Source organism: Phalacrocorax aristotelis, chromosome 8 (assembly GCF_949628215.1).
Source record: "Phalacrocorax aristotelis chromosome 8, bGulAri2.1, whole genome shotgun sequence".
In the NCBI taxonomy this organism is placed as follows: domain Eukaryota; kingdom Metazoa; phylum Chordata; class Aves; order Suliformes; family Phalacrocoracidae; genus Phalacrocorax; species Phalacrocorax aristotelis.
In genome coordinates this window covers 31983761-32105656 of record NC_134283.1, presented here as the reverse complement: position 1 = coordinate 32105656, position 121896 = coordinate 31983761, and the positions used below count along the sequence as shown (strand labels likewise).

At 47.3% G+C, this 121896-nt stretch overlaps 2 protein-coding genes across 12 annotated transcripts in view; one reads left to right on the top strand and one right to left on the bottom strand.

Moving 5' to 3' along the window:
* Positions 1-467: 467 nt before the first annotated feature.
* Positions 468-99934, top strand: SIL1 (SIL1 nucleotide exchange factor). Of its 9 annotated transcripts, none has more exons than XM_075102231.1 (11): positions 478-520; positions 4813-4975; positions 24519-24633; positions 27863-27998; positions 54613-54733; positions 55985-56081; positions 59008-59199; positions 63924-64045; positions 94662-94758; positions 97001-97165; positions 99417-99934. In XM_075102231.1, the coding sequence occupies exons 3-11, from the start codon at positions 24529-24531 to the stop codon at positions 99765-99767; spliced, it is 1386 nt and encodes a 461-aa protein (XP_074958332.1). In that variant the 5' UTR covers positions 478-520; positions 4813-4975; positions 24519-24528; the 3' UTR covers positions 99768-99934. The 9 variants fall into 9 exon arrangements, with proteins under 9 accessions (XP_074958338.1, XP_074958332.1, XP_074958341.1 ...); XM_075102235.1 differs by lacking the exon at positions 478-520 and adding an exon at positions 812-1043; XM_075102232.1 differs by lacking the exon at positions 478-520 and adding an exon at positions 1853-1933.
* Positions 99935-109363: 9429 nt separating this feature from the next.
* CTNNA1 (catenin alpha 1) overlaps positions 109364-121896 on the bottom strand; it is a 120265-nt gene continuing 107732 nt past the window's right edge. For all 3 annotated transcript variants that reach the window (XM_075102227.1, XM_075102228.1, XM_075102229.1), the window contains exons 15-18: positions 120272-120453; positions 119406-119511; positions 113134-113268; positions 109364-110575 (exon numbers count right to left, since the gene is read on the bottom strand). In XM_075102227.1, the coding sequence (XP_074958328.1) occupies positions 110288-110575; positions 113134-113268; positions 119406-119511; positions 120272-120453 (711 nt within the window). In that variant the 3' untranslated portion in view covers positions 109364-110287. The remainder of the gene's footprint in view (positions 110576-113133; positions 113269-119405; positions 119512-120271; positions 120454-121896) is intronic.

Sequence of the window (121896 nt, the reverse complement as noted above, 5' to 3'; positions counted from 1 at the left end):
GGCGGGTCGAGGCTGGGCGGGGAAGGCCCACGGGACCGGGCACCCTTCCCCGGCCGCATCGCCGGTGTCTGGGGGCCCGCGGCTGGGCCGGTGCCCCTCCCGTCGGTGCCCCAGCTCCGAGCCGCCCGCTGCCGGCACCCCGCGGCTGTCTGAGGGGGACGGAGGGGAGGGCGATCCCGCGGCACGATAGTGCTCGGAGTCCGCGCACAGACGGCTGCGGCGTACGGCCACCCCGAAGGAAAGCAGGTGTAATTTAGAAAAGCCATTTATTTTACCCTTTTTCCCCTTTAACCGATAGCGAAAGTGCCCCTCCCTCAGGATGACCCCGTTTCCTCAGGGCCTGGCGATGCCTTGCCCGGGACAGGCCGCCTGCCCACCCCCAGGGCGTCCCTGGGCCGCCCGGCCGGGACCCGAGGCAGCCCGGCGCGGCCCGCGATACCGGCGCCGCCACACGGGGCGCGGGGCGGGGGCAACGGCGGGGCGGGGCGTGGCTCGGGCGGCGCGTGCGCAGTGCGGAGCGGTGAGTGGGGGGCGGCTGTCGGGCGGCCCCGTGGCGGCGCTGAGTGCCGGGGGTGGGGGGGCTGGGGCGGGCCGAGTTGCACCGGGGCCCTGCGGGGCTGAGCCGTCGCCGGCCTCGCGCCGGAGAGCGTCCCGGCGGTGCCCCTCGTTGGAGAGGAGGCGGCGGTGAGGCCTTGTCGGGGCGGAGGACTGCCCGCCGCCCTGCTGCCCCACTGAGGGGCCCGGGCTCCGGGGGCGCAGGGCCTGGAGGGCTGCGGCTGGCGGGGGGCAGCGGCGGCTGCCCTCACCCCGGGGGTGGCGGCCGGCCCCGCGCAGGGCTGGGAAGTAAAGGCAGGTGCCTGGGCGTCCTGTTTTGGAGGTGACGGAGAGGCGGGGCCCCGCGGCCGGCACCTGCCCGCCGAGCGCCGGGAGGCTGCGAGGGCAGGCAGGGATCCCTCGGGCTGAAGGGTCCGACATCCAAATTCAGCAACACGGGAGCGGTTTGGGCTCGGCCTTGGGCGCGAGGACGGGCTGGATGCCCTCAGGTCCGCTTTGCACCTGGGCAGCTGGGGACTAAAGGTGTCCTGGTACCTTCGGTGTACCTCTGGGCCATTAAAATGGATTTTCCTTTCGGGTGTGTGCTTGGTAGCACGGGGCCTGAATTTTAAAACTGTTTAATTATTTTGGTACAAGCGTGCATATGGCTCTCTTGCCGCAGACCTAGCAAAATTACATGTTGCACAAAGCCAGGGAGTGAAAACTGAGCAAATGAGATTTTGTATATAAACACTGTTTGGAATATTGCCTTAAAATGTTTAACTTAAGTGGTTGACTAACACTCGCATTAGAAGTAATCTTTGACAAATAATCAACACTACCCGCCTCTCAAGATGGCCTAGGTTTACACTAGTAAGTTCTGTAGACACAGTTTCTTAGGGGCAAGTTATTTATTTTACAGTGTTTTGCTGATAGAACTGACCTAGTACAAATACGGCTTAGAGGCAGAAAGTATGACTTCACTGATACTGTTTAATTTGCTTGCCAAAGTAGTATAATCTGCACAGACATTTCTGTTGGTAGAGCTGTCTGTGCGAGGAGGCTGCACCGGCGTACAGCCATGGTAGGAAGCCTTTTAAGTGCAGATAAGTGTCTAAGGTGTTAGGAGCCGATGATACACCCTGTCATTTATTGAAGGTGCTACCACAGTGTTTCTGCTTTGTGTGATCCTTTTGAACTAATTTGTGCTCTGGAAGTAGCATTATTAAGGGATGGAGCTCTTTCTTTTCCCCCCTGTCTTTTCTTTCCCCCAACCCTGCCTTAAAATGACCGGCCTGGACCATGTTGGTATTTTTCAGCAGCCTCCAAGGCATTTCTGTGGCGGAAGCATCCAAAATATTGTCCCAGAAACTTTAATGTAGAAGTGCAGCTGACAGAGGTGAGAGTAGTGTCTGCAAGTTCCTGGGTTCTGTCATCTGTGTGGCTACATATTTACTAGATTTGAAGGGATACAAATATGGTCCTTTTAAAGAATTAAGCTGGAAACTGGTAGTTCCTAATGGGATATCAGAACAGCCCTTGGCCACAACACTGTCCCCATGCCCTAAAGCAGCACAAGATCGGTGCTGGTGCTACCACCGCCACCTTCTCTTTTTTACATTTGAGAATTTCTTTAGCTCGAACAATAAAACGCCTGAAAGACTTTCCAGCCACCCCAAACCCTCTCTCTGCTCTTACCTGCAAGGAAATGGAAGACTAAAATACAGATGTCGTCAAGCTGGGCAGGTGTGGTTGAAAGTATGTCAACTATACCCTGAGAATCTGCAAGGCAGTGGGTTATTGGGATAAATTTAGGGATACTAGCCAGCCTTTCTATGTGCTAATCCCCTCTGCAGCTAACTCTCTCTGGCTTTTGTAACCCTGCTCAGTTTTCCCCTCTGGGAAATAACATTTACCCTGCACTCGTGAAGTAGACGAATCATCTCTAATATACATCTAGTTATTATTTTTTATTAACATGCAGATATTCTTAGCACCTGAAGTGAAAAATGACACAACACTGGGGATGTTCTGGGAAACAGACCTGTGAAAGGAGTTGGTGCGTGTTAATCAAGGCTTTGTCAAATCTCTTCTGGCATTGGTTCACAAGGCAGTTTGCCTCTAAAGTTCTGACTCAAAGAAAATAAAAAATCCTCTTGAGTCACTGGGAAATCTTAAATGTTCCTGGAAGTTAAGCCCTGCTTTTGCATAAGGTTGTAGATCTTGCCTGCTTGCTGGATTTCTCATGGAGCCTTTGGTCGGGGTTTGGTGCAGCTGTGTGTGTATTGCATCAGCTGTGCAGGCACAGCTGCTCTTGCCTGCTTTGAAACACCTTGTTTCAATGTTTTCAATTGCTTTTGGCCATCTTTATCTCACATTATTCTGTCTGGGGAAGGGAGGGCTTGCCTGCTCGGATGGGTGGTAACCCTTACAGGACACAACCTGTTGCACAGGTCAGTGGGGCTCTTTGTAGGTAAGAGCAGAGGAGGGAAGCCTTGCCTTTCCCCACAGGCGGCCCAGGTCAGCATCCCTCACCCTGCAGCATGTGGGAAGGCAGTCTTCATCACCAAAGTAGCTTGGTGGCAAATTAAGCTGAAGAGTCTCTTTTATGAAAGGTAATGAAGACATGAATTGAAGTGGTTGCGGCTGTGCTTGTTCTGCATTGCTGTGTGGGTGCCCTTTCGGCAGGATGAGGAGCTCTATTTTGTTTTAGGGAAGAGAAGGCTGTTAATTTAGCTCTAAGATGTCACTGCTGTAGTGGTGTAGGAGTGGCCAGATGGAGGATGCTAAAATGAAATGCAGGGATGGAAAAGTCTCCTTGTCCATGGCTCTGTCCTGAGGCCAGGTGAGATACACTCAGCTCCAGGGTAGAGAGTGGTGGATGTTAGTGCGGATCTGGACTGGGGTCAAGATCCATCTGGGATTTCATCAAATCCCAGAGTCTCAGAGAGCCTGATACCTCATCTAACTCACCTGCAGCAAATTAAGTGGGCTGCTGTGTCCCTTGCCTTCATAGGAAAGGAAGCCCAATGGATGGTTGTCCTTGTAAACAGCTGCTGTTAAATGCTGAGAGCTGATAATGACCCTGGAGGGGAGCAGGGATGGAGAAGCCCTTCAACAGCTGCTACAGGGCTGTGTGTTTTACACTGCTGACTGCTCCGCTTGTTGCCTGGACCCTCTCGTTTGTCTATGACTTTATTAGGGGTGGTACCCAGCACTGAGCATGGCCTTCCAACGCAGAATTAGGAATTTTATGTTCTTAAATTGCAGAATAATGTTTAGCTCTTCACAGCTGGAGCTGTGGTGTCACAACACTATTTTTAGTCCAGTTCCTGATTTTCTTCAACGTTACCTCTGTCCAGAGAGCTTTTGTGTGTGCTGTATTTATGTGCTTGATCTTTGGTTTTGCTGTTTCCAAGTTCAGTTCTTTGCATTGTTTTCCTTGCTTTTCTTTTTATTGATGTGTGGGTGTTTTTGGAACTTTTCTTCAGTTTATCAATTTTGATCATGACCTCCAGAGTGCTTCCAGTTCTTAACTGCTTGAACATCCTTTCAGGTTTAATAAAAGTACTTTTTCATTATTCAGGCCATTAATGAAAAGGATGAATAGAAGCAGACCTGGACTGAGCTCCAAGGGCCCATATGTGAGGTTTTCTCCCTTTGTGATAGGGAATCACTGACATCTACCCTTCAAGTGTGTGTGTAGGAGGGAGTTGCTTTGATTTTTTTATTTTCCTTAGTAGTGAGCACTGTGCCTTGTTAAGGTGAGCTCGCCTAGTCTGAGTTCCTCTGGTTTGCCTGAGAGTGTTGGATGGATAGAGTGAAAAGCCTGCTTTAACACTGTTGTGCTGGATGGAGGTATGATGCCAGATCTCTGTACAGCAGGAGTTGTGCCCTGTTTCTGGAGGCTCAGGTGATTTTCAATAGCTTTCATGAACCTCATTAACTGGGGCTTCTTGCTGGTGCTTACTAGGACTAGCATCGCTCTGAGGCAATCCTCTGGTCACTCAGCCGTGCTTTCCACTGAGAGCTCCCCAGGTTCTTCTGCTTTGGTAGCCGAGGGTTATGCATGGGAAGAATTTGTGTCTGTAGTATCCTGCTCCCCTTTCTTTCTGCTTAGGTCTGTTCTCAGTGAGAGTTAGGCTTGTCTGTATGTGACTAAGGTAGTAAAAACATATTTTTCTCCTCAAGCAATTCAAAGTTCTTTGTGTGGTTGCTCTGGAAAAAAAATTACTTGCTCTAGGAAAATTAATTGCACTCATTTCTATCCCTGAATAGTGTGTCGCTGTGGGAGCGGTTGCAGGATACCTTGTTCTGCCAGGGCTCTGCCAGTCACCTTCTCAGCGCAAACTAAGCTTAAGGAAGAGGAATTACTTTAACTCAAATACTGGAGAAAACATCACTGTCCAAACAGGACCAGCTCTAACTGCCCCTGAGTTCTGTAAGTAATGAGCTGCTGGGATCAGCTTTTTGCTTTTTAAGACATTAGTCCTTTTCTGAAGTGTGCTTCCACCCACTATACCATCTTTCTGTGCACATTGGTGTAACTGTGGGGTGAAATTTGGATGCCACTGGATTCAAGGTCAACACAGGGTTCTGTGGTTTTCATCTCTTCCACCTCTCAAGCCTGGTAACTTGAGGTACCTGGCCACAGCTGTTTGCTCAGGCTGTGCTTCAAGGACATCATCATTGGGATGGAGATGTATGTTCTCCTTTATTGGTTGATGGCTGATGGTGGGTGCCCTGACCAAATTTCAGTTCCAGGGGAGAAAATTCAGCCTCCCTAAAGTGTTCCTGTGGTTTCTATTGGATTCTTCCTTACTTCTCTCCCTCTGGGGGCTGTGTGCTGTAGTTAAATACTGGTAGAAAGGTTTTATTCCACACTGGATTACAGCTGAATCTCGGTGGTGGATAAATTGCATCCTGAGTCCAGTTTACAAAGCCCTTTGGGCTTTGTGGGATACAAGAAGCTGTATTTTATTCTAGATGTGTGTTTGCTGATAATACTATAGGGTTTTCAGTGAGCAGGTTGTAAGAGTCCTGATTATACTGATTCTCTGCGCAGTCAGGCTCTTTGCCCAAATAATTCAAAAGCCTGCTGCAAAGAGAGGAAAAGGAAGATGGAAGGATGATTTAGAAACCTCTGGGTCACTTGAATAGGTGGGAAGAAGATGCACATGTTGATCTGAAGGAGGTACCGAGCCAGGTATATGCCTTTAAGCATCTAAAGAAAAGTTAGGATTATTTTTAATGGCTGCCTACTTTAAGCCCAAGTAGTTTCTTTAATGGGAGATTTTAAAGGTTTGACTGTTAATTTTAGAATTTTTATTTCAAGCATGCTTCCATAAAATTAACTTTTTCAATGCAGAACACTCTAATGTCTTCCGTGATGGTGCTCATTTGCAAGAAATCTATGTGCAATTATTTCTTATGTACTAGTTAAATCTATCAGCCAACAGATGTCAAGTGTAGCAAAAATGCTATAATAATATTATGGTCTAATAATAGTTATAATGATTCTAATTACCTGGCGCGGCTTTTGAAAGAAGCAGGCTCAGAAATTAGTGCAAATGGGATGTTTAACCTTGAACTGCAGAAGTAGGGCACTTTCAGAGGTGTTTGAGCTGTGCCCCTTCTTCCCTATCAGACATCCCATTCTCTTTATTTCCTCCAGGGAGTAACAGTCCATTCTGTTTTAAATGTTCAGAACTCATTCTCAGAATGTTCAGAGGTAGAGAAAAGTGCTGGTGAGCTGTAGATTAGCATGTTTCTTAAAATACCTATAGATGTGAAGCCTGGTCATTTTTAAGCTCGTCCTGCAGTCTAGCTGCCCCGGTTTTAGCATGCTCCCGCTGTCTGATGATTACAGCGCACAGATTGCTCTCACCTCAGGAAGGCTTCAGGGGGCTCAGCAATCTTCATCTTTTATGCAAGCCGGTTTTGCTGTTTTTAAGTGTCAGGGAGGCTTTGCCACAGCCTGGAAAGCACAAAGCCAGCCCAGATCTGCCTGAGTGTTGCCGGGCAGCTTTCATGCTGTCCACTGATGGGAGAGTGGGTGTGGGGGCGTGCAAGAGAGTGGCTGTGAGTTGTTGATCCTGATGGAGGCTTTGGTGTGAGAGGTGAGGAGGGTGTGTCAGCAGGTAGGAGCTAGCTGCCTTGCTAGGGCACAAGTGTTGTGCTTTGTCTTCCACAGTTTGGATCCACACAGCCTTGTCAGAGGCTTGTCAGCCATCCCCAGTGCAAGAGGGTTGCTCTGTGTGCCAACTCTTTTATGTCACTCCCGATGCCTCTCTACCACCCTATTTTTCCTTTAGGAAGGGTTCTAGGTTGCATTTTCTATATTCCAGTGGTTTATGCCCAGCCTTGCTATGTGCTGTGTAGTTTCTTGGGGTCCCGGTGCTCATTATTATTGTAGGACTGATAAGGCAATGCATAATGGATCACCCCTTGCTTCAGCTGTTTGTTAATTTTGCCATGTGAAGTTGGTGAGGAGTCTGTGGTCCACAGAGGGGGATCCTGTCCACAGAGGGGGATCCTGTCCACAGAGAAAGCTCTGCATAGGCTGGAAGTTGACAGCTTTCAATGATTATATGCCAGGCTGAACAGTTTTCCTCTAATAGATTCACATGCTGATGAGAACTCAGCAGGACCTGTGGGAATTTGGCTGTCGGTTGCTGATCCCTGGCATGGGCAGCAGCTGTGAATCTTTTACTGTCTTCCTGTAAAATGGATCCAGAGGTACCCTTGCAAGGTTTTCTTCTTCATTTCCAGCCTGTTCATAGGCTGGTATGCTACACTTCTTGCAAAAGCCCTGCCTGGCAGTGCCACTCGCACTCAGCGTGCGCAGCCCACCGTTCTCCAGGGCTCATGCTGGTGAGACCTCTGCCATCTTCAGCCTTTTCTTTGGGGAGGTTTGCCTTCTTGCTAGAGTCAGTACCTCCATTGGTGCATCACTGTGGAGATGGGGCCGTAGGAGCTGCAGGGCACAGCCTTTTCCAGGCTCACGTGAAGAAGGATGTGGTAATGGGCTACCCTTGTTTGAGGGAAAATGATGTCTGAGTAAATAATTTGTCAAAGAACACTTGGCATCACCCCACATGCTATTAAGAGAAGTACAAATCTTGGATCCTTTCAAGCCCGAGCTGTAAGGCTCATGTAATATTCACTTGCTTTTTAACGTGCTGCTTTGCTTTGCTCAGCATCAGGCATTGCTGCTGTGACCAATGCTGACTCAGTAACATGCTTGTGCTTTTACTTACTCAGAGAAACCAAAGTTCCCTTTGTTTTCTGCTCCCAGTAAATATTAGCAGTGCATTTCTCATCCTGCCTCAAGAGCACCTTTCTGCATTCCTTTTCTGAGCCTGTTGAGAGTCTGGACTTTCACTGCTCTCAGTCAGTTGCAATGGTTCACTTCCCTATGACCAGTATGACTCTGGCTGGGTTTCCAAAGGACTCAAAGGGCATATAACAGCATTGAGCTCTCCTGCACGCAGAGGAGCGCAGGCACCTCCCTGGCTTGGCAAACTGTGCCAGTGCACCCCAGACCCTGAATGAGCTTGTGCTGAAAGCTCCTTGGGGGTTTGGGGATGCTGCCCTTTGTGTTTGCCTGGCACTGGTGCACTCTTTCTTCATCTAGTTTCTGGTACACAGAGAACCATCACAACAGGTCTAGAAGAGCCCTCTGACACCTCTCTGCCTCACTGCCTCCACGTCTCGTTTCAGTCTTCATCTGTAAACTTATCTTTGCCCTTGCTAAACACTGTGTCTCTTAATTTCTTTCTGCAAGAGTATTATTTAATTTGTAAATGTTTTAGGACGTTATTTGAAAAATACTATATGAAGCTGTATTTCATTTACTGTAATGATCCACTAATGCGGGCATATTTCAAAGGCAGGCTATGTAGTACTGTGGGGTTTAATTAAATTTTGTTTTTCAAGTAAGCATCAACAGACCGACAATAACTAATGGTGGACAATATGCATCGAGAACAAAGTCGCTCCATTTTATTTTCCAAGACTGTGGAAGTGAAAATGTATAGCCCTTAAAATGTACTTGGCCTGCTCACGGCTGCTGCTTTAGTGCAGTTACTCACTTTAGGGGGATTTTTTTCTTCTTTCTCTGACTTAATTAATTTTCTTCCTGCCCCCAGAATAAACTGTTACACTATGGAAAATTTCCAGCAGGAGCCTTGGGTGAGCTGGGCTCTGTTGCAAGCTCTGGACTCACTTTTGAATATTGTGTTGCTTAATGCATTATGGCTTGTAGAGATGGGTCCTTGTGAGGGTTATAGAACTGAAGGGCTGTGTATGAGGTTCTTGTTCCTTCAGTGGGAAACGCCTGTTTCTGGTGGCTGGACATGGTGTGTGCCATGGTGTGTGCTGGCGCAGGGAGGTTGCCAGGAGGTAAAAATGATGTTGTTGCATTTGACATTGTTGTACCCAAATTGGCAATAACCAAGTGGCTCTTGAGTGCATTTTGTTCCTTTTCTTCCAGCAAGCGTGGAGTAATCAAGTACAAAATGTATGCAGAGAAGCTTGGAAAGTCTGTTCAACGTCAGCGGGAGGCTGTTGGAAATCGTAATGGCACTCGTAAGCGTGGCACTTGTACAGGTGTTCTAGGGGTAAAGAAATCCATTGGTGATGATGTAAATGGGCTCCTTTGTTTGGGTTTATGCAGAGCATCACTTGAGGAGCAGAGTGAGAGTGCTGGCTGGAGCATCGTTGAGTTCTGTCTTGTTTCTAGTGGCTAGCGTAGGTTTTGTTCTCTCTCAGTGTTTGGGAAATTTTCCATTGTTTAGAAACATAACCAGAATTTGCTGAGGAAATCAGTGTGGGTGCCCTGGACTCCCACAGCACTACAGCCCTTTGATTTCTCTCTGAAATACCTCTAAGTCAGGGAGCTGGAAAAAAGGTAAACTTTCAGAGGAGAGCCCCCTGTCCTCCCTTCAGAGATGTGAGTTCAAGCTGTGTCCTGGAGTGATGCCTAAAGCTTTGCCTGCTTAACCTGCCTGCAAATGGATCCCAGGCTGGGGCAGTGCAGTGGCTGGGGGTGAGGGCTGGCTGTGCCTGCCGCTGGCTCTGCTTGCTGCTGGCTGACCTGGTGTGGGTCACCATCCAAAGAGCTGTTGGGTGGCAATTGGAGTGTGTAAAGCCTGGGAGAAGCTGTGGGAACCTGGATCTCGACTGGCATCTCTGCAGCTGTAAATGCCTGAAAAGCATCACTGTAAATGACAGACTTGTGTCTGCTAACCTCCTCCTCCATGAGATCTCAGTTTAACACTTCCTATGTTACGGTAACAGCCTGTGTTTTGCTCCTTGCTGGAAGGTGGCGCCACAAGTACTTTGCAGCTCTCCTGGTGCATGTACTGGCTGATGGTGTTTTCTGCACTCGATGAGGTGTTCATAGGAAATGATGATCCTGTCCAAATAAGGCTGGCAAGACAGTGTCCTGTGCTTGATGCCAGTCCCTGTGGCTGGAGAGGAGTCCTGGTACAGATAAAATGGTGTCTAAATATAACCTGTCATGAGGCATCAGATGCTCTTTAAGTAAATTCTGGAAAAAGACCCATGCAGCTGAAATTTGTGCTGGTACTACCAATACCAAGGGGAATGTCCTGTGCCTGCCACCTTGTTCTTCCCTTGTTCCTTGCTTTAGGCTGCCAAGTCTTCCCTTTTCTCACTTTGTTGATATGTAGTGTCACTTGAGGCTCTTTTTCTGGGTTTTGGGGCAGGCAGGTGCTTTTTGGTGACTTGACACACTATCTCCTACTTCTCACATCCTTCCTTTGGATTTCCTGGCCTTCGCCCATTCGCTCTCACTTTGCGGTAAGCCAGCCGCCTTTGTGGGTTGGTCAAGCTTCCCATCCAGGAACCTTAGGCAGACAAACTTTTCTGGGGCCATTAATCATACGCTGCAGAAGGAGCGGCTTTCCTGGCCATAGTGGGACACGGGTGGCCGACCCCAGGTGAAGCACAACAGCATCTAGAACATCTGGAGCTGGTGGCTGAGCCCTGGGCTGAGGGACTTGCCCTCTCTGCAGACCAGCAAGCGCTTGAGTCTTGTCTTTGCAGGAGCAGGTGAGTGATTTGGGTTGTCTGTGGTACTAGCTGGCATGATTAAGTCTTGCAGATGTGCCCAGAACAGGTTTAGGGGCTTGTTCTCCTGCTCGGCAGGATAACCAAGAGAGGATGATGTGCGGCAGAGCAAAGCCAGTGCTGGAGAGTCCAAGGCCCGTGCTTTGATGGTTCTTGCAGGACTATTCAGCAAACGGGGGAGACGTGAGGGGCCTCAACACAAGGTCTGGAATGACACAAGCCCAGGGCATGAGAAGCTGCAGTAGTGCTTGGGAATGAACCAAAAAAAGTTCTAGGACTATTTAAAAGAAAAAAAATGTAATCTGTAATTCAATTTTTGGAGAATTCACTTCTAGGGAGAGAGCGCAAGGCTGGCTGGGAGGGGAGGAGCACTTGCTCAAATGGATGATAATCCATTGCAGCATATTACTGCACCAAGGCTTTTTGACAAACATTAGCCTTCTTAATGCCTCCCTAGCATGAGTGAGATGCTGTGCCACTGGATGAGGAATGTGAAGTTTCTAGACTATGAGGAGCTTCAGCCCAGACTGATAATTTAAATGCTGAATTCTTTTTAATAATGGATATTGTTGATGGCTGCCTCACATGGGAGTGCTGCACAGGAACAGATTGTGTTGTACTGATGTGTTTTAAAAATGAAAAGCGTGCTGGTCTTTGTAAGCACTTGGGTCTGACACTGGCTAGCTAGGTTTCTTGGATTTCTCCTTTGGAGTTTGGCAGCCGTCTGCTTCAGGGAGTACAGTGGTCTCATAAGAGTTTATTTGATCTGACACATGACAAATTGTTTCTGCTGGCGGGTGTTTCAGGCGCAGTCTGTTAGCTGGCAGCCGTGGCTTTGCGGGCACTGAGGAAGTTGGAGAAGGCAAGCCTGCCCTCCTCCTCCTCTTAGAAAGTGTCAGCGAAGGGACCGTTGTTTTAGCACACCTCCCATCCAGCCTTCTTTTTGCTGGTTGTTAAATTGTGCTATTTGCATAGATTATTAATGTTGCTTATGTGCTGGGTGTTCCTGCAGATGCTCGTTTTGTTTTTCGTTGTGCTTCGGTGTGCGGGGCAGAAGAGGAGAGCCTGTGTTTCTGGAACTAGACCTGGTTGCCATTAAAGACGCTTTGTTAAGTTGAATTTTTTTTTAGGACACCCTTTTAACTCTGTAATGAGGAGTGGAATATCACATTCCTCAGCAGAATAAAAAGTACATGTCCCTTGTGAGATACTGTAAATACATTTTATCTGTTCTATTACCTGCAGTTTCAAGAATATGTCCCCTAAGCATTTTAATCTTGTTTTCCAGAGTTGTCTCAGGGTGAGGAATCACTCCTATTTGCAACTTTGGGAATAATTACTATGTTCATTAATTTTCCTTTCTTTCCTGCTGTCCATCTATTATTGCTTCCAAGAGAAAAAACCTCTGTAAATCTCCACCAAAACAGCACTGGCTGCTTGATTAGAAGGAGAGTTATGTGCGCTAGAAATGTGTTTGTGAGAGCGCATCTCATAGTCGTGCGCGTGGATGGACCCACCAGCGTGTGCTGGCTCCTCCAGTGCTGTTCGAAAGCACTTAGACATGTAGAGCCTGCCACATGCCCAGCCTGGCTCAGTGCTCCTTTCTCTATGATTAAATAAGAAAGCACTGCAGGCAGCACGTTTCTGGGCAGTCGTGGCACACCTGGAGCACTGTGGTGAGGCAGGAGGCTGAAGGTCGGGTCTGCTCAACCACCCGAGCAGTGCTTTGCCTCCTGAAGTGCTTTGCCTGCAGTGCCTGGCTGCTGTTACGAAATAGAAATTAGGCAGGACAATAAGGGAAGCAGGTCATCAGCTGGCCCTCTTTTGTCCAGCAACTAAGAGCCAGTTCATAGATTTTTTTTATTTGGAAGCACTGTTTGCTTTGGTCCTTTTTTGCTCTTGCCTTAAGTACAGACTGAAAGAGCTGGAGACTGGAGGCCACTGTAATTGTTATTTCTTCCTGAACAGCAGAATAAATATGCCATTTAATGCATAAATGACAGGGTCCTTGCCTCAGAAAAAATATGTGGTCTGACCCTGGTGCTGCAAACCCTTCTACATGTGAGTAACTGTCCCTGCTGGTTCTGGGTGTGCTGAGATTTCTCACTCCCTGGATCAGGGTCAGTGCCAAAACTTGTCTTGATGTGTGACATCTGTGGTCACTGGACCTTGCGGTGGAGGCTGTCATTGAAACAGCCTCGATTCGCATGGCAGCTGATGGAGAAGCTTTGCAGAATAGTTTGTCCATTGTGTGATAAAATCTGCTTGCAGGAGGGAACAGCTGAAGTCTTGTCTTCATGGGAGAAGCTCCCTCTGAACAAATGTGACCTGGCAGACCTGTGATGGACTTGCCATCTCCCCACCTGATGTGGCAAGATAAGGCTGTGGCACCACCAGGATGTAGAGGAAGCTGCTCAGGATGTTCCGCGCTCTGAGCAGAGAGGAAGGTGCTGCAGATGTCTGTCATCAGAGCTTAACAAGTATGAGTGGCTAACAGCCTGCTTTTAGCTCTTACAACAGGCAGGGAGATTTTGAGAGTCCTCCTTGGCTTTGCAAGTAGCTTTTCAGCAAAGGCCAAGAAATGGAGAGTGAAAATCACTGTATCCTTTGGCTGCTGCTTCCCGTGGCCTGGGTGCATTGTGCAGTGTTTGCAGAGGCAGCAGGTGCAGTGATGGCCAGGACTGCTGAAGAAAGGACCCTTCATGGACTGGTGCTGCTCAGCTACTGACATATGCCAGTCCTTGAAATGGCTCTTTATGGGGTCTTCTCTAACCAGAGGATGTTCCTTTTCAGTGGCTGGGTCTCCTGCCCTGGAGGTCTAAGCTCCAGATGAGAAACAGTGGGTCATTTCTTTTGGACTGAAGGGTGTTGAGGTTACAAACACATGCATCCTTTGGAAGAGAAAATCACAGAGGAAAACTGCTCGGTTCTAGTTGCACCTCTGTTTTCTTCCTTCCCCAGTCTAGGTTTTGGGCTGCTGAAGCCTGCCTTTGCTGTGGCTGAGGGGCCGCGGGATGGAGCTAAGGTGCGGCTCCTGGTTGAACCCCATGGCTCTGAAGAGCAGTGAGCACAGTCATAGAGCTCAGGAGGGACCTGCGGGCTGGGAGCAGTCCTACTGCTTGGAAGGTTTACTACTTCTCTGAGTCTCTCTCCATGACCCTTCATTATGCAGACCTGTAAGGCTCAGACTTGCAGTTCAAACTTCCGTAATTAAGCGGTTGCTTGAGCCTTCCCTGTGGAGAGGAGCCATGTGGACCTCGCAGCTCTTGAGCATGGTGACTGATGTGACTGACAGCATGTACAGGCTCCTGTGGTGGCTAAAGCATTTGCAGAAATGCTGTTTCATAACCTCTGCTGGGATTTGCAGGAAGTACAGAGGCAGGTTCCCTGATTTGTCACTGTGTCGTAAGTATTTAAGGTTGGGGAGCTCTTTGAATGAAGCACCAATACAGCCTGCTCTGCCTTGACAAGGAGGAGATGAGTGCCAGCATGACTTTTCTTCCCCAAGGAAAATGCCATTTTGCACAGATCACAAGCCATGGCTCTGCTGCTGTTTGAAGAGATCAGACAAATCGCAGAGACAGGCGATCTGTGCAGCATCAAAGTCCTGCCCATCAGAAGCCAAGATGCTCAGGAACTCCAGCTCAGTGTCCTTCACGTCTAGGCAGCAAAAGGAAAGGAGGTCTCTGGACAAGGAGTTACTTGAGGGATCAAAGCTCTGGTTAGCGGAAGCTGATGAGGCAAAAGGCAGGGTGACAGCAGGAAGGTCACAGCCTGTGCGGATGATTGGGGCCATCTAATAATGGCAGCTGGGTCTCCAGAGGGGTCTGTGAAACCTCCTCCTCTGCTGGAGGACTCAGGCTTGCATCTACTCCCAAGTGTTGCTGTACGCTTCTATGGGAGAACTTATCTTGGGCCGCATATCTCCGGGACACAGGGCTCTACCCACCCTGGGGACAGTGATGCACAGACATCAATATGATGGATACAAAATGTCAGTTTATTTAGCTGCGTCCCACGCTTATATAGCTCTTGCGCTTCCTGTTCCTGCCACTCCTATGGGGAGGAGTCTATCTTTCCGTCACATCCCGTGATCTTCCGGTCGCCGATCCCTGTCTATTCCCCTACACCCAAGGAAGTGGATGTGCAATGTCTGCCACCTGTGCTTGGCCAGAATGATTCTGCAGTGCCTGAAGGATTGCTTAATTAGAAGGACGCTGCGCTGTCACATTTTCAACTATTTTTTTCCATACATTGCTACAAGTAACATCTAAAATAGCTCTCCCTATCTGACAAGAGATGAGAGAAAAAAATACGTATTTTTCAGCTGTGGACTCCATGCATTTGACGGTGCTTTGTGTTCAGGCAGTTTACTTGCTTCTTCCCTGACTTTTATGAAGCCTAAAACAGTGCCCAAGGACCAACGAAGACAGGAGCATCTTGATCCTAGGTGCAGCATGAGCACATGCCAGTCTGTAACCACCTCGCAAGCAGAAAGGCAAAAAAACATTTCCCAAAGTAGAAGTGGCAGATGATGAACAACAGGAGAGGGAAGGAATTTTGTTCTCTTTTAGCTTCCTGTGTCTGTACATTTACTTCTGCATTTGCAGACCTTGGAGCTCTTTGCTCTTTTAAATTTCCTTGGGAAAAAAAAAATGCTGAATGAGTGCTGCTGGCTGGCTGTTCTGCTTTGGTTTCAGACTGGGGAGGCTCTTGCGCTTGGGAGCAAGACTCACTTTTTAACCTTGGTGGGAAACACCTGGGTAGAAGAATGGAAATAATGGTCACAGTTGCTTCTAGATGATTGTACTGGTAGTCTCTCCATTCTCTCTTCTTACTCATTACTGTCCTGGGTATTTTTTAATTGCTTATGAAAGGTGTCCTATGAGACCACTTTAAAAGTACTGGTGCAGTGGAAAAAGAAAAAGCAAATTTGAATAATGCTTTTCATCTAAGCATCTGAAGATACTGCTGCAGACCTTAGTGGAAGGAGCCCTGCAATCCCCTTGGTTATAACTGTGGCATCTGTGTTAGGAGTGGAGCAACTGAGCCCTGGTTTGGGGAATGCCTTGCCTGGGTTCCTACGGAGAGTTGGGGCAAAGCCAGAAGCAGTCCTTGAGCAGGGACACCTAGAGCAGGGGCACAGGAATGCATCCAGGCAGGTTTGGAATATCTCCAGGGAATGAGAATCCACAACCCCTCTGGGCAGCCTGTGCCACTGCTCTGTCACCCTCACATGAAAGAAGTTTTTTCTCGTATTAAGGTGGAACTTCCTGTGTTCCCACTTGTGCCCATTGCCCCTCGGCCTGTCATTGGGCACCACTGAAAAGAGCCTAGCCCCATCGTCCTGACACCCACCCTTTAGATATTTATAGGTATTTATGAAATCCTCCCTCAGTCTTCTCTTTTCCAGGATAAACAAACCCAAGTCTCTCAGCCTTTCCTCATAAGGGAGATGCTCCAGTCCCCTGATGATCTTGGTAGCTCTCTGCTGGACTTGCTGAAGCAGTTCTACATCCTTCTTAAACTGGGAGGCCCAAAACTTGATGCAGTACTCCAAATGTGGTCTCACCACAGCAGAGTAGAGGGGGAGGATAACCTCTCCCGACCTGCTGGCCACACTCCTTTTAATGCATCCCAGGATACTGTTGGCCGCCTTGGCCACAAGGGCACGTTGCTGGCTCATGGCCAACTTGTCCACCAATACTCCCAGGTCCTTCTCAACAGAGCCGCTTTCTAGTAGTTCAGCCCCCAGCCTGCACTGGTGTGTGGGGTTGTTCCTCTCCAGGTGCAGGACCTTGCACTTGCATTTGTTGACTTTTGTGAGGTTCCCCTCAGCCCAGGTCTCATTGGATGGCAGCACAGCCTTCTGGTGTATCAGAAGGGTTCAACTGGGAACTTGCCACAAAATTGGAAGCCTGGGGAAGCCCAGCTCGCTTGCAAGGGAGGTTCTGAGCTGGGCGTCCTGCCAGGCATCCCGTCCCATGGGTTGTGGTGCCATGTTAATCCTGGCCGCGTAGCCAGAGCATGCGGTGGGCCAGCCACACGTTTGCTGCCCATGTGCTGTGCTGCTCCCTGCTGTGACCTGTGCCCATGGGTCATCACACTGAGTAGGAGCTGTCACTGCTGCCCAGTGCGCAGTAGAGAGGTGAGGAAATTCATTTTTCATAAACTTTGCAGCTCACCATTTCTGGCGGATCAATATAGCTGCTGGAGAGGCCCTTTGCTTGGGAGAGATGGCAGTCCCAATGGGAAACCTCCAGGCTGAGCTGCAGCTGGCAGCGAGGGGCTTGGTGAGGACAGGCTGAGATACAGACGTGGGGATAGATGCTTGTACTGGGGCAGGCAGCGTAGTGTGGGTGCTGCTGTGGGGGTTGTGTACCTGATACGTCAGTGTCACATTTCTATAATACTGCGACTGAATTTTGTGTGGTTTTTTAACCTCTTAATTGAGTCTCTTTATAGGGAAGCTGGGACCTGACAGGGGAAGGAGGTTGTTATTCTATGTGAGAGCCACAAGTAAACAGCAGGAACTTGGAAAACATAAAAAGCAGTTTTCAGAGAGGCTGGGAGTATGCCAATTAAATCATTGGCTCTTTGTGGGCCCAACTGCAGCGGGATGTCAGGGTGCCCCATGCCCCACGGGTAGTGCGGTGTGCATTTTCTTTCCTGTTAGATCCTCCAAGCCTGGGACAGCAGAGGGGGTAAAAAAACATATGCTGAACACTGGCAGACTCCCATGTTAGTCTGAGCCAAGGTGTTACCTTGCAAATAGGGGCTGATGGAAATAATAAATACATGCGGGGGAAAATTATTACTCAGTTTTATGTGCTGTGCATGGGAAATTGCAACAAGCAGTAGGAGAAGGGAGTAGGTACGGGCAGGAGGAGAGGCATATTCAGCTGGGGTTTGGGACGACAGGGCGGTGATGAAGAGGAAAGCCGTTTCATGTGGTTGAGGTCAAGCAGTGTGGCAGCTTTCAGGAAGATGCTTGTTCTGAAGGTCCCTGCACACCTCTTGCCTCCAGGCAAGTCCTAAATTGGTGGAAGTCAGTCCCTGCACCCTTGTATGGACTTGAACGTGCTTGCTAGCCTCAAAGCTCCGCACGGTGAGAATGTCAGGTGCAGGTGGTCACAGAGCCCTGTGAGAGCAGCTGCCAGGAATTGTTAGATGCATTTTTAAATAAATAATAAATGATAAAGTTGGTCCTCTGATCTCTGAGGCATGTTCTGCTTTTGTATGCTCCATCCTGAGCAGAGCAGAAGATTCCCCCATCCTGTACCCAGGGCTCTCCATTGTGGAGGGTCTGAGGACTGCTGGAGACACGCTGACTGCAGCCCCTGGAATCAGGGATCTTGCTGAGCCATGGCAGAGAGTGGCCTCTTCTGCCATCGCTGCTAATGAGTGGGTGGAGAGCATGATGGCAGCCTTGCTCAGACTTCAAACCACCAAAGTATAAAGCTGTGCTTGCCCTCTGGAGAACAGCATTTTCTGTGAATGCTGGTTTCTGAAGGAATCCATTAAGTAAATTTAATTGATAGACTAAATGGTGTTTAATGTTAAACTGTGCGAGGCTGTATAAACAATAGGGTCAGAGTTGTGGTAGCCAGAGCACAGTTCTGCACAGCAGTTGCTGTGTGGAAGGGGCAATGCTGGATTTATCTGTAAATGACCTGCAACAACCCACTCGTCTGCCCCTGTGTCGCGCTGTGGCCAGGGCCAGTGAAGCTGCCAGGTACCGAGAGCTGCCCTCGCTGTGCCTGGGTGCTGCTGTGCTGTCTCCTGTCACTGGATACATCCCTGCTCTGCTCTCGCTTGCATTGGCACCCAGCAATGCTTGTAGGAAAGACCAGCGTTAGGTGGTATTGTAGCTGAGCTGCTGTTACAGGGGCTGATGTTAGTTGATGGCTAAGCAGGGAGCCTATAGGTGGTGTTATTTATTGTTGTTATTAATATATATTGTTATTATTTGTTAGTGGTGGTTATGAAAGTTGCATGATTGCATGGTAGATGCCAGGGTCTGTGAGTACGTGTTTTTGCCATGGTGGTTGTTCTCCCTCTGCATCCCCACCACCCTGCGTCAAAATTTCCCCCTGTGCACTGATTCCAGTGCATAGCAGTGCTTCTGCTGCAGATCAGAGCAGCACCTGCCGCATGGGGCAGGCTGTGCCTAACCAGCAGAGCTTGAGCCGCAGTTCCTGTAAACCTAAAAGCATGGCCTCCTTGCTGTGTGGGTTCTCTGTAGGCAACCTAATGTGGGAGGGTGTTCCCAGAACTTTTCCCTTGTGTAGGAGTGTTTTTAACAAGCCGGAGCAGAGTCCTGGTAGGAGCAAATGATGAGGAGCAAGCAAGAAGAATAAACTTTTAAGTTATTTTAATAGGCAGCATCAACGGGACAGTCTGTATTGTAGCTGTGCCCTCTTTGCTGAAATATTGGGAGTGTGAGGGTGTTTGCTCACTGTCCTGTCTTTCATCCGTCTGGGGGGGGCTTCATGTCCAGGTGGGACCCTCTGGCAGGGGTTGGGGGCTCTTGGTGCAGTGGGCTCCTGTGTGGAGCTGGGGATATTGGCTGGAGGCATGAGTGTGCTTTCCCAACGGCAGGACGCCAGGAGGAGCAGAGCTGGTGAGAGCATTCCAAGTGCGGCAGAGGCAGATGCAACATCAGACCTTGAATGAAGCTGCACAGGGCCTGTGCCAGCCCAGTGCGGTGGGTCTGTACCCAGAGAAGTCTGTTCCTGTACAGTTTGTCCTGGTAGAAGGACAGACAAATTGGGGCTTCATCGGGAGCGCTGCACGGGTCTCTGAAGGAAGCTCCTCGTTGTGTTTGGTTTTGCTGTTCAGGGCTCTTCTGCTTTGCATAAGGTGTTAGGTTTGTTATTATTATTTTATTATGTTCTTATTATTCATTTTTATTCAGAGCCAGTTCTTTTAGCAGTGAAGTGTATTCAGGTCTCTTCCAGGATCTTTGTAGTTTTAATAGTGGCTTTAATGAAGAGGAAATTTCAGTCCGGCCTCTTTTTGGAAATGTTGCTGATCAGGACCTGTCTGTTGTAGGAGAGAGCCCAGACAGACACACAGAGCAGGAGGTCCCTGGTGCTTCCCGTGTGCCTGTTGATCAGCTGTGCAGAGCCATAACAGCTCACCTGGGCACTGCACCTAGGGCAAGTGCAATTAATTTCTTGGCCTCATCTTGGAGAAGAAAAAAACATGAAAAGAAGATGAAGATGGCTTTTAGGGGAGAAAAAGTAGTATCAGAGACTCAGACGTGCTATTCTTAGTGAAGGCAGTGGGGAGCACTCACATTTTGCAAGGTTTGTTAGCTCATTGTGGTTCTTCCAGCATCTTGCCTGTCAGCTCGCATCTTCCTGCTGGATCATCCACATTAAAGCATGCTGCAGGTAGCATGTTTGGAAGCACAGGATCTCTGCTCTGTCTTATGAGAGCCACTGGGATTTTAATATGGGTAAGTTGTCTTCTCATGGCTCCCATTTCCAGTGGAAATCCAAGAAATCCTGTGTTTCATGCCAGAAGCCATGGTGCAATGTCCAAGTTCTGTCAGGGCAGGGAGAACTGAGGCAGGTCTTCAGGTTTGAGACCTGCTAAGCAGACACATGGTCATCTGGGTCTGTGTCCACCAAAACGTAAGTATTTCTGGGCTGGCTTTTCTTAGCTTGGTTTGTACTTAACAGGAGCCTTTATGCCTCTGTGCCTCTGGGAAGAGGAGAGGATGATTTGCAGGTTGGTCCTGCTCCTCTGTTTGGAAGCAGTGTGTTATGCAGACATGACTGTAATGAACGGAGAAGGGCAGAGTGTCCTGTGGCCTCCTAGAAATCCTGTTTGTCCACCAGCATTTTCTTATGCACAGTCTGAATTTCAGATTAAAACCTCCTCTTTCTCCAGTCAGTGTAGCTGGACAGTCATTGGAGGAGGAGGGACTGCTGGCCACTGGATGTTCCCAAGGCATCAACTGACATTGCTCTGCTCTTCAGTAGCAGGTCAGCAAAAATGGGTGCTCATTACAGACCTGGGGACCCTGTTGCTCATAGGAAGAAAATTTCAGGTCAGGTCAGCTAAATTTTCTTCTCTTTCTCTGTTGTGTTGCACACCACTTAGCACGCCATGCTGGCCTCAGCCGTAGATGCCAGCATCACTAAAATGACATTGTGTTTGAACGGGGATCTTGACACCCATTGCCGTATGTGTCATGAGTGCGCCTCTTGCATCAGACATTCCAGCTTACGTGTCTGTCTTTAACAGTTTCCTTAACTGTTATTGCCCATCAAACTTTGGCTTCAGTCGAAGAGGCTGTGAGTGCTTAGAGGTTTTTCTGTCACTGGTTCAGCTGAAGGACGCCTGGGATGTGTTCCTTGATGTCTTTCACTGTTTGATTGTTCTCTAGTGGTGCTGTATGTTCAGCAGGGGGACCTCTGTGAATTATTTGTGCTTGTAGACACACAAAGTGCTGTTGGTGCTGTCGTTACCACCAGCCGTCTCAGCAAAGGCTGGTTGGACAGGTACTCTGCCAGAACTAGTAAATTTGTAGACAATTTTGAAAGACTTATAATTGCTGTGCTGCTCCCTCAGTCCTGAGATGAGAACAAGGTTAGCCTATTGTTATTGCTTCCAGTTGGCTGTAAAACCAGAGCCTGGTGAGGGGGCTGGGGAGCTCTCCGGGATGTCTGAGTGTTGTCCCAGAGCAGTGGATCAGAATTCAGATGAGGCTTCAGATGGATTTATTGGAGTGGCACAGTGCATGCAGTGTAGGCTTTGAGTTAGGACTTGAGAGGTGCATTCCCAGCAGCAGAAGGTATTAATGAAATATGTTCCTCTTACTGACTTGTGTTAAAACTGTCACCTATGACCACTGCAACAGCATTCACAGGGCTGTGCAGCACTTACTGATGCGCAGCTAGCAAAATCAGTAAAAATGTCCCAGCTAATAGAGAACATTATGGCAATGCTATGGTTTCTGCAGCTGCCAGTGCAGATGGGGTTTTCTGGAGCCGTGGAGCAGAACCTCTCTGCTCTGCAAAGCTGAGAACATTGCCTGCTCTGATGGGAGGACTGCTGCCGGGAACAGAGGCTTCCTTTGAGTGTGACCCTTTGTTCTTTCCCTAGTACCTGATTTTCTTTGACAAAAGAGGATTATTGGGGGGGGAAAAAACCCAAAATTAAAACAAACCCACCCCACTCTGCACAGGGGGAATTTGTGGTCCTCCTGTAGTGGTTCTGGTGCTGACTGGCTGCAGCTATACGTGTGCGCTGCTGGATCCCATAATGATGTCCTTAACTCAGAGCAAATGCTCCCCATGCAGGTGGGGTCACAGTTACTACCCTTTCTGCTTTGCAAGCTGCAAGGGTTGTTTCCAAAAGTGCACTTTATCCACATAACATTTGGTTTGGAAATCCTTTCATGCCGTCTGCGTACCCATGTCTCGTAAGGAGGTGTCAGCCTGTGCAGGTGTCCCTCCAGGAGCTTCAAACCCCCGTGTTTCACATGTTAGCTCCTCCTGCCTACCTGGGACCTAAGCAAACTGCTAATTGTTGTGCAGATGTCATCTTCCAGGCAGGCATGAGGTTGTAGGCTTTAAAGAGGCTGTACTGTCACTTGTTACACCAGCCTTCTCAGTACACGTGAGCTCTATTTTTATGGGAGTGCGCATTTTCTTTCAGCCGCTGCTTTGTTGAATTTCTTTTTATTCTTTTCTCTTTGTATTTCCAGGCTTGCAGGTAAAGTTTTAGGGATACATCTATTTTTCATTATCCCAGTTTTGCTGCTTGTTTTATAACTAAACAACAACAACAACAAAAACCAAAAATGGAAAACCCAAACCCAAAACTGTTTCCTGTGTAAAAGGCAGCAGTTTGTTCCAAGGTGAGTTGAGGGGAGGACTGTATGTCGTGGTCAGTCTGAGACTGAGGTCCTGACTGTGGCGCTGGCTGGAAGGGTACGTCGATCATCTGGGAGCAGATGGAGTTTGAGCCATGGACTTTGCTCTGGGGTTTGCGGCTCAGGAACCTGGGTGTTAGTTGTAGCCTGGTTGCACTTGAGAGTGCCCCAAGGAGGAGATGGATGCTTTGGCCAGAGCTTGTCTTTGCCTGTCTTCTGAAAATGGAGAGCTTCTACTCTGGATCTAGTTTATTTTAATAAGGGATTGTGGGTCCTTGAGGTGGTTCTTTGACCCTCTAGAGGGGAGGACATTGAAGGAGGGTATCAAGCACCAAGTCAGAAACGCAAGGTGATACTTCTGTGTATGCTGTGAATTAAGCAGTGGAACTTGTTGCTGAGGGGTGCTGTGGGTGTCACAAGTCCAGATCCACTCCAAAAGCAATTAATGGGAAAACAAAAATCTGTCTGAGCCGAATTTGAGCTCAAAGATATAGGCTGCCGATCAGGAAGACCCTAGGTCAGGAGTTTTTGAAAGATGCAGGAATGCATCAGATGTATTAGTGTTTGTGCTCCCTGCTCTGCTGCTTTTTCCTAGATGTCCACCACTGACCAGCATGGTGTGGTGTTTTGCCTTTTCTTTTCTTTTTTTTTTGGCTAAAGCAAAAACCAAGCAGGAAGAGGAAGTAGTAATGTAACGGAGTGGGAGACAAGATAGCAGTAAAGGGGTGGAAGGAGAGGACTCCACTCTCTCGGTGTATCCAAAGTTTTCTGGAGGGCAGAGGTCCTTTGGTGGCAGGAGCTGGTGTTGGGTACACCTGCAAGCATATTTTCTGCTTTGTGAAATAGAAGATGGTTGCTTCAAAGGAGGAAAAAATCTGCAATGTGATGTGCTGTCCTGATGGACGACAGAGGCAGAAAGATATTTAGGACTGCACGTATGGGAGGAAATTCTTTAAAACCTGGATAGGAGTAGGAGCAGACTTGATGGAGGGATGAGTAATGAAGGGGTGTTTGAACGGAACTAATCAGTCCCATCTTCTTTCAAAAGACCTCATTTAGTTTAATTTAGCAGCATGTAAATTTAGAGCCAATCAAAGGAAATACTTCTCCAGCCTGTGTGCTGGCAGGCTGCTCTGTTCCCTACTCCAGCATGAGAAGCAGCAAGCTGAATGCTGTAGGTGGATTTAAAGCCTCGTGTTGTGAGGCAGTGGGGGCACACGTGTGCATGAGCATGGTTACACACATAGTGGTGGGGATATGAGCTCCAAACCAGGGTGACTGGCAGCTACAAGAGCAGGACCCTTCTTTCTTTCCCCCTCTTTTGTTCAGCAGGTGGTCTGTGGTCAGTCAGGGTGGCTGTATGCCATGGGACTGCTTTGTGGTCCGCTGCGAGCATGGGCAGAGCTGGCTCCTGGGCTCACGGTCTGGGTGAGTCAGAACTCTGAGCAGCAGGGAAAGCCTTGCGCTGTAGGAACCACCAAGTAAGCCTTGTTGACCTCTGCAAAATGTTGTTTTTCTTGAGCAATGCCTACATATGGATTTAGATAAACTCCCGATCCTTTGAGGGCTCGTAGTTTTGTTTAATTTGAATTGATGTAGCTACTTCTGTGCTTAAGATGAGGCACATACATACAAAGCTTTTGCAGGATTACATGGATTTTTAGTTTTCCCTGTAGTTGTCATCCATGGCACTAACACAGTGATTTTAAACAAGACTTGAGGTTTCTTCATATTGTCCAGGAGACATATAAGCCCCTGTGGGGTCAATATAAGCTGCTTTGTTGTTACCTGTCATAAACTCCATTAGCAGTAAAATTGGCGTCCCTTGCTATCTACTGCCCCTGATGAGACCTGTGTGCTAACACCTTAAGGTGTTTCGCATCCTGCAGTGTCGCACTCCTGAACCTGTGCTGTGTTGCAAAATGTCACGTAGAGAATGCTGAAACCTGTAAAAACATGTACTGTAATACTGTTAGATTTGTTTTCCCTTGCATTTCAGGCTGGTGGCAATGTCTCACTGGGCCGGTCTCTTCTCCACTGCTGCCAAAGTCAACCTACTGGTCTTGGTGGTTTCTGTGGTGTTTTCCTGGTCAAGCCTAAGTGACAGAGTTCCGGTAAGTGTCAGCTGCTCTGATGGAGAGCCGCGCTCGTAAAGGGCTGTCCAGGTGTCTCCAGGGCTACTGGAGTCTCTGATGGGGCGACAGCTGTTGCAGCTGTTGGTGAATCACCTCTTCTCGACAGTGTGTCTTCAAAAACAGTGTTCTGGAAGGGCTTCTTTCTTAAGACTGTTTGCCTCACCCAGGAAATCCAGAATATGCTCAGTCCAGAGGGTTTGCAACAGGGTCAGTGCGACTCAGGCAGCTGTCCTGTTTGCTAGGTGTCACTTTTCTATTTGGAGTTGTCACATGTTCCCCTGTGGCAAGAGGCAAAGCTAATTATGCAGTCTAGTGGCAAGTAGAGGGGAAGAGGTGGCCTCAATTAGGTTCCTGGCTGTGCCTCTGTTGAGTCACTGCAAGTGAGTCAGGCTTAGAAGAGCATCCTCTCAGGTCCTTGCGTCCCATGTGCATGAATTTAGTTACTTGCAGTGTTATTTTGAAGCTGCAGTTAAGGTGAGTGGATGCTGTCTGCCCCTTTTCACTTGTACAGGTGTGCAAAACTCCCCTGGTTTGGATTCTGGTGCTGAGCCCCAGGTGCTAGGCCCCACTAGATTTCCAGAGAAGGCTTCCGTGAGGAAGCTTGAGCAGTAGAGAGGTGGTGGGTTTTTAGTTTGTTTAATGCTGTGACTTAAAACAGGGAGTCCCCCAGCAACACTGGTGTAGGGGATCACTGGACCCTATGTCTGTGGACACTTGCTCCTGCCTTTGCATTACAGCTTGCTGGTCTGTTTGTTGTGTGAGGCGGCTGTTTGGGGACAGAGCTATTGCCCAGAGCAAATACAAGGGACAGATTACAGTGTAAGCACTGTAGGCCAGTGCCTTCGGCCCACCTGGAGTCATGTAACAATGAGATAATTTGTCTTTATTTCAGGAAGGGAGAGGAAGAGGCTGGAGATAGAGCACAGTCATCCCAGCTGGAGAACAAGCACTGGGACAGCCACCCAGTGAGACATGCCCAAACAGGCAGGCAGCCTGACACAAAGGTTCACACAGGATTAATGCAATGGGTGGTTAACTCTCCCATCACCTTTTCCTGCACTCCCCCTACAACAGCTCCACGGTGGCCACATCCCTCCTTTATTGCAAACAGACTGCAGATTGTCTCAAATCCTCCCTGCTGAGGCTTTTCAGTTTATTACAGTTGATTTCAGAACAATAAAGCAAGGAGGCTTTTTGCCTTTAAGGAAATTTCTATTGTTCTTTAGAAAACATCTTTCTTTCTACTATTTTAATTATGAAAACAAACTGAAAAGGATCCTACCTAATTTCTGTGTAAATGAAGATTTGCTTGTGTGTTTTTGCCCATTTTTGCCAGAAATGCTAATAAAAATGGGGCATTGCAAAGCAATTGCAGGCCAAGTAGTGGCAGTAATGTTTAAATGAACCAAGTCACATCCTTTTACCCTTACCAAACATTCAGACCATGACACTTCTCTTGAGCAGAGCCAGTAAATATCGGCCATCTCCATTATGTGTTTCAACAGATACAACATTCAGAGGCCTGTTGGTAAATTTACAATGGCCTGTATCGTTAAGTCCCTCTTGGATAATAATATAGCAGTGTAAATAAGCTAAGTAATAACTGCTCTGACTCATTTATTTTAGTCCTGTTGAGTCTTGGCTCAGAAAATGTTAACATTTATTTTCGTCAGTAGAACCTGGCTTTTTACGCTTGTGATTCTTACTGAGCTTTAACCATTTGTCATAATTTTAACAATTTCAAGCCTCTGATGCGCTAAGCAAAAGCAGGAGTTAAGCTCTGTTTTCCGGTGCATTTCTGAAATTTCAATCCCTTTTGACAGATAAAATAAAAACATTCTATAGGTTTGTCAACCATTTTCATGTGTTACCACTGTCATTGTTAATTGTACGTGTTTTGCTCAGGCTGACCTTCCTCTTGCTCAGAAACACTCTCCTAGGCTGGATAATGGATATTTATACGCAAAGCACCCAGATTCTGCCAGAAAATATGCATGTATTTTTCCATGGAGTGGGAGAAGTGAAGGCAGAACATAGCCTAAATTTCCAGTTAACCTCTTAATTGACTTCTTTTTTTCCCCTGTGAAAACATTCTAAGGATTAATATCAAAACACTTCATGAAGTGAGCTGTAACTCTTATTCTAATTGCCAACAATTAGGAATAATCTTTCCCTATAGGCTGGTTATTTGAAATTATTCAGTGGTGTTGTCCTTGGCAATATCAGAAGCTGATAATACTCCCTGCAACAGAAACTGAGTTGTCTGGATTATTAGCCTGGACCAGCTTATCTGTTCCTGTGAAAACCAGAATAGCAAAGACCTACTTCCCAAGCAGTTAAAAGCCTGGTGTGAGGTAGTATGAGGTCGTTACTTACTATGCATTCTCAATAATTTTATCCGTTGCCGTTTTACATGACTCCCACCAGCTCCCTGGGGAGACTTTCCAGTGAACAGCAAGGTTTCCCTTGCAGCAAGGGTTTTTTTTCCTGTTTTTCATCTTGTTTTTCTTTTTTCCTTTGCGTAATGTCATACCACTCATTGCTGGCTGATCTACCATACCTCTGCCATTTGCATGCTGCGTTTGCAACGTAGGTGGTGATTAAATCACTGCCTCATTGTTTTAAAAGACTTGGAGGACACCGGGAACGGGTGGAGAAAAGGATGATTGCGTTTTTATCATGTGGGCAATTCGTGTGTTTTTCCTGTGTCCTATTTTGGAAATAGCTGAACTATTTTAGCTGAAATCTTCTCCAAGCCTGAAATAAGTACATTTAAGAAAAAAAAAAAAACAAACCCCAACACTTGAGGCGTTCCACTCATGTGGAAAATTTCAGCTGAAAAAGTTAAAAGTTTGACATATTTTTAGGCAAGGGAAAACAGGGTCTCACAACGTTACACAACCCTAATAATAGTCAGGGCTCCTGGCTCTGAGTGTAATATAGGTGAGGCTCTGTGAAAGCTTGTTTTAAACCTGCAGCCTGCATTGGAATAGGAAATAAGCTGTGTTGCTTTGTTCAGCACAAATGTCATGCTAGTTATGCATGTTTAACCTTTAATATACTTTAAATCTAAATTTAACCATGTGGAAAGAATCTCGAATGTCCAAAAAAAAAAATCTGCTGGTGAGGGAAAAAATTTTGTATTCTCAGCCAGCACTAAATTACCCAGATGCAATTGCTAATGAGCTGAATCTCTTCTATCCGAAAGGAGTTTGCCCTTACAAAAATAGAAGAGAGCGACATAAAAGATGACAGTGGGAAAGAGCCGATAACAGAAGATGATGCTGATCCTGAAGACCTGGAAGTGTTTTACCCCACACATCAGTGGCAAACTATCCGTCCAGGTAACGTGCTGATGACTGATTATAGCGTCCCTCTGAAACCTCACCTGACAGCAGTGGCAGAAGCCTTGTAGAAGCTCAAAATGCCTGTTTGCTCCCATGACAATGTATTATTTCACTGGTGTTCAAAGAGGTGTGGACCCAGTGACCCAGTGCAGGGACAGGGCACCATCACCGAACCGGCTGGCAATGGGAGCAGTTGCTAAAGTGCTTTCAGTTCACTGGAGCAGGTCGAGTGGGCTGCCAGTCACATTGCAGGTGGTGATGTGTCTCTGTCGCTAGCTCAGAAGCCACTCTGTACGCTTGTCGGGGACAGATTTTATAACATTCGTTGGCACATGGTATCCCAGGTCTGCTGTGCTCCAGTGTGGGCTGGTGAAATGCTGCTCAGTGGCAATCTGATTAAGAACTGACAATGTAATGCTACACAGCTTTTTAACAATGGGTTTTCTATTCTTTGCCTCTTTGAAATCCAGATTTTATCCTTATCTGTTCATCCCACAAAAACAACCTCTTCCCTTTTTTTTGGGTTGGTATCTTTTATTAGACATGTATGGGACGTGTATGGTGAGAAAACACCAACTGAGCAGGCTGGCTTCACTGCAAAATCCTGTGTGCTGGGAAAGGCCCTGGGGAGGATAAGCCCATTTAAACACAGAGATGCATGTGTGCACACATATTTCAGCAATTAGGAAGATCACTGAGCCTGCCTCTGGGGTTTTGGGCAAGGTATTTAATCCACTTGTGCTTTGGTGTCCTCGTGTATATGCAGGTGTAATACCTTCCACCTCAGAAGGGTGAACTAAGTAGTAATTACTTTTTATAAAGTGCTCTGAATTTAAGAGCTTTATCCTGTACTCAGTATTATTATCAAATTAATAAATATGGGATCCATTTGTCTTGAAATTTCTGCTAGATATAGCAGAATGACTTTTCCAAATGTAAATCTTTGTGTAACATAAATGTCTAGCAAAAGCTCCTAAATTTCACAGAGCCTTGGTATATACTTGTATTCCATTTCTGTACCATTATGCATGGAAGGTGTGTGGTGTTCCTGCTCAGTATTCAGACTGGCAGATCCCCACCACCCTTCTTGAAGCAGAATATGTATATACCTGCAGTCATTATAAACGTCATTGCCGGTTTTGTTCAGAAGCACCTTCTCCATTGCTCAGGTGTCTTGTTCCACTTCATTTTTGTAGCAATTCCACATTGGGCATGTGCAGTGAAGGGCTTGTGGAAGTGGAGAGCTTGCCAGTGTTCACAGAGGGGAAAGATTTCAATTACTCTGTTAAAAGGCTTAAATGGTGGCCTGCCTCATTGTCTAGCTGGTGTGGATCCTCATCTCACGTGTGTGTGCAGATTTGGGTAGAAACACGTCAGGAAGAGGAGTCTTCCTTGGTCTCCCCATCAGCTTGGGTTTTTGTCTCCTGTGGGCTTGTCTGAAACGAGATCTTCTGTGTGGACTGTGACTCGCACTTTCAGCATGTGTATTATCTGAAGCAAGGCTGGGGAACCTGCTACCACAATGAGCCCTTCCCTGGGGCCTCTGGCCTTGAGGGTTGCCTCCTTGCTAGCATGGTCCATGCTGACCCACAGGATGAGAGGAGGGAAGCAGCCAGCGTGGCTGCACGAGAGATGTGCCTTTCAGTCCTTTAGCAGAGGTGCGCGTGTTAGTAGTGTGTCTAATCCAGTGGTTTTGCATCTTCTGATGCTTTCTGATGTGATTTCACTCACTTGTAGCGGAGCAGAGTCCTGGCTGTGCTCAGCACGGGCCAAAGTGAACCACAGCACAATGCTCAGAAGTTTGCTTACTGCTGGCCACCTCTGTGGGATGCCCTGGCACCGTGTTCCATTGCATCCCTGCAGCAAACAGGGATAGTCTCTCTTGGGGAACCAATGTTTTGATATAAAATCTGGATCTTCAATTTTGAATAGTGGAAGGGAGCTCAGAGTTGCGTTTTCCCCATCACATTCCTGTTTCATCTTGTTCCTGTTCTGAGCTCAACACAGGATTTTTTTATGCTTCTGTCCAGTCCTGCAGTTGCTCATCTTTTATACATGTATTTCCAGTTTTACTCTGCTGTTTTTCTAGTTCCCTGTTGCTAATTGCATCAAACCACGCTTCCACTGAGACTGCAACAGTGTCATCAACCTGTAACCTGTCAAATCCCTCCACCTAATTCAATTGTTATTGTATACATAGTACTGCTTTGTGCAGTTGTTCCCTCACTGCCTACAATGTGAGCTGGATTTTGATCAAGTGCTTTCCTGCACTTTGAGCATGCTTCAAGCTGCTGGAGGTAGCTGGATGCAAACAGGGAGAGACAGTTATCCTAAGAGCTCTGCCACCTGTAATCTAGAAGCAAGGAGATCAGTTGTCTCTTCTGCCAGCCAGCCAGGAAGCTGATGGACTGTAGAAAGGTTGGTGAAACTTCAGAGTCCTTTAACATTTTGTTAGGCATTCACTTCTTTCTCATTCGGCGCTAAATAATGCACCAGGCACTGCTGGATTAGACAGAATACGTGCGCCTTGCAGTCCTCCCAGTGCCTCCATTATTTTACTGGTTTTGGTATCATCTGAGAAAATGGTGAAGACATCTGTAGGGCTTTTTATTCTGTTCTTGGTTGGCTTCCACAGGAACTTGCAGGCTACTTGGGTTTTAACAAGTTGGGTTGCACTGAATGGATGTTCACACCCATGGTCAGATCAATTCTCACGGTCAGGTATCTGTTCCTCCACAGATGCAGAGTTTTTTTAAGTTGTGCTCCCTCTGATGTCTTTTTCCTTTCTGAATGTGCTTTGCCAGGTGGTAGTACCCTTGTGAGTTGGAAGTTCTCTGGAGAAACATAGCAGAGGTGACTTGCTTTTTTGACTGCTTATGCTAAGCTCTTCCAAGCGTGTGGAGGTGAGACTGTCAGCATACAGGAACACCCCACCACTTTTCAAGGTGATCTTTGTCTGTTGGTTATGGCAATCAAATACTGATTCTTTAGTCTTTGGGATGGCAGAGATAAATGGAAGGATTGGATGGCACCTTGTTTCCCTATGTTCTGTTTAGCATTCCTGGTGGCGATTGGAAGTCAGATTACTCTGACCATTTAATCACATCACTGATGAGAAGATTTTCCACCTGATATTAGGGTCAGAAGTGGCTCCTCTGAGAAGACATGACTGTGAAGATTAAGAAAAAGGATATAAGAGGCAAGGGTTTCACTGTAAAAGAAAAAGGGAGTTAATAATCTCCTCAGCGACCAGTGCTGTGGGGAGCCTGGGCTGTGCAGCGCCTCTGCAGATAGGCTCTGTCCACCTCTCTGGCAGCAGCACTTTTCCTGCTCCTTGATGCAGCAGAATCTCGCTGGCCAGTTTCTCAGCTGAGAGTTTGAAGTTGGGAATTAATGTGTCCTGTTTCCAAGTACAGATGGACCAAGCAAGACCCTCGTCTGTCTGAAGTATTAATATATTTACAGTCTACTCTGCATGCTTTCTGTTTGGTAGGAGCCAACAGTGGGGCACAGAAAGGCTTCCTTTGGTCCAGAGCAGCTCCCTGCAGACCGGGGAAATGGAGCAAAATCTTGCATTGGCAATTGAAATGTTGCAGCATTGGATCGCTCACAGATTTGGATAGTGTGTCTCAGCATCTAGCTGGGCAGAGCATGTGTTACAGAAGCTCAGCTGGCCTTGTACCTTTAGCTGTGGTTAAACTTGTGGCTTACAGAGCACTGTGCTGATACCTGTAGTTACTCTATAGCATTTGTACTGCTCGGAGTCATTTTCCTAAGTGCCTAATTATATTGCAGTTAAAAAATAAGAAGCCATGACTGCTGGTGTTGATCAAACTGCCAGAGCGAAGTTGATGTGAGCATGCTGTTGTTGCTGCTTCTGCAAAGATGAAACCATCTTATGTTCAGCAGGGAGCTGATGATACATTGCTTAGCATTTAAATATCCATGGCTGCAGCTTCCAAGGGTCCTCAGGCTGCTTTCTCTTTTTTACGTATATGGAAACACAGTTCTTGAAGCATTCAGATTGGGGATGTAATTTCAGAAGCTGCTTTGACAGACTTTCCATGGTTTTGCTAGAAAAAAGCAGGACTCAGGATGGGGCATAACTCAGTCTAGTTTCATTGCCAGTCTTTGTGTTTCAAGAGATTTCAGTGTCTGAATGAACCAGCGCTGCTCTAAGCCAAGAAGAGGTTTTTAAAGCTGGGAGAAAGTAATGGCAGGACAGACCCCTTTGGCTTAGGGGCCCACAGCCCGTGTGGGTGATATGGTGACTGGTGAGGATTTTCTTAGCACCTTGTCAGTGGGTATCTTGCTCCTGCTGTTCACTGGGATGTCCTGAGCTGTGCTGACTCCTGCTAATTGCTTTGCTGAATTAATGAATCTGTCTGAACCATTGGTTTCTTGGTGACCTCGACCTAACTCACAGTTGTGTGCAAGTGTCTGAAATATTTATGTCAGCACAGGCAAGAGAGGGCTGTGAAAAATGGCATTAAACCACCAGGGTATGCTCATTTTTGCAAAGCTTGACGTGTCTAATCCAGGAAATAGGAGCCTCATCAGATCAGCAGAGATTTGCATGAAGAGGGAAGGAAAATGGGATTTTAAAACTCTCATTTATACCAGATGAAATGCTTCTTTTCCCTTTTTTTTTTTTAAAGGTAAGTTGTTACCGATGTGCAGAGGGGAAGAATTTCAACTGTGGAGTCGTCATGTTCTCTGGCCAGCGGCAGGGAGAGCTGCAGGGTGATTACAGCGGGTAGGAAAGCCCAGGCAGTCTTGAGAGCAACTGCAACATTCAGTGCTTGGAGGTAGAGCTGTGGCCACTGGTAGCACTCCCTCTGCTTGTTTGCCATCTGACCTCTCGCATATGAAGCTTTTGATGTCTTAAATGTATGTCATGCCTGTTCTCTTTATTGCCATCTGCCTTCATGCTCTCCTCTCTCAGCTTCCCCATCCTCCTGGGCTTTCCTTGACTTCTCACCTTCGCATCACAGGATGCACGGTCTCCCTAACACTGGCTTGTGCTTAGTTACTCCTTACACTGGAAGTATTATCTGGCAAAAGTGCCAGGGCTGAAGCTTCACGTGCTGCTTCTGGCTCTGGTGTGGAGCACTGGTGGACAGACGTGTAAAACAAAGAACATTCTCTATGCCTTACTCCTACTGCAGCTAAGAGGGATAATAGTGTTTCCCTGCCTGTTATTGGTAAGAGGCAGGATTGGGACTGCTTGAGAGATGCTTGGAAAGTGTGCAGACAGGAGGTATCTCAAACCTGTATTTGAGCAGGGAGTGTTTGAAGTGCTTTTGGATGTGGGGATATTGTCTGTACAAGCATCTTCCCAGCTCAGCTGTGCAGATGAGGGTGGTGCTGTCACCTGTCTCCAGCCTTGCTCTATGTTACCTGCTTGGATTTTCTTTACCGGCGGGTTCCATGAGCTGGGAAGCCTACTGGGGATGCACACCTGGTCCTTGTCAAGCCGCCTCTTCAGTGTGCAGACAAGGGCAGTGCAGTGCTGCACGGTGAGCAGGATGGCTTCCTGGCTGTGAGGCAGGTGAGGGCTGGCCATCCCCTGCACAGTGAGCTGCTGGGAGCCGCTGCCAGCATTCAGACGAGATGCTGGTGTAGATGGCTTTGGACCCGTATAGTTGAGACACTCGTGAAACAGCCATCAATGTTACTGGGCTGGGTCCTTGGGCACAAAGCTGGCCTTTTCCAGGAGAGGACAGAACCTTTGTCATTCATGCTGAAAAATGGGAAACTGTACCAAATAACAGAACAGGCTGGTAACTGAATGCGCATGTTAAAAAAAAAAACAAAAAAAATACTCCCATGTTCTAAAAAACACTCTGCTTATCTAATTGAGCAAGTGTGGTAATGCAGTGTTGATATATATATTTTGTAGCGTGTTGTAAACGCAGCAGATAAATATATATAAATTTTAATAATGTAAGACCTCAGAACGGCACGCTCCTGGTACTAAATAATTCCCGGGAACTGGGCCGAAATGAACTGTTGTGTGTCAGTACACTCAACTTGCAGCTTTTAATTAAGTGTAATTGCAGGGGTTAGTGGCTGCGCCCAGTCCCAGCGCAGCACCGCTTGGTGCAGCGGGACAGGGAGGAAGGTGCCACCCAATGGAGCACATTCAGCGTGGCTAGGTACAGGTCTGGCCCGCAGGGTTGTTTCCCCGTGTTTCCCATCTGCTTCTCTGTGACCTGGTAAGTTTTGCAGCTGTTGTTTTCCCAGCACGTCCATAAAGGTGTCAGGTTTAGTATTTATGAAGTGAATTGAGAGACAATTTTTTTCCCTCCAAAACCCAGATAAAACTTCCATTGTTTTCAGTCACTTCAAGGACTACCGATATCCTGGCAGCAGCAATTTTGGTGAGAAAAAGCTCTAAATTTACTACTTGGGCTGCTCAGGTTTAGGAGCAGAGCAGGGCTGAGATGGGCTTTCAGTGAATCAGGATGAATGCTGTCCCTTACTGGCTGTGGTGTTACTGGTTTCATTAAACAAGCTGGTTATACAAAGTCGTCTGCAGTGATGCACGCACCACCAAAAACTAATTGCACTTCTGAGCAGCTGAGGTAAGTTTGCGTCTTCTCTCATGTTTAGCCATGTGCTGGGACGCTGGGCATAACTGAAACAAGGATGTAATGATGTATATTCACATGAGACAATCCGTGACTCCTGCTAGCTGCATGTATGACTCCATGCCCCACAGTGTTTTACAGGTTAATTATAAAGTGGTTATAAACCAGGTGATGGAGGTATTTGAGAGTCAAGCAGCTTTTTTTTTTGTGCAACAGGGGGAAGTTAGGCTGCATTTTTCAAAATATTTTTGAACTTAGCTTTAATGATGCTTTGACTGATGTTGTTATAATGTAAGTGTAGCATTAGTGAAGAGATTAAGCTGTATAGCAGTAGACATAAGCAGTGGGAATCATTCACATGGTTAAATTTACATAGTTTGGAGGGGGGGAAATGTGCTTTGAAAGAAGAGAGACTGTTTCCCAGAGAGATCTTTCATTCCTCTCTTATCTTCTTTCTGCCAAACCAGGGATGCTGTGAGCATGCAAGCTGCTAAGAGATGCTTAAATGTGTGCTGGGTGATGAGGAATATCTTGCTATGATTTTATGTGCAAACGTGCTATATTTTCTGTAATAACATTAATAACCTTCATGTGACTGTTTAGAAGGATGAAACTCATTAAAGAAGAGGTATTTAACAAAGGGCCTATTTTTATCTCTGGCTATCTAACATTCTGCACATTTATTTCAAGATTGTAACAAGTGCTTCGGAAGAAAAACGTTTTTCCTCCTGGAAGACATTTTGGGAGTTCATACAGCCTTGGCTATCTTGAATTTCCAGTCTGTGTATCTTCCCTCTTCCTTCTAGAGCAAGCAAGTCAGACCAGGACCTTGGCTCCAACATTTTTCTCAGGTGTTGTGGGAGAGTGTTTTTTAAAAAGTGTGACTTGGGTTCCAGAGTCACTTAAATGGTTCTGAAGGTTTGACTGAATATAATCAGAGCAACTCCCTTACACTTCAAATGCACGATTTTGTGGGGGACAAGCCTTCCAAGCATTGCAGCATGTGCTTGCTTAGCTGTGGGTTGGACCTCCATCCCCATGAAACCCTGGGAGGATGCTTCATGGCTATGAAGGTGTTGAATTCTCCCGAAGCACCATTGTGGATGCTGGGGATCATCCTGATCACCCAGCGCCCACTGCAGCCGTTCAGTAGAGAGGCTGCTGCTGTCCACCATGAGCTCTAAGCTGTGAGGGAAGCCTCCTTGTGCCAGCAGAGCTCAGCACCTCCTGACCACCTTCTGAAGCAGTCCTCCTGGAACAGGTGGTGACAGACAGCTCCCAGAGCAATTATTTTCCTGGTTTGGGAATTATTTTCCCAGCCTGTGGTGTGACAGCAGAGCAGCGTGGCTCATGGGGCTGCGGGATGTGTTTGATCATGTGTTCTTGGAGAGGTTGGCAGTTAGTTCTAGAGATCAGACCTTCCTGCAGAGTTGATTTTTTTTTCTGCGTTTGTAATTTTATTATGTAATTTCATAAATTAATCTCTGATCTATTGATATAATGCAGATGTGTTTTCAGACTCTTCTCTATTTTACCTCATTTTCTGGCTGAGGTTGGCTGTGATGGAGGCAGGTGGTCTGCCTTGTCCCTGAAGGGTTGCACTGTCTTTCCAGTTTTTTCCACGTCTGTTCCTTTAGCAGCACTGGCTCCGCATCCATACTGCCTGCCTTCATTGAATGTTTCTTGGAGAAGAAGTGCTGTTTAGTCCATACAGAACTATAGTACTGTACAGCCTGTGGCCAGAAAGACCATTTCTGAACCCTTTTCCCAAGACACATATGTGGCAGTATGCTCCAGGAGCTTGTGGTCCCTGGTATGTGTTTGACAGTTGTTACAAAAACACCTGGCTCTGGGAGCTGAACCTTCCTTTTCTTTGGTGTTCAGTCTAGACTGTGTACATCACTAAAACACGGTTTCACAGTGTTATCTTTATTGTAATTAGGAGGGAAGTATTTTTCTCCACTGTCTTGCTCTGGCCGTTCCTTCCTGCAGTCTCCCCTGTGGGCTGTATGTGTGCTAAGACCCCACTTACTAAAATTTCTACAAAAATTATTTAAGGTGGGAGAGCACAAAGTCAGATTTTTTTTTTCCCGAGCAGTCAGCACACAGCCAAATGGCTCCTGCGAGGAGTATTTCATCCTGGTCCTTCACAGTTCATGCCTGCAAATTAGTACTCTTACTCAGATGTGGCTGCAGCTTTTTTTTTTTTAATTTTCCCACATATTTATTTATAAAGTCACACTTGCAACAGGTCCTCTTTTTCCACAACCGCATTTGAGAGCCATGCTCTGCCTCCTCCATTCTGGCTTAAAAGGACCTTGCTCTTCTGAGGAAAATTCTGAATACCCATTATGCTGTCCTGATTTAGTGAGACATTCTCCCTGATCTCTGCCCTCCAATCATTTTAGAATATACAATGAATTTGGGATGTAAATTAAAAAGCTGTTTGATGTTTCTTGAGGTCTAGAAGCTTGTTTTGCATTTGTTCTTACTTGAACACACACTGAAACAAATGTCTCCACTTTACTGAAAGAGTTTCCTTTAGCATATCAAGGAAGCTTCAGAGTTAAAAAATAAATATATCTCTTTTTCCAGCTCTGCTTTACCACCATAAGCTTGGGAAAGAAATGTAATCTCCTTGGGTCTTTCTTGATGTTTTGTAGAACTAATTCCCATTTATTGCAAGAACTCCTATAACACTATATTCAAGTTAAATTTTTTATTATGTGTTTACATTTTGGAAGGACTAAGCATGGTGGTGTTGGAAATTCTAATTAAGGATAACATTTCTGTTTCAAAAGATCTTTCTTCAATCCAGGGTTTCTTTTTTCTCTCTCCTGATTTTCTGCTCCTTAAGACTGCAGGAAGTTTTGCTTGGGTCATTCGCTTGCAACAGGATGTTATCTGAATACTGAATTAATGTATACAGTCTGTCACTTGGTATTTCTTCTGTTCTTCTGCCGGAGATCTCCCAGGGTTGCAAAGACCTTGCAAGTGGCAATGGCAATAACAGGAATGTGCGTATGATCCTGCAAAGTAAAAGAAGAAACATTAAGCTGAATGTCTCTCCCATCACTGCAGGGTGTGAATAAATAGATCTAATCAACAATTTACATTTTAACCCAGACCAGGTTTTATTTTTAGGATTTGTTGTTCAGCCCAAGCGAAACCTTTCCATTTCTGTCTGGTGGTGTTTCTAAAAGCACCTTTAAGTTATCACTGAGACTGTATTTTAAGATGCGTTTATATTTTGATATAATCTGCTTTTCTTATTTGAAACAAAGCCCACCTGATCTTCATTAATTATGCTATCATTTAACCTGCTAACCAGGTTGCTACTAATTACAGTTATCTCAGTGTTCTGCAGCCAGTAATATGGAAAAATGATTAGACCTCTCTGTATCTCGATTAGCTAGAGCTGTAATGAGGTGGCAAATTGTGAAGGCTTTTACAGGTATTGTGAAGGTATTTATGGACTATACGATACAAAGCTGGGAGGAGCGGCTGTTGCACCTGAGGGGTGTGCTGCCTTCAGAGGGACTGCAACAGCAAAAAAACAGAAAGAAGAAATTCTGTTTAAACATAGAAAAATCTGTTTTACCAACTGGATGTGGTCCTGGGCAACCTGCTCGAGGTGACCCTGCTTGAGCAGCAGGGGTTGGATGGGATGATCTCCAGAGATGCCTTTCAACCTTGACTGATCTGTGACTCTATCTTTGTTAAGACAGAGGATCTCATGGTGGGCTCCACAGAGAGCTCCAAATCCTGGTGGTGATGCTGACTGTTCTCCCTTACTAACATTAGATGAAACCTGAATGGAGCAAGCTTGGGAAGAGTTGCTGGAGACTACTCTGAAGAGAGGCAGCAGAAAGTGGTGACTGAGACCAGCTACTGGAGAGATTTTGGTCCAGCAGGGCTGGAGCCAGGGGCCAGACTGGAGTGAAGGCACCCTGCCAGGACTGGAGCCTTTGCTGGAAGATAAGCCAAGAGGCTTTTCACTTGAGCCTTGTTTTATCATCTTTCCACCCACTTTGATCTCTTCAGGTGCTATCCAAACATTTGGATTAAATCCTGAAGTGGAAAGGACATGTCCTGAAGGAGGAGCAGAGTGAGGCTGCTGACAGAGGAGAGCTTGTATCTCACCCTGCTGACTGTGGGGAAAGCCCAGTCTTGCTGGTGAGGAGGAAGAGTCGTGGCTCTTCCAAATCAAGCTATGTCGGTCAGGGGTGTTAATGCAACCGCTTTATCAGGAGGAAAAGTATGTGCTCTCTTTCATCCACTCCAGCAAAGATCCTCGGGTTAAGTCAAACCACCTGCACTGGCAATGTTCACTACTTTCTGCTATACTTGATAAACTGATTTGTGTGGGGGGTTTTGTTAGTGTGGTTTCGTTCTTTTTTTTTGCCTGAAGTGGACTAGAGTTGGTTCATGTGATTTCTTTTGTGTCCTCTGCAGTGCAGAAGATGCAGACAGGGTGGGACGATAGCATCTTTATACTTGTCAAGTTTCTATCCACGGCCCAAGCCACTGGACCCATATAGCCTGAGTGCAAAGGTGATTTTCTTGCAGACTTAAGAATACTGCAGAAACAGGTAGAACAAAACACTTGATGAAAACCACACTCAAGAAAGATTGTGTTCACAGTCTGAAAGCCAGATATGGGGTCACTGAAGTGTACTTTACAGTGTTAGCTGAGCTGGGAACCCTGGAAGGGGAGATTTCCTGCAGTTCTGGTATGTGGAACCAGGAGACCTCTGGTTCTCCATGAGGACCTCCTGATGCCTCGCACAGTTTGCTGTGACACTGAGCGGGAGCTCGCCAGCGGGGCTGCTGTGCCAGTGCAGGCTGTGGTGCAGCCTGGCGGGGCTCCCGGGGACTGCACGGTGGTGATGCTTGGCTGTTCTTGGCACGCTTCTGCTCTGAAGTGTGGCTGTGTGTGAAGGTACCTTCCTACAGCAGCTGCTCCTTGTCTGCATCGCTTCCATGGGCGGAGCAGGGACAAAAATACCTTTCTGTTGCATCTCAGTGAGCCCTGTGGAGCCACACACCTGAGAGATGACGAGACAGTCTGTACTGTCCTGTGCATTGCCTGGACAGTACAGGTTTAATCATTTATCCTTGTTCATGCCACCAAAGCTTTATCTCGGGTGGAGATGTGTATATTTGAGGGGGGAGGAGGGGAGGTTAACCCCAACTGTTAGCTTGTCAGGTGTCAGGGAGGATTTGCAACACTGGCAGCTGGGGAGAAAAACTGTTATTAAGTGTAATGTGGCACCTTGGATACAGAAAGCATGGGGAGACAAAAAATACAGACTTCCATAATGTCATTTTATAGTGTCACTCGTCAGAATTTATTAAGACTTAGTTGCAGCGATGCCTGCAGCTTCTTCTGGTTGAATCAGTAAATTCTGTTCATTATCTCTAGCACTTGTTTTGACCTACTGTGCTTTAAAAAAGTAGGAGATATTGGAGGCATAGAGACACCCCAATTACTTTCTCTGGCAGCTGTGGTTCCCCCCCCCCCCCCCCCCCCCCCCCCGTAAATCCGTCTTTTTCTCATGTTTGCTGCTAACACCCCAGTCAGTGCTCATCTGTGTGGAAGGACCTGAAATGGGAAGTGTTGCTTAGAGAACTCGGAAATCCAGGAACCAACAACCTGCCTTAATCACTGCAGCCTCCTGCAGGCAGCATGTGACAATGGGAAGAGAAGATCCATGGTGAGGAGGGGTGCGGCTGTCATCTCAGAGCAAGTTTGCAAGTTTGCGGTACTCTGGTACCGCTCCAGTGTGTGGACAGTCTTGGACAGGCTGAGGATGGCTAAACCCAGAGAAGGGTTCACAAGACCTTCCTTAATGACAAAAAGGTTGCTGCTTAAGCCATGGGCTCAAAGAATAGTTCACCTTCAATTCTCTGTGGGTGTTGCCACAAGTTCACTGTTGGGAGCTCGCTGCCTTATTGGTGCTGAGAATGGCACTGGTGTTTTTCAACAGTTCCTCAGTTTACAAGTGAAAACGTGCCAGTTTCTCCCATTTTCTGTCAGGTGCACATCACAGCAGCTGTGTGTTTTGTGTACCTTTACCACCATCTTCAGCACTTAGCTCTACAGGATAGAAGAAAATGAAGTTCAAGCCCAACCTTTTGATAATTTATTATGTTCCTGTGCTTAAGGGCAAAATTTAAGTTGCCAAAAGCAGATGTTTTCTTGCTCCTTTTTTAGCTCTCAAAGTACTTACTGTGTGCTTGATTGATGGACATCCCTGCTACATTAATAGTTGGGCTTTGCAGAAAGCTGTTATTACCAGGAAAATCTGGTGTGGGTTTCAGTTTTTCTTCTTGCATTGAGAAATCCATTATTATTGTCTTTTTGAAGGGAAAAAAAGGCTTCAATTCCAGCATTTTGCTTTGCCTTTCTCAGGCTCCTTCGCAACTGTCTTCTCTGAGGCACTTTTAAAATCAATATTACAAGTGTTCTTTATATTTTATTGTGATTGAGGGTTTCTGCGTCTTGCTATTGATTTCTAATTGCGTTGCAGGACATTTGGGTGAATGCAGATTGCCATGTGACAGATTATATGTGTCTTCCCGATCATCACTGAGTTGGCTTTTTGCATGTTCCCTCTTGCAGGGTGCGGCTGCTGAGCCTGGAAGCTACCAGGAGAGCTGTGCCAGCTTGTAGCCCATGAGTGCAATCTTGAGACACTGAACTTGTGACTGTTCATTTAATTGTGGTTTTGGTTTTGGTTTTATACAGGACGTGGAGGTACGCTTGTGAGGTCTCCTCTCTTGTGTAGCCTTTGCAGAGTTGTTCTGCCCCAGTTTCTCGGGCACCTTCATGTTCTGCATTGTAACAGCTTGACATTTGGTCCTGGTTTTGTTTGGGGCGGTGATAATGCATCTTCAGCTCTTTGGATCAGTCCTGGCATGGGCTCTGACATTGCCCCTTGGATCAGTTTTACTAACAGATCATGGCATTTCAGAGGTGCGAAGTCCAGGTCTTGATGAAATAATATGGAGACACAGGCGCATCTGTAGGTGCTGTAAAGTTGGGTTTGCAGATATAGGTACTTGGGGCGTGTCAGCGTTCATGGATCATGGGCGCATCTGTTAGAGAGCTTGGTGGGACTGCAGGAGGGTGTGAGGAGTGACACAACTGTGGCCAGCACAGGAGCTCCAAAATGCATCCATTACTCCAGGTTGGGCTGCAGCAGGGGAGGAGTGTGGGCTGAAGAGGACAGAGGACCATACGTGTATGTGTGTGCACATGGCAAGTCCTAAAACCATGAAGGAGAAAGAGCAGCAAATGAAGTTTTCTGTGTAGGGAGGGTTTGCACATGCCTCGAGCTTGAGAAGCAGGGTAGTGAGCAGTCCTGTTACAGGGTCCTCCGGGCAGGTATTCACATGTTTGTTGCTTGACCTGCTTGCAGGCAGGCTGCTTCCAAGCCCTCTGTGCATTGGCAGCACAGGCTCCACATCTGCCAGCTGCTTTGGTTGCAACAGTATGCAGTATGTAGGTGCTGTGTATATATAGTAAATTGCTGCCAGCTGGATTGGGGTGTTTGCTTGTCAGGCTTATCTTAGTAAGGTTCAACTCCTAGACACATAAACCATGCTGTGCTTCATGGAGGCCAGTTTTAGCTTCTAAGGAATTTGTTGCTGTAGTATATGCATCCATGCTGGGGACCTGAGCAAAAAGATGGCAGAGGCACTGCTACTATGCCTCTGGAGGAGCAGCACAGAGTACAGCGGTTTTAAACATGCTCGTAATGGTCACAGCCTGAGATCTTCCTGGGTCCAGCAGTGCTGCTGTTTGCTGGCAGTCAGGAGGGGGTTGGCATGTATAACTATGGACAGGCTTTGACCTTGCCACTGGAACTTTGTTAGCAATTCTGTTGATGTTCTGGAAATGAAAATATAATCCAGGCCACCTTCTCCACCAAGCTGACCCTGAGAATCTGGGAGGAGAGAAACTACTGAATAATTAGGGTCCTTTTTTTTTTTTTTCTTTTTGCTAGAGTTACTGCTCAGTGTTGAACTGCCCTGTAAAGTGTCATTAGTTTCCTTGAACTTATTGGTCCAAGCGTACTTTGCATTTAATATAATTATGTAAATTGCAGTCTTATTAATCACAGCATGTGCTGCAGTATATCACTGTCTCGCCTTATTTTGTGGGTGATTTGACTGGTGGGAACCCCTGTAACCCCAGTGGGGGTAAGGCTGTGGGCTCCTGTGCCTGTTTTAACTTGTACTTTGTATTTGCACGCCTCTTACCCTGTAAGATCTGGCAGCATTTGCCAGCGCTGCCATGACTGTGGAGAGCAGCCCTGCTGCTGCAGAGGAGGGCAGTTGGCACACAACTGGGGAAAGGTAGGTTTGTTGCAAGGGAGTCTTGTCATACCACGTCCCTGCTGCTGCCATTTTGTTTTGGGTCTGTAGAGGTCCTGGTATGGCAGAGCCCTGGCTCCTGGCGTTGCGGTAAATACCTGTAGCCTGAGCTCTTGCACAAATGGCTGCAGGGCCATTTGATGATGCTGTGGCTCTGTCTCTGTGCCAGAGCTCTCAGCCTTCCTGGCAATGTAAATTCTCCTGGCTGCATGTTAAAATTACACTGAGTTATTGATTTATCTTTGAGAGGATTTCCTTCCTGAGGGATACTTCTGGCTGTTGTAATGAATTAGTTCTTCTGTGAGTGCAGAATCCGTAGCACAGCAGAGCCACCCTCCTGCCTGTGAGTCTGCAGCCCAGGGGTTGTGCTCCCACAGGCTTCCTCCGCAAGCTGATTCCTATTCCAAAGCCAAGATTATTCTGCTGTTACTTCCAAGTGACAATTGCAAATAAAAGGGCATTTTCAACTTTGCACTGAGCAAGCTGCAGGTCTCGGACTAGCCTTTATGCCACAGCACTAGTGTTTTTATCCTGGGTTCATTGCAAACGCAACTCTGAGACTGGCATGTGGGAAGCATGAAGCTGTGCCAGCATTAATGGACTTGGGTTCCTGGGAGTTTTTTAACTCTTTAAAGCAGGATATGATGGGAGCAGGATCATGCAAACATTTTTTTTCTAAAGATGCAGTGTACAGCCTCTCTTCTTCACTTTCTGCTGACTCGCATGTGGAGCATCTCTAAAGATCAGGCTGGGCAAGTTTGATTTTTGACATCCTACTTGAACCCCTGAGGAGGCAAAGCTGGTTCTCTACTTCTAGCACCAGTTTTCTCCCCTTAGCCCTGAAATCGTAGTCCACTGGTTGTGGCACAACTGGTGAACACCATCAGTAGAAGGACCCAGCCCTTCAAGAGTTGGGCCAAATGTTTTACCAAATATCTCTGGAAGGTCAAAGACAGGCTCTGTGTCCCTGGGTGCCCATCTCCAGCATTAGCCCATCTAAAGCACCTCCCCGTGGGTTCCTGTATCTAACCTCACAGTGGATTTGGATCTGATCTCAGCTGCAGTGTGTGCACTGATAAAATGTGAGGCTGCCTGCATGCGTGGTGCTATAGAACAGCATCCCCTGATTAGGCCCAGGGAGAATGTCAATTTATTTTCCTGTGAACCAAGTGTGGCACAACTACTTTCTTTCTTAGTGATCTATCTCCAATATAAAACAAGTCCTTAGCATCTATCTTAAATACTGCAGTGTTGACAAGTTCTCTTGACAAAAATTAGGCTAATGTTCCCTACGACTGCATTAGCTATAGAAACGAGGCTTTAAATTGAAGTTTAGGAAAGCACTATACCAACGATCTCCAAGGCATCTCCTTATTCCAGCTTTTATTATTCAAATTCATTTTCACTATAGCTTGGCAGCGTAGCTGGCAGACAAGTTTTATCCAATACGTTCTGTGAGTCCTGCAGCCAGGCGGTTCAGATCAGGCACCTTTCAGCATTGAACTGGGGAAACGTTATCCAACTGTCTGCAGGCCTGGGCTCGCTTGGCTCTGGGGATTGTTCTAGGCTTGGGGAAACGTTGGTGTGGGGACATTACTGTGACTGCTGGTGTGAAAGCATGCGGTGAGCCAGCTGACGTGCGTGGAGTAGAGATGCAATCCGAGTCAGTAAGATGCACAGCTTGCTGGCAGAACAGTGTGTCCTGAAACACTCCTGGTGGTAGCTGGAGAAGGGAGTTTGATTTCCCTCTGTTGAATGGCTCTATCTTTTCAGTTTCAGCCTTGGCTGAGTTATAAACACAGAAACTGAGGACAGGAGCAGAGGTGGCTGGGACATGGTCATGAAGACACCTTCTCGAGCTTCCCAGCCTTCCCCTTGACAATAGTTTGGGTTTTTTTTGTTGTGGGTTGTTTTTTGGGGTTCCCCCCCTCCCCGCCCCAGCACAATTGTAGGTTTCAGCTCCTCGTTACCAACTGCAGATTACCGTGGCCAGCTTAGACCCCCAGTTCTTACCCTGCTATTGGTCCTGATGGATGATCCCTCCCTAGAGAGCAGTTGTGTCCTTTCCATGCCTCCACATTGCTCAGTTCTTTGGGGGTGGTTTTCTCTGCCCTTGCATTCATCTGTGGTGGCCATCTCAATGGTCACTGAAGAGGGGGAGAAGGATCTCTGAGGGTGATGGGTGTGGAAGACAGCTGTGCTCGTTGATGTTCTGGAGGTGCTAATCTCTGTCATAGTAAAGAAGCCAATGGTTCCTGGCTCAAAAAGGTAATAGATGCCTAAAATTTGGCAGAATAAATATCATCCTCAGTTCATTTTGTCAGGTTCTCAATTCTCCTGGTCACCCCCCTTATTCTTTCTCTGCCTACTTTCTGCTTTGATCTTCTCTGAATGTAGATAAGCCTTCAGCATCCCAGATGGGCTTTCTAGTATAACAAATACACCTGTGGGAAGATAATTATTTGATAAGTTGCAGTGACATTATGAAGTGGTTTAGGCTTGGGGATAAATAATTTAGTGAGCTGGAGAAGGATTAAAACTGGCTTTTGTAAATAGTGTTTCTCTTGGATGTTGACTTGGTGACATGGTGAGACAAAGGTCACTGCAGTGTCTGTGCAGCCCAGCATGCCTTTTGATAGCTGAAATAATCAGAGTGTGGCTGGACGTCTTCTATCTCTACTTTTCTTCTGCTGCCCAGACCTTTGTGGGATTAAACTTTCTAAACTGCTACAGTTCACAGAATCTAGCCCAATAGCAGAAGAGAAAATAAATTAAGTGCGTTGTATTGAATCACTAAGCACGTGCATCATGCTGTAACCAAGGGTGCATGGTAATACATAAGAAATGACTGGCTCGAAGCTGGAGATAAGGGTTTGCTTATAAAGCAAACACATGTGTTTTTTTGCCAATTTTATAAAAGGGCAACCCTTTCTCTTCCTTCTGTGCTATTATTTTTTGCCTGGTGTATTTTCTGCTGTTGCAATGCAAGTGAGAGAGAAGCCTTTGCAGAGAGGGAGGTGGAAGGGCAGAAGCACTTGTTGCAAGGAGCTCTTTGCCATATGAGACTTTTCTATATCGGCAGCAGCAGAAAATATATCAACAGATGCTACAGCAGCAACTCCCATCAGAGAGGTACCATATGGCCTCTCCTGAGCCCTCCCATTGCTCCTTCCCAAAGAGTCTCCCTCCCCAGGCACCTTGCTAGCATCCACCTTTGCTTCCATTGCTTACTATGACAGAGCATCCTGGAAAGCATCAGATACCTTGCAGGAGGTATGTGCTCTGCCCTGCATGTGACAGCCAGCTCTCTTGTCCTTGGTGGTTATCTTGCCATGATTGGTTTGAGATTTGATGGGTTTTTAGGCAGGCAGCTAGCTTGGCTCTGTGTGTGCCCCTGCATGAGGCTGGGCTATGTGCAGAATAATCTTTTTGGCTGCCAGCAATAGTAGGCGTGAGTTAAATGGACCTGCTCTGACAGCGTCAACCAGGGTGTGTTGCTTGTCACCACTGGGTTCACCCTCCCCTTCCGCTCTCCAGCTGCTAGAGCCAGAGGCAAAGCCAAGCGCAGGCAGTGGGTGGATTTGGCAAGAGGTGTTAGCAGCCAGAGCCCGGTGCTCGTGGGGTGCTACTGGTTTGAATAAGCATGCTCGTGGCCCCTGGCGCTCACTGATCAATTGAGAGAACATAAATACTGGTACCGTGGGAGAGCACTGGATTGGTTTAAATTGGCAGTCGTAAGTGGTTGTCCAACTGAGTGTCCAAATTTAACTGATGCTTTCTCACGTCTAACCAAGTATTACTTACTGGAAAACCCCTTCCTTGTGGTGCTTTGTTCTCTGCTAGCTGCAGGTTGGATTGTGGAAGGAGGGATCTGATTCTGGCATCATTTAAAAAACGTTTTCATTATATCTGCTGAGGGAAACAAATTACAGAGAAGACCTCTCAGCCCTAGGACAAAAGAGTGGCTCTAAAACCCTTTTCAGATAAACAAATGCTTGAACTGTAGTCCTGATGGATGGTGTTTAAAGATGTGGTCATTACTGCAGCAAGGAAGTGGCTGGCTTTAAAAATCATAGGATGCAAGAAAGTTTTCCCAAAGTTTACTGTGGGCCTGTAATCTGCCTGTAATCCTGGTTGTGCGGAGCCCTTAGCGCCCTGAGTCCACAGAGTGATCTGTGTGGCATTAGCTGTGGGAAAACAGTAGCCCAGCAAGCACCAGAAAGTAGCTTCTCTCTTGCTAAATTAGAACTGTAATGTAAATGGCCCTTTCTCAGTGCCCTGCTTGAGTAGGGTTCAAGTCCAGCAGAAAGCAGTGCTGCTTCTTTGAGACACATAAGGACCCCAGGCAAGAGCAGAGATGGTGGCACTTTTGTGTTGGGATGTACCAGTGCAGAGATTTTGGGGTTTTCCTGGGGGTGGTTTTGCTGCCAGCAGCAGCATTGCATGTTGAACTGAGAGTGGATTCACTCTCAGCGAGTTTGAAAACATTTCAGATGTCCCTGCTCTGCTGCAGCACGGAGCAAAATCAGTGTTGGAGAAGATGTTGTATTTAGACATCACCATTTTGACAGGTTGAATTGCAGGATATTTATTGGAGCATTATATAAAAGATTTGTCAGATAAACTAAGCAACTAAAGTGTCTTATGTGAGAACATGCTTGATTTTGTTGAGGTTTTTTTAACTGTTCATTCAGTCTCTCAACAGTTCATCACAGACGGGCATTTCTAGAAGATGTTGGTGTGAGATGATGCTGCTAAATATCTGTGGCTTGAGGATCAGGCCCTTCCTGCTCAGTATTTGTCTGTGGGCTCTGGGAGGCTGAAGAAAACAGCAGTTTGAGTTGTTTGTTCATGCTGTAAGGGCAAAACTCCTCTCTCGTGGTTTCCCCCAGAATTCCAGGAAGGGAAGGACATGTCTTTATGCTTGTTGACCGTCTGCATGGCAGGATCTTTGCCTTTATCGAGGTGCAATGCTAAGACAAAATAATGGTGATGAAACCAGCCTGACAGCACTAGGACTGTTAGTTTTTAAGGCAGAGGCAGCATGGATGCCTTCAGCTCTGAGATAGGGAGCCCCTGAGAGAAGTGGCACGGTGGGAATGGCCATGGTGGGTCACAGCAGGGATTCATCCAGCATCAGGTCCCCTACAGATGCTGCAAGCACATGCTTTAGAACAGTACATGAAGGTGGCAAACATACAGTGATTATAAAATAATTTTCTCTGTAATTAATTACAGTAGGTAATTAGAGACGCTGCTGTCAGTGATGGTGCAGACCTGAGAAATCTGGGAGTGCTGGGCAGTGATCAGGACGGTACTTCTCCAAGGATGTGCCATGCTCAACAGGCAGCTGTGGTTTCCTAGCAGAAATACAGAACTAATGGAAATGAGATGCGTGTGAAGTGGCTTTGTAAAGCATTTCATCCTGTGTCATAGGAGTTTCTACTTGAAATGTGGACGCAGGTGTCTGAGCTGTCTCACTGCCTGTGCTGCGGGCGAGGTACCATGGGAAATGCTGGGGTGGCTTCTGCGGGAAGCTTCCAGGCCTGATGCTGTTAAAACTCTCCACTAGCTGTCCGGAAGAGGTGATATATAGCATATTAATTACCTTTTCCAGTGGCACTTAACTGGGAGGAGCGGTGAGTGCCAGAAAGCAAAATAATACAAAAGGCTGTAGATGAGTGAAAAAGGGGCAGGAAGTAGCAAAATGAGATTCAGGCTCTGGGCTTCCTCTTCCCATCAGTAATCCATCTCTTCTTGACCTGTGCCTTCTACACATCTTCTCTTCCTTTTGTATGTAAGAATGTTCTGTTTTGAAATAACAAGCAATCCAAGGAGTGGCATGACTCACCTTTATGGAAAAATAGAAGCCAGGCTTTGCTGCTTCCTTGCTTGACAGCTCTAACTGGAGGGTCTGGAGTCAGAGCACACACCGAGCCCCATCAGACTAAGGCTGGTTCATCTGTTTTCCTCTGAGCCCAGCATTCAGTGTGAGAAACAGACGGCATCTTCATGCAGCCTGAGCACTGTGCTCATGTGAAATCCCATCCTCTTCCCAGGCAGAGCCCATAGCAGGAGCCGGCAGCCTGGGCAAGTGCCAGGGCAGTTGTGTCCCCTTATGCGTGACCAGCATGTGATGTCCCAGCCTTTCCCCTTTGCCTACTTGTGGCACTGGTGGCTCCTGGAGCTGGTGGTGCTAGCGGTGCGGCAGAGGGGAGCTCTACTGCTTCCTGGGATTTGTCTTCTTGTAGTGTGGGCTTTTTAAAATTATTTTATTAAAGGAGTAGGTACAGTGCCATCAGATAACTCTTTGTGGATGCTCTGTCAGTCTTACACAGCCTTATTTTTAATATTGCAGCAATGCCGGTTTGCTTTGCTGGGAACATTCACTTATTGATTCATGGATTCTTTTGTTGCCTGTATTAGAAAGTCCTTTTCCCCTCTCCCATGTGCCGAGAGAAACAAAGAGTAAAGAAAAGTAGATGCTATCTGACGCTTGCTCAGATACCAAGGTGATTTCTGAGAACTGCAGAGCCAGTTACTGACTCATAACTGGGGTTTGTGTTCACACTGTTAATACTTTTTTTTTTTTTTCCCCCAATGGCAAATGAGGTTGCTCACTTGGGGAGAAACTGGGGGATCTGCCTCAGTGAGTGGATCGCCCTTTTTTCTGCCTGCAGAAGCCTTCACAGGGGGACATGTCTCTGCCATAGGGACAAAGTAGTGCCAGAAGGTGTTTCTGGAGGGGGAGAGTCTCATGTTCCCTCTTGAGCTTCTCTTGCTGGGCAGGTCGATGGGTGGCAGCTCAGAGGTCCAAGGGGTGGGTAGGGAATAGGGAAGCCACTGCCAGGAGCATAGTGAGTTATTGCACGACCTTGGTATGAGATTTGCATGTCTATGTATGATGTAAAACTTCCCTGATTATTTTTAATGCCTGCCTGTTGCTGTGTAGTGATTTGGGGCTCAGCCTTGTCTCTGTGCAGACACACAAAACCGCTTGTGGCCAGCACTAAATGGAATAGTGTGCTGGAAGGGAGCTGAGCAGGATGAGACCTTTCTCGTTTAGTGAGGACACACAGTTGGTCATTTCGTTGGTCTAGAAAAGGAGATATTACTGTGTGATGCATATTCAGCACAGCAGCCCTCTGCTTTTAGTTATCCTGTATATAATGTGCCTGATTCTTGCCTTATTTGTGAGCATGGTGGAAGTGTGTTCTGTTCTCCATTTGTTTATTTATCGTCTTGTGAAGCTTGATGTAGGTATAGTGCTCCAGAAATGTACACATAACAGATAATTGTGATTTGGTTACAAGGCAATAATTTAAGTTGACAATTTAGCTGATAGCATAAAACACAAGAGAGAAACAGGATCAGTTTATAAGTGTCAGCAGAACCCCTGTGAGTGAGTTGCTGTCTTGAAGCCGACTATGGTGCTATTACTCCGTCTAATATATTATAAGAAGAAATAAATGGGTGTCTGAAAAAATCTGGCCAACCAAGATTAAAACAATAGGGCTATAAATTAAATTCTTCCTCGGTATCTCTTTAAGCAACTTTCAGGACAGACTGAACACATCCAAATAAGATGAATGTTAATGCACTGGGAAGACCTATGAAAGACCACACACTTTCAGGCTGTGGATGCCCGGACGCATGGCAGCACCCAGGCGTGGCAATGGTTTGTCTGGAGAGTGGTCTAAGGCAGAAAGTGGTCGTGCTCCAGTTCATGCAGTAGAGCAAAGCCCATGGTAATGCTTCTGCAGCTGCAGTGGGTGCCAATAGGTAAAGGGATTAAATTGAAAACAGCAATAACATCGTCGTAGCAGCGCATTGCCACAGGATCAGCTTGGAAAATAAATGCTTTCACTTTGCTTTGACGTTTATTCCCAATAAATATGTTGTCATTCGTGCAGTGCCAAGGGTTTGTTATCCTCTGGAAGTATTTTACCTGTTGGACACTATCTTTTTGGCTGTGAGGCAAAAGGCTGAGTGATTGAGGAGCTGGTGGGCAGCATGTCCCCATTGGGGGTGCTGGGTGGCCTGCTTACACCCTGTGGCTTTCTCTTAGATCCATCAACCCGAGTTGACGCAGTAATGTGTATTCAAATAATTTCAGTTGTGGTTTAAAAACTATCCCACACTCGGAATTTTTTAAGTGGTAAAGAATACAAACCAGTGGTGGGGGAAGGAGTTTGCTAGCTTCCTCCTCCGGCAGCTATGGCCTTTTCTGTGGGTTTCACAGAAGGGTTTTCGCAGCTATTTCTACTCAATGGGTTGATGATTCAGAATCAGGAAATGAATTAGAATGGAAACTCTTCTTTCCCTTTACAAGGAGTGAGGGAGTAGGACAGGAAGATATATAGCGGCTGTAGGATTTGGAGATCTCTGGAAAGTGAGACTGTTCAGCTCCATTCAGTAATGCAAATACGTAATGCATGCCTGTTTGGATAGACATCTTTTATTTTTCTAAGGTGTCAAGGAGAAAAAAGGTCAGAAAATTGCTTAAATATAAACTTGTTTTTATATTTTTTAATTGAGTTTCATTTCTGAACTGTAACTTAATACAAACAATACATAAAAACCAAATTCCTCTAGGGGGAAAAAAAAAGCCGTTAAGAGTGTGATTCTGTATCAACAGCATGCGAAGCTGTGTAATTGCTTACATATGTTTCACTCCAGTGGGTGCTCCCAGTTGTTGAATAGTATCAAATTATAGGGTTCAAAGAGAATCAACTATTTTTAAGGGAAATGTCTAGAAGCTACATATTGATACATGATTAAAATTCAGGATTTCCAGCTTACTTGCTCAAATCAGCAATTTTAATCATATTATTGAAGTCAACCCACCCTCAAACACACTTTATGAATAACACTTCAAAATACCCCAGACTAAGAGAGACTGAAGACCTCATCCTGTTTCAAACATCTGGAATATTTTAAGTGGCTATGCCAATCTTTTTGCTGAAAACAGAGATGTCTTTCTTGCTTTATTTAATAAAGCATCACGTTTGTCCTGCTGTGGCATGAACCTTCACTGCTGCGCACAGTGGAAAGAAAAAAATCCCTGTAGCAATGAAGGGTGCTTAAATACATCAGGGCTGAGATTTCTGCTCTGGGGTTTGGATGGTCTTGGTCAAATCTTGTTTAGGAAAGTGCGAAGAAGCAGAAGCAAGAAAGGTTTGTGTATTCTCTTATGGCAGCCTCCTTAATTTGGTTGCGCTGGGTTTGTGAGCTCGTGCATGCCAGAGTTCAAGTTTTCTTTTATTTACTGCTCGCTGAAAATAGAAACTGGGAGGACCGGTCACATGGGAGTGGCTCAGCCCTTCTGGAGGCTGCTCCCTTGCTTTCCCTTTTGATGTTTCTTTTAAGCAAAGCCCATCAGCCTCATTCCTCTCCCCTGGCAACCAAGTGAACTAATGTGGCCAGATGCATCAGGAGCACGACACCCAGAATATACTGTACTCTTCTAATGGGGACATTTATTTCTGGCTGCGCTGGACAATTCAGGACTTGCTTCAGTGAGTGCTGTGGTTGTAACCTGGGTTGTCCCAGTGCTTGTGACCCGGCAAGGACAGCCAGTGGCTTTGGGAAAGGAAGGACCCAGCTTGCCCCTCGCTTTCTTCCCTAAGTGGTGCTCATGCTTGTGAAGGAGGAAAACATCCTCGTGTAGCTGTAGGTTCAGCACACAATACTGCTTTATAAATTTTTGTTTTCCTTGCTGGCAGCCCCCTGCCTCGGTGTCTCTTGAAACAGGGAGAGGAGATGCAGTGTCGTCCTTTTTGTGGAGATCCTACAAACTCCTTTTTGACAGGCATGTCCTGGCTGCATTGCCTGCATCACCTGTGAGGGGGACAGCTCTGCTATTGCAGCGAATTTCCTGCAAAGCTCACCTTTTGAAAGTGGGAAGGTGCTCCTCTAGATAGTAATGACCAATGATAGGACCCAAGGGAATGGCAGGAAGATGTGCCAGGGGAGGTTTAGGTTGAATATTAGGAAAAGGTTCTTCACCCAGAGGGTGGTGGAGCACTGGAACAGGCTCCCCAGGCAGGCAGTCACGGTGTCAAGCCTGACAATACTCAAGAAGCACTTGGACAGTGCCCTCAGATACATGGTGTGAATTTGGGGTTGTCTTGCGCAGGGACAGGAGTTGGACTTGATGATCCTTGTGGGTCCTTTCCAACTCAGGATGTCCTATGATTCTATAAATGTATAGATTAAAGCTCCCATGTATCACAAATAAAGGAGCAGAAGGGTTGGTTCCATCGATGGAAAGCGTGCCAAGAGTGGAGGAGCTGATCTAACCTGTCCTCACGTAGCTTAAAATGGGAAGATAATCAGCTCTGTGCCCTCACATATCTGACCAGTGTAACTTTCTACGGACAGGATATGGTGGAGAGAAAGAGCTTCTATCAGAAATGCAGCCTGTTTTAATAGGAAATCCTCCAAAATGGATTTTCCTGTTTTTTTTCTGAATGCATTTACACCCGCTGAATGGCTTTAGACTTTGAAATGTTTTTGTCTGAATTGTGGCAAACATCCCAGTCTTTTGTGGGAAGCACCAGGTCCTTTGATCAGTGAAATGTCTCTTTGGTTGAGGAGGAATCAATCCAGTCGTTCCCTAGACTAGAGGATTTTATCTTTGAGAACATGTATCTATTATACGAAATAATTATCCTTGTCTTTGCTTCTGTTTGGTAGGAGATGCTACCTGTCTCCTACACGCTGCGGTATTTTATCCAAGGAGTCTTTTTAGGTTAAAGGAAAGGCTGAATAGGGAAACCTCATCGAGGGAGAGGTGCATGAGCAGCTGGGTGTCTGTCTATCTGTCTATCTGTGTGCAGCTAAGATCTCCGTATTCATTCAGCCGCGACCCACTCTCCTAAGCAGGCAGATTTCTAGCATTAGAAGAAGAGGATGCGGCATCAAGAAGCAGCAACAGGAGTATTGTCATCTCTCCATCCCTCTGTGACAGGTGGCCATCATGATGTGCTTGTGGTGAATTTTGACCACGAAAAAACACTCTCAATTTACCATCATTTCTGCATTTAAAACCAAAGCTTAATGTATTCTGTGTATTTTTGTTGGCAGACAGTAGTGATCATGTATTCCTTTTAATACAATATTTCCAAACCAACACAGCCTTGCCTCAGTTCACTTGATATTCAGTGTACCTGGCTGTACTCTGCAGCATGCTTTGATTTCACTTTGGCAGCTGTATTTTATGCTGTCTACCTCAATCAGCAACCAATTCTCCTTTTTCCAAACAGTCTCCAAATCAGCTCCTGATGTGGAGTTTAGTGCTCTCTTAGGAATTGGCCGGGGAGGGAGGAAGGAGACCGTGCTCTGCTCTGCTTGGGGACCCTCCTCCCCCTGCGGCATGGACCCAGCCCAGCTGTGTTGGGATGCATTCCGTGGGTGAGGGTGGCATCTCTGCGGGGTTAAAACAGCAGTTGTGTCAAAGGAGCATTGCTGGAGGGTAGGGTGGTCGGCTGGGGAAAGCCCACTCCTGTTCACTGTGCAGGACAAGGCTTGTATCTCTCTTCCTCTCGGGTGGGAGTGTGTGTCTTCCACTCACCCGTCATGCACGAAGCTGAAATAATGCACGTGCCCTAAAATAATCTGACCTTTGTTTGTAGGTCAAGCTGTTCCTGCGGGGTCACATGTACGATTAAATCTGCAGACAGGAGACAGAGAAGCCAAGCTCCCAGATAGCGAAAATGGAAAAAGTGACACGAGAGAAGAGAGAAGAAGAAAAAGGTACAGTGATGCAAAGCATCAGGGGTGAGTGAGCTGTGGGGTTCATGTCTCTCATCAGGGGCCGCATTCCCTGGTGCACTCAATTGCTGTCTATTCCTGAGACTTCATTGCTGGTTTAAAGGTTCAACAGTGAAAACTGAGTCCCATCCTTTGTGATCCCTTCGGGATGGTGGTAGAAGTGCCGTGAGTATGTCTGCATAGACACCTTCATGGATTCTTATGCCATGATAAAGAAACTAAATATGTAATGTGGCTTCTCTGAATGGCATTTAGTCCTTGGAAACATCTGCAGTAATTGGTCTAAATTACTTTCAGAGCTTAAACTATCACAGCAGTTGTGAAGGGCTTTGTTTCTATTGACCTGAGCCAGATAACATTGTTTTTGACTGGTGCAGTCAGCAGCCTTGCAGCATTCGTGTACAGGTCAGTTATTGCCAATGTTTTCCTTAGGTCACACAACCTTCCCTGTACCCACATTTTAAAATTCATTTTAAAAGTTGCGCTGGTGCTGACTTGCCCCTTGGCACTCTCCCAACAAAGACAGGTTTAGTTACTATGGGGAGCTTTCTTTCCTAAGGTGCGTGGGATTCACCACTGCTTCCCTTGCTCCCCCCATTATTCCTGTTTGGAGCACAGAAGCTCTTTAGTTTCATGATGTCTCAGAGGTTGGCTTTCCTTTTTTCTGTGCAAGAGTGTGGCCCAGATAAGTTCCCTGAGCCAATGAGATCAATGTAAAGAGCAACAAAATGTGGTTTTAAGCATTTCTGTGTAATTTCTGCTTGGACTTACCCTTGCCCTAACTTTGCGTATGACGATCAGCAGTTTAGCTATAGATTTCCATGTTAAAGCTTGCAAATCCTTAGCAACGTTCTAGTGGCACAGTGGTACTTTTTTGTTTTTCATCTGAAACATTTCCTGCTTTTCTGTATTACTACATGAAATTCAGAGGCATAAATAAATCAGCTGTTTTTATTGTGTTAGGACTTGAGATTTGGGGTTGGCTTGCAGATTATGGAGCTTTTTTTTGATCTTCAGGGTGAGGTGTCTGCAACCCACACATAAAATGTAGTGCTCAGACTAATCTTTTCTTGAGTGTGGACATTTTTTCCTGTGTTTTAAGTGAGATGCATGCAAATCCAGCGCTCTTAGCCCCTTTCCTCCTGACATTATCCAATGCTAGTATAGCACAATGAAAATGTTACAGATACAATTGTTCACTCATTACATGTTTTGTTTTGTTTCCTCTGCAAGGCTGGGCAAGGTGGATGTTGACTCAAATTCATTCACGTCCCAGGAGCTCAAAAAAGCATTGGCTAAAATGAAGGAAAGTGAGAAGACAGAAAGAAAGGTAAGGAGTTTCTTGTTTCTAAAGCAATGCTCACTACACAGGTGTGAACACCCTGCATTACATGTCTCAGAAATATGATGGTTAAAGTAATTGCTTGGGAAAATACGGTGGAGACTAATCTTCTGGTGAATATGTACCTAAAATACTTTTGCTAGCCTGTTAGTGATATAGTTCCCTGGGAAATTCTCACCCCTTTTTGTACTAAGCCTGGGTTTTCTGTAAAAATTGAAAACTTTTGTTCAGGTCCATTTTATTAATTTCAAACCTAATGGCCTTGCAAGCTGCTTGTAAGTTCTTAAGTATATTCTCACAGCTCAGGGTGTTTCTCCATGATAATTATCCTGTGGGCTGTTGAGGGGGAGAGGGGCTGCAGTGATGGATTGGGCTGAGATCAGCAGTTGAGCGACAGATCAGCCATCAGATGCTGCTGCTTTCTGGTCTTTACTCAAGTGAGTGGGATCTCCACTAGCAAACTAGACACACAGTGTCCACATAACCATCCTCAAGAGCCATCCAGACACCAAATTTCTTACTGCCATTCTTGACGTACCAATGCTAAACTGAAGCTATGGGATCTTTCCTGTGCCCAAAGCAGGTATGATGCTGCTCCCCCAAGTTTTCTGATACCAAAGTCATTAGACCTGAATTAATAATGCAAAAAAGTAACTTGCAAATGCTTGTGTCAACCCATGGGCTGACTTTCTTTCCATTGTTTGGTTATATTTTTGTCTGTTGCTTTGATTTATTTGTTCAGTTGCCACTTGGTTCACAAAAATGTCCACAGACCCCAAAGATTACAGCGTGATGGTATTTGTAAAGGAAGTCACTTTGCTGTTCGCTGTCCTCCTTTTAGCATGAGGAAGTACAAAACATGTTGTGTGGCTAAGGTGCTTCTGTTCTAGATTCGGTGATGGTGACAAGCCACTGGACATAGCATATCCTGCCACTGGTACAGCTGGATCCAGGTGTGATCTCATGGTTTAAGTTTCCAATCTCACACCCTGGGTAGTAAAAACCAATAGGCGATGGTGAAGCATAGGCTGAGGTTTCCTTACATAAGCTGTAAGGTTCCCATTTAGTTACCAATAGTCCACAATCCAAAGTAAAATAGAATATAAGTGCTGCTTTCAGCCCTCTCCAGGCTTGGAGCTGGTCCCTAGCCACTGGTAGGACACTGGTGGGATGACACCAGGTGGGTAACACCATTGTTCCCCTCTTCCACTCAGCAGTATTTCCTTAGGCCCTAGCTCCTCCTGCTGCCTTGACATTGTCTCAGTCAAAGGAAAACTGAGGTAGAAGTCAAGGCTCTAAAGTCTTGGAGTCGCAGAAAGTCTCTTTCCCCCCCTGTCTAGCACCAGGGCATTATTTAATTTTCTGAAAGATTATTTATGTAACAGCCAACATTACTGATAGCAGGACTTCTTGAAATGAGTGTCACTTAAATGCAAAAATTAGTGATGTTCTATTATGTGAAAATAAGCTATATTTTTAAAGAAACCCTGTTAGAATAGCTATTGTCCCAGAAACTGGGCTAAAACCAGCTACGTCTAATGGACCTAAAGTACTCCATTTAAAATCACTCCTGCAGGGAGAAAATTCATCCTTGAAGTAGCTGTGTCAAAGTAAATTGAGTTGCACCAAGCATGTTCCCATCTATGCTCCCGCAAAAGCAATTCTGTGCAGTTGAGGTGGGGTTGGCATTCTGTTACCGTGTGGTACCTGTAGTAATTAGGCCAGTAGTTGTTGCTACTGATTGTACGGCTGCCATTAGATTGACAATGCTTTACTTGTATCTTTTGGTTTTTTTTACTTTTCTCTGGCTCAAGCCCTCAGCTTCTGTTCATGTGTGTGGGAGCGGGGCAGTGCTTGCTGGGGGGTAGCCCTGCATGTGCAAACCCTCTAGTTGGGGGTCACTCCTGTATAAAAGCAGGTGTTTTGGTATTTGTGTTTGTGGCAGAATCCCTTTCAAAAGGGTCTTTCTTGCTCTCTCCTGCTCTTGGGGCAGCCCATTTCAGTCTGGCCTCTTGCTTCCTCCATCCCGTGCAGCAACAGGCTCTGTCCCTGCCTGCCCTGGTGTCACCAGTGCTAATGCTGGAAAATTGGTCCCTGTTGGCTTGGGGGCTCTCTTAGATCTTTGGCAGAGCCTTCTCCTCCTCACTGCATGCCTTCTACAGCTCTCTTGGTTCATTGCAACCCTTGGAGTGCAGTTTGTGCAAGGGAGATGAGCCACGCTGCAGGATGAGCTATCTCCTGGCGGAGTCCTATGGCACAGCACTTCAGCTTCCCCCACCCTGTAGCCAGTCCTCCCACCTTGCTTTCTGGCAGCTTCTGGGCCAAACAGCAAGTGCATATGTTTCCCTGACAGATAAGGCCATCCTGAAACATGTTAAGCGATTGGGATGATGAAAGCATCTTCATATGCATCCAAGGAGATCTCCTTGATGTCATTGGCAGGGAGTCACTGGTCATTTCAGGCTGGATGGGACCTCCAGAGGTCTCCAGCCCTATCTCTGGCTCCAAGCAGGGTCAGCTGTGAGACTGGGGAGGTTGCTCAGGGCTTTTTGCAGTCAGATGTTGAGAACACCTACTTGCAGGCAGGCACAGAACAGCAGTGCCACCTACCTCTGGGCTTTATGTTGCTTTGGAAGGCACGTAGGATTCAGAAATGGTGTACAAAGCCTTAGGTACAGGCTCAGCTCCTGAGGGAGTGTTTGCTGGTACCCAAGGTGGGTATCTTACAGATAACTGGGTTTCTGTGCTTCTCAGAAGGGCCCTCCAACGCTGCCCCTGCATCTGTGATGCACAGCAGTAAAATCCATTTGCATAGACAGCCAGGTTCCCCTTGTAAATCTGGGGCTGGGGTTTCTGTCTATGTCTTTCTTGACTTATCACCTGCCTTCATATCTGGTTTCTTCCTGCTTTCAAGGCCTATGAGGAAGAGGTGAGGAAGAAGTTCCGGCCCATAGAGCAGCTGAAGAAGGAGTTTGAAAAGCTGAACGTGAAGATGGAAACAGATTATGAAATTATGGTTAAATTAATCAGCAAATTCAACAGCTCTACCTCCACGCTGGATGAAAAAGTAGCGGCACTTTATGATCTTGAATATTATGTTCACCAGGTAACAAAAATGCATTAGTAACTACCATGTAAAATCCAGGGTATACAGTGTCATAAACGTGGGTTTATTATTCTTATCAGTATTAGGTAATACAAATTGCATAATTATCATAATCCTGGGACAATAGCAGACAGCAGAGGGCTACTGCAGGCTTATTTTGTATCCAAGTTTGAATAAATCATCGCTCGTACCAGGAGTGAAGCAGTTTCCTAGGGGTTAGTGTTGCCTGATTTGTTGTCTGTTCTCAGGCTTTTTATCTTGCCCTCTCTTTTTCTTCTTTTATATGCTAAATGTTATGAAATGGGGTTTTATCTACCATTTTTGCGTAGGTATAGTGACGGCTGCTAAAGAATAATTATTTTCTTGTTTCTTCCATGGAAAGCATCTATGGTTGCAGGTAGGTCCCCTTACACCAGTTCACAGAGAATGTCTTCATACTATGGAAGACAACAGCCATCCTAAAACCTGTATTTTTCTTGGCATGAGTAAGAAATGACATGTAGAGCCTCTCTCACAGCTGGGCCAGTGGCAGAAATGACTGAAGAGGCTCAGGCAAATGACAAGTTGCTGAGCGTCAGCTGAGCCATGAGAATTGGCTCTGTGTGAGGTTGAGTATATTTCCTGAAATCTCACTTCCTTGGGTTTATGCTCACACTTTTCTCCCTTCCTCTGATCTGTCTTGCTCTGCCTTCAGCTTGCACGTTTTTACCTCCTGTTGGTTGCAGGCTCAGAGCACGCTGCTCTCCTCCTTTGTGCTTGGTGCCTTCCCACGCTGCAGCAGCTTGGGTGGGTGTCTGGGCATCAAGGCTGTGTTCTGCCTTGTGGGAAAGGGCTGGGCTTCTCCATCCCCGGTGACTGGGAGAGTCTGGAGCAGACTGAGACATTTTCCAGTGTCGTTCTCAACTTTATCTTTTCATAGGGTGAATGGACAACTCTTGGGAAATGCCAGTGCGAGACCTTTCACTGGAATGGTGCTTCTTAAAACCAAATGTGGTATTTTGGGGAAAATAGCTGAAGGAATAAGCTGTTGAGAGATGGATTCCATGCACCAGTTAATAGAAGTGTTATTTCCAGGGTTCTTTGCCTGGAATTTCCACACTAAATCTCTGTTATATGCATGCAGAGGCTTCCTTGCTGTTTGTTCTCAATGCTTTTGTTTCACTGATGGCATCTGTCTGACTCAGAAAATAAGTGTGAACAATGGGTGCCCGAGGAGCTCAGGGCTAATTCTGTCTGGTTAAGGGTGCCAGAGCATTAGGCCAGGCATGCTAAAAAGCAAACCTCAAACGCCCTGGGATGCTTTGATTTCCAGCATAACAGTCTGGACTATTCCAGCATGAAATCCTGCCTGCTTGCAGCATGGGATGGAGCAAACAATTTCAGAAAGGCAAGAGGAGCAGGGAAGTGGTCCATGTTCCCTCTGCGGGGCCTGGAACACCAGAGAGAACCAAATTCAGCATCAAAGGGGTCAGGAGGGGGGAAATGGCAGAGGCTGGCAGGGAGCACAGAGGACTCCTTTGTGCATCGATCACAACGTTGCTCTGTGCCTGCACTGTCGGGGCAGATGGCTGGGCAGCACCTTCTCATCAGGCAGGAAGCTGATAAGAAATATGACTTGTCTCTAAGCCAGCATGGCTTTTCCTCCTCTTTCTTCTTCCAGCCAGTTGAATGCGTCCAGAGCATTATCTCTGCTTGGTACTGACTTTAGCAGCACTGGCTTAATGTAATTACTGAATAGCAGCCAAATACACTTGTGCCGCATAACCCTGGAAGGGCTGAACTTGTCAGGAGTCCTCTGCAGCGAGCCACGGCCGTGCCACTGGAGGACAGGTATCCTTGCAGGTGTGGGTGGCCCAGTACAGCCCACACCTACGCATGGGACTGGTGACGGCTACACTGCTCCCTTTTCCCCTGGCCTATACCTGAATGGTAATGTGCTATGGCTTTTGCTAATTGTTCGGCTCCCAGCTGCCTTGCTGCTGCCTCCAGGGCACAAAACACCCTGTTGAGTGGAAAATGCCGTGCCCTGCAGAGTTTGCAAGCAAAGGATGCTCTCTGCTCTGTGGAGTGGTCAGAGGCATCCAGGAGAGCTGGGACATGAAGCGGCACATGCTTCCAAGCTCGTTGTGAGGGAGCGGAGGGGAAGCTGTGGCCAGTGCCGAGCTGAGGGAGAGGTGCTCTGTCCTGCTCTTGAAGAGTCAGCCCAAGGGCTCTGTATTTGCTCAGCTTTTGGTTGCCAGCTCTGGTTTGCTTCTCATCAGTCAGGATTCAATTTGGCATGTTCAGGAGCCCATCTTGGAGAAGGAGCAGGAAGGTTTGGCTCGCTAGGTTATCTGTAGCACATAAAAACCAAATGCAAATGTGAAGAGGCCAGAGCATAACTCATTTATAAACAGAATTCACAGTGCTTGCACAGCAGTGTGCAGAGCCAAGACCCGTTCTCATGCGTTGCAGACTCTTTCTCTCAATTATTTACTCTCCTTATCTTCCTCTCTCCCCTCCTCTGACATGCTACACCATTTCTCACTGCTAATTTCCTCTCAGTTGTGTATGGTTGACATGCTGCTTCTTCCTCGCTCTCGTTTTCTAACATTTTCTCTCTCCCCTCCCCATTTTCTTTCTCCTCTGATCTGAAGCAGCTCCCTGAATAACTGCTGTCATATTTGTTCTTCTCCCATTCCTCTCCTCGCCCACCTTGCCTGTGTACTTTACTCAAGAGCTCTTTTGATCTTTGGCTTTCTTCCGTGCTGATTGCAGTGGACTGAAGTGAGGCATGAGCTGCTGCCTCACAGCATCCTCCGCCCCCCAGAGAGGTTAATACCTTCATGTTGTTGGGTTTGGGGGTTTTGTTGGTTTTAAAATGGTGAGTGAGGGAAGGAGCTCTCACAACAGACTCCAGTTAAAAAAAAATACATCTACAAAATAAGCTTTACTGCACAATTTATATTCTGCAGTTGAGGTGTCTCACTGACACCAGGGCTAGCCTGAAAGACTCCAGTGCTGATGCGGATACAGGGCCGATAGGTTTTACCTTGACTGATGCTGAATGCAAACTTCTGCCTGTCTATCCATTCCCTCTTGAGCAGAAATCAAAGTCCAATTCCAGCATTAAAACAACCTCAGAGTTTTTACAGAGGCTGAGCAACAAAAGCACCCACTGGTAGCTGAAATTGGGTTGCTGCACAGATTTCTCTGTATACAAAGGTGGACCTGCAGAAAAGTAAGAGGTCTAGCAGGTCCGGTTTATCAGGACAGTAAAAAGAATAGGATCTGAAAGGATACAAAAGCTGCTGCAAATCCTGAAACAGCCCCAGCAGACTTGCAGAGATCGGCTTTCTGTTACCAGCTTGGCAGAGGGACAGCAAGCAGTGGGTATTGTCCTGCTGGGGAGAAGAGACGAGCTGTAGCTCCCCAGGTCCTTCTTTGGTAAGGACATACGCATAGGACATAAAGCTAAGGACCGTCTTCATTCTTTTGGGTACCTAAAATATCCAACTTATGGCCAATTTTGGTGAAGGTACATGGCTGAGATAAAAGTAACAGTAAACACAAAGCCACTGTCAACTAAAAGTGCCTAAGCCGGATATACCCTGCACGCTTTCTGGTTTGTCCTGTTCCACCCCATCGGTGCAGTCTGCTCACTGAAGCAGGGAGGTTGGTTTGCCTGGCTGGTAGCTCTTTTTTATGTTCTATTTCCATCCGCCAACATATGCTGTTGTCTGTCTGTCTTTCAGGGAGGAGAAATGTTGAAATTCTAAAACCAAATTTTCTGCACATGCAATTCTGAGCATTCAAACTGCAAAAAAATCTTTGAAAACCAAAATGCATTGATTTGACTTTGGACCAAATTTTGTACTTGAAGCACTTTACGCTGTTCCTCGACATTTTGTTTGCGAGCCATTCGGAGCCCTTTTCTGATTTCCTCTCTGAGAACAGATGCCCGCTGTGATTTGTGCCTGGTTAGCCCCAAGTCTGGTTAAAATCAAAGACGGATGAATCCCCACTAATGTTTAAACTTCCCTACTGGCAGTTAGTCCAATATTGTCTGCTTTAGAAAAATCATTGCTCAGGCTGCCCTGAGGAAAAGCTTCTGGCTGACCCTTCCAAGCAGGGACTGGCTTTTTCTTTTCATGTCTGCATGAAATCATTGACTGTACTTATGAAAAACACCCAGAACCACCTGTGCACCTCACCGTGAGCAGAGGTGATGCTCCCTGTGTACCATTGCTGCTGACAGGCTCTTAAACATCCCTAACTCCTGGTGCTACAATTAGAGCATAAATTAATTAATTGCATTTGCAGAACACACAATTCTCTGGGTTCCCAGTAATGGTCTGCTCAGGTGGGAGAGCAAAGAACTGGGTTGTTTTTTGACATCAGGTTTACCGAATTTTTTATATTGCCTGAATTACGGAAGTATGTGTCAAGAATAGTTTTGCTAGCTAATCAAAGTATTTGAATTTTCAGCAATGCCTTCAGCCTGTGATAATATCCACCTGTCAGTATACTGTGCTTCTGGATCCACGACATCCACTGCTCCCAGACAGTATTGTGCGAAATCCGAGCCACAGTTGTTCCCTCATAACTTCTAATTGCTTTTAGAACTCAGTGCTTAGAACGGGAGGGAAGAGATGCTGTGCTTTCTGAAGCAAGGCATTCTCGAAGAGTTGTTGAGTGGAATCTGGCTGGGAGTTTTGTACTGATGGAGACCTGTTCTCTCCCAGGTGGACAATGCTAAGGACTTCCTCTCCATGGGTGGACTCCAGCTTGTGATTGACGGGCTGAACAGCACCGAGGCCGTGCTGAAGGAGCACGCTGCCTTTGTCTTGGGAGCCGCGCTGTCCAGGTGAGCTGTCTCCCATCCAGCCTGGGAGAGTGAAAACCTCGGGGAGGCCAGGCAGGCTCTGTACTTCTCTTCAGCTCTCTTGATTTATTTCCAATAGCAGGAGCTGAAAGCTTCTCTCATCCTGCAACATACCAAATTGTCTTCTCTCCTGCCTAGACCTTTCCTTGCAGACAGCTTACCCTGGTCTTGTCAGTGTGTCCTCACTCTGCTTGTTAGACTTAGCCAGAAGTAATTTGGTGTGGAAGCCATGATTACTTCTTGATTTCCCTGGGCTCCTTGTTTTTACAAAGTCTGAGGGGAATAATTTTGCCTCCTCTCCTCTACCCTTGGCAGCCCTCTCGGGAGATCTCAAGGAAGTGCAGTTATAAGCACTCCACGAGCACCTTTCTCCCTCCTGCTCCTTGCTCCCAGTTTGCCTTAGGATAGTGAGGTGCTGATTTCAGAAATACAACAACCCTTGTCATCTTCGGAGGGGGTTTTTAGCCCCATGGACACGTGCCTCTGACCCACAGGCATAACCAAAAGGGTGTCAAATAGACACGGGGTTAGGAATGGGGTCAACAGGCTGAATCAAGAAGAGACTGGTCTGAGGGATGTTTGTGGTTCATTGGAAGGTGACTGTTGCCCGAAGGATCACAGTCAGCCTCATGCTATGGCCTAACGTGTAGTGCCATAGGTGGTACCATGCGGGTCAATGGGTTTTATTGGTGCCCTTTTTGCTTTATGGGTTTTGGGGCTTTAGGGTATGTGTTGCGCATTCTTGTGTGCAGAAACTTTAGAAATGCATTGGATGGACCCAGACTTCAAGGTCAGAAGTACGGAGTGAAGAATGGAATTCAGGACCATTATATCTGCATATTTCTATGCCTAAGAAAACAGTCACCTTCTCCACCATTATAAATTATTTATCACTTAATCTAATATGTATTCTACAAATCTCCTTTTCTTCTGCAATCTTGTATGCGATGCAGTTGGTCCTCAGCATGTGTGAAGTAATATGGCCTCATGGACAGCAGCAGGTACTCATCTTTACACCAGGAAAGGATCCCACTTATTTTGAAACAGTTTGACTTACTGATCACAAGATGATGTGCTCTTTCACATCAGAAACAGAGCCATTCTTTATATTCTGGTGTATCTTAATGTTTGAAGCAAAATTGTAATTGTTTCTTTAGGTTCTTTAATAGCATGTAGACTCTTAATGGTATGTTTCATAAAGAGAAAATCGTATAGAAGGTCTGGAAGCATTTGCAGGTAACTTGAGGAATGACAAGGGCTATTAAATTGCATCTTTCCTGACTTAGCTAATGTGACATGATCAAGACTCAAGAAATTCATTGTCTCATGATATGAGCATGTAGCAATGGCCATGAAAATAATGGTTTTATATAGTATTCCTCAGTTAATTGCAAATGCCTTTCTTTGGACAGAAACAATCTCTTTTCTAATATGAAAATATTAAAATAATGCTTTGGAAACTTTTAGGTCTTTTTTCTTTAAAGGACATTCTGACAGATGGTAATTCTGAGTGGTTTGGATCATGTATTGTCTGAGAGCTCAGTTCCAAAATGTGAGGAATATTATGCCTGGTTTTTGGGTTTGCCTTTTTTTCCCCTTGCTGTGCTTAAGCTTTCTCAATAGACACCTACATGCCAACTCTTCTGCTTTGTGCTATCTGCTTAATTTGTTTGTTCATACATTTTCTCAGCATACTCCGTGCTCCATTTAAACTGCCACGGGCATTCCAAGTACTTCACACTAAGCATTTTCTGATGTCTTGTGTTTTCTGAGGGGTTGTTTTTTATTTCCTTCACTCATGGCTGTTCCTAAGGACCTCAGTTAGGTGGTAGGACTTCCCAGTAAATGCCCAGAGGTGCCACAGCTCACTGGGCTGTAAGGGCACAATCTGATCCATACTTGTGTGCCCAGGGCTGGTTTCACATGCTGTGCTGGATGCTGAGCCATGCCTGGGCAAGATGGTCTGCTGCTCACCAAATGGGCCTGTGGCCACCTCCCAGGTCCCTTCAGCCAGGTTGGCTCAGGCCAGCAGTTTCAAGCCAGGCAAACCTTCCCAGAGGAAAATCAGGGCATGATCGTAGCAGCTCCTCAGCCCAGCTTGGGAGGTCATTAACACCTGGCATAGCTGAATCTGGAAGAGGGAGTTTGGCATTGTCTGTAGGCAAGTTGTTTTATGCAGGAGAAAACCACTGGATGCTGAGCAGTCTCAGACATGCTTGGGTCACATCCAGAGCTTTTCGACTGTTAAAAATATCCAGGTCTTCTCCAGGTTTGCGTTGTCTTTAACTCTAATTAGGTAGTGAAGCAGGTAAGGGATGGAGCAACCAGCTGCGTCACCCAGATCTTGCCTGCATGCAGTCCGGCTGGGACCTGGCTCAGAGGTCGGTCTGTGCTGAAAACAGATTTGGGATAAAGGGGTTTTCAAGTGGATCAGGTCCTTGAGCCAACAGGCCAGGTGGCTGGCCAAGACCAGCAAGGTGTATCAGCAAAGGCGGTAGGAGGAGAAGCTACAGCAGGGGCAGTTCAGGATTTCTCCCTCCTGATAGTTGGCCTACATCAGGCCTATATCAGGAAGTTGTTCCTATTTATTTGGCTTAAACTGGACTCAAAAAGCAGCCTTAGCGCAGGATAGTTTGGTCCTGAAAGCAAAGGGTTCCAGGGTCTAGCTGCCAGGGTGCTGTCTGGATGGATGCTGTCCTCCTGGTGTGCATCTGCCTCTATCTGTGAGCCTCTGCCATGGAAGAGGGTGATCTAGTAAGGAGGAAATCAAGATTTCATCTCTTGTTTCTCTTACATGTCCTTCATTTTAGGCATTTGCGTTTTAATCACCAAGTCGGTGACCAAATCAAACATCGTTCCATCTGGTAGAGGCTTCAGAGCTGTGCCCTTATTGCAACTCTGCAACCTCATCACCACCTTACTGTTTTTAAACCTTTAACAAAATGTTTTCTATTCAGCAGTTTGCAAAAGTAAACTTCAATTGAACAATCCTCAAGTGCTCTGATTGCAAATAAAAGTTAAATGCACTAACAAAAATAATTGCTAGGCATGTGGGATTGTACATTTAGGTATCCATAATTCACTAACAGTATATGCCAATACACAACATTATCTGGATTTTCAGTGATTGCATTAGCATAAAAGCATGTTAGCATTTATCTATGGTACTAACATTTAAATATATATAAGTATGAAATATTAAGATACACCATTTTGGAGGCAAGTAAAACTAATGTCTGTAAAATGTTCTTGCATATTTTTGAAGGTACACTCTAGTATGTTCAGATGACAATCAGCATTCGCACCATTGGGTCCAAACATTGCAAAAATGTCAGTGTTTTATGCAAAGAAGAGCTATATTAAGCTAAAAAAGATTGCTGATGAGAGAAGTGTCTTCTGATGTCCTCTAAGCTATTTAAAGGCAGCATCTTCCTTTGTTTGTAGCACAGCCAGGCCTCTGTGCAATTTGTATCTAGATGTTTCACAAGACTGGAAATGTTAGCCAGAAAGGATTATGCTTGTGATTAAAACCTCAATTTTTAAAAACTTTATCTCCAGGAAACGTTTTTCCACACCAATAATTTGAACGTTTTAATATTTTTGTAATAAAAGGATTTTTGTAATCCGTTTAGAAGGGGAATAATAATTTATGTCAAATGCATTCTTGAAGCTTTATCCCAAATGTTCCCTGTACACTTAAGGGTGAATTATAGGTGAGGATGGAGAGAAGCTAAGCTGTGGGACCTTCAAGGCAAAGAGAAGCAGTTTGTATTTCCTGGAGAGAGGGCAGAAAGTGCAAAAGGTGAGATTTCATCATGGCCAAAGTGGGGAGTCAGGAGGAAAAGTCGCTTGTGCAGCTGCATTGAGAGATTTGTGGCATTTTGGCCAGTTCTTTAAAAAACCATGTGCTGTTTGAACTGGGTAGCCAAGGACAGGATTTCAAACTGATGCTCTTAGCTTGCGTTTGCCATATGTCCTTGCAGGACACAGGGCAGTCCCCAGCACAGCCTCTTCCAACAAGGCCAGTGCTGCTGGGATCTTGCTGTTCCTTCTTTTGGCCTTGAGTGATAAAACAAATGTTACAGGACTTGGTAAAGACTTGGGAGGAAACTTATCAAAGGTAATAATTCAAGCATCATCTTGTAGCAGCACTCAAGAGTTTCCTAGAGGTGGCTTGCATCGGAGTATTGCTTGCCTTAACCATTTCCCATGAGATTAAACCCCTTAAACTATGGCAATGTGCATCATGAACATCCCAATCACCATTATTTACGTTACCCAGCTCTGAGGCTTGTTTAGAGCTTGCACCATTTTGGCAAAGCAGAGAGGCCTAAAATATGTATCTGCTTTTCAAGATAAGCCTAAAAGAAGAACCCAGAACGATGGGCTCCATTGCCTCCCTGCGCAGTGCCGTGCTGGGGTGTCCGAGTGGTGCTCAGCATTGTGATGTATGGCTGGTTTTGGTTCTGCTTTCTCAAATTCTTTTCTTTGGGAGGAGGGATGGGGGAATGCTGCCTTCCCACCCCTGCTCTATCCATCAGTATTTTGGTGGTGTCCGTTCTCCTAGGGTATATGACTTCCATGTTTTGTCAGAGAAGCACCAGCTTCTTCAGGATGTCTTTGTCAGGAGGAAGAAGCTTCTACCAGATTTAATGATTTTTGAATTAAGTCCAGCTTTGCAATGAAATTGGTTGACGCTCACTGCTGTTAAATAACATCAAGGCCCAAGCGATAAACCCAGGAAAAGTAAAATTAAAGACCTTGCTTTGATGCTGTCTTGTAAGGACATAAGAATTTTGGGGCAGAGAAATAAATCTAGTTAGCTTAACAAGCACTGTCCCTACCTATTTATTTCAAATCCATCTTCATGTTCGTCCCTTCCTCCTCCAGCTTCCCCTTTTACATCCTACAATCTTTGCCCATCTCTTTATCCATTTACACTGGTTTTTTTAGTGGCCCTGTTTGCCAGTGCTGTGTGTTTGCTACCTCCCAGATGCAGTAATTCTAGCTTAACTCCCTGCCCGCTTGTAATTTCTTGCTTTGTAGATTGTCTCTTCTATTTTTATTTGAACTCCTGACTTGCGTGGAGTTATCAGCCTCACTGCACTTAATTTCAAATTAATTTGATTGGGTCACCTCAAATTTTTTTCTGTAACGATAATGAACTCAACCTATTTAGCCTTTCCCCATTATGAATAACCTTAACAAAAACTGCAATGCAGTATAAAACTGTGTTTCATCATTATGGTTAATTACACAGAAGAATAAATCCCTAAACATTTTTCAGCGTCTGAAATCTAACAAGAAAGTGTAATTAACAATTAAATAGTAAACCGCCATCCTTGTGCTCTCAGGAAGACAGAGCAAACCCTGTGAAAAAAATCTAGAATCCAAGGTTTGCTCCTGTTTTTGTTTTCATAAATGCTCTGGTAGTTTAAATGCTGGGATGATGCTGGTGTCTAGAAGCTGGCAGGGTGTAGCAGTGGAGAGTCGAGCGCTCATCCCATGCCAGGTATGTTTTCCTCAGGTGTCTGCAACTGCTAGAGAGTTGGCAAGGTGGGATGGACATCTTAGCCTAACCCTGTGGGACTGGTTTTAGGCTGAGGATGTTGTCACTTCTGTAAAGTGTGGGAATTCTGGAGTGAGTTGGGTCCTGTGGCCTGGGTTGGGCTGGTGGTGCGAGAGGACAAAGAGGTTAAGCAGTGAGGATGCAGATTGCTGAAATCGGGGTGTTTGGCCTCACATCACACTTCAGTGAGCAAACCTGCATGGTTCCCCCCTCCCCAGCACTGAGTCCCGTTGTATTTTATCAGTTATCACAGGGCTCAGCCTTGATGATGCAGGTGATCTCTTCCTCACGTGTCCTTCACATGGAGGTGACTGCTCCCAGAGACGTGCAGGGTCTCGCTGGTCTCCCTTCTGCTCTCTGTAAGACCTGTGTGAGGTGACCTGCCCTAAAAACACAGCCCTCCAGAAGAGCCACTGCTGCCTGGGGACATGGTGGGAGTTGGGAGCATCAGGAAGCCGCTCCGGCAGTGCTTGGCAGCACCTTCTCTTTAGCAGGAAGGTTCGTGACACAACCTGCAGGAAAGACTCATTGCAGTCAGGTCATGCATTATATAAAACACACTGTTTCTGTCTCTTCTCATTTAGTAAATGCTCTCTGCTAAAGCATTTGAATTATTGTGGTGGTTTCCATTTAAAATATACATTTGTACTGGTTACTTAATCACTTTCTGCAAAAGGAAAAAAAAACAAACCCCAGCCCAAAGTTGCTGTTTCTCAGTGTAGACTTGGTTTCATTGCTGGACGAAACATGTATTCCTGTGTCTCTTCAGCCACTATTTATTCATCATCCATGTTCTCTGTTTATCATTTTTATTATAGCCTGTGCACTCGGCTAATGGCTTCACAAGCTTCAAAGATTTTCCTACCTGACACCTACATTATTTTCTGACCTGCTGTGACTTTCCCATGTCGCCTGTTCTCCTCATTCCCTCTAAGTAATAGGTGCAAAATGTTCCACAAAGAAGAGGTATCTGCGTCTACTCTTTAATCGCGGTGTATGGGAGGCTGCAGCAGCCCGTTGTTAATGTGTTTCAGAAGGGAGGTTGAAATAGTGCATTGAATAGAACAAAGCAGCAAAGAATGGGAGGAAGACGAACAATGAGAGCAGGAAATGCAGGATCCAGCCTCAATTACGTACCTGCTCCCAGCAGGGTTTGGGGTGGACAGAACTGACCCAGCGATTACGATTATGGCTATTGTCTGAGCCTGTATAGAAGGATCCAGATCCCATCTCTTACTTTGTAGGTCCTGCTGTGTGCACCCTCCTACCCCTTCCCTGATTGTGGCTTTTGTTGGATTTAATTGCTGGCAGGCTGTATGCAGCGAGCATGCAAAGGCAGATCCAGCCAGGTTTGTAATGTGAATGGCAGTGGCAGAATCGGGCATTCGGAGGGGTCTTGTGGGGCTGCCCTTAGCTCTCATGGAGTGTGTTCTGGATTTAGCCATGTTTGCTGTCTGGCTTTCTGCTGTTCCCCTACTCTTCCCCTTGTGCTGAGAGGAAGGCAGAGCTGCTGGACCCAGAGCTTGCATAGGAGGCAAAATAACCCAAGCCAGCAGCTGCAGGCTTTCACGGCATCTAAGACTGGCCCTTGCCTGTCCTGACTGAAGACAGATCAAGTCCCAGCAAGTGACCTTGTTCCCAGGGTGGCATCTTCCAGCCTACCTTTTCTCCCGATACAGTGCTTTGATAAGTTTCTCCTCACCTGTCTGTCTATGTGCTTTAAGATTCACTGAAACAGTTGCTTTTTCATCCATAATAACAGTTCCTCGGGTCTTCCACCAGATTGCTGCCAACCTCATCCCCTTCAAGGCTCTCCAAGTGTTTGAATGGGGTGACATTCTGTGGAGAGAAAAAACAACAGCTTTCTGGAAATTATCTTTTTCTGAAGAAACTCATCATCACTGTTGACTACTTGCTCTTCCCTCAGGTGCTGACATTCTATGTCGTCTTGTGAGCTTGATTTTGATCTCTCTGTACTTTAGATGATCCTATTTCTGCTTAAAAGGAGATGTCCATCAGAGGCCCTTGGAGCCGCCTGGCATGTTTTGAAGGAGGATGATCACTATCTTGGCTGTCTGAGAAGGCAAGCAGATCTCTGAGCCCTGCCAGTCAGGGCAACAGTTTGTGGCCACAAGACATCTCCAGGGAGCTGGACCAGTGGGCAGCCCCCTCCCCGCAGGGTGGTTTGGAGTCATTGCACGAGTTGCAGAAATGCTATTGCAGCTGCTTCCCACTGAGTCTTAGCCCTTTGATGCCACTGCATGAGACCTGAATAGATTTGAAAACTAATTTGCTGCTCAGAGCATCAATAGATGTATGCCACTTGTCCTTTCTGCTGCAATTAATGAATTTCCAAGGTACTGCAGCCAGTTCCAGAAGGCAACCATCAAAGGATTGCGTCTTCGCTTCCATCAGAAGTGTCTAGTGTCCCTCCAGCACACTTCAGTTCTCACAGATTCTGTCTGGTTTTGTCTCTTACGAATTTCACGTGGAGCGAATTGTATAATTTCTTGCAGCCATCCTTTCCAGACTGTCTCTCTTTTTTTTTTTTAATGCCCTGAAAATAGGGGATGGGAAAGAGAAAGGATTCTTCCAGCAGTCAGATGGTGTTAGCTGGAGCCCAGGTGATATGTGGGTCATGGTGAATGTCCTGTCATGCTCCTTCTCTCCACATTCATGACTGTCTTAGTTATTCTCTCCATACCTGCTCCTTTCTGTCAATCATCCTGGAGCTGGCCTGTGCTTTGAGCATCCCTGCCTGTGTCAGTCTCAGCTATCATCCAAGTGGGACCACATCTTTGTGCGGGTCAGTAGTAAGTGAACGCATTGGTCCTGCTGATGCTCCCAGCAGTCAGGAGACAATGGGCACAGCCCCGTGGTGGCTGTTTCAAGGGACAGGTTGTTAATCCTTAGCTCCATCTGCCAAGATCAATAATTAGGGCTGTTGCTTTGTATAAGCTACCAGATCAACATAGGAATTGCCTTATTAAAGCAGACATGCAGGCCTGGCTGGTTGGAAAGCCCCTGTGGCTGGATTTTGCAGAGGTAGGAACAAAACGCCTGGGGTGGTAATGGTATGGTAACATGCAAATGAGGTTTCCCTAAGACTTCAGCAGCTAAAAGCTGCCATATATGATGAACCACAAGGGTTCTGGGCTTTTTTTATCTATTTCTGTCAGTGCAATGGAGACAATTGAAAAGGGTTTCTGGATTCTGGACCATGCCCAGTACCAGCAGGGTGTCTGCTGCCAGCATCCCTTTGGTCAGTGACTGCACACATGAGCGTTTCTGAACTCCCTCTGCATGTTCCTCACCTCCCTTTGGAAGCAGAATGTGTTACATTTCCATACTTAATCTGTCATAAAACCCCATAAATACAATTTTAGTGTGTTAGCATGTCTTGCAATGAGCAGGAATTCACCTGAGTTGTTTTCCAAATTAATACTGTGTTGCTTTTACTTAACAAGGTATTTTTCCAAGCTGAGAACGGTAACGACACTGAAATTTTCTTTTTAAAAAATGCATTTTCTTCTCAGGTGCTTCCTTTTGAAATCTGTCTTAATTTCAGTTCGGCTAGTGTGTGAAAACACATGGTAAGGCATTATTAGTCCCTGAAGGAATACAGATAGAATTGGCTATGATTAATAGAAACCTTCAAGAGTGGGATGGAGTCAGGACTTGGTCTTATCCCGTCAGCTTCTGGAGATCAATTCAGCCGGCGTGAATCTCCACGAGCTCAGGCTGAGGAGCAGAGCAGGAGACATACGGATGTCACTTGGTGGAGTTAGCCCTGGGTTGTCCCCTTCCAGGTGGGACCTGTTGTTGGAGGAAGGTGTGGGGAGGACTGGCTGGTGGAGTGGTGAAAGCGGTGTGTGGGTTGGGTTGATGGGGGAGGGAGATCGAAGGGCATATTGGGGTCCTTGGCATGTGATGACGTGCTTTAGAAATGAGCTGCTATTTCTGGCCTCAAGCTTCCCACAGCTGTGCACGATGGCTCTTGTGTGACTGCTGTGATGGAGAGCAGAGCTGGGAGGGGGGGGAATATTTTGAGGCATGTTCCAAAAAACTTGGGAATGAGAATGTGGAGGTGTGGAAGCGGTGCGGGGCAGGGCAGGAAGTTCAGGCTCTGCTCTGAGCTCCTGCTCCATGTGTGACCTGAGCAATTCCCTTGGAGACTGTGTTTTCACATCTTTGTGAGATGTGGAGAGTGGACCTGTCCCTTAAAAGAGAGTAGTGGAGAAATACCAGGTGGTGTTATCTGCACTGAGTTTGGCATTAGTGGGTGTTTCTGGAGGCTGTAGCCAAAGACATTAAAGCTTTTCTAACATACCTGCTGGATAGGAGAAAGAAAAGATGTTGCAGAAAGGAGATCTCTCCATCATGCTCTGGGAGCAAGTCCTCCCCATGCAAGCTGACCTTACAGCTCAGACCATGAGTGTGCTTACATAGGCAGCAAGTTCTGAGCAGCTACAGAGTGGGGGAGAAGCAGCAAGTGGCAGAGGTGCTTTGCAAAGGCAAAACCAGATCAGTTATGGAGTTATGTCAGCACATCTGTCTGAAGAAGGGTATAAAGGGAATAGTTATGCGCAATGGTGGCAGCCCCAGGAGATGCCCAGTTTCCCATCTCACTGCTCAGTGCTTGCAGCTGATCTTCCCTGTGTGCATGGGACTGTGCTGGCATGGGCACAGTTGCCAAAGAGAGGATTGTGGGTGCCTCTACCTTAGCTAGCTGAATGAGGCAGAGGGGTCTAAAATAATTTAAACAAGGGTTTGGTGTTAGAAAGTTGATTTTGCTTATGGAGATCATGGTTTAAGGGTATGCAAACTGGTCAAGGGGCCCACGACTGAGCCTGCGTGGCAGGTCTGCACTCCTTGCACCCTTGCCATAAGCTGAGAGTAGAGGTACATTGAACCCACCTTTCTGGAGCAAAGTGGATGAGGAGCAGTGTCCATGGGTGCACATCAGCGGGGAAGAAGGTACAGAGGGACACGTCTCAGGTCCAGCCAGGACGGTCTTTTCACAGGAGCTAGCACAGTAGCAGCACTTCCAAGAATGTGACTTGAACCTTGCTAATTGTCCTAATGGGTGGGAGGGCTGCTGCAAATAAGCTGATACTGCAGATAAGTGGGAAGCTGAGCAAATGTTAAGCATCACGCTTGGCACCTTACAAAACATCTATTCTTCACTTATTTTGACAAATGCAATTTGGTTTTATTATCCCTGATACCCCCCTGGCAGGGCAACAAATTTGCCAAGGTGTATTTTGTAAAGGGAGGAAGGCTTCATAGTGTGAACTCTTTCTGCAAGACCTGGCCAGGAGATCTTAGAGGAATACTATAAGGCTGCTGTGGATTTTCTTTTCTTTCCCTGGGGACTCGGGGGATTGCAGACCAGCGGATTGTGGATTAGTGGATCAGGAATTAGAAATGCATTTTTCATTCTTATGTTACACACTAATGAACTGACAAATTTAATTTCTTTAAATCCAGCTACTTCAGCTAGAATAAGTGAAGTCGCCTTAAGTGTCTTTTGGTAACTCGGAAGGGCTGAATTGCGGTCTCTCTGGGTGTCACATCATCCAAATTCAGATCTTTGTCTTCAGCCTGTGGCTGTTACAAACGTAGTCCATTTACAAGAAAGAGCTCGCCATCCGTGGGTGGTCACCAAGCATTGCGGTGGCGTGCTTGTCAGAGCACTGGGGGTAGCGCTGGGGGGGGGCTGCAGCTCCCTGCCAGCCATGTATTGCCTTGTCAGCACAGGGAGGCAAACTCAACCCCAGAGGCCAGATGTTGCACCAGGCTGGTGGCTCCAGTTTTAGTGCCTGAGTCCCCTGGTAGGGACTCAGGCGTGGTTACCAATTGCTACTGGGCAGACACCCTTTTAAAACCCAGTGCTGTGGCTCTGCTGAGTGTCTCTGCAGCACAGCATGGCATGTTTGCTCGCCTCCGGGTGTGAGATGTTCTTGACTTGCATCTAATACATTTTTCTTGCCATTGGGCTTGTTCCTTTGAATGAAGCTGCGGCCTTCCCCCCCCCTTTTAGAACCCTCTGTGGGGAGGGTCCCTGTGCCTTGGGCAGCCCCCTCCGCTGCAACAGGATGGGGTTTGGGAAATGCTGGTGCCAGTAGATGCACAGGCTACAGAGGGCTCCATGTGCCTCTTCTTTAGCTTCAGTGCTCTTCAGGTCTTGCGGTATGTGCCTCCCTACCCAAAATCTGTACCAGGGATAACACAGAGCAGAAAAAGGCATTTACGTTGTTAAAAGCCTAACAGACTGCACTGTGGGACCTTATCTGCAGGGGGAAACCAGCTCCATCATTACCCAGTCACTCTTCAGAGCTTTAAATGAGAGCTAAACAAAACGGCCTTGGCTTTATTCATTCACTTTGTGATGCTTAAAGTGGGTCTGAAACGCAGCCACCTCTTGATGTGAACCGCCGGCACCCCCGGCAAAGCCGTGGGCTGGTGCCTGCCAGGAGAACCTCTCTCGCCTGCTGGGGCAGGCACAGCCTGTGCCTTGCAGGAGGAGAGCGCTGGGACATTAGTTACTCCCCTTGACTGATGAATGGGTTTTGGGCTTTGCCCACAATATCTTGATTAACAATTAATGTGATGGAGCTGGAAAATACATCTCATTTCTCCACCTGAACCTGACAGGTGAGGATATATGTTTCCTGGTTGATTGCTGTGCCTTGTTATAGCCTATTTATGATTGATTGAAAAGCAGAGGCTTTTTATGAAGAGAGACCTTTAATCTCCTGGCAGAGCTGAGTGCATTTCCCTTCAGGAAGCATTCCTTCTCTTCTGCTTATCTGTAACCCCCACTTTAAACCTGAACCTGGTAGAGACAAGAAAGAAGGCAGGATCAAAGCAAAAATAATTGGGATCGCTGGCTTCTGTGGGCAGTCTGAACCCGTTATTCCTACTTACTAACTAGTTATTCCTAAATAACTCTTGCAAGAGACAATTCAGCAGTTGCAGCATCTTCCTGATGAAAAGCACTCAAATGTAATAACCATGGCAACAGTTGCTGCGGGCCAGCACAATGAGGGACAGAAACGCGCTCTCTAAAGGACAATGGGCCCAACTTTACTAACAAATGACACTGTAATGCACCAGGGAGATGATGGAAGGTGAGTTTTGTGTGCTGGCTGTTGTCCTGGTGGGGACCCAGCCATATGTACTGTGCTGGGGATGCATGTTGTCCCAGTGCACCCAGTAATGAGTCATGCTTCATTAATGGTGGGCATCTTCCCCTGTAGATGACAGGGGAGATTGTAACGTGAAAGCCAGGGAAATCATGGGGACACTCAACTGGGAGGAAGAGGCCAGGGAGGGAACCTCAGGAGGAGACACCACCTCTGATCCCAAAGTCACAGAGGAGATTGACACTGCCTGTGTGCATGGTCAACAGATTTCCCAGGATTTGGCTGCTCTTTCTGCTGTTTTCACCCAGCTCAATTGGTGTTGTAGATAGATATCAATGATAAATACTTAACACATCTAATTTCAAAGCTGCTTCTTTGTAAGCCATCTTTAAGACCGTGTTTGAAGCTGTACAGGAGAGGTGCCAGAAGCCACGTGATGTTTCAGGTGGAGGAGTCAGTAAGAAATGGGGCATTTTGACTTGGAAGAGTTAGCCCTTGGTGCATGGTAGAGAAGAGTGGAGGAACCAGCTGAGCCAGTGGTGCCTGGACTGAGCCTGGAGAGAGTTTGCTGTGAGGGTCCTTCATCCTTGGCTCATGCTTTTCCCTTTCCCAGGGGTCTTCCGAGTGCTCACAGTTAGGACAACCCTGGAAAGACCTCTCCAAATGCTCAGGTCTGAATCTCAGGTTGGGAGCACCTTAGGTTATGAGATCAAGGTCTCTTCTTAAACAGCTTTGTGGGGATCGTGTTATTTTTATCAGGCAATATTCTCTCTCTGTTGTCTTATTTAATTGGATATCTTATAAGCCTGAAAAGGGAGAGAAGGAAACTCTTTAATGTTCACCAGAAGAAACGAGTAGCCTTCTAAAAGGCAGCATTTTTACAGATTTCCAAGAAGCAGGCAGTAAATACTCCACCTCTGCTTAATAATAGGCAGGCTAGGTATCTCTAAAAATATAAAATAATGTGGGCCTGTTTGGAATAGTCAACATCCTTATCAGTCTGCTGCCATCTCTGCAGACAAGTTTCGCTAGAGATTCTGGGCATGGTTTTCAATGGCTCGGAGCAGCTGTAGCTTCTTTGACTTCAGTGAAAAGTCTGTGTGCTTGGCACGGTGGCAAACCAAGCCTCTTCCTTTCTGCTTCAAACTGGGTCTTGATTCTAAGTGAGATGAATTTTCTCCTCCTGATAATTCTGTGCATCTGAAGTGATTACAGCTCCGCGTGAGTGCTCTTTTAGGAGATTTGAATGCAGCGTTTTCTTCCGTCTTAAAAACGTTCCTTCAAGCCTTATGATTCGGGGGGGGATAAATCCTGGTGGAAAACGTCACATCTTCCTATGCAGATTAGAGATTAAACTTTTATTTTTATAAAACACATATGGGGGCTAAAAGGGAAAACTTCTGTTCAGGCGAGCGGGTTTTGGCTGGTGGCAATGTGCTGCTAAATTCTTATCTGGCAGTGGAGAGGCAGAGGGAGCGAGTGGTATTATTTGGAGTTCTTAGAGAGTGAGCTTTAATGTTTGCTTAACTCCACTAAAAATAGACACCACCCTCTTTTCCTAATAGGCGGCATTTGTCACACTTGATTCATTTCCTCTCCCAAACTGAGTTCCTTCATGAATATTCATCTCTACTCCCCAGGAATCTGCCTGTCCTCAGAAGTTGTACTCACAGCGACCATGCCGTAACAATGCGAGTCAACCTTTCAAAGCTCACTGAAACCCTGGCCCAATCCAGCAAAATGTTGTGGTATCAACAGCTCTCATTGATTTCTGCCTTCTCTGTGAGCCATGATTGCTCGTTATCCCTCTCGATGAGACGCTTAACGAGTCTCCTGTTCCTGTTGTCATAGCAGCACCACATCGCCCAGTATGGTAAAGTCTCTGTCACTGTTAATTGTGAGATGGGAGGATCAGTTTGGCAGTTTTTCTAGTTGGGGATTAGGCCAAAAGGTCCCTTCTGAACTGTGATGAATGTGGTTTCCTTCAGAAGATACTAAAACTTGGTAGTTACAGAAAATTTCTGAAGAGGGAAGCTTTACATAGCAAAGACAGGGAGAGCAGTCCTTACAGAGCTCTTCCCATTCATGCGCAGCCACTGCTTAAAGCAGGGGAAAATCAGAAATGCCAAAGGAGAATGTAAAAAGTTTGATTCTTGGTTAAGGAAGTCTGTCAGTACCTCAGACCTTCTGAGCGTGGAAGTCCAAAGCATGCCAAAGGTCCCTGCTACTGTTGTTCTCCAAGTTGCTGCTGGAATAGGAGAGATCTGCTGCTGCCTGGTGAGCATTGAGGAAGCAAAGGTCTGACGTGATGCTGGAGGAGCATGAGGCTAGTAAAGCTGCTGGACCACTGACCTTGGAGCCCCTGGCCAACAGGTGTATGAGGAGGTGCACACAGAAGGGTGTCTGTAGGATCTTGTGATAGGTGACCATGTGTTTCACTCACCAGTGACCAAGGAGAAGACTTGATGCATTGCTTTTCAGGGCACTGGTTGGGTGACATGCCAATTTGCTGTGTGAAGAGGTGCTGGTAGTCACCCACACGTGCGTGGTGCCTTCCAGCACATCAGGTTGCAGGTCTGCTCCCTGACAGTCACTCCATCCTCACTCCATTTGCTCACTGTGTTAGCACCTTTCAACCTTGCTAATTGTTAAAGCAATTCAAGGACTAAAATCAATAGTATCTCAGCAGGGTGTTTTCTGCTGGGCTTGTGAGGACCACCCAGTGGGCGGACTTCTGTTGCCAGTGGGGTCTTTGCCATCAAGGAAGACCACATTTATTTTCAGCACTGTGCTGGAAGAGTTCTATAGGGGTTGCTCTGGTGTTGTGGATGAGAAATGTGAAAGAATGATCTCATCACACCTTCCATCCTGCAAGTCCTAGAGCGGTTGTGTTGACCTGGTGCAGAGAGACGTAGCCACTGTTGGTTGAAGAGGGCAAAGAGAGGCAGTGCACTGTTTGCAGCTCGACCTGAAGGAGTGATTTATCAGCGGGGATGCCATCGTTAACTGGTAGGACCTGCCCAAGGCACTGGGTCAGCATCTCTGCTCTTGCATGGAATAGCGCTGTGTGGTCTTTTGCCCAGAAGAGGTAGGGCCAGTGGTTGTATGTCATCTCCAGGGATGACAGCTCATCTGCAGGCTCACTGCTGAGTCAGCACAGAGGCAGGAAAGAAGGGCTGTCTGTAAACAATTTACCCTGTTTCCTGCATGCCAAGGGATGGGGATCAGCTGTGCTTGTTCCCAGAGACCTACTCTCTGAATGGGCAGGGCAGACTTGTCCGCTGTGCCTGTCACTGAGCTTATTCCAAAACTTTGAAATGTAGCCAAAATAATCCATGACCTAAACATAGGCATGAGTGGTGTTTTCATAGAATGAAAAAAGAAGAAAAAAATCCTTATCCCCCCCCCCTCAGTCTCTTCCCCCAAAATGAAAAATTCTACTGGCCAAGCCCTGCAAATGAGTTTTTGTTCTTTCATATGTGCAGTGAGGAGCCAGATTTCTAAAGGCTGGCTTTCAATTTTACAGGCATTTATTATAGGCATGAATAATTGCTGGCACTGTGCTACCACTGCTGTTGTTTGCTCTTACGGTTAGGCCAATTACATATGTAAGCCCCTGATTTACAAGGAAAAGCAGAACTAAAGTAGCTTTATGGCCTACGTTTCAAGAACGAGTAATGTGTCCACAGTCAGCTGTAGGTCCCCGGATTTGTGCTGTGAAACACAGAGGTCTATTGCCATAAATATGTGGACCCAGATTGTCCAAGGCATTATGCGACATGTGCTGTCACAGCACAGCATGAAGGACATAAACATGGATGAGCATTTGAGGACCGGGAACTTGCCCAGATTCATCCCATGGCAAGCATGCTAGAAGATTCATGCTGCATTTGGGGAGTTCGTAGAGAATGCACACAAAAGAGAGAGAATTTGAACTAAACAAAGCCTGTGCAAGTCCTATTTCCCAACATGGTAATGGGTTTGTCTCCAACTCTTGCTGTCCAGTAAGCCCTCCTGGGGGAGAAGAATAGATGACATCCATTGCTGAATTTCAAACTGTTCAACTGAGATTAAACTGAGAATTTTTTCTTGCCTTTGCGCAATAGGCAGAAGAGTGGGAAGGAGGTAGGCCAGTGTGATGACTGATTCTCCATGGGGTGATGGTTTCCAGACAGCTGTTTGGATAGGTCACATCACCCGTGGTACTTGTTGGCCTGGACTCTGTGTTGCCCAGCCTGGGGAATGTCTCACCTTGCTGTGCTGGTGCCACTCGATACCATCAGCTGTGGGATAAGGTGAAGAGCCAACCCATACAGTGAGGGAGGATGAAGAGCTGTACTGCTCCTCCTTGGACTGGTGGCAAGCTGGTGTCCTTGCTGCTGCAGGGGAGCAGAAAGGGAATGGTGTGAGTAAGGACAGAATAAGGTAGGATGTTTGTGGATGCTGATCTCATTGTCACAAATCAGTAGTGGATATTGTCTGCAGGAGGTAATAGCAGCTCCACTTGGGAAGGAGGCTAGTGTTTCACACTCCAGAGGATGGCCAAGAAAGGATGATGCATGTGTGTCATCAGTCATTAGAACAGAGCAGGCAGCTTCTCATTTCATTGGGCTTGTGTACTCAGCTGGAGGCTGTGGCAACCTCCTTTGTGTACACGGCCCAAAATCAGCCTGACTGCTGTGTGCTGAACTGATGGATGTTGGCAAGGAGATGCCATACACCGGCTCAGTGCAGGGTGCTCCCATGTGCGTTCACAAATGTCTGTCCAGGCAGGAAGTATCACTTTAGGACCATTGGTTTCTGAAGTGATTTCCTTAAGCATCTACAGCTTCTGAAAGCAGATGCAGCACCCCATCACCCCCAGGCCAGGCAGGCCACCTGGCAGCATGCACTGTGCCCTCAGCAGACCCAGTGGGCAGTGGCTTCCCTCTCTCCTCAGTACAAGGCAGATGGGAATGAAGACCCAGATTTGTTTACTAGGCTGCAGTCTACTGCGGTTTTACATCCTGGCAATTACTGGCAAGTCTTCTCTCCTCCTGCGCCTTCGCAACACATGTGTGAACTTCTGGTTGTGTCACCTCCCTGTCCTCTCTTAACAAAGTCTAGCAGTGGGAAGTGATCATCACAACTAACATTTGTGTAGCGTGTGTCTTTCCACAGTTCCAGAGCATTAAATAAATTGAACCCCGCTTCCTCCTTCACGCTTCACATTCAAGCTGTTTCTGAATCCACGCATCTCATCTTCCTCACCCACCCTCATCTCTCAGAGCTTGCTTCTGCCCTGGTGATTAAGCCCTTATCTCCTGCTTTGCAGAACCTACCTCTGATGCCCCTATCACTGCTCTCCATTAGAGAGAGTGTTCATCTCAAGATCTTTCTGGATTTTCCTAACCATTTCATTGCCAGGCTAAGTCTGTCTGTTGGCTCCATCCTGCACCCTAGCAGATGAGGGCTTTTTCTCTTTGCCTTTAGGGTCATTAAAACTTAATTGGCCTGTCAGCTTTCTTTGTCAAGGTATCCATTCTCTCCATCCATCAGTGATGTGTAGAACACACTACTGAAATTCCCTTCTTCTTGAATAATTATCTTATTCCACTGCATCTTTTATGCAAAATGTTTCCTTCAGAAAGTGCTTCCTTTCCTTGCTCCAGCCCTTTCTGAACATCCAGTTTAGCTGTGGTACCTGCCATAGCTTTGTTTTACATATACACACATGAATTAATTGCTTTATTACTATATTTTATTAGCTAGCCTGGTCATTTTAACTCATTGACAGCTTGATTCAGGCATTTGTAGGTGTTTTCACCTTCTCTCTGAAGATGGGATCCACATCAGCTAGCTTGAGTCTTCCTTCACAAGCATCCACCTGAGCTAATTATCTAGGCTTTATCTCCAAGCAAGCGAGAGGGACAAGACCACTTCCAGAGAGTCAAAGAGAGCCTGCAAAAAACATATCATCCCATCATAAGTCAGGAGTCAAAGACAGCCCCATCTCCCATGGGGCAAGTCATCATTTCTGCTTGCTGCTGGTGACTGAATTCCAAAGACACTTTTCAAAATAGATGCAGCCCTCTGTAGGGCAAATATAAGGCATTGGACTGTAGACTTGCCTTTCTGGATTAGCCGGTGTAAGTCCCATGGAAATACAGAAACAGTGGTTGGGTCTCCAGGGATGTGCAGACCACAGGTTGGAACACATCACTGAGGGAGCCCAGGCAGCTCATCTGAGGTAGATGTCTTAATTTTAGGTGCCTAGTGTTAAGTGAGATGAATCTGACACTTAGAAAGATTTGGGGGAATGTTTCCATCTTATTTTTTATTTACAAAATATAAAGGTATATAGTGAATGTTTAAAAAACAACAATAGGAATAACAGTGATTATAGGTGGGTGCAATTCTCCTTTATCTCTTAACTGAAGCTGCTAGAAGAATTACTGCTGTGCTGATATTTGGCAGGGACACTGATGCGAGTACCCACTTGTTTCTGAAAAATACTGTTGGATTTTTAATGACCATCAGCAGCACAACCTTGATTTTTAAATGTCATCCTAAACGTAGCAGTTCCAGCCTCCTCTGCTGTAGCATGTGGGTGTTTGAGTAGGGATGAATCAGAAAGCAGAAAGAATTGCTGGTGCTTTCTGTGACTCCCAAGTTTTCCTTGAGGGCTTCCCACCCAGGAACTGGCTTGAATTGTCTGTGGGTTGCGTTGCAGCATCGTAGTCCCTGGTCCCATGGCAGCACTCCTGCTGTTGCTCTCCCCTCTATTAATGCTCTCCCCTCTATTAATCTCCACTTGATGCAGAATGAGTTAGATTTCTTCAGGAGCTGTTGTTCCACAGACCATGCTTTCTGTTTATGAAAAGCATATAAATAAAAAAAGGTTTCCCGGCTTTTGCAGATGCAGCTTTTCCATTCTCTCTCTGGCTGGAAGTGTTCCCCAGGCTTTGCTTTTGGAGCTGAAATCTGTGCTTGGCATTGGCAAGATGGTGATTTGCTTTTGTAAATGGAGCAGAGTCTCATTTTTGAATCATGACTCAGTGAAACAAATCTACTTTCTAGTCTAAAATTATTCTAATAGCACTGTTAAACCTGGTGGGACTAGGAAGAGCCAGAGTTTAAAACATGACATTGCAGTGGGTACGATTCTCCCTGTGATCCAGCATCTTCCTTTCCCTGTAGAGGAGTGGGGTGGGTTAAGATGAGGTTCATAAGCAATGAGTGGATCGGTGTTTGAGAGCAATACCTTCCGTTGTGGCACCCAGGGGTGCTCCAGGGCACATCCATAAGCAAAACGGGTGGTAGATGATAAGAAGATTTGCTTGATGTAATACACTCCCTTCCTCGGTTACGGGAGGAACGCAGAGAGTTGCGAAACAGATGGCAGGGTTAAAATAGGACAGATCATCGCAGAGATGCTGCTGGAAGGGAGAGAAGTGAAGTGCCTGTTCTCACACTTCGCTTTGTGTCTCTTGGAAGAGCTGGAGAGTGCCTGCGCTCCACTGGCATTCCCAACAGGGACACACCAGGCAAAGGCTTGCTTTTTTTTTTTCATATTATTAGCACTTGTCTTAAAAAAATCAGCTTAAATGAGGAAGCAAACAAATAAAGCAAATAACAATCGAAGGTCTTAGCTTCAGGCCACCTTTTAATGTCTCTCAAGATTATTAGTGGGATATGTTAGATAGGCACTCACTGCCACTGGAGAATATAAGCTGAAGTGTTAGGAGCCCAGTGGTTAGCACTAAGGCTTTCTTGCGGTGCTTTCAGACAGCCTTTTGCAGTGTTTTTATGTTACCTAAGGTGTGTGAATAGGTTTTGTTGGAATATTTGAGTAACTTTGCATGCCCTGAGTTATGCTCAGTGTGACATGGCAGAAGTCGCAGGGATGTTTCCATGCAAAGCTGCTCCACTGCAAGTTACTGTTGCAGAAGGGTCTTGTTCAGGGGTCCTGCAGCAGCAGTAAAGAGCTAGGTAGGACCTTGGGTGCTCCTGTGTTTGCCACCATCCTAGGCCAGTTCAGTTTTGGAGCCAGGAGGCTGGAGACATGCAGAGAAAAGGAGTGAAGAAGGGGAGGAGCAGGGAGGCAGGAGCCCAGCACTCATGCTTGCACCCTGGCACGGCTGCTGATGCTCCTGGGAGCTCTTCAGTTTCCCTGTCTGTAAATCAGGGGGTGCTTTGAAGACTCTGTGATGAAAAACACCAGATGAACTCAAGGACGTGGTATTAACCCTGCAGTATTGTTCTTGTTCCTTGCTGTGTTGTGATTTTTGAAAAGAAATCAACATTTTTTTGTGGGCTATGGCTAAAATGGCATGAAAATAAATGCTTGCACTTGTAGAGAATCACTCACTTTTTATTAATGTAGTCTCTGATGAAACAGACCCCATCCTTAGGCACCAATATGCGTTTGACCCATGATAAAAGAACAGGCTTTCAGAAATGCATAGGGAGTGTTCTGTAAGCATGGCACATATAGCCTTAAGGTTGATTTACGCCTCAAAATAAAGCATTAGTTTCGATGATGGAGTTCCTGTGATGTTGTTCTCCATGCACCATGGAGCACTTGCTCATACCTACCTGGAAGGATCAGTCATCCAACACGTTGTGCTGGAAGAGAGCTCACGCAGTTCCCTTGATTGTTGCAGATGGGGCATGAGTCACCCAGTCCAGCCCTTAAATCCCAGAGGGTTGACAAACCCTCCAGAGTGGACTGCACGGGCCCATCCTTCACCGTCAGGAGAACGGAGAAGATGGGCTAGCCTTGATGGTGCCGTTTCATACCCTTTCCTCTGCAGGGTCCTCTGGCTCTGTGCTGACAGGGTGATGGCAATAGCCCCAAGAATCCAAAAACCTTTGCTGTTGTGCATCTTTGATTAAACTTGTGGAAGCTGAGCTGGTGTCTGAGGCTCTGGAGAGCTGCACCCCTCCACTTGCCCTGGCATCAGCGGGAGCTTCAGGTGCACAGCCTCCTCCACAGCAGACCAGCAAGTCACTTGGCTGTCGGCAGTGATGTTTGCATAGCTGGGGGGTACGTACTGGCACCAAAATAAAGCTCAGAGCTGGTGAAGCTGAGGGTCAGGAGAAGAGAGGGGTTCTGGGGCTGTCCTTGGGAGCCTCACATGTGTTGGGGCGGTGGGGTTCCTGCCTGGGCTTGCTTTGCTACTGCATGCGATCTCCAGCCCATGTTCATGGTACCTTTTTTCTGTGGTTATAAATACAGCCTGTCAGTTTGTTGTTTGTGTGTGTTCAGCAGAACAATCTGGTGCAGTTGATTTTGTTATGGCACCTAAGATTTTATTGTTCAGAGCTGATATTCACTCTTCTACTCTGCCCCGCAGAGAGGTGAGGAGGAGGAGGGGTTTCGCTGCAACTCAGCTAGGTCCCTCTGTTCACATCACTCCTCTCCAGAGCAGTCATGCTTTGGGCAAGTCCTCATTTTGGTTGTCCCTGTGGTTGGGGCTTTATGCACCCCTATGAGGTGTCTTGCTGCAGCAGATTCGCTATTCTGTATTTTTATTTAATTACTTACTTTTACAGCTCTTCATATAAATCTAATTATCCATCTGTTATGCTACATGGCAGTACTGCAGCATGTCTGGTTTTTTTTTTTTGGTTCCAAACTATTAGCTGTCTTGGCCTCTCTGGGTTTAGGCAAACAAGGTCCCCTCCCTGCAGGGCTCCCGATGGCTCTTGACTGTGGCCACACCACAAGAAGTAGCTCCGCTCTGCAATTCCAACACAAAATTGTTGTGACTGCAAGGGGCCAGAAACTCACATTAGGTAATTCCCAGTTACATTGTGTATCTGAGAGCAGAGTTTGCCCCAGTTAAATCCGATGTCACTGTGTCCCCAGGGAGCTCAGGGCTTGTCCGTAATGGCACATTATAGCCCTCCTCCTTTGACCAGGGTTGTTGCAGGGCTCATAAGAAGCTCAACTATCTCTTGCTGGTGCCTGGGACATAGATGGATGGTCAACAGCAAGCCAAGGTTCCCCCAGCTTTTCCCAGGCAGTCTTCCATGCTATTTCTGCATCTCTGGGGTGACTCATGCTCCCTTGGTTTAAGTGGCACATTAGCCCATCAAAATCACAGAATCATGTACTCAGCTCCAACTATTCTCTGCAGTTCTATTCTCCTCTTAGCAACAAATACTCAATAACCTAATTGCTCATTAAAAACCATAGTTGCATCTATGTAATCCATTATGTCACGTTGAGACGTGTTGCTCTCACAGGGATGCTGCTGCTCCCCCGCTACTGCGATTGAGTGCCTGGCTTGGTAGAAAGTGAGAAGGCAGCATTGCATTGAAGTGGAGATTTTCATCTTCTCGGGGGTTTTTTTTATGTCTCTCCTATATTCTGTGCTTTTGAACATCTAATATCTCTTTTATGCTTCACATCTTTCCTACAAAATTGTTGTATTGTGTTGCCTATTGAAACTGAGTTTTCCTTTTGTCAAGTTTTCCCCCCCTCACCCCCATTTTCTTCTTCACTGTATTTTGATCAGCACAACTACTTAGGGCTCCATTTTTTCTGGGTGGTTTTTAATCTCCTTAAGTCATAGCTCTGAAAGCCTTTGTCTGTGATAAACTCAGGTTTGAGCTGATACTTAGAGAAGAGGCTTTCTAGGCAACTGAACCTTGATGGGGGCTTTGGGGTGTCAGTGCTTCATCTCTCCTCGTTCTAACTCTGAACAGCCGCAGGCAGCCTTGTTGGGGTTATTTTATCATTACCCTGTACGTCTCATATTGTGCGTGCAAATGTCCTTTTCAATAGCATGGGACTCTGCAATAATGGAAAGCCTCTGTGTTAAATATGTATTTTTGTAAGAGATTCACCAACCCTGTGCTTAAGCATCGTTTGCTGGCATCCCACAGCAGAGCCAGGGTGGTTGTTTCAGAGGATGGAGAAGCTGCAGAATTGTTCACATTGAGTTGTCCTGGTTATCCCCTTCTTAAGAACAAAGTTCAGAAGGAGATGTACCCCACCAGTGCACACCTGGGAAGCCATGGATTTGGAGCTGGCTGGGCTCGCTGCAGCTGCTCTGCAGTCTTTTCTGATGGGGATAGTTCATGCTGTAGCCAGTGCTTTGAATGCAATAGGAAAGCGTATTCTCTGCATGTGTCACTTCTCACTTGGACTATTTTAATGCTTTTTTTTCCCCTTAAACCTGCAATCTAAAATTCAATTATGCAAGTATTAACAAGCTGCTGATCATCCTGCCTCTTTTTTCTGCCCTTATTCAGAGTCTCCTGTTTACAGCTATAGTTCAGGCTGGAATTACTGAATTCCAGTCAAACCTTTAAGTGTTGACATTATAATGATCGGTTTTATCTTTCTATCTATTATTTGTCAGGTAATTCTAATGTGAATATACTTAAAAGAGCTGTCAGAAATCCTCCAAATACAGAGGCCTCTGAAAAAGTAGTTGGCCTTTTCACGTATGACCCTGCTTGTACGGCTTTTAGTTTCCAGGACTCCAAAAATGACCTTTTCCATTGCCTTTCAAATTCTTACCCAGGTATGAAGGTTTGAGAGGCACAAGAAGCCGGGCAAGGCTTGGAGCTGTAATGCCGTCTTAGGCACGTTTTGGGCCCGAGCCACTTCACCCTCCTGCGAGCAAAGCATTGGTGCACTCTCATTTTCTTCATTAACGGATACTGGAATGAAAGCTGGGGAGTGGGGGTGGAGGGAGGGGGAGGGCAAGGTAAGCCATTCTGCCTTGCTGCCTCTTTCTGATCCTCAGGTTATAGCACAAGCTAAATAGACTCTACTAAAATTTTTAGGCTGTTTCACAGACTGACAGACTTTGATCCCCGTCTTTGATTTCCCAAGCGGCATTGCAGACCGCTGGCTCTGACGAAAGAAGAGACCCATTAAGTCCTCTCTAGCCTGGTGATTATCATGCCTTTTCACTGTCACGACGGGCTTTCATCAAAGCACGAGCTCTCCAGACTTACTTCCCTGCACCCTGGGGAGCATTCTGGCATTGCTCAGCAGCCAGTGGCCACGAGAGCAGGTGCACAGCTGCAGCCGCAGCGGGATACGCTCCAGCCAGGGCAGGAGAAGTGCTGTGCTCAGCACCCTGCTCCTGCTGGGCAGGAGTATCACCTCTATTGCAATCCCCCATTCACACCTCTTTTTGGTCTTTCTCTACCTGGCTTAAGCAGGATGCTCAGAGTAAGGATGTGATGTTTGTTTTTTTCTAGGGTCTTGTGCAGTTTGTACAATAGCAGGCCAAGAAATAAATATTCTCTGTGTGTCCTTACCAGAGCAGTAGAGACAAGGGCATTTACCTGCCTGCCCTGCTCTGTGCTTCCAAGTCCCTAGGTCCCTCCGCACCACTTGGCTTTCCTTTTTTTTTTTTTTTTAAATTAAATCTAATTTTGCTGCTTTATTGCAAGTTCCCATCTAACTCAAGAGCTGCTGTTGCCTCAGGGCTGCATCACTGCTTTTCAGTCTTCCCACACCCCTCGCATGTGTGGCCTGGAAAAACTTTGAAAAGTCTCTCCTAAATTTGTGCACGTATACTTAAGTCATCCTAGGAGGAATAGGGTAAGGGTATCTCTTAAGGATAGTACTCTTAAAAAATTCCTTCTTCAGCAAAAGAGGAGCTGCTTCCACGTAATGAGTGTTTGCCAGCAAAAATGGCAAAGGAGAAGCCTGTGCTGGATTTGCCAGAGCAACAACCGCAGCCCCCCCCAGCCGATGCTGCTCCTTAGTATGCCCAACACAATGTCCAGGGAGAAACAGCAGCTGTCCCACAAGCAGGTCCCTAACAGCCCAACGGCAAGGTGTGGGGGCGTTGCAGCCTGTGGGGGATTACAAGCTACAGCACGTGGAGAGGCTCTTCAGAGGGCTCTGGTTCCAGCTTGTGAGACCGTGTCTCCTCCAGGAAGCTTCCATCTTGCTGGTGGGTCCTCTGGCCAGTTATCCCCGTCCTAAGGTCTTGCTGCTTCCACAAAGAACTTTAATGGAAGAAAAAAGGAAGAAGAGTGCAAACATCCTGACTGGTGGAAGATGCCAGGTCCCATCTCTGCCTCCACTGCCCGCCCAAGGCAGGACCTGTCACCAGTCACTGGGGTGCTTCATTTCAGTTTTACTCCAATAGTACGTCAGCCCTTTTTTATTATTTTTGCTCCCCACTCTGTGCGCTGTTGAGGCTTGCGGTGTTCTGCCAAACAAGCCTTGACTGTAATAATTTCTGGCCCCTTGTGGGAAGTTGTAACTCCAACGCAGTGAAATATAAACTGGCAGAAAATGGAGTATTTCCTTCTGCTGTTGTGAGCTGCAGCAGGCAGGCTCAGATGGAGGTTTTCTGTTGGCTTTCCCTCCCCTGCTTTTGTTTTTTCTCCTCTCCACCAAAGGGCACGGTCACCCTCCTCCAGCCACTGAGAGGGAAGCGTGCTGGGCTGATGAAATGGCATATAAAATTCATACTCGGCAAAGTCACAACTCCAGGAGCTTCAGAAGGAGGCAGCAGCGGGAAACATAAATGTTGTTAAGATGTGCCCTTTCAACCACAAGCCTAAGTGCAGTGTGGGTGGCAGCCCCGTCGCTGCTGGGTGAGCCTGTCTGCAGAGGTCCCTGGGAGAGGTGGGGAGAAGCAGGGGAGGTCTGCAGGCAGCAGGACCATCCTGAGTTGAGTGGAGGATCAGCCTGGGTTACGATTTGAAAACACAGAGAGTAGACCATTGACTACACCCTGGGGAAGAGGGCATTGTATCCAGGATCCATATAAAGCGGGTCTGGTGGCCCATGTCCAGAGCTGTTCAGAGGTCATCTCATGATCTGGGGTGGATGAGCCATGTCTCAAGAAGTTCAGAATCTTCTGTCCAAGGACAAAGCCCACCTTGCAAGGGACAGAGCCTGCTCAGGAGCTGCTCAGAGACAATGGTGTGGGCACCTGTGGCCAGTAGGCATTCCTGCCGGTCTCTCTGACCTCTTCGCCCCTGCTCAATGCATCATGGCCAGCATGAACACCAGCAGAGTGCCCATTAACCCCAGCCTGTCCCAGCACCCAGGCAGTTTCTTGCATGGGTGGGTCATGTTGGCCTGTACCTAGCCTTGTTTTCTACTCTTCAGGAACAGAATAAGAGAGATGAATGTGGGCCACATGGCTGGGAGAGACAAGAACCTCAGGTGTGTGGTGAGGGCCACATGGGGAGGGGATGCGTTGTGGCCCTACAGTTGGGGTAGGTCCTCCCAGGGTGAACTGGGGCTGTGCTTAGCACACACAGGGGCTCTCTTGGGACCTGAGCAGGACACTTGTGTTGAGTGCCCATAGCCTTGTGGTTCTTCCTCACCCAGGTTTGAGGCTGGTTAATCTCATCTCTTGAGTGCTCCCAAATCTCTGCCATCGCTGTGGCATTGGGGGGAGTCATTGTAGGCCGCATTCAGTCTCTATCCCAGCCTCAGAGTTTAATTTCAGTTAATTTCCTTGCTGGTGCTACCATCCCCATATCCATTAGCAGATTAGCACAGGTTGAATTTCCCATGCGAGCGCTCTACAGTCTGGTTGTATTTATTTTGTTCAGGCTGCTTTTCCCTGGGCTTGACAGTGTAATTTGTACAGATCTGTACTGAGTTTTCCAAACTCTCAAACGAGCTTTTTGGTTAGTGTGAAGCCTGGACTATTGATAGTAGAGACATTAAGCAACAGAAACATTGAGAAGTGAGCAGCACGCCTACAATCCAGGAAGGCTTCCTAACCTCTAGAGGTGCTCCTTGGCAAAAACTCCATGGTTCAGAGATTTTAATTAGATCTAAACCTCCAGGTGACCAACCAAGCATTAGAAGGCATACCAATTTTTCAGTTGCGTCCCTTGCTGTATGAGTTTTTATTTATTTTAGACAGATGTAATAGAAGAACTTGGATATCCCCAAATTAACGTTTCTCTTGAATGACACTAAGGTCTCCAGCATAAGAGTGTCTCCTTTCAGTGCATTAATACTCAGGAAAGTGCCTGCCTGCAGACTTGTTCTGCGCTTACTCTGGTCTCCCTTTCCCAGAGTAACTTGGAGGTGAAATTTGGTCAATTTTTCAGATCAGAAGTTGTATTTTCTGAGCATTAGAGTTGCCAGCTCCTCCTTGGGATCTGGAAATGCAGCTGTGGATTTTTGTGCCTCCTTCGCACTGGTCATGGAGTCCCAGCATTGAAAACATGTCTGACAGCGTGGCTGATGATGTTTTAGGCAGAGCTGAACTTCCACACTGTGCCTTCCCCTCGAAGCAGAAACAAGTGCAACCCAGCTCTATGCAGACAAAGGCAGAGACCAAAGCTGTCATCACTGGAAAAACAAAGCTGGAAAAACCTCCTCTTCCCCCTCCTGCCTGGTTTGCAGAGGAGCCTGACATGGCAGGAGGGCTGTCTGTGTACCTTCTGTAGCGGCTGGGTAGCTTTTGGAGATGCACAGGGCTTTGATCACATCCCTGGTGGCTGCACTCATGTTGTCCAGCCTCTGCAGAAGGTTTCGTGCTGTTGTGGTGAGCGCAGCCACGTTCAGCCATCCCAGCTTGAGCACCAGCTGTGCCCAACTCACTGCTGAGAGTACCTTCAGTGGCTTTGGTACATGTATGGCTTCTCACTGATGCGTTTCCTTACTGCCTTTTGGGTGTCATGTCTCTGGACTCCCAAAGGAGTCTAATCACAAGCCTGGCTTATAAATCCATCTGGACCAAAAGGAGATGCAGTATTCATTCACTTCTGTAGGACAGATATTAATGACCTCTGGCTCTTTTGAGGCAAGGGTCACACTTACCACATTTCCACCTGATGGGGTACGTTAGACCAATCTTCAGCCAACCGCTGGGTGCTCTGGGAGCTGTTTGTCATCCATCTCACCATTGTACTCTTCCCATCTTTGCCCTGGGAGAAGTTGCTGAGGCTGGACAGGGTGCTGTGATACTGTGGGGCTGCAGCACCGACTGTCCCTGTGCTGGAGGGGCTGTGGCTGTCCATGTTACTGCAGGTATGGCTGGAGATGAGAGCAGCAGTTGTCATCTGGGGGAAAATTGCCTTGCATCCAGGGGTTGTCTGAGGCTGATGCTGTTTGCCTGCGTTGGCTCCTGATGCTCCAAAATCAGAGCCCAGGCCAGACCATCAGAGATGCCATCACTGCTCTGCAGAAAGAAGGGGTTGACCACACAGGTCATTTCCCACCATGTTGAGGTGGCAAATAACATCCTGTTGCTGCAGGAGGAGACTCTACTGCACCTGTTGACATGGTGAGGATGGGGAATAAATACACCTTGGTACATGTATCAGGTCCCACCTGGACCCAGGCACTACCAGAAGCTAGTTTACTCCCGGGGCTGCTGCAGTGCCAGCACATGGAGGTCTGCAGGTGCATGTGTGGACCATGCTATGAAAATATCTTCTGCAGGAGGATCCTGAAGCCCCTGGGTTCATTCTTTCTCCTTCCTGCCCTGTCCAGGCAAGTCGCAGATGTCCCCCTCCTCAGAAGGGTACCTGTGCTGTGGCTCTGCCTGGGATCCTGCTGCAGCAAGCAGGTGAGGAAGGAGAAATCAAAGGTGGCTTTCAACAAACCCCCTTTTCCTGCCTTGGTGACAGCCTGCTAATTGCAGTCAGGAACCTGCACACCAGATCTGCTGCCTCTGAGCCGTGGATGACTCCTAATGGTGTGAGAAGCAAAGCTTGGGTGGAGCGGGGAGGGCTGGAGAGATTGCCCAGCACCATGATTGACATAGATTAGCTTAGTGTTATGCTGTATTTCTGGGAACGATGGGTTTAATTTAAAGCTGTTCCCTGCCCAAGTCCATTTGTCTTCTGTTGTTTTTTTCTTTATGACCCTGTCTGCCTCTGTCTCTCTTATTTCTTGGATGATGCTTGGCACTGGCTGCCCCAGCAGCTTTCTGGTAGTGGTAAGAGCTGTGAGTGTTTTGCTGTAGCAGGGATGTGTGACCTTTGCCTGGCCGCGGTGTGATTGCTGCTTCAAAGGCAAGCAAAGGCTGAAGTGCTGGAGCTCTTCCTCAGAGTGCGAGAGACCCAGGATCAGGGATGTAGACAGCTGGTACGCTGTGCTCTGACTGTGAAAGCCCTGCCAAAGAGGGAGCCTGTAGCATCTAACCTCTCTGCCACCTTTGAAGGTGTACTAGATGTACTAGAAGTGGGTTTGCAAAGTGTCTGCATGGCCAAGGTGCCCCTGCCTTGGCAGCCGGTACTCAGGGGCAACGTGGATGGTGGGCAAGGCTTGTCTTCATCTGCCTGCACCTGGAGCAGCTATTCACATCCAGACCTGAAATTTTAGCCTGGTTCTTGCAGACAGAAGGATGGATTTAGCCATTTGTGGAGAAAAGTGCTTGATGCAAGAGGCGTGTGGGTGGTGAGACCAGGAGTAATATGCGATTCAGAGGTGCTGGGGGCAAGCAGGACCTTCCTCCAGGTGAGCTGGAGGGCTGGTGCTGCAGCACAGGAACATTTAAATAAATCAGCATGTTAACAGCAAACGAGTATGATCGGGGAGAAGTGAGAGCCGAAATAAAAGGCCTTTAAGGAATAGATGCAATGCTAAGCTGAGAGGGAAATGAAAGGCAGGGCTCCTTGCCAGGGAAATATAGGTAGGATGTGGTCACATGATGGGGTGATGTGGAAGGTCTGGCATGCCCTTCCCCAGCCCTGTTGCTATTGCTTCAGGTTGCATTGGTCAAGGGCTGTGTTTGGGGTGGCCCGCAGGGCTTTGCACCTTCTCCATAACTGCAAGCAGCCGTCAGTGGGAGCTGAGAGGATTCACTCTAGGATCAGGCTGATTGACTCTCATTTGTGTCTGCTGTGGGGTGCTGCCCCAGACAGACCCAGGGGCTGTCCCACCCTGCTGTGCCCTGCTTTGTTGGTGATGTGCCTTTTGCTTTGGTCCCTGCAGCAACCCCAAAGTCCAGATAGAAGCAATCGAGGGGGGTGCGCTGCAGAAGCTCCTGGTTATTCTGGCTACAGAACAACCCCTGGCTGTCAAGAAGAAGGTGAGTGGGCTGTAATGCACCTCTGGGTAAAGCTGTTTTTGTGGGGCATTGCTGACATCATGAGAGTGTGGGACCCTGTGCTGCTCCCCACACTGGGTGGGCTCCAGTGAACCCCAGCGTGCTGGACTCCCCCTAGCAGCTGTGGCCCGCAGTGCTGTGGGTCTTGCCCCTGCTGCCAGCAGTGGTACACACGGCAGCTCTGCCAGCATTGCGGGGGATGGGACTCGGTGCTGTGGCTCCTCTGGGAGGAAAGGTGGGGGTCCCTGTGGCAGGCGTAACGATCAGAGGCTAACAAACATGGGAGCTGACATTTGGAAGGAGCTAATTGCTGGAGTCAGCCCCGTGTCCTGCCATTGGCGGTGGCTTTGGAGCAAGCTGAGCAGCGCTGAGAGCCCCCAGCCAAATGTGCAGTGCTGTCTGTCGGGGTGGGGGCTTCCTTGCCACCTCCCTCCCTCCTCACCGTACTCCCTGGAGCATGAGCTCTCATTACCCTTGCTTTTGTGTGTGATGCCACCTCTGTTTATGGGCCATAAAATTATCTGGCTGCTCCTGAAAATGCAGCCCCACTGTTTAACATGGTGACCTCCTGCAAGAGGGGGTTTGGTGGGGTGAGGGAACCGCCAGCTCTTTCATTCATCTTTAATGCACCTGCTGTTATGCAAACAGTGGTGTGCTGCCAGTGTTTTAACAAGCTCCCACAAACATGTTCCTCTTTAGTCCATGGTAAGAGTCCTCCAGTGAGTGAAAGGCATGGGAGAGGCAGAGGAACCCCTTTGCTTTTGGCCATGGGTGTGAGGAGGTCCTGGCCAGAGAAGTACAGCATGGGATGCTCCGTGCTCAGATACTCCTCCCAGGTGTGCTTGTGGTTCAATCCAGAGCTCATTTTGGGGTGGGGAGGGATGGCTGGAGATGCAGAGGCCCCCACCAGCATCGCTTGAACCCCTGGGTGGTGGGTGTGGGACAATTCTTTCCAGTGAGCCTGAACACAACCCACTGGCAGCCCCTGGAGAAGAGAGGATGTGCTCAGTATTGTCCACATTCACATGTCGCCTTACGAGAGCCTCCGAGGGTTGATCCCATTTTCCAGGAGGACAGAGGCTTTAATTTCCAGTTCCCATGCTGCATACGGTCTCCCATCTCTCTCTTGGCCAGGATCCCAAGGACAGGTTGGTGCCCCAGCCCCTTCCCACACAGGGCAGCAGCCCACAGCTCCCACTCCAGTGGGTTTTCCACCCCAGCACTCACAGCAGTGTGCAGCAGCAGCACCAAAAGTGCATTTCTTCCCTCCCCTGTCCTTTGGCCCATGGTTTAAAAAGGAGACAGAAACATCCTCCAATTCACCAGTGGCAACTCGGAAGATGGAAAATAGAAACAAATGGGACTGGGGAAGACATGGTTGTCAGCTCGGATCTGTCTGTGGAGAGCGGGGATGCACAGTCCACCTCGGTGTGCGGAGGAGCAGGCTCTGCTCACCGGCAGGCACCCAGATGAGCATCCCCATCCCTGCTTGGGCGGCAGCCCTGCCCCGGGCGGCGTCAGCCTGTCCCCTCTGCAAATCATGGTTGTCAAAACCAGACGAGAAAACCAGGCGAGTGTGAGATTCAGGCAGTTGGCCCTTAATGCCTTCTTGGTGTTAACCCCATGCCACTCAAGGGCCAGGAGGCAAGTGCAGGCGTGCTGGTGTCTCTCACTGTCGGTGTGTGACGCTGCACCATGACAGACCGTGTTTCTGGGCTGTGTCCTGGGAAAAATCATGGTCTTGTCCTCCAGCCATGTGGGTGCAAGGGAGAGGAGGTTTCCCAAGTATCCACCTTGAGGGGATCAGGCTCTGCTGAGCAGTGCCGGGCCCCCCTTCGCCCATCCTTAGCCTATAACCAGGCTCTGTACTGAGGACCAGTGGGGGTGAACTGTGAAAAGCAACAGTGTTGGATCTGTTCAGGTGCTGGCCACAGGTCCTTCTGGGTTATCGTTCTAGCAAACACGATGACATCCCAGGTTGGAGTTTGGGTGGAAGTCATCCAAGTTTGGGTGGCCTTGCAGTGCTGGGAACGGTTGGGATCGGGAAAAAGGGGGACTCTTGGAGACGCCCCTCAGCAAGGAGAGGTTTGAATGCATCTGCCAGGGAGCTCTGCACAAATGGGTTGTAGCATATTTCTGCTGTCTCCATGGGATGCCATAAAGAGAGGCTGTGCCAAATGCGGCAGCCATGGCCACCGTGCTGATGGACCTCTCTCCCTACCAGGCTCTTTTCGCGCTGTCCTCCATGCTGAGACACTTCCCCTATGCCCAGCAGCAGTTCCTCAAGCTGGGCGGTCTCCAGGTCCTCAGAAGCCTGTTCAGGCAGAAGGGAATGGAGACCCTCCACGTCCGTGTGGTGACACTCCTGTACGACCTCATCATGGAGAAGGTGAGGAGCCGGGAGGGAGGGGACGACCCCTGGCCAGGCACACCCCACGTTCACCCGCTCACTGAGCCAAAGGGGCCATCGAGCACCTCCTCACCCTCATCCTGCAAGGATGCCGATCTGGCGTCGGTGCTAGTCTGTGCTGTGGGGATGAGATCCTTCCAGCCTGTGGGCCACTGCTGTGGGGCACAAGTGCCTGGGAGATCCCAGAGCGAGCTTAAATCTTTATTTTTCACAAAAACGCCATCACTGTTTCCACCTGAGGGTGTTTAAATAACAAAACGGCAAGGAGTTGAGTAGGGAAAATAGGCACTGGACTGCAGTGTGCTTGGCTGCAGTGTCCAGCCACCGGCTGCCAGCTGAGTGTCCGAGGACCAGCCACCATTGCTGTGCCCAGGCTGGAGGCTGCTGTAGAGGCCCTTGCCTGCCTCTATGTCCCTCGATGGAGCCAAGCCCACAGCGTTGTGTTTTAGTTTCAAATACCTTGGATACTGCTGTAAATGTCATTTTAAACCCCATCTTTCCTTGCCATCGCTTGTTTAGTCTGTGCGTTTCTCTTACTCCAGAGAATGGAAATTAAATCCACTTTCACTCAGTTTATAGCCAATTTGCCCTGCAGATTATTACTGCTGTAATACTTGGGTTTCAGGCACCGCAGAGCAACGTCTGTGTTTTAAAACAGTTGTTTTCTGTAAGACGTTGTAAAGGTGCAAATTATTTTAGAGGGTCTGAAATCTTATCAGGTGCTGGCTCTAATGTGCAGCAATCCTGTCTGTCTGCTCACATGAAAAGGGAGCATACGTGGGCATCTTACCCAAACCATTCCTGTTCACTCCTGCTGCACGTTTCATGCCGCCCCTCCGGCAGCCCCATCTGTTCCCAGCTCTGCTGTGGCTGGATGCAGTCCGCAGGCCTGGCAGATTCTCACGTTTATGTTAAAGCAATGATTTTTTGCTGCCCTTTGGACTGGGAATGCTGTGTGTCAATCCCAGCCAATCCACGGAGGAGATGGGAGAGCCCTTGGTGCCCAGCAGGGAGCAGGGCTGGTCCGAGCGGTGGCGGCAGATTTGGGGTCGGCTGGGTGACAGTCAAATAGGTTGGTCTGAAAATAGTAAACTACTATTGGCAGCTCTCTGAAATTGCCGGGGTTCTGAATGGCTTTTTCTGCTGCCTTCTTTCCTTTTCATCCCAAATCCTGCGTGGCCAGCAGGGGTTTAGCGGGCAGCCCTCTTGGGGGACCAGGAGAAGGGAGGTCTCCTTGGCTTTGTTCCTCCTTGTCCCTGCCATGTTCCATAAATCAGTGGGATAAACCAGCATGACCATGCTCCCTGCAGCAGCCAGCCAGGGGGTGGCGGGAGTCCATTGCCAAGCTGATGAACAGGCCAGAGAAAATGTTATGGATGCCCCTGGGGACCCACACGGCCCCCAGGGATGGGGTTGCCTGATAGCTTCTCGTGGCAGCTTCTGGGCACGCTGCCTGCCCTCTCCCTTCCCCGGGGCTGGATTTCTGCTCACCAGCCTCGCAGAAACCCTCATCTGCCTTCAGCAGTCCGAGGCCAGCAGCCTGCTCAGAACTAATTACGGAAGCACAGACATAGTAATTGTCACAGGGGGCCAACAGCCAAGCTGGGAGGAGTGCTCTGTTGGGAAGCAGAGCCACTCCACCACCCAGGCCTGGAGAGGTGTTGGGGTGATGGCAGAAGATTTCCCCTCCTTCCCCATGGCCCTGGCATGCTTGGAGCAGGTCTCTCTCGCTGGGAAGGGAGCTGGCAGCCCTGCTCACCCTGGTACCTGCAGGCGCCTTTCTGCTCTCAGCACCATCCCTGCACAATTTCAGTGTTTGGAGTTTTCTGGACCAGGCTGGGAGGGGAAGGTCTGGCTGTGGCAGGAGACTGAGATCTCCATCTCTTCTGTAGAGCAGCATGAAGCTAAGCAGTGATGTTTGTTAGGTGCTGAAGGAGTCTGTCCAGCAGCCCAAACCAGCAGACCCAGAGACTTTACAGGTCTTCTGCCGAACTTCCTTCCCCTTGAGTCCCCTTTCAGGGCTGTGTGATACTGAACCTCCTGGTCACCAAGAATTTTCCAGGATGGGCAACAGTGAACCAGGGCACAACCTCACCTTGGTTTTCTGTTGCAAGTCACCTTCCAAGGCAGGTATTTTGGGGCGTGCATCCTACTCTCCCTACTCTGTCACCTCTTGGGAGCAGTTGCTTTCCAATAGGAAAATTAATCCATGTTCTACCATGCCCCACAGATGCTGCTTGAGGATTCACAGCACGGAGAGCAAATGGAAGAGAAAATCCAGCAGTACCGGCAAGTCAAGCTGGTCCCGGCGGTGGTTGAGCAGGACTGGTGCGTGGTTGTTTCCAACCTGCTGGCTGTGCCAGAGCATGACACTCGGGAGAAGGTCCTCAAGACGGTGGGTGTGCTGATGGCCTTCTGCAAGGAGCGCTACCGGGGGGACCAGGCCCTCAGCACCACCCTCAGCCTCCTGCGCAGCGAGTACGAGGAGCTGGCGGCGGAGGAGCAAAGGGAAGGTGACAAAGACGGCTATTTCAAGGAACTCCTTGGCTCTGTAAATACCATCATTCAGGAATTAAGATGAAAATAGCTGTAGATTCAGTTCAATTCCAGATAATTCAGGGCAACAGGGTAAGTTTTGATGGCAGCAATGTAAATGCACTTTTGAGTAAACTGCTGGACTAAATAAGATCCCACCACTGGGAAAGTGTACCAATAGCTTCATTATTAAAGCATACATGTTTGGGGTCATGTTTTCTCTTGCATGGGGTACTGCTGGAAAAATAGAGGTATGCACCTTAGAGTGAATGAGGTAGAGTCTCAGCTTACGTTGCCTGTCATCCTCCAACCATGGTACCTTAAGCACACGGCTGAGTGTTCTCAGTCCATCTGCAGGATTATTTGGGGTGGGAAGGACTGAGGGATGTGGGACTGTCCTTTTTAGGCAGCTCTGCTGCGCGAAGGGAAGCGTTTGTTCCCACAGCTCTGATCTGCCTTTGTTCTTGCCTGGTGGTGGCCAGTGGTGTCTGTGATCTTTTATTTGCTTTGTACAATGCACCTCGGCACTCAGAAAGCACCATTTGCCTTTGGGTTGTTTTGTGCTTGTACAGGAGGACTGTCATCTCCTTGAAACATTGGTTGGAGATGCGCTCTGGAGGTCTCTAATCTAGCCTTCGCTCGGAGCAGGACTATCCCTCGGTCAAGTCAGTATGGCTGTGACCACCTCCAAGAAGCCCAGCTCCACCACCCCGTCTATGTAGGCCATGTAGCTCCACTGTGGCAGCTCTCCTGCAGCCCCTCTCTGCTTGGAGGCCAGCCAAGTCCCAGCGATTTGGGAGTCAAAACATCTGTCCAAGCCCTGGTGTGGGACAGCCATGGAACTGCTCCTGCCATCACAGGGGACAGCCAGTTGGTGAAGTACACTTTGCTCTTCAACAAACCATTGAGTCTTCCCACTTGCGTTCTTCTTGCCCTTGGAGACGGCTTCCAAGATCATGATCCCTAGGGACCGAGGTTGGCCAGCCAGGAATTTTTCCTTGCTGGGCTGGGCTGGGCATCTCCCTTCACACGCCTCTTCCGGTTGCAGCTTCTCCTCTCTTTCCTCTAGGCTCAGGCCCCCTTCCCCCATGAACCTCCTTTGAGGTCCTCCTCACGCTGGATGGTCCATTGGAGGAGATGTTCTGCCCTCTCCTCATTGGGCTGATACTATCTCTTCCCACATCGCCCTTCCTCAGGTGAGGAAGAAACCAAAGTCTTGCCCAAGCCTCTGGCAGCCCAGCCCTGGCCTGGCGATGACTGCCTCCTCCCCTGCCATCAACAATGATGATTATAAAAGCTAAATTTTTTTCATTAATTTGTCTGTTTAATTTCAGTCCAAACCCCCTCCTTGTTCTGCATCCTTTTTTGGGGAGGGTTTAGTTGTTTTTTTTTATTAATAGAGAGAGATCAATTCTGATTCTCATAAGTCCCCCTGAGAGAGAGGTGCAGGGTGGGACGCTGCAGTGTGCCCAGCGAGCTCCACGGTGCTGCCCTGCACCTGGGGCCGGGCATGTGCCCCCCCCGGCCACCCTGCCTGAGGCTGTCCCCTGTGCAAGGACAGGCTCGCCCGGGCCAGCACCGGGGCTTTGGCATTGCAGAGAAATGGGCACTAAAGGCTGGGTGGTGACCACTGATTTGAGAGAAGAGGTGAGGAAGAGGAGAGGAGAGTTCTACACTACTGTCCTCTCCTGGTGCAATGAGCATGAGGGGACCCTTTCATACCAGGCTTTTATTGTCTCTTGGTCCACACAGCTGGGATGACCAGTGCCCTACATGGGGACTGTCCTTGATCCTCTACAGGGGGAGCCCCACCCCACCCATGTCCTTGGGGCAGCTGGTGGCAGAGGTCAACACTGGGATTTGGGATCTGCAGAAATGTAGCAAGCACCATGGTGGTCTGGGGTTCTCTTGTCTTGCTCCCACCCTGCAGCAGTTGTTTTCCTACAAGGGGACACCGACACAGTTCTGAAATTAAGCAGCAGCTGGGTGCTGGCCACTGGCTTGGGCAGCTTCCAGCGGTTTTCCTGCTGACCCCTCTTCAAGGGCAGCTTTTGGGGGCGCGGGGGTGAAGACGGGGCAGCAGCTCTTTCTCCATGGGCTTTGCCCAGCAGCGCGACAAGAGGTGAAGAAGACAGAGCAAGTGTTGGGGCGTCCCGGTGCCAGAGTCCAAAGCTTTCAGCCACAGAGTGATGCTGTGGCCGCCCCTGCACCGGCCAGCAAGGGTGGCCGTCGGACCACGCTGAGCACGCCCTGCTCCCAGCGCGGCAACAAGGGGATTATTTATAATTCCTGTATTCGCTTTCAGGATTGCTTTCTAGCTATAACAGGTATTTCAATCACCACCCCTCCTGGCGCTGGCTTAATGGGACCTGGAGGTTGCAGCACCAACGTTAGCAACACAAGTGCAGAAAAATAAACTAGGAAAAAAAAAAAGCCATGTTGGTGCCCCACCACCCCCCTGGCCCTGAGCTGGGGCCGGTGCAGCCTGGCAGGGCTGTGCCGCAGCTGGTGAGGTGCCGGTGCAGCCAAGGCCGTGGGGGCTTTGCAAGGACTGCGTCATTTATCCCCCAGTGCTAACCCAGACAGGCACCTCCCCACGACTGATCGGGCTATTTCAAGGCTATTAGCCCTTCTTGATGCTAAAATATTTCTGGCTACCGTTTACAGCATGTTGTCACTGTTAAGTATCGGGGCTAATTATAAACATTGAAATTTTTTTTGTTTGTTTTGGTCTGTCTTTGAATTTTTTTTTTATTCAGGCTTTTTTGGGGGGATTAAATTGTTTTTTTTCCCTGAACTGTATTTCTGAGCCAGGGTTTTGCTTTGGACTAAAAGAAAAAATAAGTATATGGCTATATGTGATGGCAGTGGCCAGGGCAAGCTTGGGAAGGGGCTTTTCTGCATGAAGCCTGAGCCCTTGGAGCGATGCCTTGGAGAAGCCGGTCTCTAGCCAGGGAGCAGGGCTGGTACATGGGGTATCAGAGCACAGATTTCTTCAGCCCTCCCTGGCCTCAGGGCTGCTCACCGCTGGGTTTGACAAGGTAGGGAAGGTTTAAGGGCTGAGCAGGGAGAAAAACCAGCAGCAGCGACCCAGTTGGACCAGCCCTTCCTTTTTAGCCCCCAAAGTCAAAACCCCACTCCCTAATCCTAAAGCATTAAAACGGCGAAGTTTCCGAGCAGCATCTCCTTTGCTGTGGGTGCCCCGTGCTGCCGGCGCGGCTGGTGCCCCCAGCGATGCTGCCCTGCAGCAGCGCTGGCTGGTTCCCCCCGCTGTGGGGGTCTCGCAGCGGGGGGCTGGCTCTGGGAGGGCAAAATAGCCTGCAGTGGCTTCTGGCGCTTGCCGTTCCGATTCCCCGGGCCGTGCCCGCGGTGCTCCCGGCCCAGGCCCCGGCTGCGGTGCTGCGCCCAGGGCTGGCACATGCAGGCCTTGCTCTGCAGCAGCGAAGTGCCGCGCCGGGGAGGCTGCGGCATGGGTTCCCGCGCGCTGGCAGGGTAACGCAGCCAGGGAAGGGCGTAATAGCGAAAGGAAGCAAAAAAAAGAAATTTAGAAAAAGAAAAAACAAAAACCTGGCGTTGCTTGTCACAAGCCATTTGGAAGCTCGACGATGATGCTTGCGGTGCAAAGGCTTTCTGAGGTCCTTTGAGCATCAGTGGTAGCAGTGACGTTTGCATCCAGCAGTTGTGGCCAAACCCCACATCTTCCCTTCCCAAAGGGCTGCAGGCTCTGTGCCGGAGCTGGGCGGGGGTAACAGGAGCCCCCCCCACCCCCCCAACCCCACCATTGCCCATGGCACCCCTGCAACAGTGCTGGGGTTGCGGGGGCAGCTCCTGCAGAGACGGCAGCCCCTGACCCTGCGGCCAAGGCGTTTTTGGGAGCCAGTTGAATGGGGGAATAAGTTTGGAGCCCACGACTGGCATCCCTCCCAGTTGTACTGCCAGTTAGTTACTAGTGCTGGTTGGTTAGTGTCGCTGTGTGATGCCCCTGCGTGTTGTGATACCACAGACCTGGGCATTGGTGGGGGGGGTGGCTGTTATTTGCTAAAGGCCATTCCAGCTCCCTCCCAGCGCTATTACTCTCCGTGGGGCCAGGCTGCCCAGCTCAGGACCCCCTGCGGCCCTGGCTGCTCATTGCGTTGGGAGTGAGAGCCCTCCCTGACACCCAGCCTCACCTCTCGGCTGGGGGGCTGGGGGTGGGGTGGCGAAGGGGGTGTCCCTGCGGCTGGGGTGGGGGTCCCGGCTGTGAGGTGCTGCCCAGAGCTGTGCTGTGCCACTGCAGCCCCCCGGCTGCCAGGCACTAACTGCTGCCTGTGCAATGCCCTTTGGTGGCTGAATACAACAACTTAACACAAATCACCTGCAAATATTGAACACTGAGTGCATTTAGTAAAACATAGACAACTTCCCAGGTGGCTTAGCTCTGGCAAGGTGTCGTGGTTCAGCCCCAGATGGCAACTAAACACCACGCAGCCACTTGCTCAGTCCCCCCACCCCGTGGGATGGGGGAGAGAATCAGAAGAGCAAAAACACACAAAAAAAAACCCCAAACTTGTGGGTTGCGATAAGAACAGTTTAATAATTACAATTAAAAATAATAATTATTATAATAATTAATATGATAATATAATAACATGGAAAATGAAAAAAAGGGGGGGGGGCCAGAAACACAAATGATACAACCGCTCAGGACCTGCCACCCTCCGCTGCCCAGCCACAATTGCTGCCTCCTTCCCCGGCCAACTCCCCCCAGGTAACATACTGGGCATGATGTTCCACGATATGGAATATCCCTTTGGCCAGTTTGAATCCGCTCCCTCAGCTGTGCCCCCTCCCCTCCCGGCTTCTTGTGCACCCGGCAGAGCACGGGAAGCTGGAAAAGTCCTTGACTAGTACAAGCCCTACCCAGCAACAACCAAAACATCGGTGTGTTATCAACGTTGTTGTCATACTATGGCCAAAGCACAGCACCATGCCAGCTGCAGTGACGAAAAGTAACTATCCCAGCTAAAACTATGAGACAAAGCATGCACAAACGTGAATCCAGTAGCAACACCTCTGCCTGCACCCCCCCCAGCCCCCGCCCCCCCGCCCCCCCCCCCCCCCCAGGTGACCCCCTTCACACCAGCACAGCCCCCCAGTGCCTGCCCCAGGCACTGCACAGGCCCCCGCAATCAGGAGTGGCTGGGCCCGCTGCGCAGGCATCGCGCCTCATCTGTTTGCCCACTGGTACTCCACGTTTTGGGAGGTGCTTTTGTCTGCCTCCCGCCCTCCTCTGTGGCAGCACAGGCAGCTGGATGGTCACCCTCTCAGGCCTGACCTGCTCATTACAAGTCACCAGCAGGACAGGGTGTAGAGGGAGGCCCCCAAAAGCTGTTCAGCCACCCCATGATGCCGCTGGGGAGCAGGGAGATGCCAGGATGCTCTGACAAATGCCACCTCACAGCCAGGTCCTGTGCTGGGGCCATGCTCACGCCAGGCACAGGAGTGTCGTGGTGCTGGGCTGGCGTGAGCCTCCGGCGCACCCGCAGTGCGGCAGCTCCCCCTTTCCCAAAAAGGCCCCCACTGCACTCCCACCGGTGCCCGGATGCCGTGGGGATGGGCACGACCCAGGCAGGAGCAGTGGAGCTAGAGGGGATGGGCGCTACAGGTGACCCCGCTCCATGCAGGGGGTGGCCTCTGCAGGGGCCACCAAGGGCTGCGCCAAGACCAGGGTTCAGCCTTGTGGGGCTGCAGCCTGAAACGGAGGCAACGCGCCTGCCCTGCCACGGTGTGCCTGGCCCTGCCTGGCCCCAGCGGGCGACGGAGAAGCGCAGGCAAGCACTGGGCTGATTTCCCCGTGCATAAAATCATAGAATCATAGAATAATATAACGATAGCATACAGTCATGTAATCATAGACTAATAGAATAGTCATCAAATAAATGCCAGCCCAGGCTGGTGTCCCTGATAATGACAGGCTTGTTCCTGAAATGGCATTGCTGGTCTGAAGCCGAGGGTGATGACAGGGCTGCCGCCCTGCTGCCTGCCCCTCCCTTGGCGGCCATGGGCAGGACAGGGATGGGGACAGGGACAGGCCCGTCCTGCCCCCGTTGCTGCCTGTCCCACCCACGCCGGAGCAGAGCCTCGGGGCGCCGGGGGCACGTCCCACTGCAGCAACTCACATCCCGCTAGACCCGAATTCCAGCAGCTTCCTGCGGGGTGACCCGGCACCTCCGCCCGCAGCTGGGACCTGGGGCTGCGGCTCCTCAGCACTGGAACCACGTCCCCAGCACAACCCCAGCATGCAGCAAGCAGGGACTGGAAGGGTCCTGGGGGTGGTGGGGTCCTGGGGCAGATGGAGACCCCAGGCAGAGATGGGGTAGGGACTTATTTTCATTCTTAGTTTTGGAGATAGCAGGGTCCCTCCTGCTCCCCACACCCCCAAGGTGGGGCAAGGCATTAAGCAGCAGTCTGTCCAGGCCAGCATCACGCATGTGCCCAGCCCAGCAACAGTGTTATTTCCCTTTGCACCCACAAGAGCATCATCAGGAGGGTGGTGCTGGCTCAGCCTGAGCTCCCCCCAAACACAGATCCTGGCATGCAGCAAGCAGGGAAGGGGCTTGGAGCAGAGGCCATCAGCCTGGCATGGCATGCTCACCAGCCCCCAAAATCTGCATTGCAGGGAAGTCCTGAGCCTTCACAGTATTGGAGCATCTGATGCCCCTTAATGGATTTTTCCTTCCCCACCCCTTTTTTAGGGGTTTTGAACCCCTGCACGCCTCACCACCTGCTCTGCCCTCCTGCACAGTTGCACAGCTGAGGAAAGCTGCCTCGGCTTGTTTTGCACCTGGCGCCCATGCCTGCTGCTGCCCGTCCTGCTACTGGAAAATGCAAGGGAGGGTGCTTTGCTCCCCCCTCTGCACCCATCCCGTCCTACCCACCCGGCTGCAGGCCAGGAGAGCTCCCGGCTGCTCTGGCCTCGGGGCTGGTCTCTGAGCCAGGCAGCAGCAAAGCTGGTCCAAGCGAAGGGAGAGAGCTGAACGGAAAAGGCATTTGTTAAACGGCTTTAAACCTCATTGCAAAGCCTTCACACACAATTAAAGCAGCATAAATTCAGAGTGGCTTGATTCACCACTCAATTGAATTAAGAGCACTTGAAATTTAGAACACAACTATCTCCTGGGGATTTAACGTGGTTTCACTAATTCACTTTAGAAGATAATGTGGGTTCATCTTCCTGAGCGTCCCTGTACAGCCAGGTCCCTGCTCCCAGGGCAGACAGGAGCGCTGCCGGGCTGGGGCACGGCCTCACCGGGTGCTGCCATCCCACAGCAGTGAAAAAACCACCAAACCCAAATCCTTCCTGCTCAACATTTCGTCGTGTTTGAGCCCGGCTCCCACCCACCCACACTGGCAGGCAGGGAGGTCCCACAGCCCTTCCCTGCCCAAAGCCGCCGTGGGTCCCCCCCGTCCCCAGGCCCTGAAGCTCCGTGATTTCTTCTCTTGTTGAGCGGAGAGCGATGCTGAGCAGCGGGGGAGGGACGGCGGCTCCGCTCACTGTGTGCCATTGGGGAACGCAGCTGAAGAGCTTTCCCACCTCATACCCGCACAGCTTTGACAACCTGACAGAGTCCCCCTTGCTCCCTCCTGGTAGAGGAGAGCGTTCCCCTCCAGCAGCTGCAGTGGAGACCAACTGCAGGAGCCCTTCCCAGTGCTTAATTACATCAAGCAGTAATTACTGTTAATTCTTTTCAATTGGCTCTCTAGTAAGTTACAGCTCCACTTGTGTCCAGACCCCCTTTGCTGTGCAGCGCAGAACCGCTGCCCTGAAGTGATGCTGCCACTTTCAGACAAGAGGTTTTAGTCAAGACGGAAATTATCTGACACACCAAGATCCATGTATTTACTTTTTTTTTTTTAAAACCACTGAGCCACCCCCTCGCAGGGTCTCGGGTCTGGCGCTGAACAAGCCGGAGGCCCCGTTGCTGCTTTGCTCGTGGCAACACAAGTAGGCGCTGGTGCTGCTCCTGTGCCGGGCTCCTCCTGAGCTACCGGGGCTTTGGGGTTCGCTCTGAAATAACACATTGCCACTCACCAGCCCTTCTCCAGGCCTGCAAGATCAGTCTTTCATCTACACATCCAACTCTCACGCACAGATTTCCAACGCACCATCCATCCCCCAATGTACAGAGTTAAAACTCCCTCGCAGCCGGCCACTCTATCCCTTTAACCAAGCTCAGCCGCTGGTGACGGGGCCCACTTACAAAGGGGCGACGCAGGAACGCTCCCTGGGTTTAGGAGCAGATCTTTGCTAAGCCAACGTCCACAGTGCCCGCGCACAGCCATGGCGCGCAGCAGAAGCGCAAGTATCAACAACCACGCACCCAGGTAGTTATACCGCAGCACAGGAACTGAAAATTTGGTAGAATATGACACTAAATCCTCCCTCTGCTTTGGGGAGACAAGGTTTTGCTTTCCCCTCAGTCACCGCTGATGCATTCCTAAACAGAACAATTAAATAAATTACAGCCGTTAATGACCTACCTCTGCAAACCCAAATGCAATTCTCGGAGGAGGAGCGGGGCGAGTTGGGGCTTCCGGGCCCCTGTTCCCTCCAGCCTCCCGCTTCCCAGCTGGGTCTTCAAGTCAGCTGTCACCGGCTGGAACCATATTTTAATTTGCTGCCAATGTTTGCAGCATAAAATAACATTTATTTAAAAACTAAATGCGTATAAATTTGTCTGTACATCTTAATATATGGGTTGTTTTTTAAAGCTCATTAACAGATTGCGTTTTGGGGGGAGCAATGTACGTATTTTGAAGAGAGCCACTGAACAGCCCAGGGAATGCAACCTTTAATGTAATTATATTAATACCAGGAGAGAAAAAAAAAAAACCAAAAACCAACATATTGTGTAAAAGCAGTTAATAGTTATATATAAGACAAGATCTGCAGCTTATCTATTTCATTAACTCTTAGGTGTCAGTGGAACAAGCACGTCAACTTACCCTCCCAGCAGATGCCTGCTTAGATGTTAAAGGCGTATGAAAACTAGTATATAATTCAGCTGTTTATTATCTGTACTCAAGAGGCTAAAATGTCTGAAAATATAATAATTTGAAAACATAATAAATAATAAAAATATCCCAAGCACTATTTAGCTTAATTCTGATCAGCGTTTTGGTAACGTGACAGCAATAACCTTGATATAGTAAATTATAAGCTGATCAAGATAAATAAAATTATAACATAACACTGCCAAGGATCGGCTCTAAAATTTAGATGCTGTTTAAAACATTAACTACAGAACAGGCTGCTTTCCATTTTAATGGATGCTTTATAGAAACAGCAAAAGCGACTTTGACCCTGTGCAGGCGCTTCTTCTTGAATACTGGACTTTATTGGTACGTGTAAAACACACTGAAATTCATAAAATTTAAATAAGACAGCGAAATTATACCTTGTAGCTATAGTTATCACAAATAATGTATAGTCTAAATTGCAGACTGAATAAACATTATTTGCTGGGTGCCTTTGGAAGCCCAAGGCGGGATGCAGAGCAATTATGAGAAATGAGTACAAAGCTGATTTGCATCTGAATGCCGGGGAGGGGGAGCAGGGGCGGGCTGGGAGCCGCTCCATTCACAGCACCACAATACACCGGCTGGTAAAAGCAACTTTATTAGTGTCCCGCAGCAAAATACATTAGTAATCTGTAACCAGGCTTTAAAATTCCCGTCCGGCGTCACACAGAAGTAACCAGCCGCCCTCACAACCGTGTGTTTCACTGGATTTGCTCTGCCCCAGCAGAGCTGCCTGCGAAACCCCCCCGGACAGGCCGGCAGCCAGGTAACCCGCGGGTGGCCGTACGCCAGGCGTGCGTGGCAGCGACCCGCAGCGCATCGGCTCCAACGCGGCGTCGCACAACCAGGCACCGCCACGGTCTCCAGACACCACCCCCTCCCGCCACCACCCCCAGCAAAGCCCAACCCAGGCAAGGGTTTATAGTTTTTCCAGCTGTTTTCCAGTCGCGGTCACACTGCTGTGGCAGTGCAGCTAGCGCTTGCTGCATTTTCATGCTCCTTTGAGCGTACAAAGCTTGCTCCCTCTCCACCCCAACAGCAGGAATACACTAATACATACAATACTTTAATTGATTTTTTTTTTTTTTTTTTTTAGAGTGAAAAGATCTAATTTACCTCTCTTGATCACAATGAAAAACTGCAGTCTCCGAGTAGCATGATTCAGCTATTAGTGTTAACTGTTAGTGTTACTGTAAAATCCTCTTTGGTTATAGAATATTTTATTTAAAGCAAGATTATACAAAATAATTTTCCGCTAGAAATACACCCCTGAAATCTAAAAGCAATCTAAATAAACACACTTCCGCAGGCTGAAGCTATATTGATACGACTTATAAATTTGAGTATTTCCCCACGTAATCTAAACAAAGTTATCAAAATTATATTAAGTAAATACATTCTGAGGAATAGTTAACTTTTGAAAAATCCTTAGAATATTAAAAGTAGAGTTCTTGAAGTAGCAGTAGTGGGCTAGAGAAAAAAAATAACCGAGAGGGAGACCTCTCTTTAAATACTCTCCATTGCCTTGAATTCACTGAGAGCCTGCACCGGGTTAACATGTTTCTTCTGGGACGCCCTCTTGATTTTAGTTTGGGTTTCGTCTTGTTTCTCCCTCTTGACCAGGGGTTTCTTCTCTGGAGCCTTCATCTTCCAAGAGACGGCAGGAAGATTGAGCGATGCCATGCCCTGGGACTTCTGGTACTTGGTCGATGCCACGTAGGAAGCCTTCACGGTTTGCACCACTGCATTCATCAGGTTCTTGGCTGCTTGGATAAGAGACATGGCACTGTCCACCTGCCAGAGAGACACACACAAGCATTATACGCCATAAAACCCACAAAAATACAGGATTCCAGAAAACAGAACAGTCCAGGGGTGTAAAAGCACTCGAAAACAGATTTTTTTTCCTGTGTTTTCTTTTGAAATCTGAGGTTCCAAATTCAAGGCGGTATTTTCCTTTGGACACTAAATGGTAAAAACCTGGCTTGTGCCACCATAAAAAGCGCAATGTTTGCCCATGATCTGTGCCTCTTCCATATTAATGGCAATCAAAAAGATGTGTATGTTGCTGTTTGCTTTTGTGACTAAGCTTTAACAGTAGCTTATTCTCTAATGAAATTAATAAAGCTGTAGTAATACCTTAATCACAGATAACAAATATTTAAATCACCCTAGAATATTAAGTTGTATTGGAAAGGAAGGAACACAACTGCACCTTAGCCAGGCATAGAGCCCTGTCCCAGGTGGTTCCTGATTTACAAGAGCATTAAAATGGGGTGGGGGTGGGGGGTGGGGGGGTAAACATTTGCCAAAGCTTTAGCGCATGGCAGAGGTGAAGAGCCAAAAGTAGGGCGGAGTGGAAGAGAGGGGAGGACCTCTGTAGTGACACCAGCTGGAACCCCACTCCTCCGGGTACCAGTGCCCTGCTTTGGGTGGGACCTCCAGCCTGTGAATGCCCAACAGCCTGGGCAGGGTTTCGGTGTTGGGCAGGATTTCTGCATCTCTGCTAAGCTTACAGAAGAGCTCAACTGCCTCCACACACTTAAATGACAGCATTGTAGACATCTGAAGAAGGTTTTGGGAAAAATCTTGAAGCCGTTGCTTATCTAGCAGCAAAATAAACTGAGCAGGAGGTTGGTTGCTTTTCTTATGGTGCTGGTACCTTCCTTTCCATCGCACTGTGCTCCGAGTACCACCACAGCAGATCTGATCTGCGCCCTCCAGCAAGCCAGCGTTGTCTGCTTTCCTCACCCCAGTCATGATGCTGGAAAACACTTTCATTGCATTTGACTATTTCCATGAATCTTCACAGCAGGAAGAATCATATCAAATGCAAGGAAAGCAAGGATGTACTCTGCTAAATGAATTGTCAGATTGCTTAGGGTACAAGCTCTTACTGCCCCGGTTATAGCTCTGCTTTCACAAAATTTCTGTGGTATATGGATGGGGCAGGATGTTAACATTGAAGGGAATTTTTACTTTTAGACAGATGAAGTCCCTGGACTGGCAGAGGTCTTTGCCTGTGAATCTGATAGAAGCTACTGCTGGCAATATTCAGCCCCAGTGGACACACTCATGGAGAACATATAAAACCAGGAGATTAGACTACAGATGCTAGCCTGTTCATATAACTAATTTATGGCAGAAGGGTATGTAAATTCTGAAGACACTGAATAACTGCAGTAAAGCCCTGGAGCACGTATTATTGCATAATGACACATCTACTACTTGGACGGCACGATGCCTTCAGCCTTCCAGCTAATAGGACATCAGGCATGCAACAGAGATGCACAGCAACACATGTTTCATTACATCTCATCACTCAGCTCCGCTGTGCTGGAAATCTAAGCATGTGGGACTGGCAGCAGTAGGAGGTGCAGCAGAGGAACCCACCTCCCCTGCGAAGGGACTGAGCTTATGCATGTGTGGTCCATCAGCACCGCTGCTTCTGCAGCGGGTTGCTGCAGACCCTCCTCAGCTGTGGCTGTCCCGGAGCGCTCATTCTACAATTCTAGCTTGTTCGTGAGAAAAAACATGTGCTAGTAAGTTTAAGCATTTGAAATATCTACATGGCAGAAGGTGGTAACTGTTTTTCCATTTGCTTTTAACAATTTGGGTAGCAATATTGGACTATCAGCCACTTCTGTCCCTTCTTCAAACATGACATGGATGGGCAAAACACCAGTGATCAAACATACCCATCTAGGGCAAGAGAGAATATGCCAGAATAAATTAAGAATTTAGCTCTACTTCCCTCCCTCCAAATATCCATCATATAGATTCCTCTTAGGAGGAAGCATTTCATGAACTACAGTGAAAAAAATTATTTGCTAAGTAATGGCTAGAATAAGGAAGCAGGCTGGCATACGGCAGCTTTCAGCTGTCATAAAACAGAGCAGCCACTAAAAATCCCTGCACTCTTCAGGGCACAGCTATTTTGAAATATTAACATCTCTGGAGCATTGCAGGACCCCAGCATGTTCCAAGGCTGTGCAGAAACATCGGGTGGGTTTAGCTACACTGATTAAAGTGATTTAACTCCACTAAGAGTGAAAAACGGTCTGGAAAAACAGTAGATTACACAGAGGTGAAGTGAATCTGTCTACAAACACAGCTGAGTAAGGAAAAATGAAGTCTATTTGTATTTTTCCCCCTTTTCAAACAGTGTTTCCTCCAAGAACAATGAGGCACTGCAGGCAGTATTATGAACTCTGCATACATTAAAACTTCGAATGAATGCTCCAAAATCTCGTCTATATTCTATATTGTTTAGCACAAAAGCTTAGCTTGGAGTAATTGTTACTCCTGGAAGAAAAACCGCATGAAGTGGACATGTCATAGCTCATACGTACCCCAGATACAACCAGCTCCCCTCCGAGGTTTTGAACTTCAGCCTTCACTTTGCTACAGATATTCAGCTGATGGCAATACAGCGCAATGCGCTGCAGGTAGGCTAGGAGGTCCTGCTTGCACGCAGAATCGGGGCACTGGAAAAAACAAAGGTCAAGTTTTACTTTGCAGTCACAAAAATTGGAACAGAAATGATTTAGGGAGAAGGCAGGCAACACCATTCTGAAATAGCAAATGTGCTTCAGAGATTATTCCAGTTTCCGCTGAGCTTTGGTTTTCAAAATACAACTGAGCAATAAATGGACATCACTAAATACCTATAAAAAACCAGAAGCAATAAACACGGGCTATCAGAACACAGGGGCAGCTGCTAGACAAAACTGCTGGGATCATTTCAGCTGCACAGCTGCCCCTGAGGTCCCTGCGAGGAGGAGGAGGAGGAAGGCTACCTAACTTTTCTAGAGCAGGTTTGTTAACAAAAGGTCCTTCCTGTACACTGTACAGGACACAGAAGCAATGATATGACATCCAAGATCTCAAACTGCAACTAGCAGATGCTACCAAATCCAGTCTCAACTTCCAATCTTAAGTATTTTAAGCTAGGAAGTGATAAACCCGACAGTTACTCAATTATATCCAACAAAGTAGATAAAGATATTTCTGACTTCTGCTCCCATTTCTTCGCAGTGTGGAAACTAGATTCCTCACCAGCCATGAAATAAAATTTTTAAAGTGCTTGCTGAAGCACTCATCCGTAAGATAAAAGCAACTTTTTCAGCTTTCAAATTGAAAGACTATGTAGGTACCAGAGACTGCAGTGCAGTTCAGAAAGCTGTTTTCTCGGACAGAAATGAAGGGACATCCCTTGCTTTGCAAAGCTCGGTGGCGAGATGATTAATGAGCCAGTCTCACGCTGGATTTCAAAACAAGAGGAGCCCTGCTGAGGGGGCGGCCACGGTCCAAAATGGGATCTGCAAGTACAAGGCAAAAAGGCTACAGGAAGCCTTTTGCTACCCATGCCAGTCCTGCAGTCTCTTTAAAAATGGCAGTGAGCATGGTAGCCAGCATTGCTTCTCCAAAGAATAACGGGGCATCTCAGATCTATTGGCACGCTCTGGCTGCATGAAGACTAGTGAATAAAGCAGCTGGCACGTGCTGAACTCCACAAGCCCTTTGCCCACCAGCCTCTCATGCTGCTAATAAATAAACCCCAGGGCATGCATGCCACGCTCTTGCCCTGTGCACACAGCGCTAGCGGGGCACCGAGGGCTGCCTGCACCCCATCACGGGGCACCAAACATCTTGCAACTGAGTAAATAAATACTTGGGCTGTTGGACAGCTCTGACCTCCAGGTGTCACTGGCTGTGCCTCAAGCAGTGCCCAAGACAACAGATTTTAAACCAGTCTGGATACATTCATGATGGCAGAAGCTACTGCAAGGGGTGTGCTGGGGATATTATGGTTCGACAGATCATGCTCTGGTAGACCAAAGGCAGACCCTGCAGTGATCTCCATCATTCTGAGTTGGCTGCACCCCATCCAGAAACTCCTTAAATCTCCAGCATCCAGGGTTTGGTGCACAATCCCCCATCACTAAATGCAGGCTCTCCAGCACCCCGTACACACATGCACTCGCACAAAATCCAAATGCTTTTCCCTGGCCGTGCAGCTTAGCTTGACTCAACAGCGAGCAGGGCACACCATCCTCCACTTCTCCCCTCCAGGCAGCGTGTTAGCTGCAGGTTTGCCCAACCAGCCACTTGTCCCAGAGAAGCCTGTCAACAGCTGCCTCCAAACAAGCAAAAAACTCCACAGAAACCAAGAGTGGCCAGAGTGATTTACCAGTGATTAGATGTGACAAAGAGAAGAGACTCTTGCTCTAAGCAGCATTCGATTCTCTTCACCCAGCACCTGCTTGCTCTTCCCACCAACCAGACCCTGCTGAGATTCAGAGAGCTGCACAGTCTGTGAGAGCTCTTCTCCACACCCCCCTGTTCACAACAAAACCCCATCTCATCTAGTACCCCAATCCTGTACAACAGACTGTCAACTGAAGATTCGTAATAGACATGGTATGCTTGGAAAAATAATCTTAAATTTAGCACCAATTTACTACACTAAGCTTCACTGAAGCTCAGGTGCATTGCTTATGGCCACACAGCCTCTCCTCTCCTTTCAGAGCAAGGTAAAAATGCCCTCTTGGGTGTCAGCAGTAGGGCCTGAGCCCTAATTCTCACTGCAGACCTTCTCTCCTTGCTGCGGTTCTAGCTGTACAAGACAGAAACAGGAACCAAAGTTTCCCTCTATATAAAAGGCACAAAAGGAGACTGCACCAGAACAGACCGTCGTGTCGCACAAGCAGTGGTGTGCAAACACGAGTCACATTCACATGGACCATTTGCTTCCTACACCAGTAACTTATCTGGTGCAACAGCCATTTAGCTCTGAAAGGCAGGTGAGTGTAGGTAATAAATACATTTGTTTTTTCCAGGGCCAGAACACGTGGGGTTTTGAAGCCAATGTGGTATTTCAGCACAGCAGAGAGAAAACAGCTGTACTATATGTTGCATATAGAGATGCCTCTGTATGGCAGGCTGCTGAGCTGTGATCTAAGGCAGCACACACAAACACACACAATGCACACAACAGGATTTTTGGCAAGCTGGGACAGGCAGATCAGGCTGTGTAACACAGGGCTATGGATATTTGGATGGCTTTACAGGCATCTGACCCTGTGTGTCCATAAACTACCAGAAATCACTTTCTTATTCCCAAAGAAAGCTAATGAAAACGCCTGAAGTATCTGCAACCCTTCTGTAAGGACATTGCTTCCATCAGTGAAGTGAAAACCATGAATAACAAAGCAGCAAAGCTTGCAGGTTAATTTTTTAAGCTAATCAATATTAGTCAGCAGTACAAGATGTTTTAGAGAAAGTCCACAAATAGTGTCGGCCAAAGAGCTAATGAAAAGCTGAAATTACCATTTTGGAAAATGCTCTCCATCTCCCAAACAGCTCATCTAACAAAGTGAACGAGCAGCACAGCGGCAGATTGAATTGAATGCTGACAAATGCACAATACAGCACGTCAGAAGGACCGCTAAACAATTCAAAGTACTTTATAGGTTGTGAGTTTATGGAAACCATTTAAGGAAAGACACTCTCAAGGAAAGAGGCTGCCGCATGTTTACCAATGGCTAAAGAAGGCAGCAAAACATTAATGGCGGAAGCATCGGAACAGGAAATATTATTCAGTTGTATATATCAACATGACGTGAGTTTGAAAACCATGTCCTATACTGTGTGTGCTAGTTCTACGAGCAGAATAGAGAATTCCGTTCGAAGACAGATGATGTTTGAATAGAGATGTTACACAAGATAAAAAAAGAACATCAACAAAAGGTACTGCAGATGCCTGTATGAGCCCTGTCCTTTCCTACACAGGAACACTCAGATAAAAACAAAAAAAACCAACAGGCAACAATTTCAACACTGATTAAGAAAGATTACATTATCGTATTAACCTGTAACAGCCATAGACACAAAAAACCCCGTCTGCAGACCGAGCTCGGGAGGATGCCACAAGACAGTCACAGAGATAGCTGCATCGTAGACAGAAACAAACGCGTGCTGGGGGGCGCCCCCACCTCCCCATGCCCCCCCAGATGAGACTGACAGCTGGCAAAAGCTAAGCTGGCTGCCCCAAGTCAAATCCAGGATCCATCCTGGACCAAGCAAACATGCGTGCACATTCACTCCCTACCACCCCAGCTGAGCCTGCGGAGAAGCAGAATCACCTTTTTCTCCCTTATTGCAAAGAAAAGGGTTGGGGAAAGACAGAAGAGCTCTCCTGCAGTGTGTGCTGATTCAGACAAGCATGCAATCCCCATCCCCACATGTCTGGTAGGTGTAAGCAAGCAACCACACGGACTTTTCTTCCTCCCGCTGTTATCTCCAATTTAGGGTAAAAATAATTCACAATAAAACGCCCCTGCCAGTCCTATGTAACAGCTGGGCTTGGCACTGTTTGGTTAGAGAAGCTGAAAGCAGGTGTTTAGGGGACACGGTTACCGCGGCAGGACAGGGGCATGGCAATGCATGCCAGCAGCTGTCACCCAGGACAGGAGTCAGCCTGTGCACAGAGCACATCCCTGGGCCACTCTCTGCAGCATCTGGACCAGTCTCGACAGCAAAAGCCTGCTATACTGGGAAGCGGGGCAATCCCTATGCTTCTCCCCCAGCTCTTTTAAATTTAATGATCAGCTACTGATACAACCTCTCACCACTATCGAAGAGAAAAAGCAACAGAATTTTTCTTTTGCTTTGTAAGTATTTCAACATTAAAAAAAATACGGAGAATCATTGTATTGCTGCAAATCATTTTCGTTTCTGTTGTACTCGTAACTAGTTCTTATTCCCCCATTCAAAACAAGCAGACTGCTGCTTTGAGTGAAAGATGGAACACCTTTGGGAAAATCTGCCAGCTGATGGCTAGACACTTTTCAAGAGACGTGAAATACCTTGGATAATAGCTTTTATGGTTTCAAAGGAAATGTGCTGTAAAACTGCCTGACGGCAGGAGTTAGGAGTTCCTGACACACTAACACGAGGGGTCATGATTCACCCGGTGTCACATGGTGAACAGGACATAAAAACCCATCCATTTGTTAAAAGCCCATATTAAGCATAGGAAGGCATTAGTGCTCCGCTGAAATGGTTGCATTGTACATCCTCTGTAACTGTCAGATAGTTCTACATTAACAAGTTTCTAAAGAGTATGTAAGCATATCTAATGAAATATGCAAGCTGAAAGTATTAGTAGAGTATGGAGTCGGGGAAAAAAGCTATATTCTTGTCAAAATGACTAACTGTACAGTCCTGCTCATATTTATCTTCAAACATGTGCTTAATCTTTTACATTTTTAAGGACCTTACTTCTACTGAAAGGAGCCATTTAGTTTTCTTCTATATTTTGAAATTGCTTGGTGCAGAAAACTATATACCCAGTTTGTATAAAACATGGGAATCAAGAAAACAAACAAAAAAAAGCATTGTAAACCTTCAGCCCAAGATTCCCCGAGATCTGTAACACAAACTGTTCCATGTTTCAGTTTCCTACAGCAGCAGCACACCTGATTCTTCCAGAAATATGGTTGTCAAAAATGCTATAGCAAGGAGACCCATTTTAAAAAGCACTTTTCAACTTTACCTCCTCAGTGAGCATTCTTCACTGCATCATTAATAAATTAGGGTGAAGACAACATCCTCTGGATGCAACATTTAAAGAGATCTGCATTACAAAGATTTACTTCGAAGTGACATGGTTTTTATTTAAAACCTTGCATTATGAATTCACTTTCAGAGAAGGACTGAAAAGCAAGTGACAGCTGTACAAAATAAATTTTGGTCCATGATCTCAGACTTAACCTACCCGTGCTTCAGGGTCTCTCTTGAAGGCAAAATATTATTACTAATGCTGACGTTTCTCTGCAATCTGGGTGTGGACCAAGACCAAAGGTGCTTTTGCACTGCCCAACCCAGTTTCTGAAGTGGCTCAGAATGCAGCGCATAAAGGCCCAAGGTGGCCCGTACTTGTTCTACCCCATAGAATTCTTTTCAAATACCTTGGTACATATAGCACAACATGTACAACAGCCTGGGACGGCGTAGAAAATGCTCTGGTCACTATATGCCTTGCTAAAAGTCTTCATCAACTCTGACTAGACAACGAAAAAAATGCTAGAGAGTTTTGACAATCTCACCATTCAGTCCATGGGGTGTTTGAAAATTGTTAATATTAAAAAGCTGCATCAAAAATATTAAAGGTTGTGCAACAGGCCACAGGCAATAATTATGGTGCTGCCTAGGCAGTCTCATCATTGCTTTGGAAAGTATTGGGCATATTCTGAGCGTGACACAAGCGACACAAAGTCAGTTTCAGGCCTGTTCAGTTAGAGAAAATGGCCTAGATACTCTGTGACATGAAGCAGTGTTGGCATATTGCTCCCTTAAAATGGTAGGTGCTTGATTTAAGCCAAGGAGCTGCTGGTGTTACTACTGGACATATTTAGCTGCTTACACTGCTTAGGGTAGCAGCAGAGCAGCCAGAAAGGAAAAGCTAGAATTTTCCAGCAGCAACTCTAAAAAATCAGTTTTGAGGTTTTGGGGTTTTTTTAACTAAACATATTTTCTTCTGTTCATCATGTCTGCAGCACTTTAAGATCTCCTATTGCCCATTCGTGCTGGAGGCTTACAAAAATGAGTTGTGACTTACATGGTCAGCAATAGTCCGTCCCAGCTTGTCCATCCTTGACCCAGCCTCTGCAATCTTCTTGGCTGCACTAATCACATCTGACGTATTTTTCAGTGGACCTTTACCTCTGCAAAACAGAACAGAATCTACCTTCTAGAACCAGGAAACTGGAGGAGTCAGCTATATATTGTTTTACTCATACTGTTCTATATAGTACTGGAAGTGATTCCTCACCCAAACTGCATGAATAAGGTTGCACAGAAACAGGCAGGTGTAACCATTACAGCACCTTCATTTTCAAGGCAGTTTCCCCCCTTCCAGCCATCCCTAATATTTAGATTAAATCTAGGAATATAAATATCTTAAATTTTACTCTCTTAAGCAACCTAATGATGATAAGAGATAACGTTTTAGAAGACAGATTTGCAATTTTCATGGAATGCAACATCAAGTTTAAAAAATAGTGTTGTATAAAATCTGGGAAATTAATTTCAAAAGGCATCAAACCCCCTCTCTTTCTTTTGCAAATAACTGTACTACAAACTATTTCTGCAGTACAGCAATATCAAGAAGCCCATAGAATTTAATGTTGTAAGAAACTGAGCAAATATATATCTATGTTCCTTGGGACAAAAATCACCCTTTGGAAAGAAAGACAGGCAACAACTGCTGTGTATCTACAGAATAATTTAAACAGTTATTATCACCCAGTCACTGCATAGTAATGCATCTCCCAAGTTAATACATAGGTTTTAATGGGGTAACATTTAAAGGAAATTATAATAAGTAAGGCTCTTATGAGTACTTGCAAAATATTTCACTGAAAGATGAAGCATCCAAGCCAGTTCTGAGAGAAGGTATTGTATGCACAAATTAAAAAGACTCACCTGGTGAAGTCTGTCATTTCCATCATAATCATACACATTTGTTTTGCCAGAACAATTATATCATTACCGCTGTCATCCCATTTTGATACTTCAGCATCCAATTTACTCTTTTCTTCCTGGAAGCTGGCGACTTGCTCGGCAATCTTAGCTTTTTGCTCTTGAGGGAGCTGAGCCATGATAGCCTGAAAGAGAGAGTTTTCTCACATTGCCTTATGCCGCCGCTTGTAGAAGGCTTTTTGGAACGTTTCACTAATAATCAATTTAAGTCATGTAGATGGGGGATGAAACTTTTATAGCAATCCTCTACCTAGAGGTTTTACAGAACCATTTCCTTCAATTCTAAACTAAAGTTTATGCTCTCTTAAGAAAGAGTGCCCAGAAAGGCAAGTTGACATCTGAAACGTGGGCATTTGCATGATAAAATTTTTAGACACTGAACGAGTTTGCCAGATATTACCATCCATCAAAGAAAAACTGCATGAAGAGGAGGGACTTGCCTTTTCTACAAAATCTAAGATTTTTAAAAAGAAGTTCCACTTCAATGTCTTTCAGTATTGCAATGTAGAGAAGAAATATTACGAGTCTCTTTCCTGCAAAAAGCTAGATGTACTATTTTGAAACATGCATACTGAGGAGAGAGTAAGTGAAAATAAAGAGTATGTGCTAACTCCAGAATAAAATCTATTAGACTAGGTTTACAGCCTGTATGAGACTCAATGCCCTTGCCTTCATAAATACTAGGAGCGTTCATGCCTCTAGGAGCTGGTGAAAAGGAGTGTCCAGTACGAAAAAAAAGCCTCTGGCAGCAGCAGTACTTAAAGGTAAATTAGGAATGTTGGCATTTAAATAAAAGGGGAGAGAGGGATACAGGAATAGAGAATCCCTGTACAAGGAAGGAGAGCATAAAAAAATACTCTCAGTTAGTGTAATTTCAAAGCCAGTGTGGCAGAAGTTTGATAAATAAGGCCTAGCTACGTCTTGCCTGGTTTCAGCCTAGAAGAGCCTTCACAAAAAATCTTTTCTGGCACTTTCCCAAGAGTGTAAATTGTTATCGATCCAGAAGGGCACATGTCAAATAAAAACAACAGTAAGGCCTGTTTTTCCTTCAATGTACTGATTTTAAGTTTTCACCTATTAATTATTATATATTGCCTATTCAAGCTTTCATTTTTAACAGTCAGAGGAAAGGCAGTTAGTTTAAATTATTTCATTTTTGAGCTCCTCTCACCATTGTCTTGATTAAATGCTCAGTGACCAAACTCACACCAACACGTGCATGAGAAGACATTTTGTAAAAAAATGCATGAATTGCAGTGATCTATTTCTTGCCCACAAACTTAGTATTTGCGTGTTGAAAATAACATTAGTACACTGAAATGATTTGCCCCATATCTCCCTGCAGGTGCTCACCTAATTAAATGGCAGTGCCTACCACATCTGCAATGTCAAAGTATAAAGTAGTTCATTGGTATTAAAAGGATTTTGATCTTTCAGAACATTGAAAATAAAACACAGATGTTTCCAATGTCCACCAGACCAGTGCATGCTGCATTTCATTTAATCTCATTTTCAGAAGAGAACTGGAAACAATTCATTTGTTTTCTGATCCAACATTTTCACCACCA

Coding starts and splice junctions, on each gene's coding strand:
- SIL1 (XM_075102237.1), top strand. CDS start 24,529: ATGTCTCACTGGGCCGGTCTCTTCTCCACTGCTGCCAAAGTCAACCTA. Junction 24,634..27,862: donor GCCTAAGTGACAGAGTTCCG/GTAAGTGTCAGC, acceptor TCTATCCGAAAG/GAGTTTGCCCTTACAAAAAT. Junction 56,082..59,007: donor GTGAGAAGACAGAAAGAAAG/GTAAGGAGTTTC, acceptor CCTGCTTTCAAG/GCCTATGAGGAAGAGGTGAG.